The 134,315-nt window shown below is 36.9% G+C and overlaps 1 protein-coding gene across 1 annotated transcript; it reads left to right on the top strand.

Annotated features, from left to right (window-relative positions):
* The first annotated feature begins 42,541 nt into the window (after positions 1-42,541).
* LOC127846873 (vacuolar protein sorting-associated protein 18 homolog) lies at positions 42,542-132,474 on the top strand. Its single transcript, XM_052378304.1, has 29 exons — positions 42,542-42,621; positions 53,921-54,007; positions 54,114-54,190; positions 57,563-57,672; positions 58,399-58,547; positions 65,272-65,356; positions 65,629-65,708; positions 72,321-72,433; positions 73,381-73,472; positions 74,914-75,012; positions 79,630-79,801; positions 80,521-80,578; positions 81,623-81,717; positions 93,677-93,737; positions 95,953-96,017; positions 99,802-99,937; positions 101,471-101,623; positions 102,122-102,215; positions 102,774-102,847; positions 104,222-104,386; positions 113,482-113,622; positions 115,533-115,673; positions 117,676-117,757; positions 123,550-123,677; positions 125,377-125,498; positions 127,331-127,448; positions 130,331-130,474; positions 131,546-131,604; positions 132,053-132,474. The coding sequence occupies exons 2-29, from the start codon at positions 53,930-53,932 to the stop codon at positions 132,105-132,107; spliced, it is 2,946 nt and encodes a 981-aa protein (XP_052234264.1). The 5' UTR covers positions 42,542-42,621; positions 53,921-53,929; the 3' UTR covers positions 132,108-132,474.
* Positions 132,475-134,315: the final 1,841 nt, after the last annotated feature.

The raw sequence follows: 134,315 nt of genomic DNA, 5'->3' as shown, positions 1-134,315 counted from the left end.
CTGAATCCGTGAACAAAGTTGTATTACAAACTGCTGATGACCGGACAGCAGCAAAGGCTAAACGAAGTCCCTGATTGTTACAGATCCGTAAACAATTTAGTCATAGTTGAACTTTGATCATAACATAATGCGACTGTAAAACATTGTTTGTTTACAGTTCGTGAAAAACAGCAAGAACTGGCAGATGAGTAGCATAGACGTTCTTAACCATACTATATTTAAATACAAATGGTTTCTGTTTTCTATGGATCGGAACTCAACAGCTTTTACTTTTATTAGTTTTATTAACTATATAGCAACTTTATGGCAACTCGGTTTGAAACATAAAATGCGACTTCAAATAGCAATTAATTTTAAAGTGTTTAGAACATAAATTATTAATATTTGAATATAGTAATGTGTAAGACGAATAAACCATCAAAGGGACCTTTTCACGTTTTGGTAAATTGACAAAATAAAATAAAATATTTCATATTTGCACATTTTCCTTTTTAGTAATGATATTTGTGAAGAAACTGTAATACTGAACCTTTACCATGCTCTAAACTATCCATTATATGCATCTTTTGACGATTTAAAATCTTGAAAATTATAAAGGATTGCAACGCGAAACGATTGAATAATTTGGAGAGTTCTGTTGTTTTTGTTATATTTGGGGATACTACGATGATTGCTTATATAAAGTATAAAACACATGATTCATTGTATGAAGCACGGATGGCCGAGTGGTCTAAGCGATAGACTTCTACATCGAGGATCAGTGATTCGAGCCCAGTTGATGATTACTTTTTTCTTTCTTTAATTTTATTTGGTTTTTACTGGAGCATTTTAGATCCAATGTTTACATTTATCAATATAAAGCACTTAATGACAAACTTCAATACATGCCAAAATCTGTAAAAAGGCCCTTTAAACTCATAAAATATTCTTCTGATCAGATATCTTGCGTTCCTGCTTAGTTTCTTTATCATATATATTCATGTTTGATTTCTCTGTCCCATAACAATATGAGAACTGGCGATAGAGGATTCATAACTTATGAATATAGACCGGCTGTGTGAAAAAATATCCGAGAGTTAATAGCATTTGGCTTACTTTGATTTAATTACTTTGATGGTAAATCACGAAGAACTTCAATACCAATGGCCAGTACGAGCATTATGGCAACAGCCGACATGGCACCTGACTTTGCAGCGGACATGAGAGCGGGTTCCAAGATGGTGGTAATAATAATCATACGGATAATTAGGATTACCCCTCCGATTACTACTATTACTATTATCAAACAAGAGACGACAGGCTCATGAGGCTATGTATTCGCGAATTAAGCCTTAACAATTATTGTTGATTTACACGGAATATTCATGCAAATGTTAATGCCCAAATAATATGTAAATTGAAATAGTATTTATTTCTTAACTACGCATAGTTTGAAATGTTTAATTAAGAACCAATAATTGATGTTATAACTGACATAAGTATTCTTTCTAGGTTTGCTAAGATATTATCTGCGCTTTCTCTTAGTCGACGGTATATAATCCAACCAACGAATTGTTTGTAAATACAACCTTTTGGACGTTGTAGTATGACATTTGTTCAAACTCCTCAAAATACATTACCGGAAAGTTTTCGTATAAACATATACTTCCCACAACGCAAAATTTGTAAAATACGAATACGCAGTTATTGTTAGTAGAATAATGTATCATGTACCTACAAATACAACATAAATCAAAGTTGTAGATATTTCAATATAGATTTAGCTAACCAAAAGTCTTCGAATTAATCAAAGGTCATCGATGAAGAAAACTTTGATTTTCATCTAACAAGAACTCTATTTCTTGTTAAATACATTTTGGGGATTTGTTATCGCTCGGGCCATCTGTTCGCGTTGTTAAATGATAATTGCATATTAACAATCATTACGTGTTTTTCTATGAGTAAATCAACGAGTATACTGTTAGTCTCTCCATGTATATTTTTAAAATTCATAATAACACACTTCACGATGGGCTGCCTTTGTTAACGATATTTCGTCGTAGTTAAATTCTGGCATCAGGCCATGTACTTTTCCATAGTTTTCATAACATACTCATTACATAGACGTTTTGTGAAATTTAGTTTACTGAATGTACTTCAATAAAATATTAAACAAACTGATTTGCCGTAGACGTTCTGTGTATATTGCATAATTGAATTTATTGTTTTGATTCATTTAACCAACTAATTCTGCTTTGTTAGTAGTGTCAATGTTATTTTACTGAATTTACTAGTTCGATGTTCTTAGAACACAGTTTTTGATTGCTGTGTTAATATTACTTTACCAAATTTACTGCTTTGATGTAATTAATACACTTTCTTTCTTGAGTCGTTGTGTTTTGTTTTACTGTACTCAATTAACTTGGTGGCTGGTTTTATGTATTTACTACACAATTTTTGATCGAGCACTTATGTTCATCCTATTTTACAGAGTTTACTGGTTTGATTTATTTAACGCACATGTATTACTACAGTATATTGCTAATATTATGTGTACTTTAATGAATGGCTTGATTGCTTAACGTTTGTTTATGACTTGCATTTTTTCTTTATATTCGTTTTTTTACCGTTTTCTATCAACGTATTATTATTTTTTTTGTATAGCTGAAATATAGTTTGCTTTTAATTTAAACGGGATGATGATTTTGTACTTGACTTTGTAATGTTTTTGTTATTTGGCAATTGCATTTAAGTCGGTAAGTGTTTGATAGCGGAATAATGATCGACTACGATTGATATCAAATGTTTCGTTCTAACGAACGTTTATATATTGATGTCGTCGTTATGTCCGAAATAAAAATCATTGAAGAAAGCCATACAACTGAATTAGGATCAGAAAGGTTATTTGTATCGTGAAGCTAAAACACGAAAAGCTGTAAGAATGTAAAAAATATCCAATGTATTATGTGGACATACATTTTTCGTTAGACGAACAAAAACGGAGTTGTAAAGTACTTGTACGGAAAAAGAAAGAGCGTTTTTAAATTGAAAAAGAGAACGCAATTTGTTCCCTATTTATTTGTCGTTTGATATATCGATTTGTTAAAGATAAGGCAAACCGATTTACTGATTCTGTTCTCAATTTGTTTAAATATATCGAATACTTGATTGAAAACGACGTCGATATAAACCGGTTGGTGTATCTTAATAATTAGGTAAATAATAATATAATAGTATTATTATTACGTTTACTGCTTTTTAATATGTTTGGGATACTGCGCTGTTATTGTCTATTTACTCGTGTTTTTATATGAGTACTTGTAGGTCAAATGTTACGTTAGGCATTCGATCAACACAAGTTGAAACCCCAAATGGGTGTATTGTCCGTTCTTAGGCGGTGACCCCAGCTTTAGTCATGTTGTTTTTGTTTAATCTCGTATGGTATGGGTTATCTTGATGTGCTTAGGCCATTGGTCACTTGCCGTAAATAAAATACAAGCGTTCAAAAATTGTACTCTTGATTATGTTCCATTATTCCTATATTTTGTCCTTAGTGGTTAAATTTTTGTGCAGATGACATGTTCTTGTCGGAAAAAAAAACAATACGGTGCATGTGGTACGGCACTTAACTGGAAAGTATGGAAGCATATTTGTGCCACCACTTAACAACTTAAAATAACATGAAAATAATGGAGGATTTCGCGAAAAAGAAATTCTTTTCGCGAAACCAGATAAATTTTCACGGAAATTAATATATTATGTTAACACGAATTTATGCATGTTAGTGCTCTAAACTGCCAACACATACAGATACAATTTTCATGAAAATAATGGAAGATTTCGCGAAAACAAATAACTTTTCTCGAAATCAGATAACTTCATGAAATTATGAATATTAATTCGCGAAAGATGCCAGTTATATAAAAATAGATGCTCTTCAATCGGTGAACATTGTCTTTATCCTACAGACCAAGAACTGGAGTGTACGTGCATACTATAGCAAGAAGTAAGTTTCCTTTTATTGTTTTATTTTTAATGTAAATGCATCTTTGTTGACGAAAATACATGTAGCTGTTTTTAAATATGTATTATCAGACACAAAAATGGAAATAACTGGGTGAGAAATGGATGTGCGATTTTTCTGTATTCATTAATGCAACAGTCTATACAGTGTCAATGTCATATTTAGAGTTCAAAGGTCGAAAACTGTACAGTACCAATGTCCCCCTTTGGAAAGTCACTTGTTAGACCTTTGGATTTCTTATTTGAATAATAGATCTCTAATTTTCTTTATGGTCATTCCAGATCATGCCCGCATACGATATTCAGGACGCCGATATTTAGGTTATGTCATCATCACAGCTTATTGTTTTGTATCGTCAGAGAGGTTATTCTATACGCGAAATTCTTGGAGTTATGGCCATACGACATGGAAAAATAAACAAGCGAACGATCCGAGTCTTGAGACGTTACCGCCTGACAAGAGGCAAACGTCAGCACAGTCTCGCAGAAATTATTCAAGGAATATTGCTCGAGTTATCAGCTTCCGGTGAAAATGCTGGTTACCGGCAAATGCGTCAAAGACTCTTGATTATTCATGAACTTGCAGCTACATTTGAGATGGTTCGTTTAATTTTAGGACCCATTGATCTTCAAGGTGTTGCATTAAGCCAGGCGGGAAGGTTAAGGAAGATAATTTATATATGCAATGGTCCCAATTTCGCAACCCATTTAGATGGCTGGGACAAATTGAAGCCATACGGTTTGTCAATCCATGGAGCTGTAGATGGATTTTCCCGTAGAGTGTTGTGGCTGAAATGTTGTGATTTTAACAAAAAGCCGATGTACATATCTAGCTTTTATTAAGACTACATTACGGAAATTAATGGCATTCCAGTTCGGGTTAACGGTGACCGCGGTACAGAAAATTCTATTGTCCGTGATGTGCAAATGGCATTACGATGGACAGACGCAGATCAGTACCATGAGATCTAAGCTTCGTCTATGTTTCATCTAACAGAAATGTCAGAATTTAGAGGTTTTGGCGAAGTCTTAGAGAAATGTGTGGAAATGTCTGGATGAACCATTTTAAAGATATGAGTGATTTCGCATTACTGGACACGTCTGATAGTGTGCACTTAGAATGCATTAGATACTGTTTTCTTCCTGTCATTAGTAAACACATGAATGAAGTTTGCAATATTTGGACTACTCATCGTGTTCGTCGAAATAACCGAATGTCATGTCCTGCAGGAAAACCTGAGGTGTTGTTCTTTCAGTCAGAAGTATATGGTGCAAGAGATTGTAAAATATCACTGGTTGACAATAGGGAATTAAATGATGTGGAACGGGAGTATTCTCAACGCCTTCCAGAACTTGGTGTAACATAAGAGTTCCTGACAATTGCAAGAGCAGCTGTCGGAGATTTGAATCTTCAATACCCACCTAGAAACAGAGAAGAAGGAACAGAGCTTTTTGCTGCAATAGCCATGTATATTGAACGCCTCGTTTAACACGGAAATGAAACAAAAATGAACTAAATGATACTTCCTTACAAGCTGGCTAACTTGTGCATTTGTTGACAAAATGTCAATTAATAGATATAGTTGTGTCTGAAAGCAGAGTAAAAACTAGTTTTAAACGAGCTGTTGGCTTTGTATGCGCTGTCATTGCCATGTATGATTGTGTGTCAATAAAACAATACATATCTTTACAGTTTCGCTTTAAAATATCATTTAAATATGTCGCAAAAATGCTAGCTTTATTTGTTATGAACACCCTGAAAAAAAAACACAAACCAGGTTACGGTGTATATGGTATCAATACCGTCACAGGGGAAGTAGTGTTACACGAAGGGTAGAGTGTCTGGAAATATAATTTCTGGATCACTGCACTGTTTGCGTAACTCTTCCAAATGTCTTATGAACGGTGGATTGCTTCTGTTCTGCCCATGTTTGGCAATCGCCCTTATACTTTCAAAAAGTTATAATTTTTTGGGCATACGGTATGAACAAGGCAACACAAAGTGCGCCTTGAGACGGTTCTGTAAAGACTATAGATAAACGAGAGAAACTGACTCATTACGACTGTCAAATTTGATATCATTGTGTCTTTCAGCCTGTCAGAGGGCTGTCAGGGGTCATTTTCTCGTGTTACCTTGAATGCAGGGGTTGTCATAAGGCACTTCTCGTCTTGCCTTGATCCGCCAATGTGGGGTGAGAATAGCAGTTTTATGCCATACTATAAGAGTGTTTCATATCCAAACTAATTTTCATTATGCAATAGTCTACATGTGACCTTGACCTTTGAGTAACATACCTCAAACACACCAGTTTACATGTATATGGATAAATACATTAAGAGTTATGTACAACTATCTATTTGATAAGGTACAACTACACCGAGTATGTGAAAGTGCAAAGGTAAGTCGGAGGTGGCTGTATTAGTTGAATTTGTTTGATGGTAATCAAGATGATATTTAAACAAGAACCGTTCGACATCCACAAACTCGACTTTTCTCAGGGCAGTGCTAGATTATTATTATAAAATGAAAATCTAAGTGAAAAATATACGTTGAACATGGGGCATAATTCTGCCAAAATATTTTTTGGATTATCTGTCTTGCAAGTTTGTGTCTCCTTTTGAGAGTTAACAACAGCCCATTGTATAAAACTTGGATATCTTATCCGCCGGTTATCTTTGTTCACTGCTTAAATTTTTTCCTAATTGATTAAGACCTTGGTTAACTTTAACAACAAAAAAAGCAATATCCAAAGCATGTGATGGTCTCGTTAATCTTTTTATACAATTGGAATTCAAATTAAATTATCCGAAAACCAGAGATATTGAAAAAGATAACCAATGACAACTTTTATCAAAGTTTACACAACTGGCTGCAAGTGTTCAACGTTAGAGGTGAAAACCTTTGATAGTGGTTGAAAAATGGACACCAGTCACACACTTAAACAAGACTGATATCCTCAACTACAATGGTCTGACAACAATAACTCAACATGCGTCGAAAAGAAGACCTAAAATACATTAACATGATTAAGTCAAGCAAGGGAAAATGCAATTAATAATGACACTGTTTATTTTAGAAATTATTAATTTAAAATAAGACAGACTTTTTGTCATATCACAGCATAGCAATCAATGTGAAATCAATGTTATCAAAAGGTTAAGAAAATAAGAAAAAAAAACAGAAAAAAAAACACAAGAGCTCCGCGGACGAAATTGTGCTACGGACGCAGGCAGGACATGAAACATTGTACCATAAATAGAGATTTAACCTATAAGTCTTAGTGTGACCTTGACCTTGTGGGTAGGGACCTGGCTGTTCAGCATGACACATTGGACAATGATGATGAACCTTTGTGCCGAGTTAAATTAAATTCACTTGAAAGATGACGAAGTTATGCTCCAGACACGAATGAGACATGAAACTGTATCATATATGGAGATTTGACCTAGAAGTGTGACCTTGACATTATAGGTAGGTACCTGTGTGTTTAACGCGACACATCGTCTAATGATGGGGAACATAAGTACCAAGTTAAATGATATGCGCTTAATAAATGACAAAGTTATGCTCCGGACACGAAACATTGTACCATATAATCATATATGGACATTTGACCTATAAGAGTGACCTTGATCTTGGAGGTAGGGACCTGGATGTTAAGAGCGACACATAGTCTAATGATGGGGAACATTAGAACCAAGTTAAATGAAATTTGTTTGATAAATGACGAAGTAAGGATCAGGACACAAAACCTTGTATCATGTTGTCATATGTAGACATTTGACATATAAGTGTGACCTTGACCTTGGAGGTAGGGGCCTAGGTGTTAAGCGTTACTCATCGTCAAACGATGGGTAAATTATGTGCCAAGTTAATTAAAATTCGCTTAATAAACGACGAAGTTATGCTTTTGACAAAAAAATTGTATCATAATGTCATATATAGACATTTGACTTATAAGTGTGACCTTGATCCTGGAGGTAATGACCTGGGTGTTGAGCGTGACACATCGTTTAATTATGGGGGGATTTGTGCCAAGCTAAATGAAATTCGCTTGATAAATGACGAAGTTATGCTCCGGACACGAAACACTATCTTATTGTTATATATAGACATTTGACCTATTAGTGTGACCTTGACCTTGGAAGTAGGAACCTGGGTGTTAAGCGCGACACATAGGCAAATGATGGGAAACAGTTGTACCAAGTTAAATGAAATTTGCTTGATAAATGAAGATGTTATGTTTCGGACACAAAACATTGTATCATAAAGTCATATATAGACATTTGACCTATTAGTGTGACCTTGACCTCGAAGAATGGAACATGGTTGTTATGTGCGACTCATCATCAAATAATGGGGAACATTTGAGCCAAGTTAATTACAATTTGCTTGATAAATGACAAAGTTATGCTTCGGACACCAAAAACTGTATAATATTGTCATAAATAGATATTTGACCTATACAAGTGACCTTGACTTTGGAGGTAGGGACCCTGGTTGGCAAAGCGCGACATATCGTCTTATGATGGGGATCACTTTTGCCAAGTTTTTTGCTTGATAAATGACGAAGTTATGCTCTGGACGCGAAACACTATCATATTGTCATATATGGACATTTGACCTGCAAGTGTGACATTGATCTTGGGGGTAGCAATCTTAATTTATGGCGAAACACATCGTCTAATAGTAGGGAGCCTTTGTAGTAAGATGAGTGAAATTTGATTAGTGATAAACGGTAAAGTTATGATCCGGACAAAAACGGGACGGACACACAGACGGACGAACGATTGCGATTTCCATATCCCCCTCCAACCTATCAGTGGGGGATAACAACTTAAGCTGAAGGATATAAAATGCGAAAAAAACTAGAAAATTTGTGTAATACAGAACTATTTCAAACTCTTCACAGACAGGCCTTTTAAACTGAGTAAGCTTTATTAAATAATAATCTCAAAGATGATATTTTATTAAACGTTACTAAAAGTATACATTTTTTATCAGAAAACTTAAGTTTTAATTTTGTTCTCACGAATAAAATCTTAACAAATTACCGTTTTACATAAAGGGACACAGTTTCTTTTTCATTAGCAGGAATATTTTTACCAGCTATCAAGCAATGTCTGGGGTAAATTAAAAATGCATTTTATAGTTAATTTTACAATATTAATTATTTTCAACCTTATCAAAAATGACTTCCATTGTCTTAAATTTGTTCATTTGACACTATTGCTAAAATATACACTTTCATTGTGTAAGAAATGAAATATGGAAAAATTTAAACAAACTATGTTATATATAAACATATCCAAATACTTACACATGTAATGTCAATCTGACATTAAGAAATTTGAAATCAATATCCAAATTTGAACAAATTAATATCCTTAAGATACCCTGCTTTAATAAGTGCTCTATAAGAAATTTAAAAACATAGCAATTATAAAACACAATCCAACAGAACACAAGTATACATAAACATATATGCTGGCATCTCATGTTTAAAACCCTCAAGTCAAATAAACAAGGCCAAGATGGCGCAAAATAAGTCTATGTAAAACTATTTACCAACAGGACAACAAGGAAATCAAAAGAAGAAATACTTTGTGCTCAAGTGAGTTAAACCTTATTTCCAAAATAAAATTAAAAAAACATCATAACATCATGACTGTCACCCTCCTTTGGTATATCTTGGTATATGCATTTCATTAAATATTGATCAAAACTACATAGTATGAGCTTGGTTACGGTTGTATAAAAAATCCATCTAGGTTTTCATCGGTTAATCAATCGTACCTAACTACTCCCTCGCCATAAATCAGTCCAAGAAACATAGTTTTATTTAGTAAAACAGGTTTTTGACCTTTTGAACTGACACCTGCAAATGGGGCATACCGAACCCCTTTCTTCCAATTCGCAGCTGCAAACGTAGCACAGTATGTGTCCACAGTCTAAAAATGTATTGCAATATCTATCTCTGCAAATCTGGCATGTTGGAATTCTAGGATAGGTAATACTCTGAAAAGAAAAAAAAGAAAAACACTCACAAAAGACCATACTAACTCTTTTAACACTTCATGTTAAATAATTGTTTTTAATAACAATTAATATCATTATTTCATACAATTAAAACATACTTACAGACCACGCGTAGAACACCACGTTAGGTATTCACGTAAAAGGCTCTGAAGTGCATCTTTTTTTAGATCTGGCAACTTTCGCGAATTTTTTAAGGTTTCGTGAAAAGTTTTCAAGAAAAGTCTAACGTTATTTAACTCTTTTCGTGAAAATGTATTATTTCCAAGGTTTCATGAAAAGTTATCTGTTTTCGAGAAAAGTGATTTATTTTCGTGAAAACTTTAATTCATCTTTATGTGATGGCAGTTTAGAGCACTAACAGGGAAACATTCGTGTTAACATAATTTATTTTCTTTTCGTGAAAATTTATCTGTTATCGGGAAAAAATTTGTTTTTCGCGAAATCCGCCATTATTTTCACGTTATTTTATCTGGTAAGTAGTGGCACAAATGTGCTTCCATAGGATAGACTCTTATCTTCGTCCAAGGAGCTGTCGTATAGGTGTCAATAGTTGTTATTCGGAACTCTCCCGTCTGGGTTTTATCGATATTTGAGCACGCGCGGTAGGTACAAACCAAATTTGACTAGCATATTTTAAACGAGAGTGAATCAATAATTTCTCTTTTCGCTGAATAGTAAACACCACTTTTTCTGCTCAAACGTCGTTATAGTTGATAAAAATACCATGATTTAATCATTTTTCTTTGGATGAACAAATCTCGATCGTGTTTAATTTGTAAGAATACTATGTAACACAATATATGGCTGCATGTACATGTAAACAGCTTCGGTCACGTAACTATTTCATTGCATATACTGTGCTTAGGCCTAGGCATTAAGTTTTAATTGAAGTTTGTCAACGAACTACCAAAACATTGACACCATCGTATATATATTATACTATTCAAATATATTTAAAATCATATAGACAGGTACCAAACAACAAAAACCTTACTATCCTCAGTCCATTCGTAGTACTAGAACTAATTATCGTTCCATATCAGTTGGATATTTATATGTCTATTGATATAGCTCAATGGTGATGCTTTTCTTTAATCTAATCTGAAAAGTAAAAAACAAATATTCGCTAAAGACTAAGACCTTAAGATTAGAAGGCACATCACTAACGAGCTTTACCATACATTACTTTTATTTTCTATATCTATAAAGCATGCCGAAAAAAACAGAACATGAATAATGTTTTCAGAAGAAATATTGCATATGTCAAGCCGTTTGTATAGGTTCCTTCATTACCATACAGCTGACGAAGTCTGTTTATCGTGACTTTTAAGGATGTTAGCAACTGGACCCATCCGTATAGGCGGCTGTACATCTGAACGGTGTATTTAGACTTAAATCCTGTAATAAATGTCTGACATACATGTACATCGGTGTTAGATTTGTTATGTGTAATTATTAATGACAATAGTAATAGTAATAACAACAAAAGACTTGAATTTTGACATTTCCTAAAAGAAACACTGCTGTCGTTTAAATACTTATTATTCACTATTGAATGAGAAGCAAATCGGATATCGACGTTACTGGCCATTACTGTATTCATGACAATGTTTGTACCTCCCGCGCGCGCTCAGAAATCGGAAGAACCCACAGTGCTCGAGTTCCGAATTAAATATATTCAGCTTTATCGCCGATACGTTCTTTGGAGTGTAGTGTCTCCCAGGGTAGTTGTCTTGGTCCATGGCTCTACCTGATGTGTGCTGGAACACTGTTTGATGTCGTTCCTCCATCCACCACAGTCTACGGTTTTGCGGACGACCACACTGCAAACAAGCAATTCAAACTTACATCTTTTTAGGTTGAAAGATCTGCTATTCATGAACTTGAACGTTGCGCATGCGTTATTAACAACTGGATGAACGAGAATAAACTGAACATGAACGCATCAAAACGGAATTCATCATGTTCGGTAGTAGACTCCAATTAAATAAATGTCAATCTAAAGAAATATATATTGCTGATGACACTGTTATAGCAAAAAAATGCATACGGTATTTGGGTGCATATTTAGATGAACCACTGAATTTTAAAGAACATCTCAAAATTAAGTGCCGTACAGCTATTTTCAACTACCTTAAAATCAAAAAATAAGGAAATACTTAACAAATGAAGCAACAGAAATACTCGTTGTGTAATTGGTAATATCCCATCTGGATTATTGTAATCTTATCTTGAATGAAACAGCTCAATGCGAAATAAACAAAATACAACGTATTCAAAACATGTGTGCCAAATTTGTACTCGGCCGACAGAAACAGTTCAAAAGATGCTTTGTATGAGCTACACTTGCTACCAGTAGAGGCCAGGATAACATTCAAATTACTGACCTTTATGTATAATTGTTCTGTTGGTCATGCGCCAAAATACCTTACAGAACTTTTAACAGAAAAAGTACCAGCACGTAACCTACGATCTACCGTCTTGTATGACGGATGTTATGATGTTAAACGCATAAAGAGAACAACTTTAATGGACAGGAGTTTCGGAGTTGTTGGTCCGAAAGTGTGGAATGACCAACCATCAAGCATCCGGACGTCTGTCCCAATAGACATTTTCAAACGGAATTTAAAAACATTTCTTTTCAGAAACTTTTGCAACCTTTTTTAATTTGAATACCTGTGTTTTTAAATTTCATCGAGACTCAGTTGTATGGGCGTATTTGTTCAACAACCAGGACTCGGGGTGTAACATAGTTCGTCGAGACACAATACACGATAAACGTGAACAGAGTCCAATTCTGTTTTCTTTGCGTTTTATCTTTGCTTATTTAGTTTTTACACAACGTAAAATATTCTGAACAATATTCAAGATAAAGCGAAGGCCGCAACGGACCTCGCTTGCGACAGCAAGCAATTATGCGCCTTCTATGTTCGACTGCGCAAGTAAGACTACTCATTTACTAACAAAAAACAGAAGTTGATTTAACGTATGCAATTCTGATTGGCCGTTTGTAAAGTCACTTGTTTGCAACGTTAAGTTGATTTAACATGTGCAATTTTGATTGGCCATTATAAATATGTCGCTTGACCGACTCTCTTATGTTCCGAATCAATGAAGCGGTCGACAGGTGCTAGACAGAATTTATCTTATTTCACCATGTCAACGAATATTTTTGATGGCTTTTCAAGATAAGTTTATTCGGACTGTGTTTCATAACTTATCATGTTTGACATCTTTAAGTATATAACTATAGGCAGTCACGTTTTGATTTTCACCGTGATAACCGTGGTACATTTTCATGTAAAATTAATTACGTTCTCTTATGATTTGTTAAATATTTAAATTAAGTTTCTATAATTTTATTTAAACCAATATTTTGAATAAAATTATATTACTTAACTTTGCAATTATATTCTTTATAATTAAAAATATAAATTAATAATTTTCCAAATTCAAATATTATATTATTAATAATTTTCAATTAAAGATTTATTTAAAAAATAATTTCCAATTTATATATTTAATTTCATTTATAGCTGTAATATTCATCAATAACGTAACACATACTTATTTAATTTCTTAATTTCATTTACAGTTGTAATATTCATCAATAACGTCCTGCTAGGACCAGGAAATTAAAGAATTGTGCGGGCTTGTCTGCTCGACGATAATATTTATTCTACAAGTGACCGGTGACCAAAAATCATAAGGGCTTCTTTGCTCAATGATTGAATGACATCATCCAGCTGTCTTTTAGTCACAGTGTGACAGGTGACCGGTAGCTGCGGAATCCGACAGCCAGAGTGCAGTAATATCCTTTCATATATCCTTTCAGTTAATGAAAAACAGTGTCTTTATGTTCCCAAAAATATGCTTATAATATCATTAGAATTATTGTCTTAACCCTAGTTTTATCAATTTATTACATAATATTTTACTTTTACTGTGTTTTAATATTGTAGCCGGCATTGTTTTATTGCTTAAGTTTCTAACAACATTTTTATTTACATCACACAATTTTAGATTTTTAATCCTTTAATCAATCATAATAGTATCAATCACTCTCATTTGTTTATCAAATTTATGTACAAATATATATATATATATATATATATATATATATATATATATATATATATATATATATATATATATATATATATATATATGTTTTGTATAATATAATTATATAAATAGGCGTTTCATCAAATTAGCAAGTTTCAAAAACAGTTGCAACGTTACAAACACGCTTAAATAATGTACTAACTATTTCGCAAAAAGGGACCCAGAATTAACCAAAAAAACGATAGCAATGGTCTTTAGACACAGATGTAAAATTGCAACGTAAAATTACCCTTTAAGATTAGTGGTTTCGGCAAATCGAACAAGTACCCTTGAAATATCGCTAGTCATTATTTTCTATCGCACACGTATAAGCAGGGCAGCTGTTAAATCAGAATTAAAACGGAAGTCTCAAGAAATTTAATTGTGTGTCAAAACCACACAATCCTGGCTACACATGTTGTACTCAGAAAATATTGCTATTAAAACAGCATTTCATACATCACTGCTTTTGAATGGGCGGGGATTCAAGTCGTGGGCGTCGAGGATGCATAATAAGTTTAATTAGTATGCTTTTAACGACGATTCAGAAAATCAACATACATTGATTCGAGTGCTTGTTCTTATCATACGTATATTTGACAAATTCGTTTCAACATGCACTTATCATTAAACAATTGGTTTATGTGACAATCCGCCGCGCTATGCCTCGACCTTGATTTTCTCTGCATGGTTTAAGAATTGCATATGGCCGATATAAATTTTTTAGAGAGGAGAGGAAGTGCTCACTGAGCAACAGTCGCGATATTAAATGTTAATTTCATGTAATATGTATATGCAAATGCAAACTCAGTTTATGTAAAATCCAATTATCTTTAAATACCATAAAAAAATGGGAACTCGCAGATTTTTTGAATATATATATGGCGGAAATAGAATGGAATCCGAGTAATTACTGATGCCATGTGCTTTTGTGTTTAATGTTTTTCTTAGGAAACAATCACACGTGTAATTGTGAAAATATCAACAACAAATGTCTGCTATTGATTGCCTAGAAAAGTTTAAGCTATGTTTTGCAATAGTGGGTTTTGATCTTGACATTAAAGTGATTAGATTTTAATGTTTAGCATGAATTGTGTTAAAGCTTCAATTTTTGTTAACGTAATACTTGAAATCCCAAAAATTTAGGAGTAATAACGACTCAACAAAGAAAAACAAATACCGAAAATCAAACGTGCGACATTCTGTACAAAGATAACAAACTTTTACGTGAATAGAAATTGATTACTGATTACCTTTAATGGAATGCAATCCTATAATGACTATCAAACAGTGTCCAAAGTGAATTTCAGATGTTTCAAACATTTTCGGAAACATCTCAAATCTAAGAATGTTATTTAATTTGAACACAATATATGACTTATACATGTATATGAAGCATTTTTGTCTGAATGGTTAATGTGGGACGTATTTTGTAATATGTGGGTGATAATATTGACGTGAACAATAGACAGAGAAAACCCCGGTTGTCCGGCATGGTGTCCATGGTGACCTGGTTCGCTTAGGTGACTGGCGCGTTACCAACCACTGCGCTTGCCAAACATTCTTTCTGAGAAGGATATATAAGTGGTTTGAATTTACAATCCAAACACAACAACAACAACAACAATAATAGTGAAATTTACCAGCTACATGGCCCGGCAAAAGATGTATACCAGACGACGTGAACTAAAGTCACACAGTGGTCATGACGGTATCTTTGTAAACGAGAACTTACGTTCGCAGCTGATGTTCGTCGCTCGTGGACTGGCTAAATCTAAAATAAAATGAAAGTGCCTGGTCCGCGGATGGCAATATACTGATAAGGGTAACTGAGCATGGTGAAACAACCATCAAACAAATCGGCTGTGAATCCGAACTCGAACAATACAAAACATGTAAATAAAGACCTATACTTTTTTATCAGTTTATTTTCAATTGTTTGTTGACTTGTTTAGAAACACATATATTACGCTTATTTTTCATTGTTGTGTTTACAGGTATAAACTAAGCACTCGATTATTGGATTAAGATAGCAAGTTACATTATATTGTGTCACTGCTTGCCTAACATTTAAACGAGCTCTGATCATATTCGGTCTTTTCAAAACAACATAAGTTGTCTCCCATTCGGGTAGGTATCACGAGTATCCCCATTCTATACATAGATGGTGACGTCAATACGTTATTGTCACCTCTATACTAAGACACATCACACACCTCCAATTGGGGGGGGGGGGGCATGTATTACTACGACACTAAGAAGTCCGCGGATGAATGAAGAATTTGTTTTAGAAGTAAAGATTATTGTTATGATTTAAAATTTAAGTGTTATTTTGTTTAGTCTTATGGTCTTATGTTAGTATCAATTAAAATTTTCGTTAGTTTTCAACAATTTTGCTCTTTATTCATTTTTTTAAACTGTACTTTCACTTTCGGTTGTAACAACATTGATCCTTTATTGACGAAATTTTGCAATGAAATAGCGTTTTCAAAACGGCTTAAAGAGTTTCAGAAGGAGTGTCTGATGCATGTTTTGAATAGACACAATGTCTTTGCTATTTTGCCGACTGGGTGTGGGAAAAGTTTGATATTTCAAGTGGCTCCATTTGCATTGAAAGAGAAGTTCAATTTGACTTGTTCAGTTTGTTTAATTTTGACACCATTACACAGTATCATGATGGATCAAATACATGCATTGTTCAAACAAGGAATAAGTGCGTGTTGGCTTGACTATAAGTGTCAAAGTGGTCAGACCACAGCAAGTGTTCAAGGCAGTTTTGAGCAAATTAACAGAAATATTATGCAAGTGGGAAAATAATGGATACATGAGTAAAAGCACAAAGCTTTGAAGTTCTTTGATGGTTGTTTTTAGGGAAGCCTCTAAAAAATACCAATAAAATATATCTAATTATAATTATTTTTATAAGTGCCTGATAGAAATTTTTCTTTAAATAATTGAGATCATTGAAAAATTTAGTAAAAGCACAGCATTGATGTTCTTTTATGGTCTATTTAAGTGGAATAGTATGTTACAATAAAACAATTATAACTATTGTATTAATTAATTTAGATTAGGTGACATCTTTAAAGGGGGTAGTCATTCATTATATGAAATAAGCACATTCTATAGTTGAAAAATAAATAACTCTTTACTCACTTACCATAGTAAAATAAAGTAGCATAGAATATATTGCAGGTCGTAAAATGTAAAAATGAAGTTGAAAAAGCTATACAAATATTTTACACTGTTAACACTGATAATTTCAAAAAATAAATAATTCCTTTCCTATCTACCTACCCTAGTTTTTGGGGGCAAATTTAAATATTATTAATGTCATTGAGTTAAATTACTAAAATATCATTATGTTTTGATTACATTCGCTAATTATATTATTAATAATGAAATACTTTGCGAGGAAAGTGCAATTCTGTTTAATTAGTCTAAATGAGCTACTAGTAAAAATGAAAATATCAGTGACATCCAATAATTGGATTATATACATATGAATGCTTATGTTTTTGGACAGTTACATAGTTTATTAATTTATCATATTTAACTGTTACAATGAGAACATTTTTGAAATTAATATAATGTGAGTTTACCATTTTTCAATTCATCTATTGACCCTATTTAATTGGATTAAAAACAACAAATAACTACAGTTCCACAATCCAGCGCAAGTTTACTCAAACTGAAATAATTCATCAATTGATCGTATTTAATTGGATTAAAAACAACAACATGTATAAGATACTCAGTAAAATTTTGAGAATATTCCATGTATTCCCGTAGTACACCAACATGCACTTAGAGTACTAATGATTTGCACTCCTTAAACAGTTCAACAAAATAATGAATTCTTAATCCAAAGAAAACAAGAAAGAAGCTGCTAGCTGCTTCATAGATAAAATTAATGAAAGATAACATAAGCAAAATAATCATTTTGATAATAAATCAAAACTATACTTCAACCAAACCATTATAAATTTATTGGGGGGGGGGGGGGGAGACGTAAGCAAAACCTACTTAAATGGGGGAGGGAAACGTCTGTGGAGGAATTGTCGTGGGGGAAATGTCTAGGGAGGAAACATCTTTGGGGAGGGGGGCGTCCGGAATTCCTGCTAAGGGCGACAGTGTTGTTAATGTGCCTTTAGAAGAAATAATTAAAGGAAAGTACTCATTGTTGTATGCCCATCAGGCAGAAGCATTTCTGAGCACATCAATTGGAACAGCAATATTGAGTGCGTTTGAAAGAGATATAACTGTTTCATGCACTGCTGTTGATGAAGCCCACATGATCCCAATTTTATACTTATTTCTTACTCTATAATCTAGCTTTTTTTGTCATAAAATGAGAGGTTTTATTATCCAACAGGTTTCCTGTTTGAACCTCACAAATTTTCTTATACCGAAGTCCCATCATATAATGATCATAACAATCAGAAGCAGCATTATCATATTCATCATCATTAGCAGCAGCATCATTGTGTTTTATTATCAGAATTCAATACAAATACAAATAAAAACACAACCATTACAACTACTACTACTGCTACTATTACTAATTAATTAACTACTACTACAACAAGAACAACAACTACTACTACTACTGATATTTCTTCTACTACTACTACTACTACTACTACTACTACTACTACTACTACTACTACTACTACTAACGAAGTACTTTATTGCCGTGTCAGGCTTGATTTTATCTGTTATTAAATAAGCATCGTCAATGTGACATTAGTGGGTGTATCTTACCTTGTATCTTCTTCTAATATTTCCTTTGTTGAAGTTAACGAGAGGACTAGCAGACAATACACTGTAGCTTTGAAACTAGGCATTGAAGCTGGTAATCTCGGTCCTAAATGCACTCAATAACCCCTTTACTTTTTATCAATTCCCGCATATTGCACTTTCATTTGTTGTTATACACGAATCCCTTACTGTGAAGAAATGAATTCAGTCATGTCTCTAGTAAGTAACTTGTAATAATTACCTTTATAATGTTTTATCATAATTCCGTGTTTTAATGTTAGAACTTCGTTCATCACGTAAATTATCTAAGGTATCCATATTGTGTAACTATGTGATGAAGTCAGCGTTCGATTCTCCGCCATTTTGTATCTATGGCCGTTTTTTGGCCGATTTAGGGCCGGTCTGAGGCCGTTTCTTGCCGGTGGCCGATTTATGGCCGCGGCCAATTTTCGGCCAGTTTTCGGCCACATTTCGACCACATTTCGGCTAAACTTCGAACGTTTTGAGGATTTTCTATTCATTCTTGGTTTTCTCACTGGGTAGTCAGCATCACGCCATCATGCTCCCAGATAATGTAAATTGTTAATCCATTTTCGTAACAAGTTTAAAATAACAAGTAATTAAAACACATTGGGAATAAACATGAATCCATTAGTTAACACTTTTCCCACAAAATCTTTATTATTATCGACTTTGTAACGAAAACTTAGCGGTAAATCTTTTAGGATATTTTAAGATGCACACTGAATATTGTGACCGTTTGTGAATATGTCTACGTCATATCTGTGACGCGTAAGCTATTAATTAATTTTAACTTCGGAGAATTGAACGCACTTTACTACTTTAAAGCTACAGTTGCTCGTTTTAATGCTAATGCGTTATTGAGGATATTTGCATTCCAACCGTATGAAATAAAATTGATCAATCGGATTCGTCGTCGTGGTTTTATTGACACATTGTTGCCTAACTTGATTACGCTACCTATGTCCAGAGCTAGGCCCCAACAATTTCTGGTGGACGAGAGGTGGGATTAGTTTAATTATTTAACTTATCCTGTGATGCGAACTCATAACGCCGTAAACATAACTTCAGGATGAAAAAATCTGTTCACTCATTAACTATAAGTATACATGCACACCATAATAAAATGAGCGACATAAATTATTAAATATTAAAGCAAATGATGACAGCGATTCACCGCGAGTTGAAATTTTAAATTAAATAAATACTTTTACACATGTTAATCTGAATATACGGAACAATAATAGCTGGTTACTGCAATTACTAACATTTTCACATGAAGAATTAACATTAGCTCTACGCTCGCGTTTATCGATAGAAATTATTTTATATATTCGCGTGAATAAATAATACACTCATTAAATGGCAGAACGTAGACCAGTTGACAGTGAGGGAGAGATATATTTCTGTGAGCGTAACGGAAGCGGCATTGATGACGATGATTGTGAACGGTCGAGCGGAGAATCTTGTGGGAGTAGGGATGACGTCGCGGATCCGGAGGGTCGAGTATCCGGTTCGGACAATCGTAATTTAGATCGCCAATTGCTGAGCATGAACGAGGCGCTGAAGGCCATGGCTCGTGACATAAGAGACCTGAAAGTAACGACGCACAAAACGCCGACGGAAGCAAACTGCAAGGCGAACAACGACGTGCGTCGTCATACCGGAAACCACGGAAACCACGGCGAGTGTTGCGAATCTCGACCGGCAGACGCAAATAACGGCGCAATGGTGCGACCGTTTCTCAATGAGGTAGTTCAGGACGCGCAGTCGGTACACAGGCGAGAACCTGCTATCGAAAACGTACGGGAGCGTTACGGTTTTCGGCAATACGTGTTTCCAGCCAGTCGGAAAGGACAAGGAGATAACGGTCCCGATGCACATCAAGCATACCGGTTTGATATATTTGGCAATCTCGCGTATGAAAGCCAACAAAACCAACGTGGTCGGGTATTGTCCCCCGGCGACCATGGTAACGCGCATGGACAATATAGGCGACCAACACATGTCCAGGATCGAGACTATCGTAGACTGCCAGCCGCGCGCATGGCCCAAAATACCAGTAAAGAGGAATGGCAAACGTGGATTGCGCAGTTTGAGACAATCGCCAATCGGTATGGTTGGGGAGTAGACGAAAGGTTAGACCAATTCTTGCCGAGGCTGGAACGGGCGGCAGCGCAATTTGTTTTCTCCCAATTGCCACCACATGTTCTTGACAATTATTACGAACTGCTACGCGAGATCGATAGTAGGTTCAAGATAATCGAAACTCAACAGTCGTTTGCGGCCAAATTTAGCCGCCGTTCGCAGCGACGTGGCGAAACCCTGGAAGAGTTTGCCCAGGAATTAAAGAGACTTTACGATAGAGCGCACAGTGGGCGCGATGGAAGAACGCGAAATGAAGATCTTGTTCGACTGTTTTTGGACGGTCTGTACGACGAGGAGATCCGATTTGAAGTCGAGTTTAATAAGGAGCCACGGACTATAGATGAGGCGTTGTATCATGCGATGACACTCATTCAAATCCGAAATATGCAGAGGGATGCGCGGAAAAGCCGTGGGGGTGTGCGGAGAGCCGTCGATGATGATTCAGACGCTGAAGAGGGGGGAGATAACCTTAGACGATGCCCAGATGAAACTCGCCAGAAGCGGAAAGCAAGCTTCACCAGACCGGAAGTAAAAAACGTGGACGATGTGGACACCGTGAACTCCTTGTTAGCTAGAGTGGAGAAGCTAGAGGCGGAAGCGGCCCGATCTCGTAGCTTTAAAGGAAAGAGGGACATCGAGTGTTTCTACTGCCACGAGAAGGGGCACTTTGCTCGTGAATGTCCGGAAAAGCAGGGCAAACCGGAAGTAAATCCGTCGACCGGAAATGAGTCAAAAGAAGACCATTTAAACGGGAGTGGACCAGCCCTTGCGGCCAGAGGGAGGTCACAGTAGAGGAGGGTAGCGAGGTAGGCCAACGAGAAACCAGACAAGACGCCAGAAGGGTACCGGGAAGCAAGGGCGCCGAGGAGAGGCAGTGTAGCCTCGGTGACGGTCTGTTTGTAAAGGGATCGATTAACGAGGTGCCGGTCATATTCACAACATATACGGGGGCATTGAGAACCATCATCTCAACGAAAGTGTACCAAAGGATACCGGAAGGTAGTAAGCCGGTTCTGAGCGGAAGTACAAGCTTGAGGGGGGCCAGTGGGGTACCTATTAAGGAAATAGGCAGGGGCCTGTTCGAGCTTAGGCTTGGCGAGGTGTTGGTTTGACGCGAGGCGATCGTTGCGGAGATTGATGACGAGGTTCTTCATGGGTATGATGTCCTTACGAAGGGCGCTGCGGGGCCGGCTGATATATTACTAAGCCGAGGGGTAATCCTTCTGGACGGTCACGAGATACCGTGCATTAGTCAGGCGCAATGTGAGAAGCTGAGGAAAGTAACGGTCGCTGACGATACGGTGGTTCCGGGGAACTCTGAGGCGATTGTCGACGTTTTCGTGGAGAGAACAGAGTGGGACGATCATCTCAGTCAAGACTTTCTCCTGGAACCAACGGGAGCGTTCAAAAGCGGTATTCGCTGATCATGGCGGCAACTATGGTGGACATTAATAGGTCTCCGACGTGCAAAATCAGAGTTATGAACCAATTCAGCCATGACGTCGATTTGAAACAAGATGCCGAGATCGCGGTAGCTGAACGGGTCGAAAGGTCGTTAGTGTATTGGCGGAAGCGGAAAGCCAAGTCGACGGCGCGGGCGAGCTCTCCGCGATTAGAAGGATCAAGCTAAGGAATGTGACCGAGGGTGTAGAGGATACACGTGCGATCCCTTTGGCCACAGAGGAGGAGGTACCGGACCACGTAGTTGAGCTTTTCCGGAAGTCATCCGAATGTAAAACGCCGGAAGAGAAGCAACTATTAGCTGGTCTCTTAAAGAAGTATGGCGACACCTTCTCGACGAACGAGTGGAACCTAGGGGTTACGCACATAGCGCAACACGCCATAAATACCGGAAGTGCAGAGCCAATTAAGCAGCGGTCTAGGAGGGTACCACTTGCCTATGCTGAGGAAGAAAAAAAGGCAATTGAAGAACTTTTGCGTAAGGGGGTGATACGCAAAAGTACGTCACCGTGGGCCTCGCCAATAGTGCTTGTGAAAAAAATCGGGGGCGATCCGACCTTGTGTTGACTACAGGCGGCTTAACGCCTTGGTAAAGCCAGATGGTTTCCCTTTGCCTAGAGTGCAAGACTGCTTAGACGCGGTTGCGGGGTCAGTGTTGTTTAGCAGTTTTGATATGACGAGCGGGTACTTCCAAATCCCATTAAAGGAGGACGATATACGCAAAAGCGCCTTTGTTTGTAAGTTTGGTCATTGTGAAATGACCCGTATGCCGTTCGGGCTAAATAACTCAGGAAGTACCTTTCAGCGGACGATGGAGCTAATACTCCAAGGCCTCCAGTGGGAAATATGTTTAATCTATGTCGATGATGTGGTAGTATTCGGACGTAACCTAATGCAGCACCTCCATCGAGTAGACGTGGTCCTAAAACGAATCAGGAATGCTGGCCTAAAGCTCCGGCCCGACAAATGTCAAATGCTGCAAACAAGTGTGGTCTTTCTGGGTCATGTCGTGTCTGAGGAGTGAGTGCTACCAGACCCTTCAAACGTGGCTAACATTGCCGAGTGGCCTAGGCATGTGAACGCCAAACAGGTCAAGCAGTTCGTGGCCACCGGCTCCTACTATCGGAGATTCATAAAGGGATTCGCGAAACTAGTCAGACCGATGGTTGACCTAACTCGGAAGGACGCGCACTTCAATGGAGCGAGGATTGCGAGACGGCGTTCTCGAAGGTTAAAGAGATCCTAATGGGCCCGGAGATCATGGGGTATCCATTAAACGAGGGTGGCGTGTTCACACTAGACACAGATGCATCAGGCCAGGGCATAGGGGCAGTTTTGTCACAGCAACAAGCCGGCAGAGAACGTGTAATTTCGTACGGCAGTCACAGTTTGAGCAAGGCGGAGCGGAACTATTGCATTACGGAACAGGAGTTGTTGGCTGTGGTGTACTTTGCGCAATATTATCGGATATACCTCCTTGGTCGTCACTTCGTCGTGCGTTCCAACCATCAAGCGCTCGTCTGGTTGTTCGGTATGAAAGAGCGCAGCGGGAAGATTGCGAGGTGGCTAGAAATCCTAGCGCCGTACGATTTTGAGATTGAGTACCGGTCGGGAAGTAAACAAACCAATTGTGATGCCCTTTCAAGATGTGCGACACCGAAAGACTGCGAGTGTTCAGACGTCGACATGACGGAATCGCTGACGTGCGGGCAATGTCGAAAATGCCGTCGAAGGGCTGAGCTGATGGTGCCGAAAACTACGGATAGCAGTATTGGCATGATAGGTCCCAGTCCAGAGTTAAAGGAAGGGGATTGCCAAGTTGATAGCCGCAAATGCGCAATCAACGAGGATAGCTCACTTTCGGTGATAAGTACCACAAACAAAGATGACGAGCGCATAAAAGTGATCTCTGCGGATGATAGTCTGGATGCGTCATCCTCAAATGATCCTGACTCGGAAACTCGGAAGCCGCATGCATGGACGGAATCCCTATCAGCAGCCGCTCTTCAAGAAGGACAAGAGAACGATGCGGATATAGGCCCCATCCTCAAGGCTTTACGGTCCGGAACAAAGCCGAGTTACACAGAAGTGGAGATGTCGAGTCGGGAGACGTGAAATTATTGGGTATTGTGGTCCAGTTTGAAAATCGTAGAAGGCGCTCTCCATCGGAGGTTTCGAAAACACGATGGTACCGGAGAGTTCGATCAATTTATCGTCCCGCGCAAGATAAGAACGTCGGTGATAAAGCAAGCCCACGACTCCATAGCGTCAGGACATATGGGCGTAAAGAGAACGAAACACCGGATTTTACAGGGTTTTTATTGGTTTGAAATTAAAAGCGATATCGTACTGTATGTTCGGGGATGTGATGTGTGTGAGGCAGACAAAAAGCCACAGAAAACGCCGAGAGCGCCGATGGGGCATCTTAAGGCTGGCGCTCCCTGGGACGTGCTCGCTATCGATTTTATGGGACCGCTTCCGAAAACGAGGCGTGGTAACCGGTACATCTTAGTCATGACGGACCATTTCTCGAAGTACGTCGAGGTCGCGGCTGTACCATCTCAAACAGCCGATGATTGTGCGACGGTGATTGTCAATGACGTCATCAGTAGGTGGGGCGCACCATTGGCAATTCACAGTGACCAATGAGCAGCCTTCGAGAGTCGGCTCTTTAAATATCTGTGTAACCTGATTGGATTGAAGAAGACGCGTAGTAGCCCAAGCAATCCGCGTGGAAACGGTCAAGTCGAGCGTTTCAACCGGTCCCTGATGAGGATGGTAAGAGCTTACCTGGTTGATGAAGAAGACTGGGATCTACACCTATGTTGTCTTGCAGGGGCGTATAGAGCCACGCCGTGTAAATCGACGAGCCTATCTCCAAACATGATGGTAATGGGTAGAGAAATTCGACAACCCGCCGATGTCATGTTTCGCCACGTCAAGGACACGCACGAATCCGACTAAAACACATCCGATTATGTGAATGGCATTCGGGAACGGATGCACAAAGCGCACGAAGTAGCACGAGAGCACCCTGAGGCTAATGCGAGGCGAAGCAATGACGTTTACGATGCGCCGTTGTCATTCCACCACTATGAAGTGGGCGATGCGGTGGGGTTGCTACATGAAACCAGAAGGGTCGGCGTTAGTGCCAAGCTTGAGAAAGCATATGATGGCCCATTCGTCGTTAAGGCTAAAGTGTCGGCAGTTAACTTCGTTATTCAAATGGATAGTAGGGGTTCAGACAAACTCATACACCACAATAAACTGAAGCCTTACAGGGGATAGAATCTGCCAAAGTGGATCCTGGCAGTTAAGAATAAGATGTAATTGTCACATTACTTTCGGGTTTCATGGGAGTTTGGGACAAAAAAATTAAATAAATAAAACTTTAACTTATCGTGTTGTGTTATGACTTAACTGTATGATATAGCGGGAGAATGAGTGGACGTGGAGAGCAATTCCGATTTGCGAACAAAAAAAACACTGGCTAGGTTACGCCCCGCTAAGTATTACGCGCGAGTTGTGACGGTAAATAGACATGCTTAACTTCGAGCGCTGTCAACGCTGTTCCGCGAAGTGCGAACGACTTATGATCGGTAAAGCCGTGTCGAGAAGACATGGCATCTCATGATCGGTAAAGCCGTGTCGAGAAGACATGGCATCTCAGACTAAACATTATTGTTATATTTTCAGGGTAGTAAGTATTTGAACGGGGCCAAGCCTTACAGATGCCCTAATTGTCCGAAGGTGGGGAGGAAAGGAAGGCTAATTGGACATGTAATGAAAGAGCACCTCCCACTAGACAGGGTGCCTTATCACCGCATTTTGTGCGGTTTTCGGTGCCAAGATAGGACGACCCTTGATCAGCATGTGACAAGGTATGCGAGACAGGCGGCGGAGGAGAGGAAGTTAGGCCCAGTTAACTACGCGGCGATCCTCCGGAAGTCGGAGAACCCAATTTTCGTAACGGAGGTGTGCCTTATACCTTGTGGCAACGACTCCGATACGGAGGACCCTTTTGAAGACCAGGGGGCGACGGTGCAAGAAGCTAAAGGGCTCCTGAGTTGGCCATTCGTGGGAAACCAACACACTGGGCAGTTCAGCGGTGAGCCCACCTTCCCAACGTTTCCGGCTCATCGAGATCACCAGCCGCCGCGTCCAGTGTTGGCAAGTCCGCCTAACGTTCCAGCACAGTATGTATTCCAGCCGCTGCAAATGATTTCGACACCCACAGGTCACGGCTCGTCGGCGAGTACGCCCCTTCTCGATGAAACACCGTTCGGTGGGCTGATCGCCGAATTCGAGAGGTTCCTTGAAGAGCCGTTTCGAGGGACGAAGCGGGCGACGCCGTCCGACGAATGTACGGGGATACCTTCGCAGAAAGTTTCGATAATGGCGGACTCATCAACCCAGACCGAACTCACAGAAGAGTTTAGACAACGAATTCAGGAAGCTGCGACAGGCGGTCGATGAAAATACCAAGGTCCTCATGGGCACACAGCGCCTGATGAAGACGCTGCTCGAGGAACTTTCGGCTATAAAGAGAGTCGTACCTATTGACAAAGACGAATAACAAACTGATCGGTAAATCGAGACGGTCGTATAGTTGGCCGCTCCGATGAACGCTGCTATCCAGCAATGGAGTGGACATTTAACGGATAGGCGTGACGACCAGCGATTTCCGTTCCAGTTTTGAATTTTGACTGTTCCAGTTGACGTTAAAAAACCGTTTAACATTTGTGATCAAATGTGTGATATAATACCTGGCAAACGGAGTTGCCATCAATCGACGAGGGGATAATGAAGTACTTTATTGCCGTGTCAGGCTTGATTTTATCTGTTATTAAATAAGCATCGTCAATGTGACATTAATGGGTGTATCTTACCTTGTATCTTCTTCTAATATTTCCTTTGTTGAAGTTAACCGAGAGGACTAGCAGACAATACACTGTAGCTTTGAAACTAGGCATTGAAGCTGGTAATCTCGGTCCTAAATGCACTCAATAACCCCTTTACTTTTTATCAATTCCCGCATATTGCACTTGCATTTGTTGTTATACACGAATCCCTTACTGTGAAGAAATGAATTCAGTCATGTCTCTAGTAAGTAACTTGTAATAATTACCTTTTTTATCATAATTCCGTGTTTTAATGTTAGAAATTCGTTCATCACGTAAATTATCTGAGGAATCCATGTTGTGTAACTATGTGATGAAGTCAGCGTTCGATTCTCCGCCATTTTGTATCTATGGCCATTTTTTGGCCGATTTAGGGCCGGTCTGAGGCCGTTTCTTGGCCGGTGGCCGATTTATGGCCGCGGCCAGTTTTCGGCCACATTTCGACCAGTTTTCGGCCACATTTCGGCCAAACTTCGAGCGTTTTGAGGATTTTCTATTCATTCTTGGTTTTCTCACTGGGTAGTCAGCATCACGCCATCATGCTCCCAGATAATGTAAAATTTTAATCCATTTTCGTAACAAGTAAAAAATATCAAGTAGCATGTTCATCCGTTGTATCGACCCTCTTATTACTCATAACGGGTTTAGCGGGTTTAAAGTTAATAATTAATACATTGATTTTGTATTTGTTTTGTTGATTATCATGTAAGCTGTCAATTCGAGGTGAAAGACCGAACAAAAATATAAACGGTATCGGTTTACATTAACCGGACTTACCTCCCTCTGCTGCTCCATGTCATTCGAGCGCTGTCTCATTGTATCGCCACTCGTGATTGGTTGCTATTTATTATTGGAAAGGGCAAGAGTTCATGCTACAATTCAGTTCGCAAAGTGAAGTACAACTTCTGAACGTAACAGGGGCAACGAAAAAGTTAAAAGAAGTAACTCGGTTTAGGATATCAAGTAGTTTTTTTAAGTATATATAATCAATTTGTAACAGAAAGCGTATTCAAACATAAAATACGCAATTCAATACACAATTGTAACCAATAACAAATGAACAATTAAACCAACAATTAACTATTTAAGTCAATGTTTTCCAACGGTAAAGGTTAATTTCACAAATCGTCTTGACATTTTGGACAAAAGAATTGACTATTCCGCCTCACGACCCGAACTGAAGTGCAGAATGCAAGATGCACCCAACCATCGCACTTGTCGCACTGGGCCCAATTTACAATCTTCAGACAAGGTTGATTGCGTAGTGTAGGCGGTGTGATCTGGTTGCACATACAGCACGGAATGTCATCGTCCAATTCTTCATCTGAGTCAGACAGATCATGAAATTCATTTCGAATGGGATTTATCCCACTTGTTGATGGCATCTGAATTTCACGAGTTTGTATGGCATTCAAGGTGTCTTGGCTTTCATTATTTTTTTTCAATTTGTTGTCCCGATGTTTTTGATATTGTTTAAGTTCCGAATGAAACACGTCATTTGTTATTTCTTTTCCACCAGATGACGGCTTCTTCACCGTCCCATCCTTTTGTTCATCTTTCTTCATGCGACATGAACATTTACACATCGGACATGCTTTGTTGATAGAACAAAGGTCCTGCGATGTTTTGATGTGTTGTTCCATGAACAGCTTCACTGCTTCTTCTCCGCCTTTTAAAGCCTTCACTTTTCCGATTGGGTCCTTTTCGCGAAAGCTTTCACAAGGGAATAGTTTTTGTTTTGGCACAACATCATTTGCATAGGGGAAAATGCCCGACTTTCGGAAAGCCGACTGTATGTTTGCGGGTGTCATTGACTTTAGGTAGGCTTTACTAGCTAGTGCGCAAAGTTCATACCTAGTAATTTGCTGCCCCATGTTTTTTGTCAAAAACGATGCGCATTCCGCATTGTAGTACGTTTTGAAGGGTCCAAAAACGCCTACATCCAACGGCTGGAGAAGATGGGAGGTATGAGCAGGTAGCACAAACAGAACTACGTTATGGCTCTTGGCCCATTCAATGGTGTCTATCGAAACATGTGAAGCATGTCCGTCGTAAATCAACAATGCATGTTGATTGGGATTGGCGTTTATGTTGCCGACGTGTGGAAGAAAGTGGTTTTGGAGAAATTCCTTAAATATCGTTCCATTTATCCAGCCGGATTCGGACATTGTGCAGTATGCTCCCGCTGATGCGCCGCTCATTAATGCAGGATCGAATCGCTTCCCCTTGAATATGAAGAACGGCGGGAGTGCATTTCCAATGGCATTTGCGCATCCAATTATGGTCGTTGTGGTGGAACGTGGTGAAGTTATGGTCTGTGCTTTGACACCAACGGGAGCAATAATGTTTGGAGGTCTGTGTTCTGGGGTTATGCCGGTTTCGTCCATATTGAAGATTAAGTGTGGTTTGTCTAGAAGATTGTACGTTGTCAATGTGTTGAGTAGATTTTTAAAGTAGATGTCAACAGCTTGCGGCGTTGCTGACTTGGCCCGTGTACTCTCCAGCCTCTTAGCAGAAAGCGAAGCGATTTGGTGTTCCCATCTGTGAAGAAATCCGTAAAGCCAATTGTTGCTCATTGGTTTGTTGTTCTTTTTTCTTCCAAACGAGAAGACCAGGTCGCCTGCCAGTGTTTTTAGCCTCTCATTGGTGAGTCCGTACCCAAGCTGCGCTAGTGTTTCCACGTAATCAACAAGTACCCGCTCCTCATCGAGACTCAAAATAGGGGCCCCGCCAACTACTGCTTTATCGTGATTCACATGGCCAGACACCCTATCTCTAAGCGTTGTACGGGGAACACCAAACATTCTGGCTGCCGTTTTAACTTTAACGCCTTTCTCGTGGACTGCTTTATACGCGAGGTTCAATGACTCGATATCATATTGACGCCTCTTTATTTTATTTATTAAAAACCTATTGGGCTTTTCCTGAAAGGAAAATTTTATCTTTAAAATGTGTATTTTGTATTCACTCACTTACTCGCCTAGTCACTCACTCACTCACTCGCCCAGTCACTCACTCACTCGCCCAGTAACTCACTCACTCGCCCAGTCACTCACTCAATCGCCCAGTCACTCACTCACTCGCCCAGTCACTCACTCACTCGCCCAGTCACTCACTCAATCGCCTAGTCACTCACTCACTCGCCCACTCACTCACTCGCCCAGTCACTCACTCACTCGCCCAGTCACTCACTCAATCGCCCAGTCACTCACTCACTCGCCCAGTCACTCACTCAATCGCCTAGTCACTCACTCACTCGCCCACTCACTCACTCGCCCAGTCACTCACTCACTCGCCCAGTCACTCACTCAATCGTCAAGTCACTCACTCACTGGCCCAGTCACTCACTCACTCGTCCAGTCACTCACTCACTCGCCCAGACACTCACTCAATCGCCCAGTCGCTCCCTAACTCACACAAGTTTAGTCACTAACCCTACTCATGCACACACTTTTCTCAAAAACAATTTAGATATTTTTGGATTTATAGTCACGTCATAATAAATGAGAGTAAAATTACAAAGGCAATTTGCGCGTTAATTTTTGGACGTGAATGTGGTGTATTTGAAGCGGTAGATTACAGCTACTGAACTATCGTATACATAAAGCATCTGCATGCGGTGAACAGGCAATGTCAAGGTTAGCCTAGGATGCAAAAAGATTCGCAGAAGTAGACGGTAAATATTGGGAATTAAAACATTTTAGAGTGATAATTGCGAAATATTTTTTGAAACTCCAGTGTTTTTAATACGATTAAATGTGTTATACCTGTTTTTTACGCATGATTTCAATGTTGAAAGGCAAAATACGTCTGCTTGCAATAAACGAACCGTATTCGGACAACTTCGGATAAGCGCGAGCCTTGATTCTTATCGATTTTCATTACGTGACGATACGATGAGGAGGGGCGATACGATGAGAGAAAGTGATAATTAAAACACATTGGGAATAAACATGAATCCATTAGTTAACACTTTTTCCACGAAATCTTTATTATTATCGACTTTGTAACGAAAACTTAGCGGTAAATCTCTTAGGATATTTTAAGATGCACACTGAATATTGTGACCGTTTCTGAATATGTCTACGTCATCGCTGTGACGCATAAGCTATGAATTAATTTTAACTTCGGAGAATTGAATGCACTTTACTACTTTAAAGCTACAGTTGCTCGTTTTAATGCTAATGCGTTATTGTGGATAGATCTATTTGCATTCCAACCGTATGAAATAAAATTGATCAATCGGATTCGTCGTCGTGGTTTTATTGACACATTGTTGCCTAACTTTATTACGCTACCTATGTCCAGAGCTAGGCCCCAACACTACTACTACTACTACTTCTACTACTACTACTACTACTACTACTACTACTACTACAACTACTACTACTACTGCTACTGCTACTGCTACTGCTACTGCTACTGCTACTACTTCTACTACGACTACTGCTACTACTACTACTACTACTAGTAGTACTGCTACTACTACTACTACTACTACTACTACTACTACTACTACTGCTACTGTTGCTGCTGCTGCTGCTGCTACTGCTACTGCTACTGCTACTACTACTACTACTACTACTACTTCTACCTACTACTACTACTACTGCTGCTGCTGCTGCTGCTGCTGCTGCTGCTTCTACTACTACTACTACTACTACTACTACTTCTACTACTACTACTACTACTACTACTACTACTACTACTACTACTACTTGGCACACAAGTACTTGGTGTCCATGGAGACGATAATGAGAACACTCCCAGTGTATGGATCGAACTCACGCCCATTTGCCAGGCAGACATCTTCTACACCACAGCGACCATAAATTAATATTTGACGCCATTTGCAACATAATTCCCCTTATTACAAAAAATCATGGAATTTGCAAAATGACTGAAAATGCTTTAAAATAAATGCAAATTTGAAATTTTTGAAACAAAACAACCTAAGCAATACATAATTAGGAAACACTACATAATTGAAACACTGATACCATGAACATTTAGGGTGTTTTTACAGTTTGAAAATGAAGGTCATTCACTCTTCTCTTCAAAGTATCACATTTCAATTATACAAATTAGTCACAATAGGAAATACAAACATTTTAGACTTAATAATCCTTAGTCAGAATAAGATAAGAGACAAATGGATTTTAATAATTTATTTCAATTTCAGGTAAGAATAATAAATCATTTATTAAGTACAGTACTACTTGGGCTAATAAATAACACTAAGACACTCAGTGACACTTAGACAATCTGGCAAAAAATATAATCTATGGCCAATATGTAAGTCTAAATTCATAAATACTATCACACAAAATACATTTCATTAAAAATACACATTCATATTAAACCATAATTTATTATTTATCTATATATATATATTATATATATATATATATATATATATATATATATATATATATATATATATATATATATATATATATATATATATATATATAATTATGGTACATAAAGTGTCAGATAGTGGTACATAAAGTGCCGGTACATAAACGGACTGGTACGTAAGGTGTTACATTCAACATTTTAAAAATTAGTAAACAACTTATGGACTTGATTGTTGTGCATATACGCAAGCAAAGCATAATTTTTATTAAATAGTCAAACACACTGTTCATGTATCTTTGTATTTATACATGCATCAACTATTCTGATTATGAGTACATTTTTAAAATTATATATAAACAAGAGCACCGCATAATGGGTGCCAACGCTTGGCTGCGGGTGCAGTTTGAATAAATGAAAGTTTTTTTGTTTTTTTTTAGAGGTAACAGTGACCTTGACCTTTGACCTAGTGACCCCAAAATGGGTGTGGCGTGTAGAACTCATCAAGGTGCATCTACATATGAAGTTTCAAAGTTGTAGGTGGAAGCTGCAGCACTTTGATTTTAGAGTCAATGTAAAGGTTTTAGCACGACGCGGACGTCGGACGACGAGCTGGATATGACAATACCTCGGGTTTTCTCCTAAAACAGCCGAGCTAAAACTGAGCAGATAAATTGAATGGAAACATACAATATTATGGCAAGAAAAATAAAACTGTAAAAATCTCACCTGTTTTACTTTGATGTTGCGATTAGCACATTCAGCATTTTCAGTATGTACTAAATAAATATATGAAAGTGCCAAATGTCCCAAGATACCATGACGTCCTCCTTGAAATGTTAAATCCTTCGTACTCCAATTTATTTTATCCCCGAATAGTCCTCTCACAGATTAGGCATACATGTAAGATTCCTTGCAATGTTCACAGCGTTTATTTTGAATCGTTTATGTTCTCAAATTTCAACAGGTATTAAATTATAAATATTTATTAATAATTTCGATTTATTTATTATTCCGAAGATAACAGTCTTGCAACGTGTTCAGTAAGTTACGTGTTAAGTGAGTCTTACAACAACAGACTGGCGTGAAAAGTGGTTCCTTTTAAAGCACAACCTGCATCTTAGAATATATTACAGCTGACCCGGTTTGATGGGGCTTGTTTTTGATAATAATTAATTACCATTTTTCACTTCCGTGTTTATTTATGTTTTCCAGCGCCATGCTGGAAAAAGTCCGTTTCCCACATTCTTTGAGTAAATCAAACGCACCTTAGATGGATAACTAAACGCGTTGTTGCGTTTGCTCGAATACGGAAAAGTACTCCAAATGTGGTCCAGTATTGTCATCAAAACGTACAAAATACTGTATCTACTAGTATAATACTTCAAATATATATTGTAACTTAGACTCTGAGACTCTAACTTTTCGTTTTTTAAGTTAGACTCTCTCTATTGTGTAATCATTATTGATCCAATATGTTTACGATGTATGTGGAATGTCTAATAATTATTTATATATACTGCACCGCATAAGTCTATGCTTTAATAGACTTGTGCAATGATGCATCTTTACCCCCCGTTCTCACAGAGCTGCGACTTTACGACGATCATCCCGATTAAGCCACGATCTGAAAAAGGTTTGGATCGGGGCGGATCGAGGCCGATCGGAGTCTAAATCGAGCAATTTGGCAAATTATGGTCTTCATTTCTACTTTTTTTCTTTTTTCTTCTTGTTTCTTATTTGCCACGATCCCGTTACGCTTGTTTTGAGCATGTTCAAAATAAGCGTGGCGAGAGCGTTGAGCTCTCCGATCATGAAGACTCTACAGCGATCATACTGCGCTTATGAAGACTCCTCTACGTTTCTCCTGCGATTTGTCACGATCAGCCACGTTTTCAGCCACGCTTTGATCGTAGTAGAAGCGGCGTCTATGTGTGAACAGGGGGTTACCTATGTAACGTGGTATTGTATGTACGCGCCTGTGCTTGTGCATACGTATTGTTGTGTATTATTTGGAGTGGATGTTAGTCTAGTTGATATTTTACTGTCTATATGATGTAGTAAACCTGTTGTTTTGTATAACTATATTGCTACACTATGCTTTATAGCCGACATATCTCTATTTATGTTAACGTTAACGGTTGTGTATGCTATCATTGTTATACAGTCACATTCTAGAATCGGGAGAACGTACTTCTGATTGTACTTCTAGCGTATTTTGTAGTTTAAACTGTATTTTCTCATAGTTCAAATGTTTTAACATGTTCGCATCAATGCACCTAACAAAACATTTCCTATCACGACAATGTTGCATAACATATCATCATCTTCTCTTGGCCATTTTGTCTTTTACTGTCTTATCTCTCTTATATCTTATATTCCTACCTTATGCAGTTCTGTAGCTTCGAGCGTTATCGAATCTTTACATCAGCCATGACTCAATATGTACACATGGTCAAATGTAACAAACGTGTCATGTCAGCGTTTATGTCCCATCTCGTATTTCTTGGAGCATATCATTATGTTGTACACTAAAAATGGGCAAGAAAACGCTGTCATCAGTGTATATAGATCATCAACTATTTTTCCACTACTGCTACACTTATTACTCACAAAGCTTTTCAAGTGCTTCCTCTTTTTTGTAGCATTCTTTTGGTCCCCTCTAATCCTTTTACGATCAGGTGAAATTCATCCTTATCCAGGGCACACTTTGTCTGACCTATCTCTAAACACAGATTCTAACAGTTCATCATCCTTTCACAACGCCTCAGAAACAAACCACTTATGATGTGTGCATTACAATATTCAAAGCCTGCTTAAAAAAAGATATTCTTTACACAATTCTACGTGATTTCGATATAATTGGCTTTACTGAAACATGGTTAAATAATTATATCCCATCTACTGATCTCCTATTCAACGGTTCCACCAGCCAATCCGCAAAGATCGCCCCGACTCACATGGTGGTGTTGCAATATACGTCAATGAAAATATCTCTTTTAAACGCAGACATGTGCTCGAATTACATAATGTTGAATGTATATGGGTTGAAGTATTCCTCTCAACCCATAAGTCAATTCTGTTTGGCGTTTTTTTATAGACTACCTAGTGCGGACAGATTATACGCAAATGCCATCGAAGAGTCTATAGGTTTAAACGATTGTATTAATACATGTGATTTAAATATGAATGCTCTATCAGAACCAACAACCCGTACAATAATCGAATTATGTCTCCAATATGATCTTACTCAACTTATCTATGAACCATCACATTATACTGCGCAATCATCTTCCGTAATTGACTTAATCTTTGTAAGTAATAAAAATACTGTATTACTCTCTGGAGTAGGAGAACCCTTCTTAGATCAAATGGTTCGGTACCACTGCCCAGTTTTTGTTACATTGAAATTTACCAAACCAAAAGGCAAAACGTTTTTTCGACATATCTGGCGCTATGACATTGGGGATTTTACAAAATTACGACAATAAATGACAAATGCTAATTGAGATATACTAAAATCCGAAAATATTGATATCTACGCTGAAAATATTACCAAAACAATATTACAAAGCGCAGGCAATTTTTGTAACGAAAATGTTTGTATACGCTCTCGTGATCTTCCATGGTTAAACAATATCATAAAGAAAAACAATCGGCAACGAAAACGTCTTTATTGAAAAGCCAAAAAAATCGAATACTGAAAATTACTGGTCAAATTTCCGTCGCGCCACAAATGATGTTCTTTTACTTTTATGTTAATCAAAAAATGAATGTTTTGGCAATATTGCGGAAAAAAATAAATCCTCTGAACATTGCGCCAAAGACTGGTGGAAGACGCTCCGAACAGTTATCCCATCTAGCACAAACAATTCAATTCCTCCTCTTTACGATGATCAAACAAGTACCTCTGTAGCGGATGACACATGTAAAGCTGATATGTTAAACAAGTATTTTGCAAGCCAGTGCTTCATTGATGAACGAAATCACAATCTCCCATCTATACACAATGTACAAGATAATATTTTTTATTCTATTCACATCACACAGGAGGAAGTCATTGACACAATAAAATGCCTTAAGATTGGAAAAGCGTCCGGTCCTGATGGAATAGATAATCGCATTCTCAAAGAGGCAATGTATCAATTAAGTCATCCATTGTGTGATTTGTTTAATTCTTGTCTACGTTCCTGCAAAATGCCTGCTTGTTGGAAAATTGCAAATTTGTGCCCGGTTTTCAAAAAGGGTGATCCAGCCTTAACGTCACATTATCGACCTTTTTCACTCCTTAAAGGGACTGGCAACCACGACGACGAAGAACAGAAAAGTTGTAAAATACCGTATTTGTGTACACTTATTAGTTTATATTGATTAAAATAATTTAAATAATTATTGTTAACTGGTAGTTACCTGGTAGACATACCCAGTAAAATGTATTACCGAATATACTGAAAATATGAAAACTTAACAACTTTTTTCAAGTAATGTAATATACCAGTCGTGATATTTAAATCAATATAAACTAATAATTGTAAAAACATACGGTATTTTACAAATTTTCTTTTCTTCGTCGTCGTGGTTGACAGTCCCTTTAATACTACTAAGAAGGTCTTTGAGTGAATATAACACAAACACATTTTTAATTTCTTAAATCTTAATTCATTCTTTGCGCCCACTCAAATTGGTTTTTGATTCGACTGTTAACCAACTAACATATATCTATAATACATTTTGCAGAGCGCTTGACAATGGCCTAGAGGTCAGAGTTGTATTTTTTTTTTTATATAAGTAAAGCTTTTGATAGAGTCTGACCCATAGGTGTATTATTCAAGCTTCAACAAGCAGGCATCCGAGGAATTTATTTTTTTTTTGGTCAAACTATCTCTCCGATCGTAAAAGAATGTAATTTTACCAGGAGCGCACTCCAATCTTACTGAAATTAGTGCCGGCGTCCCTCAAGGTTCTATTCTAGGCCTTCTCATGTTTCTAGTGTATATAGATGATATTATAACTGATATACAAGCACAAATCCACTTGTTCGCGGATGATACCAGTCTTTTTATGGTCGTAAACTCACCAAACGGAACTGCAGCCGTTTTACAATCTGATATTGATAAAATCTCTATGTGGGCAGGTAAATGGTTAGTAAGCTTCAACCCTTTTAAATCCGAATCGCTGTTAATATCTAGAAAAATAAACAAACCATCTAATCCGTCATTAACAATGCATAATATTAATATACCGATCGTTGACGTCCATAAACATTTAGGTGTACTTTTTTCAAATAACTGTACTTGGCATGCACATATATCGTATGTACAAGAAAAGGCATGGAAACGAGTCCATATAGTTCGACGTTTAAAAACAATTCTCGATAGAAAGACTCTCGAGAAAATATACTTTTATTTTATAAGACCATTTCTTGAATATTCTGATACTGTTTTGATAATTGTACACAATATGAAAAAGATGAACTTGAAAAAATCCATACTGAAGCCGCGCGAATAACATCTGGATGCACACGTGTAGTCTCAATTGAGACCTTTTAAATGAGCTAGGGTGGGACACCATCAGCCCACGCAGATGCAAACACAAATTAATATTAATGTATAAAATGAATTCCACCAACGTCCCAAACTTTATGCAATCTCTCTTGCCTCCAACAGTGGGTTCACGTAACAATTACTCTCTAAGAAATTCATCACATTTACAAACAATTCAAGCTCGAACATCATTATATTCAAGTTCTTTTTTACCATCTACTGTATCCGAATGGAATCGTCTACCCTACGACATCAAAAATGCTGAAACGCTCCATTCCTTCACAAGACTAATAAACAGTGATCGTCCGATCTCAAATCCTTTATATTCATATGGCGAAAGGCGCTCCCAAATGTTACATTCGCGCTTCAGAATAGAGTTTAGCGCTCTAAATGATCATCTTTTCAGACGCAACATAATTACATCGCCTCTATGTCAATGTGGACTTCACGAAACTACGTCACGCTACTTCCTTGAATGCAATCTGTATATACACATTCGTGGTGAACTCATTAACACAATATCAATTTATTCTGTCCCATGCATCGAAACTAATCTATATGGAGACGTATTACATACCACTTAACCAATACTAAAATAGCTGATGCAGTTCACAAATTTATTACAAATAGTAAGCGATTTGATACGTAACTATGCTACAAAACGAATCACATACATGTACTTCTTTTTCTTTCTCGCTCGAACTCAACAAGTCTTCACGAAAATCTACTTTCTTTTCTTTCCTAACCTTTCTCTTTATTTCTTTCATTTCTCAAACATGTCAACTTATCAATTTTATTAAGCGAATATAATTCTATAAATGGAGCTATTTTGTTTCAACATATTGTTCACTTTGCTTACATAGCCATTTATGTCCGTTAACACGTTACTCTTCATATAGCAAGGGAGAAGAACCATGTGTCTTTCGTTCTAATCCTTTTCGAACATGATAGTATGAGAATTGTTGTATGATATTTTATGTGTAAATAATGTCAACTTGTTTGAAATAAATATGTTTAAACTAACAAAAACGGCTGTAACAAGACGCATATGACTTACTCTTCTTTATGAGACATAAACACATTTAATTCATTTGTTTGTTTATATGTTCTTAGTATAACCTTTCAAAAGAGCTTTTTATTCGTCTTGTAAGTTTTGGAAGCGTTAATTTTGAATATTTTTAACATAATTTTTTACGATCATTATACATATTCATGTTCAGTAAGTGACCTTTCAAAGCTGTGCATGTAAATGACGCAAAACCAAGAAGTTTCCAATAGTCTTTCAATGTAACCATTTAAGTTACTTTTATAAGTTAATAATATTTCAACATTGTATTTGGTGTACTTCTTTTTTCGTCTGCTTAGTGTAAGTGTTATATGCAGACGTGCAAAACAGATTGAATTGGAATTCAGATTTATAATGCAGATTGTGTACTACGTCATTAACAGTACGAGTTGTTTATTTTGCGGATGGTTTAGATTCTATTACGGATGTTATGAAGCCCTATTCGTCTGCGTCAAGAATTGTGGCAGGAGAATTGTGGTAAGCGTTAAATGCAGACCTGCGTAACATATTGAGTGCCGAATACAGATATATAATGCATATTGTGTAAATTCTATTCACCTGCGTCAAACGAATTAGATTCTATTTATAGTTCTCATGGAACCCTTTCAATCTGCGTCAACATATTGAGTGAGCTTATGCGCATCGAATGACTCATAGACGTCTGTTTATCTGCAATCTTCGCTTGATGAAATTAAATCCTAAAGCTGCCAAATTTGAGTATCGTCGTAAGTTTTACAAACGAGATTAAAATGCAAAACAAACCCGTTCGTAAACAGCCACTACCGTTATAATGTTGCATTCGCATGGTACATCTTCTTCACAGGTGGAAACACATATATGCCGTCTGTTCATAATGCACGTAAATGAAGAACCTTAAAGTATATTCCCCGTGAAATAATAAACATTTTTAATTGTGAAGTTGCTAGTATGTAAAAATAAGTACCGTCGATTCTTTTCTTTTTCTTTTTTGAACGCATAATTTAATGAATTCATAGATCTATGCCATCAAAAGAAAATCGTGTTAAAGGGGCCGTTGGGCTAACAAACTGTTAATTAAAAGAAGAAAAACATAGTAAAACACTTTTGGTTCGATTTTGTCATGTCGAGCATGACTATGCTTGTCCCATGATATTCATACTTTTTGCGGAATACTTACAAATTTAACACAAACTTGAAAACGATTTAATGTAATAAAATGCATTGATCTATACCCAACAATAATTGTGGATGCAATGGTGAAAATTTTATTACTACCAACATACATGTATCTATATGTGTTCAGTTCTGTTCTAAGTGAAAGTAGCAACTGTAATGCGATGGTCCACTTTGACAATTCGCACGGATCTGCCAACAGCTACCGTGTTCATAAATGCGTGTCATGTTTTGGTTGAAAAAAAGCACTAAAATACTAAGAAAAACCTACCTTAACAAAACGCAGAAATTTTATCCGAAAATTTACAATTGCCAACGTCCATCACCTGCAAAATCTGCCCTACAGTATTCATTGTTTACATAAGCTGAAGTTAATTTAAACCAAAACAAATTAAAAGAAAAACGGTAAAATTAAATTCTCCGCACTCAACAATCTTTCTGTAGGTTCTACTTGAGAATAAAACTATTGTTAATTGCTAAAAAAATTGGTTGACAAATTACGCGAAACAGTAGTAACAACTTGACGTCGTTTTTTCTCTGAAACGACGTCAGCGCCTGATTAGTCAAAAGCGCGTTCCCAGCCACATACATATATATATATATATATATATATATATATATATATATATATATATATATATATATATATATATATATATATATATATTGCATAATTATGTTACTATATTTAGTCGTGAAAATCTCGGTATTGAGCAAGTGTGCAAATAACCGGTTATTGGCACACTGTTCCAAAATCGGTTATTTGCAAACTTCCGGTTATCTCGCACGTGTTGTCCAGTAACGGCGGATCGTCGGCACGCGTTGACCATACGTAACTGGCGACCGGAGCTTCAAAACAAAATGGTGTCTAAACGGGTTTTGGAATCGCTATCGAATCGTTAACTAGATTTAGCCAGCATCATTGAAAATACTGAAGATAATTTAGCAGAACCTGATACATATGAATTTGTCAGTGCACAAAAAACGAAAACACAAAGAAAAAAGCAATATCGGACGTTCACAGGTTTAAAAATTGGCTTGAAAGAATTTATTAAATGTCTAACTTTATCTTATATCATAATATCAAAATATAAGCTAACGTGGAGTTCATCAAATTATAAATTCACATTGTTTTGAGCAGATAATTCACATTGTTACAAATACTTAAAAACACAAGTTGGCCTCCTCAAATAACTGAAAAGCCGGAGTGATTTCTTTAATTCCTCTTGAAGTTTCCAATCATACATTAAAAACACACAACCCGAAATACGTTTTGGATTCGTTCGATGCTTTTTTAAATAAATATTTTACTTTATCACAACGTCCGAATAGTTGTCGTTAAAATCCAGAGAGTCAAGCTTAAACTGGTGTGTTTCGTCACAGAAATTACGTCATACAAGTTAGATACGTCATAAATTGCGTAATCCATATATAAAATAAAAGTACGGAAAGCTGGTTCGGTAATGTATTTTAGTGAAGGAACAAATAGGTTGATATGTATATGATGAACATAATTATGCAATAAACAGGTCATTATATGGAGAAAGTGTGCCTTTAGGGGTTATTGGCACACTTGGTGTTTATTTGCACTCGGACTAAAGCCCCCGTGCAAATAACTCACCAAGTGTGCAAATAACCCCTAAAGGCACACTTTTTCCATATAATAATGTATACTGAAGTTGATTTTTCGTTATATTTTGATTATTTATCAATCAAAATAATGTTTTCACTAAGAGATATCATAGCCACACGCGATCCACCTGTGGATTGATAATTTAAAAACATAATGGAACCTGTAAAAATTGTACGGATGCACACGAATATAGTGTATTATTTAAATATGTAAAAATAGCAGACGATTAATGGTTATTTAATAAACATGATACCTTATAGTTACGTCGGCATCTATATCTATTCTCAGTTCCGGAGAATACACTTGCCAACAAACTGAAAATACTCAATTGTTGATGACGAATACACACTGGAATATACACTCGATTAATTTAGTCTGCCTTTTACGATCTGTTGTGCACGTCTGTACCTAACATTAACCTTTTTGAGGAAGTAAGTTATTATTTTAAACAATTATTATCAATGTTTTGCAAGGATGTTTACCACTGACAGCTCTTATGTTAGAATCATTTTAGATATTTGTAAAAGTGCTTTATAGTTTGTATTGTTTATTCGTCTACTGAAGTTCGACATTGCCATTGATTCCTGCCGACCCAGACATCTTACCATGCATTTTATCTATTGAATTGTCAATTTTGTGGGAGGGTTTTTGATTGAATAGACATGAATAGTAAGACTATAATCATTATATACCTGATGTTTGGTTTATCTTTGTAATCATTTATAGTTTTTTTTTATAGATTTCTGCTTGCAAATATGTTGCAACAGCTCTGTATTGTAAATTAATTTGTATAGTTCTGGCTACCATAACTTTAAATGTCGCTTTTTATGATTTTTGACTGGCGCGACTTTATACAGGTATGTCAATACTATATAAACTGTACGCTGAAGTTTCTTTAGCTAGTAATTGTAGTATATCGCCATGTATACTCAAACCTGGTTGTCTCGCAGTAATTCATTAGCCCCATTTTATAAACAAACCAGCGTGACCTTATTGTCAAATCTGATAGAAAACAACTCTCAAAACCATTATGAATGGATTTTTTGAAAGTAAAGAAAGCCAAGTTAGTAAGTCTCAAAAGTAAGCAAGGGGAGCTCAGAGACTGTTTCTATGGTTTATGCAGCGTTGGGCTGAACTTTAAGCTGTTAAGCCTCAGAAACTTGGTTTGTAGCAAGCAACAACCGAGTCAAAGGATTGACTGCTTGTGAGGGAGCTAGGCAGCACTTCATCGCAATGGTCTGCTTGATGCTCCAGAGCGGATATGGAATGTTCACTGAAGTGTGGTATCGCACACGACATTGTTCTGACAATTTGAACCTTTGATTTAATGTTTGTCAAATAGACTGCTTATAAACGTCTGCTTTTATATTTCTTGGATGCAGTGTGTGCTTCCAAAGGAGCCACTTTTCCAGTTTTCATTAACTTTCACAACAGTAGTGGGTAGTTGCTATGTGGCAGCCATAAAAAGTCGCTTTATGCTTCAATTCAGTGTTGTTATATTTTCTGGTCCTTTGGGATCATGTAGTATATACAATTTTTGTTATAATAGCAGTAATTTTTTTTGCCCAAAATTACAGCCGATATTTGGCTGCTTCCCAATTGCAAAAAATGACGTTTTTTCCCAAAAATTTGATAAAAAATTTCCCAAAAAAAGACAAAATGTTCCCATTAAAGCCAATAAGATTACAATGTAATCTAGCAATAATTTCGAACGAGTGCCGAACGAGTGCCGATCGAGCTTGTCGAGTCGTAACCGAACGACAACTGACTTACGTATTGTTCGCGAATTTAGCTGAATACTATTTTATGTTGCTATGCACATCTCTCTCTCTCTATATTGCCGAGGATACCGACGATAATCGATGTATCCCGATTGTAAACGCCTGTTTTTACACACGTCCAAGATGGCGGCAAGCAGACGAGAAATTTGCGATGAGCGGCGAAAATGATAAATAACATTTAAATTAACAACGGATATCATGTAATTATTACGGAATAATTTAATGCGTGTGTCAATTAACGCAAAATACAACGTTGTGAGATAAAAACAACAAATATTTATTAGAAATCTTCACAGTGAATGTGCATCATGGAAATCAGTGTTGCGAAATTGGAGTTAGTCTACCGGTACTCACAAAGTTAATGAAAAGAGACAAACATGATATAATTTATATGTTAGTGAATCTGTGTATAATCAGATTCATATGCATATTCTGCTTTATTATGTTTGTCACGCTTTACAGTTTACTGAAATAGCATAAGTGGAGGATGTCAAGTGCAAAATGTTGAAAGGTAAAGAAATGAAATAAATTATTTTAACTCCATTTAATACATCATTGACATAGCAAGACCACTAAAGCGTTTTTTTAAAATATTTGTTAATGTTTTCACCATATGATATTTAATTTAAAAAAATATTGAATTAAATTCTTTCTGTTAAAGAGGTTATGATTAAATGGTATATTTAAGAATCTATAGAGATTATTGCAAGTTCAATATGCATGTGGAAGGATATTAACTTAACATTGTCTTCATTGTAAGAACACATTAAATTAGCACTTTATAATATAAAAATGCTGGCGCACATACTTTAATAATTTTAATTCTGTTCTTATAATCATATTTATAATGTTTCCCAATTTAATGGTTTATAGCGCTATTTTTCCCAATTTCATGGTATTGCGCAAATTTTCCCAACCCGAATGGCACAGGCTGTAAGCTTGTACAGCTTAAGCCAGTGCTAGGGGGCGTGAGTGGTGTAGCGTTTTCCATTTCCACTCATGAACAGACATAATCAAAGAGGGTCTGCTATTATATTTCTTGGATAAAGTGTGTGATTCCAAAGGAGCCATTTTCCAGTTTAAATTAAAAAATTCTCGGGTAAGATTGATTGTTCAGATAATTAGAATTCGTCAGGTTATTATGATTTCTTATCAATTTCAAGGCCAATATATGTGCAGTCCGCACAGGCTAATCAGGGACAACTTTCTGCCTAAACTGGATTTTTGCTAAGAAGAGTCTTTCTTAAAATGAAACATATAATAAAAGCGTTAAGTGCTGTCCCTGATTTGCCTGTGCATTAAAGTGTTGTCCCTGATTGGCCTGTGCATTAAGGTGTTGTCCCTGATTGGCCTGTGCATTAAAGTGTTGTCCCTGATTGGCCTGTGCATTAAGTGTTGTCCCTGATTGGCCTGTGCATTAAAGTGTTGTCCCTGATTGGCCTGTGCATTAAAGTGTTGTCCCTGATTGGCCTGTGCATTAAGGTGTTGTCCCTGATTGGCCTGTGCATTAAAGTGTTGTCCCTGATTGGCCTGTGCATTAAAGTGTTGTCCCTGATTGGCCTGTGCATTAAAGTGTTGTCCCTGATTGGCCTGTGCATTAAAGTGTTGTCCCTGATTGGCCTGTGCATTAAAGTGTTGTCCCTGATTGGCCTGTGCATTAAAGTGTTGTCCCTGATTGGCCTGTGCATCAAGTGTTGTCCCTGATTGGCCTGTGCATTCAGTGTTGTCCCTGATTGGCCTGTGCATTAAAGTGTTGTCCCTGATTGGCCTGTGCATTAAGTGTTGTCCCTGATTGGCCTGTGCATTAAAGTGTTGTCCCTGATCGGCCTGTGCATTAAGTGTTGTCCCTGATTGGCCTGTGCATTAAGTGTTGTCCCTGATTGGCCTGTGCATTAAGTGTTGTCCCTGATTGGCCTGTGCATTAAACCCCATTTTCTCAGAGCGTGACTCATATATTAAGTTATTATGGTGATTTATTTAATACATGTTATTTAAAAAAAAGGTTATTAATTATTAATAATCACATTTCACAAAACCAATTGTAAAAATCAACTGAATATTAATTGTTTTTTATAGTAAATACGAAAAAGTTATTGTTTTTTAGCTCACCTGTCACGAAGTGACATGGTAAGCTTATGTGACCGTATGATGTCCGGCGTCTGTATGTGTGTGTGTGCGTGCGTCCGTCAACAATTTGTTTGTGTAGACAGTAGAGGTCACAGATTTCATCCAATCTTCATGAAATTTGGTCAGAATGTTTATCTTGATGAAATCTGAGTTGGGATTGTATTTGGGTCATCTGGGGTAAAAAACTAGGTCACTAGGTCAAAAACTAGGTCACATAATAGGTCAAATAATAGAAAAACCTTGTGTAGACAATAGAGGTCGCAGTTTTCATCCAATCTTTATGAAATTTGGTCATTATGTTTATCTTGATGAAATCTGGGTTGGGATTGTATATGGGTCATCTGGGATCAAAAACTAGGTCACTAGGTCAAATAATAGAAAAACCTTGTGTAGACAATAGAGGTCACAGTTTTCATCCAATCTTTATAAAATTTGATCAGAATGTTTATCTTGATGAAATCTGGATTGGGATTGTATTTGGTTAGTCAGGTGAGCGATTCAGGGCCATCATGGCCCTCTTGTTTTACATGGACTTGTAGAAAATAAATAAACGAGTATACATAAGCTAAAATAACATATTGGATTACTTATGTTATTTTACGAGTCATATTCATTCATATATAATCATTATTGGAAATCCGCGAAACAGCGCATTTGAGGCCCAGTCAGATGAGCCAGTAAGAAAAAAAAGATGTGAGTTCCATGAAAATTAAAGATTAACTTATGAAGTGTACGATCATGAATGTGTAATAATGTATCAACAATACATCTTAACATAAATGATACAATTCATTCTCAAGAATTTTTTATATGAAACTATTAGTTCCAACAGAACCTCGTCTGATGTGCAGTATACACAGTACATGCTCTTTAAAGAACAAACAGAAACCACAACTCTTTATGTTACAATGTTAACCTTTTATTTCATCACTTGCCTTACAAATACAAATTGTATTCACATAAAATGTATTTCATTTTCAGATAGTGTTCCACTTCATTGTTCCCTAGCTGTAGAGTTGTTGGAGAAAACCCTGTATTGTTATGTTACAAAGATAAATAAATAAAGGAGTAGAATTTATTTTCACTTTGTTATAATATAAAGGAAACATGTAATCAACGTACGCATTGCATAAATGAATATTGTAAAAAGTGTGTCCTTAATGAAAAAAATCCACTAAAGAACGGCAGAAATTGTCAATATCCACACTTTTACAAAGATGTTGACCACACTTGACCGAAATGTAGCAGCTCATAGACAAGAAATCATTAACTTATTATGTATCATTAGCAGAAACATAATGACCATCTTTTATCAACAAAGAGTCAAATATTGAATATTAACACATGTCGCCGAACATAGACAGACCACAATGACTCACCTATAGCACTTCGTGCACATGTGAGCATAAAACAGCAACTACATAAATAAGTTAATGATGTGTTGTCCATATAAGCTGCATTTTGGTCCTGTTGTGGACTGTGCACAACGTCGTCCACTTCCTGTGCCTTAGTAAGTTGTTCAGGCAGTGGCACCTGCTAATCTATGCATAAGTTGTGCAGGCGCATTCATGCAGCCACTGCTTGACAGCACTCATCGAGTCTCATGAATAAACAACCGCCAGTTTTATGTAGACACCTGTCGATAGAGAATAACAATCAATATTAACTAGTGATTTAATTACAATGTCCAATTTATTATCAATACTAATAAATTATTATGCATTTTATATAATTGATGAACATCTTCAGATATTAACTAGAAATGGCGCGGCAGAGGTTGACGCATATCCCCACGCTGCATGTTTGACCCAGGGGGCGCCCCAGGGTTGGTAATGGGGCCATTCATAGTTCAGATTGACCATATTGTCATAAGAGATGTTCAGTATCATTTTGAAGTAAATCAGTGTAGAAATGAAGAATTTATAGTAAAAGGCAATTTTGGGTGGGCGTGGTCTATGTGGGCGAGGGCGCCCCAGGGTTGGTAATGGGGCCATGCATAGTTGAGATTGACCGTATTGTCATAAGAGATGTTCAGTATCAATTTGAAGTAAATTGGTGTAGAAATGAAGAAGTTATAGTAAAAGGCAATTTTGGGTGGGCGTGGTCTATGTGGGCGGGGGCGCCCCAGGGTTGGTTATGGGGCCATACATAGTTGAGATTGACCGTATTGTCATAAGAGATATTCAGTATCAATTTGAAGTAAATCGGTGTAGAAATGAAGAAGTTATAGTAAAAGGCAATTTTGGGTGGGCGTGGTCAATGTGGGCGCGGGCCCCAGGGTTGGTAATGGGGCCATGCATAGTTGAGATTGACCGTATGTTCAGTATCAATTTGAAGTAAATCGGTGTAGAAATGAAGAAGTTTATGTAAAATAACATAAAAAAATCAGTGAAAATCTCTTACCTGGCCCCACCCAAACCCCCATAACTTTTGACCCAGGGGTCAGATCAAAATTCCAAATAGTGCAGCAGGGCTTTTTTTCCTGACTTTGTGAAGCGGCCCTGGCCCCCTTATTTTGTGAAAAAATGAGTCGCGAACTTTTCAAAATGGGTCGCACATATGCTCATAGCTACCATGTGTGTAAATTTCAAGGTTCTAGTGCTTATAGTGTAGGAGGAGATAGTGGCCAGGACGGACAGACAGACGGTGGAGATAACCACAATATCCCCACGCTTTTCAAAAAGCGTGGGTATAATTAAATTTAAGACTAAAATGGGTAAAGAAATAAATTCATAAAACAAAATTTGCAATAATCTACGGCACATTTTTATCAACACATGCACGTGCATATGAAAGCAACTTTAAAATCTGTATCAAATGTTTTTTTAAAAACATGTGTCTCCTTCACTGATGCCCCCATGTCACGTTGAGATACACAAACAAGTCCATCAGTCATTAAAAGACAAATTTCTTCAGTACAAACAACTTGTGTATATGCTCAAAACTTGAAAACAAATAACAAAACAAATTTAATTACACATTTTTGTACAGCTACAATTCATTAACACATTAAGGTCATTCAGCAGTTGCTGTTATGCAAAATCCATCCACAGATGAACAGACAGATACATAGGACGAACAGGTGCAATGCTTAAGGCTTCCCACGGTGTACGTTTACTAAATTGTTATGATGTAGATGTGACGATTACAATTATGCTCTAAAGAGTATTAAAGGCATAAAGCTTCACACTTTTTATCAAATATTTTGTGTGGAGATTTATTTTGTGCTTATTAAATGGTGTCTTATGTTGATTAACTGAATGTGTTTAACTGTTTTGAACTAAATAAACATACATGTAGTAAGTTTACATACCTAAATCTACTCTTCGGCCGTCCAAAAGCCCTCTCAACCACAATACACTTGACTGGGCATTGTTGTACCTATTGTTGATAGCTGGAGTCCCCCAGTAGGTGTCCCTTGTGGTTTTCTTCTAGAAAAGTCTAATAACAAATTTATAATAAGCTAAGTTTAAGTTGGAACAATCATTGGTTAAACGGTTTATGAAGGGAGCTATAGGATGCTCGCAAGCTTAACGCAATCTTAAATTCATTTAAAATATAAATTTAACGTTGATATGCATATTTTATATGTTGATACAGTGTGTACACATACCCAGAAACATAATTGAATCTTTTATGTTGTTGAAAGAAATTAAAAGTAAAATTATGTATGCACATTAAACACATTATATTTTAGTAATGTGCAATGCATTGATGAAAAAAAAAAAATATTTGCATCATCATAACAGTAGTATTCTACTTTTTCCTAGCCAATACGAGCCATAGTCCCTCTAATAGCATATCCATAAAAGCACATTATTTATTGTCATACCTTCAAACCACGGATAAAGACAGAGGCGTCATGTGTGTTGACCCAAGCCATTTTACATAATCTCAATGAACCTGCAAATAAACTATACTTTAATATGTGAAATGTGTTTCACTAACTTTGTTAAATGATTTGGGCATCTATTTAATTCACATGTTTTATGATTTAACACTATTAGTTAAGCCACTTCTGACTGACAAGTGACATTGTTCAGTGTGAAACAGGGTCATTAAAAACACTTTGCCATTGGGCAAGAGCGTAACTCGATCAGAATATAACTTTGCTACCTTGCATCTCACCGTGCAGTGTGAGATTTATGTTGCTCAGCTGCTGAATATTACTGTACAATTCATTAATCTAATTTTGACAGAACATTGATAATGTTGGGATTGCAAAGTTTATGACTTATAATCGTTGGGGCAGATATTGCAGACATTATACTGTGCATTATTTATTATTCATTAGATAGAAAAAACTTCAAAACTTTTCGCACAAAAGGTATATCAGACAGTATATTTCGTCGACAACTAACTTGTATAGCAATGTCCGAAATGTGAAATATCCGAATTCTAGTTCACCCGTTAATATTCAATATTTAATGACAAATGAACTGTTTTACTTCAAAAGAAACCATAAAACATTTGTTTTGATAAAAATTGAACAAAGATGACTAAATAATTACCTATTTAACGAATTAATTATCCAAACACCACAAATTTCATTTCCCTTGGACGTTTAATGCAAAGAATTACATAACGAATATATTTAACGTTATCAAACATAAATACGTCCAATAGTATCAATATTTCTCCATCACGGAGATCGCTAAATCCTTTCTTTCTCGAAGCATATTCATCTCTCTAGGTTTACCAACGTCAAAAGCTCGTGCGGCCGCCATGTTTACGGACGCTAAGAGAGGTCTTACCCAGTCGTAGCTTTAAGCACGAATCTTACGACATCTTAGCTGCGATTTCTTTGATAAAACAGTTTGCAGAACTTACGATAAGCGTACGACAAAATTCTACGAATCTTACGTAAGATCACGCTAAGATATGTTGATAAAACGGCCTCCATAATCTTTCACTTTCTTAAATAAGAGTTATTACCCTTTGTTGTTTTTGGATGATGGAATTTTCAGGGCCATATCTCAGATATGATACAACATTTCAACATGAAACTTCATTAGTGTGAAGAAATCAATGGGAAGTAGTGCCATTCACAAGAACAATAATCCTGCACTTTCTTTACTAAGAGTATAAGGAGAGTTGCAATGCATAAACTAGAAATGGCGTGGCAGAGGCCGACGCATATTCCCACGACGCATGTTTGACCCAGGGGCGCCCCATGGTTGGTAATGGGTCCATGCATAGTTGAGATTGATCGTATTGTTATAAGAGAAGTTCAGTATCAATTAGAAGTGAATCGGTGTAGAAATGAAGAAATTATAGTAAAAGACAATTTTGGGTGGGTGTGGCCTATTACATGTATGGGCGGGGTGCCACAGGGTTGATGAAGGGGCCATACATAGTTGAGATTGACCTTATTGTCATAAGAGATATTCAGTATCAATTTGAAGTAAATCAGTGTAGAAATGAAGAAATTAAAGTAAAAGGTAATTTTGGGTGGGTGTGGCCTATGTGGGCGGGGCGCCCCAGGGTTGGTAATGGCGCCATGCATAGTTGAGATTGACTGTATTATCATTAAAGAGGTTCAGAATCAATTTGAAGTGAATCGGTGTAGAAATAAAGATATTATAGTAAAAGGCAATTTTGGGTGGGCGTGGCCTATGTGGGCGGGGCGCCCCAGGGTTGGTAATGGGGCCATGCATAGATGAGATTAACTGTATTGTCATAAGAGAGGTTCAGTATCAATTTGAAGTGAATCGGTGTAGAAATTAAGAAATTATAGTGAAAGGCAATTTTGGGTGGGCGTGGCCTATGTGGGTGTGGCCTATTATGGGCGGGGCGCCCCACGGTTGGTAATGGGGCCATACATATTTGAGATTGACCGTATTGTCATAAGAGAAGTTCAGTATCAATTTGAAGTGAATCGGTGTAGAAATGAAGAAATTATAGTAAAAGACAATTTTGGGTGGGTGTGGCCTATTATGGGCGGGGCGCCTCAAGGTTGGTAATGGGGCCTTACATAGTTGAGATTGACTGTATTGTCATAAGAGATGTTCAGTATCAATTTGAAGTAAATCGGTGTAGAAATGAAGAAATTAAAGTAAATGGCAATTTTGGGTGGGCGTGGCCTATGGGGGCGGGGCGCCCCAGGGTTGGTAATGGCGCCATGCATAGTTGAGATTGACCGTATTGTCATAAAAGAGGTTCAGTATCAATTTGAAGTGAATCGGTGTAGAAATGAAGAAATTATAGTAAAAGGCAATTTTGGGTGGGCGTGGCCTATGTGAGCGGGGCGCCCCAGGATTGGTAATGGGGCCATGCATAGTTGAGATTAACTGTATTGTCATAAGAGAGGTTCAGTATCAATTTGAAGTGAATGGGTGTAGAAATAAAGAAATTATAGTAAAAGGCAATTTTGGGTGGGCGTGGCCTATGTGGGCGAAGCGCCCCAGGGTTGGTAATGGGGCCATGCATAGCTGAGATTGACCATATTGTCATAAGAGAGGTTCAGTATCAATTTGAAGTGAATCGGTGTAGAAATGAAGAAATTATAGTAAAAGGCAAAGTTATATAATGTAAAGGAATCGAACAAAATCTAGATGCTGCTTTTGCATAAAAAATCAAAGTTATCAATGTGTGATGATAACAAGCATACATAATTAGCTTGAATGCTTTAATTGGAATAAGATCACTATAGATTACTGTTGCAAAGTTAAGAATACAGTCATTATTTTTGGATATCACATGTTAAGAAATGAATAGTTCTTATTATCCTTCATCCCTTAATATTTTTTGACACCAGTAACTCTTGGATATTGATGACTGCCCAAGACTAAACTTGTAGTTGTTGTTGTTGTATAGCATCTTATTTAGCATCTTCCATTTTACTAATGTCTACCAGTAAATTGTATGCATTCAGTTCTTCTTTTCATCACCGCTTTCAAGCAACTTGACCCATCAGATTTTAAGTTAGGAAGTATTTTGAAGGTTTTGGCTTTTAAGCATTTCACAGAGCTCCAGATAAGGTTTTGTGAAATTCTTAACGTTACTACCAGATTTTCAAAAAGAATTCTTAACTCTGAAATTTTATTCTTAACGTTACTACTAAGTTTTGGAAAATAATTCTTAACTTTTCTAAATGACCTAAAAATAAATAATAATGGTTATTTTCATGCAAAAAATCAAAATAAACATATACTAGCAACTTAATTTAAACGAGTTCAACAGTGTCTATTCAGTATTATACAATTTTATTTTTCAAATACCTTCATATGCCCAAACTGTGCTTAGATTGCATGCCATCGATGAATTTTTACATATTTCACAATTAAAACGGGTCTCCCCTTCATTCTTTTCAACGATTTGCCATGGGAATTGTTCCTTCCACTCGTTCAATGTTTTTTTGTTTAAGTTTGGACCTGTCGTGTCGCGTTTTTTCAGCTTTTCCGACTGAATTGAACATACAACATCGTATAAGATCTTTTCTATAATGTCTTTCTTAACATTCAACTTCGGCTCACTTTGCGTACAATATGTTAAAAGCGTGTTTTTGCACGTTTTTTAGGACGCTCTCTGGGCACCGCCATTGTTTTTTGACAGATAGACTGTACACGCTGCTTAAAATAAAAATCAATACGAACCAATGTAAAAATAATATTCGTAACTTGATTTTGTAATTCTTAATGGTGCGACAAGATTTTAAAATAAATACATAACGGACTTGAAAATAATTCGTAATTACGAAAATACGACCCTTATCTGGAGCTCTGTTTCAGAAATGATATCTGCTGTTTCGAACAAAGATTGCGGTAAGTATCTGCTTAAAAATTGTATTCAATTTTGTAAAACTTATATGCATTTATTTCAGGGCTAAAACATGGCATCAATTCTAGACCAGTATGAAAATGCCCAGGCCTCTTATATATCCCCATCCACAAAAAGAGTTCAAGAACCTGTAAGTATAGGAACATTTCTCCTTATGATTATTGCAAGACTGGTATGTTACAATATGTGTGTTTGCTGCAGTTGCAACTCTATAAAATACACTCTTTTCTTTTCAGCTTGGTCCAGGCTTCATTGATGTTCGTTTGCCAGACTCAGAGTTGCCGATCTTCTGTAAGAAGAAGATAAACTTCAAGTAAGCATGTTCACATATAGTTCCATGTGATACTATTATTGGCTTTTAATAGTGCCAGAATGACTAAAATGCATTTAGCATTATTTAGATGATAATTTGATTATTTGCTCTATATGCATAAAGACGTCATAAAATTGTATGCTGATCATCATAAATGAGTATGATGTCACAAAAGTGACAAAATCTTTTTTTAGAAAACACATGTTTGTCTATATTCTTCACATATTAACATTAGTCTGCAAAGAAAGAGAAGAAGGCCAATGTAATTCATGGAAAAAATTATGTGATTGTATGTAGGTTTTTTTTGCCAATGCTCTGAAGGGATAAATATTTAATCATATATATTTTTTACTGAGATGTGATTTTCTTTAACAAATGAATTTTTATGTTTCACTAAAAAGCACCTAAAAATCTTTAAACAAAATGAAAATATTTTTAGTTTTATTTTTGCCCTCAACAATAATTTTTCTGCAAACATATTAGTTTGATTATTTAGTTTAATTTAGCCTACGTATTTTACAACATAGACTGTTATAACGCTTTGCATAATAAGATTGGTTAATGGTAAACTATTGTGGGGTTCTTCTCTCTAGTCGTATCAGCCAAAGACACAAATGGAAATGTATTTTTTTTAGGGATGTCAACGAATATCCGAATATTCGGTCCCGGACCGAATATTCGGATACTATTTTCCGAATCGAATATTCGGAAGAAAAAAATCAAAAAAAAATCGAGTAATTTCAAACACCTTGTATTCGTGAAATTTGCTTCAAACATTGTAAAAAAGTTGTTCCTCGTGTCATAATGTTTAGTCCGGATAATTCGTCGCTATGTTGATGACAGTATACCGGTCATAAATCCCGCTAATTGCCTAACAAAGACAGTCACTTTGTGTCACAATTATGATAGGTTCAAATCGCATCGGCAATCAAAACACCGACCTGCACTTGATCCAATGACTCGAATTACATTTAAAATTATCAAAGATTAAATGAGTAAAGGAAAAGCCGACTTGGTGTAAAAAACAAATAAGACCGTATGGCAATTAAAACACCGACCTGTCTTGATCTAATAACTTGAATTACATTTAACATGATCAAAGATTAAATGAGTAAAGGAAGTGCCGACTTGGTGTGAAAAACAAAAAAGATCGTATGGTTATAATCACGTTGTCCAATCAAAAAAGCTTTCAGAAAATAATTTACTCAACCTCCAATGAGTATTTGCGTATCGTATGGTCCAAACTTTAATTAATTACTCAATATTCAATCAGGTATTATATTTAAAGAAATGTTTTTGGTATTTCGACCTCATTTAATTGAAAATATTATCATTGCTACACGCATAAAGTAAATCTCTGTCCAATCAAAATGCCACCTACACCTTCCGCTGCTTGGAAGTATTTCACGAGATCATCCAATAAGAAGTCGGCAACGTGTAACTTGTGTGGAGTTAATCTCTTGACTGGTGGAAACGTCGCGAGAGCAAATTTCGGAAAGTCGCATATGTTGCTAGGAATGTTCTATCTGTACCTGCAACTTCTGTGCCATCTGAGCGCATATTCTCAACCACTGGATTGCTCATCAATAAACTAAGAAATAGACTCGCCAGTGATCTAGTCGACGCAATCGTGTTTTTAAATAAGAACAATGTTCATGTGCCCAGTGTCGCCGATCCGAGTGACTTTTAAATGTGGCAACGGTGTTTTGTTTGCATGTGTTCGCTATGTAAATAATACGTTTAAGTTCAGTTTAAATTATTTATAGATCTAACTGTTTTGTCATGTAATTATTTTGTCATCATGTAAATATTATGTTTCTCGTTCTATTGTTGATATACAATATTAAAGCACGTGTTCGCTTTGTAAATACTACGTTTAAGTTCAGCTTAAAATATTTATAGATCTAACTGTTTTGTTATGTAATTGTTTTGTCGTCGTGTAAATATTATGTTTCTCGTTCTATTGTTGATGTACAATATTAAAAGTTTAAAAACAGTTTTCGTCATTCAATTTTAACAATTAGCGACGGCAATGCTGTGTCAATATTTAGTCACTTCCGGGGAACTTCCGGTAAAAACGAAAGTAGAATTCATGGAGTAATGGTACGGTAAACAAAGTTCATTTTTTTCTAACAGATGTTGACCGAATATCCGAATATTCGTTTGAAAGGATGACCGAATATCCGAATACCAATATCGGTATTCGTTGCCATCCCTAATTTTTTTCCTTCGGTGGCAATGAGTATTCGCAGCACAGATGATTTTAGTAATAACTTTTTCTCAGCCGCATCTTCATCAGGATGTGAAATGTCGCCGGGATGTGTCCATTCCGTTAAAATAGCCAGCTTGTCTGCTTGTTGTCCGCCATCCGATGTCTGCCATCCGCCGTCCGCGTCGTGCTAAATCCTTAACATTGGCTCTAAAATCAATGTGCTTCCACCAACAACTTTGAAACTTCATATTTAGCTGCACCTTGATGAGTTCTACACGCCACACCCATTTTTGGGTCACTAGGTCAAAGTGTCACTGTGACCTCTAAAAAAAAAAAAAATCTCCTGACAAGCTTTCATCTATTCAAAACTGCACCCACAGCCGAGCGTTGGCACCTGCTATGCGGTGCTCTTGTTTAAAAATAGAATAAAAATTATTTTTATTTTTGAGGAATAAAAAAAGTAAAAAAAAAATTCAATTTTTTGTGGCCTCATATACAAGTATGACAAATATATAAAAATTTATCCATGTGTATAGCTAAAAACTTAAACTAAACAGTTTATGTGTATTACTTATAAGTACTTTAATCTTATGCTAACGCAGAACTCTACCTTTTTCGGATGTTTCTCGCATACCAGTAAGCACTTTAATCTTATACATGGGCAGAACTCTATCCCTTTATGATGTTGATTGCATAAGCACTATAATCTCATACATGGGCAACTCTTATCTTTTTCGGATGTTGCTTGCATAAGCACTTTAATCTTATACTAGGGACAAACATTATCTTTTTCGGATGTGCCTAGGATTAGCACTTTAATCTTATACATGTACATGGGCTGATCTCTATCACTTTCTGATGTTGCTTGCATAATCACTTTTATCTTATACATAGGCAGAACTCTATCTTTCTCGGATGTTTCTCGCATAAGCTCTTTAATCTTATACATGGGCTGAACTCTATCTTTTTCTGATTTTGCTTGCATATGCACTTAAATCTTATACATGGGTAGAACTCTATTTTTCTTGGATGTTTCTTGCATAAGCACTTTAATTTTATACATGGGCAGAACTCTATCTTTCTCTGATGTTTCTCTCATTAGCACTTTAATCTTATACATTGGCAGAACTCTATCTTTTTCTCATGTTGCTTGCATGCAGGCCAGAGGATTCCATCACCCACCTTGTAGTGTGCAACAACTTCCTAGTGCTGGCCATGAAACATGGCGTGCTGATGAGGCTGGACCTGGAGCACGCAGAGGACACTGACAGTATGTACACGTTAGATATTATACCAATTTATATTAGCCCCCAGGAAGGGGTATATTGGAGTTACTGTTTAGGTCAGTCGCTTTGTCAGTTGGCTGGTTTGTTAGCATGAAATATTATAGTTTTTTTTTAAGGAGGAGTTTAACAACACTAATTTTGTTCCTTGTCTGAAAGGTGTTTAAATATTTGGGTTGGGAGTTGGAACGAAAGTCCTGTGCTTTGTTCCCTGGGGTCAGAATTTGCACCTGCCTACGGGTTAATTGTTGCCGTTTTAAATGTAAATAATGAAATCTTTAATTGTCTCAAACCAAATGAAGTCTGTGTCATACAGAGTAAAAAACCTAGAACAAAACCACAGTTATAACACTCTTTTTTTTTGTTTCATTTGTATGAATCTCTGTAAGAACATTTGTTCTAAAGATGTCTCAGCCAATGTCAATGGTAAAAATGTGCCTAAAAATTTAATATATATGGTTCATAAGTACTTTCATCATTTTGAACTACACCTTCTCAGATAAGTTTAGTTTCTTTGGGTTTATTCTGCAATGCTCCAAAGTAGTCAGTCACTTCAAATGAGATCATTTAACTAAAGAAAGTTGTATTTTTACTGTGTGTATTCATTAAACTCCATATTACAGTCGAAAATGATAATAATATCTATACAATTGTAAATTTTGGTTAATAAAATTATAAGCACACTAATACAATAAAATATTCTACTGTTAAAGAAGTTGAACTGTTCAAGCCTGGTGAGGAGCGCATTCACAAACTGTTCTTGGACCCTACTGGACGCCATGTTATCATCAGCCTGGAATCCATGGAAAACTCGTACCTGTCACGAAATTCAAAGAAGCCAAAACCTATTACAAAACTTAAGGTATAAGTCTCATTTTGGTGTTCAAGTTTAGTGGGTTTTACATGTTCATAGTATTTATTATGCTTACTTGTAGACTATGAAATATTTTGGGTTAGAAAAGTGCCATGGCCTTTTTTTCTTTCGCCCATACGGTATGTGTTATTTTCACACCCTTTGTGCGTGCTCTTTCTTAATTAACTGACAAGATTTAAAAATATATATATATATGAGAAGCTTTATTAAAAATCAGATGGGTGTGCAGAGGTGTGCATACGGGATGTTCTGCTTCAATTGTCTTTCTGAGGGTTGTATTGAAAGGTGATGGTAGGTTTTATTACCAAGTTAGGATGTGCATATATTACCTGAATGTTCTGTGTTCATGATTTTTTCAGAGTTTTGAGACCTTGAGCATATTGAAAAATAATGTATTGTGCATAAACATGTATCTAACTATATAAACATGTGTCTTACTATATAAACATGTGTCTAACTATATAAACATGTGTCTTACTATATAAACATGTGTCTTACTATATAAACATGTGTCTTACTATATAAACATGTGTCTTACTATATAAACATGTGTCTAACTATATAAACATGTGTCTTACTATATAAACATGTGTCTTACTATATAAACATGTGTCTTACTATATAAACATGTATCTAACTATATAAACATGTGTCTTACTATATAAACATGTGTCTTACTATATAAACATGTGTCTTACTATATAAACATGTGTCTTACTATATAAACATGTGTCTTACTATATAAACATGTGTCTTACTATATAAACATGTGTCTTACTATATAAACATGTGTCTTACTATATAAACATGTGTCTTACTATATAAACATGTGTCTTACTATATAAACATGTGTCTTACTATATAAACATGTTCTTACTTTATGAACATGTGTCTTACTATATAAACATGTGTCTTACTATATAAACATGTGTCTTACTATTTCTTTACAACTTCAGGGTCGATTTTTAAGATATTTTATGAGGACCTTTATTACTTATTACTTAATGCAAGAATGTTTACTACCACAAAAATCTGCTTTTTTTGTAACCGTATGATAGTAACTTTCTAGCTTTTTACCTTTGATATATGTTAATTTTTTACTGAATCTCATGATATTGTGTGGCATATTTGAATGTCTTCTAATGATTAGACTTAATGATATTAATAGTAAGCATATCTTATTCCTTTACCTTTTATTGCTTTACACAGCACAGTGGGAGCAACCATTCATCTAAATGATGTCAATGTTATTATGAATGATTGGGGGGTGTATTGTTTTTGGCCTGTCTTTCAGTGTGTCTTAGTGTCTGTCCCAAAACTTTAACCTTGGTCATAACTTTTGCAATATTGAAGATAGCAACTTGATATTTGGCATGCATGTGTATCTCATGGAGCTGCACATTTTGAGTGGTTAAAGGTCAAGGTCAACCTTCAAGGTCAAAGGTCCAAAAAAAATTCAAAGCGGTGCAGTAGGGGGCATTGTGTTTCTGACAAACACATCTCTTGTTTTTTTATTTTTTCATAGCGGATATTTTATGTGTATGACCCTTTGAACAAAAAACACAAACTATGTTCTTATAATACCGACCATGGCATTTGTTCATGCTGATTTCGTGTTTAGTGATACCCAATATGAAAAATAATCTTAAATTAGAAAGATCTCAAAGCACACCTTGCACATTTCTGTGTAGAAACTTAAAAAATAAACATTACAAATTCACTGCAACAAACGCAAAATAAGTTGTTGAATATTATTTTAATTACATGCCATATTATTGTAACAATAGCACTAAACATGTCACATTCAGGAATAGAAACGTTTCATACAATATTATACACAACATCACTTGCCTATTGCCTATCAGCTACATTCACAGAACAACAATGGTATCTTATCAGACCTCATAAAATTGGTTGTGTTTCAATAAAAAATTACACAGTCGACACTTGGGCTAAAATCAAATGATAATGAAAAAAACATTCTGTTATTAAAGCAACACAATGTGATGACATATAATTCAAAATAATGTGCAGTACCTTTTTCTGATATCTCATAAATAAATTTCTATGTCCTAAATATTATTTTCTTTCTACAAATTGGAGGGAAGCATTTTTCATTACAACATATGAATTATAAAGGTGCTCCTACTGTTTCTAGGGCCATTACTGATCAGTTGTGCTATTATGTTCAGCTTTCAAACTGTAGCCATCTATGTGCTGTTATGTTCAGCTTTCAAACTGTAGCCATCTATGTGCTGTTATGTTCAGCTTTCAAACTGTAGCCATATCTATGTGCTGTTATGTTCAGCTTTCAAACTGTAGCCATCTATTGACCTCTTAGTTATATTTTAGTGTCTCTGATCAGCATGCGTTTACACACTAGTTATATCTTCTATTACTCGGCATGGCTATATATACTTGCAGCAGTTGAGTGCTTTTTCACGTTTCCTTGATAACTGCACTAATTCTTTGCCTTTCAGTAAAATGGGCATTCCTGAGTTGTACGCAACAAAGTTAGGTTTATTTTGATGAAGTTTCTAACAGTATCTCTAAAGCTTAGACACTTAATTATGTTTATAATCAAAGCTGTTCAGTTTCCTCTGTGCTGTTGACAATGCACTTGCATCCAGCTGCAGGCTGTCATATCATTGGTAGATGGGGCAGGTGATGTCATTGATGATGTCATGAGTGTTGCTATAGTGTCATTCAAACTTTCATCGTCTACTTCTTGTGAAAATCTTGATAATTGCTCAATCTGAAAGGAAAATAGAAAAATGAAACTTTTTGATTTCATGCTGAAAAACAACAACAGCATAATGCAATGTTCAAAGTACAAACTTAAATGACAGATAATTGAAGTAAATTAATACATTTCTTGAATAGGAAGTATTATCCAATAACTTATGTGTACAGTAAGTTCCTTAAGAGACATTTTGTCAAAATTATTTTAATGAAGAATCCAACAATACCTGGTTGTTTGAGTAGTGATGGAACATTCTTCTCACTCCTTGACTGACAGATTGGCGAATGAGGAGGCGTTGCCTGTGAGACTGGTTCCCTCTTATCTCTGCGTATAGCATACCGTGCCCCAGCTCTTGCAGAGCCATGTCTTCAAATAGAAAACCAATGTGACTAATAAGAACTAATCGAAAACAAAGCGCTTGCAGGTCCATGTTTAATAGAAGAGATAATGTGTGGCTGATTGGACCTTAAAAACAAGCTTGTGCAGGACCCTTTCTAGAAAAGACATTAAATTAACTCAACTGCAACCGATCCGAAAAGTTGGCTTAGGATCTTTTCAAGTTCAAAGTTGTTTATTTGAAACTTTAAATGTATCCTTATCACATAAAAAGAAAAACCCGAAGAAAAGCAAACAGCAAATACATTCTACGGTCCTTCTTTGACTATACAACAGATTGATTATAAGGTGGGGCCCCCACTTTTGCGTAGATTTTGCCGTATTTTGCATCCACCTTATTATAAGACAGGGTTAAAAATATCCACATAGAAACTTTTTTCTTTCAACAAAGCCATGTTTACCAGGTTATGTAATCCAACTATACCAGTATACTATGTCACAGATTATGTAATCCAACTATACCAGTATACCATGTCACAGATTATGTAATCCAACTACTCCACTATACTACATCACAGATTACGTAATCCAACTACTCCAGTATACTATGTAAATTCACAATTAATAACACAACTTTATTTTGAGAAAAACATTAACTAAAATTTTATATTTCACTATTACATTTTTAGAACTGTTTAAAACAACTAAGATAATAAACAACACAAATATTATTCAAACATAATCAGAAATCATCGGAAGTGGAATCTTGATATTAAAGATTTAGATGGATCCGATTTCTTTGGGTAATTTGGCTATCGGTTGCAGCGCTAACATTTACAAACTAAGAATTAGTGGAAAATACAAAAACATGCATTAAAAAAATGTCACAGAGTTTTAAAACAAAATGAAACACAGGTTTCTTACCTAGCTCAAGCATGTTTCTGTTTGCATTTTCTATAGCTTGTAATCTGTTAGCCTGGTGTCTTGCTAAAAGCATTCTACTGTCTTTGTTTTCCATTTTATTGGAATATCAAAGGTTTATATTATATGCTTGATTTTTTATGATGCACACAAGGTAATGATTTTAGCTTAAAGTCAGTGAGTTAAATACTTAAAGAGGGGCTGAAGTTGTTCACACCCTGGCTGACTGATGACATGGGCCATGGATCAGGTGTTTCTTAGGGCAGCACTGTTTGTGCAAACTTTCACAGCTGTCTGATTGCACAAGTTACAGTGTACAGACATTGCACCTGTGTCACACTATCAAGAAATATTGGGGGCTTTGTGGACAGTTGATTGCAGATTGAAGTTAACAATCCATCAGTGTCATGATTTTTATTATAGTGAAAAACCTATTGATTTTAGTTAAAATCAGACAATCATATCATTTTATTATTTGTGTATAAACTATTTAAATGAGTAAATAACTAAAGAAGTATGTATATAAATAAATACATAAATACATCTTAACTGTCAAACAAATGTTTTACTAACTGTATAGTAAGAGATATTTGATATTTATTGTATTTTTGTAGAGTTGTGTGAGTTAAAAGTTAATGTACTCATGAAGTGACCACATAAAATTATTAAGTCTTGTATGAGATTGATGCAGTCAGACATTCTTTGTATCTCAAACATAGCAGGTCATTTTTGCTTTAAGCTAATATATTATATGCGCTCTGTTAAATGGGGTTTTAATGCATGTGCCTAAAGTGTTGTCACAGATCAGGGACGACACTTTCCCCTTTTTCATATAGTTTCACCCTTTGCGGGCGGGTGGGAGGGCGTCGTCCACAGCAGTTTCCGCTCTCTTATTCAAGTAGTTTTCATCTGATCTTCACCAAACTTGGTCAGAAGTTGTAACTAGACAATATCTAGGTCAAGTTCGAATATGGGTCATGCCGGGTCAAAAACTAGGTCATGGGGTCACTTAGTGCATTTCAAGGGATTAAGCCTGGCATCAGCTCTCTAATTGAAGTAGTTTTCATCCGATCTTCACCAAATTTGGTCAGAAGTTGTGTCTATATGATATCTAGGTCAGGTTTAAATATGGGTCATGCCGGGTCAAAAACTAGGTCACGAGGTCACTTAGTGCATTTCAAGCGTTTAGCATGGTGTCTGCTCTCTAATTGAAGTAGTTTTCATCTGATCTTCACCAAATTTTGTCAGAAGTTGTATCTAGACAATATCTAGGTCAAGGTTGAATATGGGTCATGCCGGGTAAAAAAACTAGGCCACGGGGTCACTTAGTGCATTTTAAGGATTTAGCATGGTGTCCCCTCTCTAATTGATGTAGTTTTCATTCGATCTTCACCAAATTTGGTCAGAAGTTGTGTCTAAATGATATCTAGGTCAAGTTTACATATGGGTCATGCTGGGTCAAAAACTAGGTCACAATGTCACACTGCTTCCTAATTGAAGTAGTTTTCATCCGATCTTCACCGAATTTTAACAGAAGTATCAAGACAATATTTAGGTCAGGTTCAAATATAGGTCATGCTGGGTCAAAAACTAGGTCACGGGGTCACTTAGTGCATTTCAAGGATTTTGCATGGTGTCTGCTTTCTAATGGAAGTAGTTTTCATCCGATCTTCACCAAATTTGGTCAGAAGTTGTGTCTAAATGATATCTAGGTCAAATTAAAATATGGGTCATGCCCGGCCAAAAACTAGATCACGGGGTCAATTAGTGCATTTCAAGCATTTAGCATGGTGTCCAAAACCTTCAAACGGGCGTATCTTGTGACAGTTTGGCACTCTTGTTGATAATTGTCGTTTGAAGAAAGTCTCTTCTTAGCAAAACTCCAGTTAGGAGAAAGTGTTGTCCCTGTGTGGACTGCACAGGCTAATCTGGGACGACACTTAACGTACCTGCATTCAACCCCCTTTTCAAGAGTGCAGCTCATATATATTGACACGGGCCAGAAAGCTCAGTCTGCAGAATGGGCATTGATCTGTTGCCCAGCCACATAACATGTGGGGGTATTGGGCATACAATCCTTTCTAGGGCCGTTCTCCATCAACCTCTTATTCAAGTGGAGCAGTTGTAAGTTTCTGGCATAAGACAAGTATGTGGTCTAAGTACTGGTAAATCAGCTTACCCAGAAAAAGTGTGAGTTTGTTAACTTACCACCGTAATATGAATTAAATACTGTTGAAAACGACAAAAAGCCCAACTGAACAAACAGACAAACATAATATAAGAAGACATATTAGTCTTAAATCTATAAAACAGGCCTTGTCCTTGGAGAAATACAAATCAACAGAAAAAAACTGTGTTATAATGCTACATGCGGCTTGCGCTCCCTTATAACTTAGCTAGTTAGGCTATTTTCAGCATATTATGTCATGATAAATAATGAAATAAGGAAAACCTTGTTCAATGATCAATTATCAGAACCATTGACAGCATTTCAATGAAAATGTAACAATTGCACAATAAATAAAGCATGTTAGTTTAAAATAAAAGGAATATCTTGCTTATTGATTGTTGTTACAGTCGCATGTCTTGCGCTAGTTCATGTCCCACTTGAGTAGTATGTTAGTACTCAAGCCACGCTGATATATTTCTGGAAAATGTGTAATATTTGGTATTAATTAGCCTTTTCGCTTACTGTGATTGGTCTGTCTACAGGGCCACCACATCGACAGTGTTGGCTGGAACTGGCAGAACGAACAAGAGAACACCACTGGCTCCATCTTGCTTGGGACCAGCAAAGGTACATATTACACCTATCAGTGTATGCAATATGTTAGTTTTAACATGTTGAATGAAGCTCAACGACTTAGACTTATAGAGTCCATTACCTGGAAAGAACCTGTGTTTGGTATCTTTTGAAAGATCTTAAGAATTTTATAGTATAAACAATTTTGTATGTCTAGTTTAATGCATTCTGTAAAGCTTGTTTCATAAGCACTAATGCTTTATTTATTGGTACATTTCTTTTGGTGTACACTTTTACTATTTTGTTCAATATTCTTGATCTTACAGGATTGATATTCGAGACTGAGATTTCCACCAATGAAGAAAGTCGGTTCTGGCAGGGGAATCTAGACCAGTATCTCAAGCAGGTCTGTAATACTGATTCATTACTTAACTCGCAGTCTGTTCAGGTTTTATGCTGTTTCTACTCATCAGTATCTAATTGGGTTGGCGCTTTAAAGGGGCCTTTTCTCGTTTGGGTAAATTGACATAATTGAAAAAAAGTTGTTTCAGATTAGCAAATTTTCGTTATAGTTATGATATTTGAGAGGAAACAGTAATACTGAACATTTACCATGCACTAAAATAGCTATTATATGCATCTTTTGACGATTTAAAAACCTGAAAATTATAAAGAGTTGCAACGCGAAACAAATTAATAATTTGGAAAGTTCTGTTGTTGTCGTCATATTTTGTGAAACTACGAGGATTGGTTATATGTAGTATAAAATACACTTGTCATTGCATACGGAAGGATGGCGGAGTGGTCTAAGTGGAAGACTTTTTACTCCAGGACTCCACGGCTCACTGGTTCGAGCCCTGCTGAGGGTTACCCTTTTTTCTTTTTTTTTTATTCTTGATATTTTACGGAGCTTTTTATGCCCCCGAAGGAGAGCATATAGTGATCGGACTGTCCGTCCATTCGTCCGTCTGTCTGTCTGTTTGTCACACTTTGCGTTTAGGTTTCGAAAAATTCTCATAACTTCTATGTCAATTCAGATAGCAATTTCATATTTGGCATGCATGTGTATATGGACAAGGCCTTTCCATGCGCACACAAATTTTGACCCCTGTGACCTTGACCTTGAACTTAGGGACTGCGTTTAGGTTTCAAAATCTGCATTTAGGTTTCAAAAAAGCTCATAACTTCTATCAAGCGTTTATAGGGGGCATAAGTCATCCTTTGGTGACAGCTCTTGTTATATCCAATGTTAACATTTATCAATTTAAAGCATTTAATGACGAATTTCAAAACATGCCAAAATCTGTGAAAAGGCCCCTTTAACCTTTAAAACTTGGATCTAGAAAGAAAGGCTGTCATTAAATATAAGTGTCTGAGGGATTGTAAATGTGTCAAAATACGTATCTAACTGGGAAAGGGTTAAAGGCTAGTTATATGTAGAACATCTCAATCTTCATAGACTTACCAATATTTTTTAGGAACAAAACTAATTAAATATTTGTATGTTTATTTGATTACTAGGACTGTACCAGACCAATAAAATATCAAGGTCAGTCAGTACTTGTATGAATAAATTTTGCAAATGAGAATTTTCTGTCGGTATTTGTACTGGTTTGTATCCGGGCATTAAAATTAAGCTGTGTTTTGGGATGTCATGGCTTGTGGAAATGGATACCAAATTATATGGCAAATGCTTAAGAAGTATGCATATATATATTTTATTTGACACCCTTAAATGCATTATGAATGATGGAGAGAAAAAAAATGACATCTTTATTCTATTTTTTTGTTTATGACATCTTTATTCTATGTTTTTGTACACTATTTTTTTAAATTAAAACTTAAAGCAGCATAAAAAAGACACCTTTGAGTACAGTTGTTATCTCAAAAAAACATTTCTGTTTTGAGCAGAAATGTTAATTTATAGTTTATTGACGACATTAAGAGTTGATGATTCGTATGACTGGTCCAGCAAATATTTTGCAAAAATTTAATTGATACATAATATCAGCTGTCAGATCAAATATAGTTATAAGTAACTTAACATAAACTTCTGTCCATAAGCATACACAACTACTAATTTTATTTTCCGAAAGTGTCCCCCAAAAACTAAACAATTACAGATATTATTTGGAATCACTGATGTGGGAATTCATGCCCAGATATACCATTGTAATTATTATTTTTTGAACAGAGTTAAAAAAATTAGTGTACCAAAACAAAGAGAAAAAACACCTAGGAAAACATTATTATTCATGAATATAAATCATTTTTTAAATGTTTTTTTTTAAATGCTTAATAAAAAAATGACACATTTTCCTTGAAATGAAATCACCTTGAATTAAAAATTATTTATTTTCAATTCCACTTATAAAGAAAAAGTTCTAAGTCTAATTTTCAAGCTATACTGTAAAATGTATCATTTCATTCAGTTTTTTAACCCTCCAGTTGAGGTAAACCTATGTTGTGTGCTTTTTTATCATTTTTATTTTGCCGTATTGAACATCTGTCTGTCTTCTTTTTATTACGCTATGGCTTCTATGACAAATTTGAGTTTTAAGCAGCAAATTATCTTCACAGCTAGGGCGCAATTCAATTTTTGGAATGATAAAGTGTGATTGTTGTTTATTGTACGTAGTGAGAACTTCCTCCGTGATTACGCTGTTTTTAGATGGCAAATGCATGCTATGCTTTGGTTTAGCCTTAATTGACCTTTCGACAGCCGATTGATTGACAGGCTTATTAACCAATCAGATTACAGCATAGATAAGGCCCGTTACTATCCGCCATTTTGTCCGTCAAACTCGCCGTTGTCCGACACATAAGCTTATACGTAATTCTGTGTTTTAAACAAAGAAAATGGTTGAAAGGTGCTGTTATGGCACTTGTTATTCAGACACAAGGTATCCAGAACGGTTAAAAGATGGAAGTACGTTTTTTCCGTTCCCTCAACCGGGTACTAATCTTGAAAAATTCAAACGTTGGATTCGTCTTTGTGGTCGTCCACACGAACAGCTTAATCTCAACATATTAAGCGATCACCCGAAAGCAAAACACAGTCGTTATAATAAGATACTACGCGAAAATAGAAAATGTAAGTTTTGCAACGGACACGTTATAAAAAAGAGTATAACTTTGTACTTGTTTATCCTCTATATAGACAAATTAGAAAGGAACATTTAAAACCATTTTTCAAAGGTGGCCAACGTTAAATAAATTTGACATTCTAATGCAGTCGGCAAATAAATAAGACATTATAAACTTTGCTAGATTTTTTTAATGCTAATGAAATCGTAATAATAAAGACAATCAGTTATTATTTTTAATAATATCACATAGAATAAAACATTTTTTATTTCTTTCGGTTTAAGTCTTCCAAATTTAATGTAAGTTAAGAAACTATTTTCAAATGCGCAAGTAATTATCAATAGGGGCCAATAAGTGTCATTTTACACCATATGTGGGCTTTCTACTAATCCGTTATCAAAACAGATGCCGCAAACTGTGAATGACCCTTTGAAAACCCGGTCTGATTAGCGAGTTTTTTTGTACATGAAAATTCTTTCAACTTTTTATATTTTAAACATTGCAGAAGATAGTTTTCGAGGAAATAATAATATATAATAATATATTGTGTATGTTACTTTTTTGACGACTTTGACTTTGTTATACGATTATAACAATGCGCATGGGTCATTTTGACCAAACGCATTGTAGATATGTGTTATATCGGATTTCAATAAAAACGTTCTTCGTCTTCTATTATAATAAATTTACTTACCTGTGCCACATTTGCGATGTTGCCATCGGTTGCAAAAATTAACGGCTTTTAATTAAAAAACTGAAACATCTATTACTCAAGGAAAAATATTGTGACTAACGAACAATTCATACTGTATGCGATAATTGGCGATAATTTTGCCGACTTTGATGATAAATTTAACGGCTTTTAAGTAATCTAATAAAAAAGTTTTGACTATTTAATAGATATGATAATTATATTCAGCACCACTATTCAATGATAATAAAAACTATTGTATGGCCTTTCTGGTATACCATGAGGCCTTTTTGGTTCACTTATGCGACCGATTTGCGTAGCCATTTTTATGACGGACTTCGGCGGAGTGACCCCCCTTGAAATCGGTGGGCGTGGCTTCACTCTCGCTGTCGAAAGGTCAATTGTCCCCTACTGGTTTCACCGGAGGGGACTTATGGTTTGCGCTCTGTCTGTCTGTCAGTCTGTCAGTCTGTCAGTCTGTCAGTCTGTCAGTCTGTCTGTCTGTCTGTCTGTCTGTCTGTCTGTCTGTCTGTCTGTCTGTCCTGTCTGTCTGTCTGTCTGTCCTGTCTGTCCTGTCCTGTCGTCGTCTGTCTGTCTGTCGTCTGTCTGTCTTGTCGTCTGTCGCTTCTGTCTGTCTGTCTGTCTGTTCTGTCTGTCTGTCTGTCTGTCTGTCTGTCTGTCTTGTCTGTCTGTCTGTCTGTCTGTCTGTCTGTCTGTCTGTCTGTCTGTCTGTCTGTCTGTCTGTCTGTCTGTCTGTCTGTCTGTCTGTCTGTCTGTCTGTCTGTCTGTCTGTCTGTCTGTCTGTCTGTCTGTCTGTCTGTCTGTCTGTCTGTCTGTCTGTCCTGTCTGTCTGTCTGTCTGTCTGTCTGTCTGTCTGTCTGTCTGTCTGTCTGTCTGTCTGTCTGTCTGTCTGTCTGTCTGTCTGTCTGTCTGTCTGTCTGTCTGTCTGTCTGTCTGTCTGTCTGTCTGTCTGTCTGTCTGTCTGTCTGTCTGTCTGTCTGTCTGTCTGTCTGTCTGTCTGTCTGTCTGTCTGTCTGTCTGTCTGTCTGTCTGTCTGTCTGTCTGTCTGTCTGTCTGTCTGTCTGTCTGTCTGTCTGTCTGTCTGTCTGTCTGTCTGTCTGTCTGTCTGTCTGTCTGTCTGTCTGTCTGTCTGTCTGTCTGTCTGTCTGTCTGTCTGTCTGTCTGTCTGTCTGTCTGTCTGTCTGTCTGTCTGTCTGTCTGTCTGTCTGTCTGTCTGTCTGTCTGTCTGTCTGTCTGTCTGTCTGTCTGTCTGTCTGTCTGTCTGTCTGTCTGTCTGTCTGTCTGTCAGTCACACTTTTCTGGATCCTAGATGGCAATATGGACATTATGAACGTTATCTCATTTTGTTCCTACGTAAAAAATTCTGGTTGCTATGGCAACAAATAGACTAGAAATACTGCTGAAAATGGTGGTTTTCTGGATCCTGCGATAACTTTAAAAGTTTTTAATATTTTTTCATGAAACTTGAAACATGGATAGATGGCAATATGGACATTATGCACGTCATTTCATTTGTTCCTACGTCCAAAATTCTGGTTGCTATGGCAACAAAAAAAAATTATTCTGACAATGGTGGAATTTCTGACAATGGTCAAGCCGGTAGGGGACTATATTGCTTGGCAATAGTCTTGTTTCATTTAAAAATTAGGTTTTCACTAAATCTTTAATCCTTGTTATTATATTTAGATGTGGCTGCTAGGTGGGTGGGTGGCAACAAACAAGTGGTTTTGATCAATGACCAAACTTGATGAAACTTTGAATATTGCTTGGGATTCTATTTGCGGCATTTTAGGGCAAGATCAAGGTCACTTTTTCTTAAAATATAAAACAGTATCCCTTAATATATTGATTTTGGATAGAGATATTCAAATGAAATTGTGTGTGTTGGTAGATTACATCAAGACCTACCTAAGGATATCATTTAGAGCCCATCACTTTAAGGTCAAGGTTACTGTTAAAAAAAAAGAAAATCTGCAAACAGGTGTCTTCTGATCAATTACTTTTGTTTCCATTGACAAATTTTGACTAAACTTAGAATAAAGCAACTTTCATAGTTAAAATTTATTTAAAAAAGTGAGTATTTAGTGCAAGCTATTAGATGACACACAATAACTGGCAATTGGAAATTGATGGAATGTTTTTTATTGTGTTTTGTGTGTGTGTATATATTCTATTGGACAATCAATTGACCAATGGATATTCTAAGTAACCATAAACCTTGCTTTACTGTGTTCTTACTTTCTATGGAGTAATAATAGTTACTCCGTTAGTAACTGACGGTGTATGGGATATACATCCTCAGTAATTTCATACCATACAAGAGCTCTCGTATGGTATGAAATTACTGAGGGTGCATATCCCATACACCATCAGTTACTAAGGGTGTAATGATTTTATCTCAACCGACTACTCAATTACTCGGGTAGTATGGAAATTACTCGGGTTGTATGGAAAATACTCCATGGGCACTTGACCGCTCTAAGCCAATCGGATTAGGTCATTCTTGTAGGAGGTAAGATATTAATACATTCTGGCCAAAAACTACCTTTGTTAAGCAAATATTAGTTTATGATAAATAAATATTCCAATTAGTGGGCAACTGGGGAAATAGCAACTTCCTTTTTTCCAGGAATTAAGACAAAATTATATCCTCCACCTAAAAACAAATAAAATGATAAATAAATAAATAATTCCCATCAGTCAGCTTGCAGCCCTTCTTGATAGAGGATGAGGGAACAGTCAGCTTGCAGCCCTTCTTGATAGAGGATGAGGGAACAGTCAGCTTGCAGCCCTTCTTGATAGAGGATGAGGGAAATAAAATATATGAGCCTCGCTCTGTGAAAAGGGGGTTTAATGCATTAGCGAAAAGTTTTGTCTAAGATTAGCTTTTGCAGTTTGCACAGGCTAATCCGGGGCGACACTTTCCACCTAAACTTTATTTTTGTTAAAGAAGAGACTGACTGCATGGGCTTATCTTGGAAGACACTTAATGCACATGCATTAAACCCCCTGTAGACACTTAATGCACATGCATTAAACCCCCTGTAGACACTTAATGCACATGCATTAAACCCCCTGTAGACACTTAATGCACATGCATTAAACCCCCTGTAGACACTTAATGCACATGCATTAAACCCCCTGTAGACACTTAATGCACATGCATTAAACCCCCTGTAGACAGCGCATGACGCATACATATTTTTACTCTGTGTTCAGCTTTTTAACCTGCGAGGGCCCAGTGCAGAGTCCATCACCGGGATAGAGTTTGACCGCATGCCATCTGACTCTATGACAGAGTACCATTACTACATACTGGTGTCCACGCCAGGGTGAGTATGCTTACCTCAATGCTTTGTTTTCTTGTACGGTATTATATAGTGTTGAAAACCATTGTTATAAAACAATTTAATTTTGACTGTAGTTAGAATTACAATTGTTTTTTGGAGTGGCATCATCTTAACCCTTTCCCCTATAAGAAGCAAAATGAAAACGGCTTTTGCATTCAGCATAAAACCAGAACAGCCTGCGAGTAACTTGCAGTCTGTTCAGGTTTTATGCTGTTTGCTGCTTATCAGTAACATAGGGTTGGAGATAAAGCTTTTAAAACCCCAATTTAATAAGAAGTGTATTTAATTAAATGTAAATGCTAACAGACTACAAAGGCATCAAAATACGTATCTTAGTGGTAAAGGATTAGAATAGATTGAGGTAAATCAATCTAATGAAAACATATTTATTGACAGACTTCTTATTATTCCTGTTTAAAAGAAAAGGGTAGTAACCTGGGAACCTGCGGTGGACGAAGGCCTCTGGCTTCAGGTTGCGTCCAGGAGAACAATATGCGCTTTGACCTTTACCACTAGGCATTTGAAGTCCCGTAGAAAGTTAAATTTAATTAAACTTTAACGTTAAAATTATCAAGCTAATTAATTTAACCCAAACCTTTTGATGGGCATATTTTGTTACCAGTTGGCTTTCTTGTTTTGAATGTCATCAGGATTAAGTTCACTAGCAAACATATTAATAAAGTATCTATTTATGCTCCCCAATGCCAAACCATTAAACTTTCATTCAGTTTGACGTAAGATGCATTTCATAGAGTAGGTATATTTATGTCCTGTTCTTTCAGTTCTTTGTTTCTGTGCAAGATATTGGCAACTTTATTTTTTTACATGGATATGCATCATTTATGGTTATAAGAACTCTGCTAAATTGTGATGTTTGGAATAATGATGAATAATGAATGTAAGTTTGGAGACATGACTTGTCATTTCAGTAAACTGTATCAGTTTGTTGGGTCTGTGTCCAAGACGGCAGAGTTACCTATGTTTCAGCAGCTCTTTCAGCAATATGAGGAGGGGAACAAAGGTAAGTGTAACAGAATGAACAGTCACTTTGTATGTGGTGAGATGTTAAAGTGCTCATTCAATGATTAATCTGCTTAGACAGAAAAACAGAATTCTTTATTGAATCCTGGCAGTCTGGCATTAAACTGCAAACTAAGGATAAACTACTCTCTCATTTTGTAAGAAAGTATTAACAAATTTATGTCTGAAAAGTTTATTTTAGCTCACATGAGCACAACATGCTACACGAGCACAACATGCTCATGTTGAGCTTTAGTGATGGCCTTTCGTCCGTTGTGCGTTGTCCGTTGTCATCATTTACCTTGTTAATACTCTAAAGGCCACATTTAATTCCAATTTTAACAAAACTTGATCAGACCATATGTTCCAATGATATCTTGGACGAGTTCAAAAATGGTTCTGGTTGGTTGAAAAACATGGCTGCCAGGGGGCGTGGAAATGTTCCTTATATTGCTATAGTAAAACCTTTTAACACTCTTGAAATCATATTTATTGTCCAATCTTCATGAAACTTTGTCAAAATATTTGTTCTTTTGTTATCTTGTATGAGTTAGAAAATGGTTCCTGTCTGTTGGAAAACAAAGCCTCCAGCGGGCAGAGGATATTCATTATATGGCTATTGTAAAACCTTGTTAACACTCTAGAAGTCAGTTTTATTGTCCAATCTAAATAAAACTTCAAAACATTTGTTCTAAACTTATCTTGGCTGTGTTAAAAAATGGTTATCATCAGTTAAAAAACATGGCCGCCAGGGATTGGGGCATTTGTCCTTGTATGGCTTATTTAGTGCTATCTAAATGAACCTTTGTCAGAACACTTGTTTTAATGACACCTTGGTCAAGTTAGAAAATTCTTCTGGTTTGTTGAAAAACATGGCTGCTGGGGTAGGAGACAGTTTTTCTTATATGGCTATGTGAAAACTTGTTGACGCTATATAAGCCACATTTATTATCTTCATAAAACTTGGTCAGAACATTTGTCGCTATGAAATTTTGGCTGAGATTGAAACTGGTTCATGTTTACTCAAAAACTAGGTCACTTAGTCAATTACAAAACATGTTAATACTCTAGAAGTTACTTTTTGGTCCAATCTTCATGAATCGAATCAGACTTTTTGAGAATAGTCTAGTTTCTTGGGTCTCAGCTAAGTGTCTTAGGACCAATGACCCTCTTGTTTTAAATTTATATAACGTCAGAGAAAAACTTTCTTGTTACTTGACAGATTTTTTTATATTTTACAATTTTGGTTTAAAATATAAAAGACCCATATCTGGGTATGTTGAAAAAAAAATCACTTTATTAGCAGAACAATTTAATTCTCGAGAAATAACAATATTCAAAGGGTTTTTTAGACAAAAGCATTGATTTTTGCGAGGCCTTTATTTGATATAGTTTATTAAAGTATGATTGTGTAGAAATAGTCAGTGCTTTTTGTATTCCAGTTCAGTTTCAAGAGTTTCCTGGGGACTTTGGCTATAGTGAACTTCGCCTGTACATGGCTAAGAATCGTGGACCTGCAAAGAAGTTTGCCTGGATGGCCGGTTTGTAGAAATAGGGAATTTTCAAATAGTCTTGAATCTATGGAGTTATTTGGTTAAAGGGATTTTACTGAAAATTCAGCAATTTTGTCTAATACTTTTCTAGCATGACACTCGGATATTTGCATATGCAAAGAATAGTAATGATATTTTCAGTTTGCGTCACTTCCTTAAAATGTGAAAAATAATTGAAACGCAAAAATAGTCCCAATAATGCATGGATTATTGTAAAAATGTAGTTCTCAAAACAGATGGAAAAACATTTGTCCTATAAATTATTGTAGAATTGAAATCATTGTCATTGTTATTCAGCCCAATACAACTATTGATCATTCTCTTGTGTGATGTGATGTGTTGTGGATACAATATCCAAAATCTTTGGTCAAAGCTAAAGGTAGAGGTCACAAGTTAAGGTCTCAATAAGGTTTGCCCTTATCCTTTTCCCACTCAGAAGCAAAGTGAAAATTGCTATGTGCAAACAGCATAAAACCAGAACAGCCTGTGAGTAACTTGCAGTCTGTTCAGGTTTTATGCTGTTTGCTTCTCATCAGTATCTAATGGTTGAAAATGATGCCTTTAAAACTTGAATCTAGTAAGAAAGGTATTAAATTAAACTTAACTTTCTAAGGGACTACAAATAGGTAACAATACATACATGTATCTGAGTGGTAAAGAGTTATTCTCACAGGTCCAGGTGTGGTGTACGGGGACATTGACATCATGGGCAGGCAGCGTCCTGATACTGTTCTGTGTATACTCACAGGTCCAGGTGTGGTGTACGGGGACATTGACATCATGGGCAGGCAGCGGCCTGATACTGTTCTGTGTATTCTCACAGGTCCAGGTGTGGTGTACGGGGACATTGACATCATGGGCAGGCAGCGTCCTGATACTGTTCTGTGTATTCTCACAGGTCCAGGTGTGGTGTACGTGGACATTGACATCATGGGCAGGCAGCGTCCTGATACTGATCTGTGTATACTCACAGGTCCAGGTGTGGTGTACGGGGACATTGACATCATGGGCAGGCAGCGTCCTGATACTGTTCTGTGTATTCTCACAGGTCCAGGTGTGGTGTACGGGGACATTGACATGATGGGCAGGCAGCGGCCTGTTACTGTTCTGTTTATACTCACAGGTCCAGGTGTGGTGTACGGGGACATTGACATCATGGGCAGGCAGCGGCCTGATACTGTTCTGTGTATACTCACAGGTCCAGGTGTGGTGTACGGGGACATTGACATCATGGGCAGGCAGCGTCCTGATACTGTTCTGTGTATTCTCACAGGTCCAGGTGTGGTGTACGGGGACATTGACATGATGGGCAGGAAGCGTCCTGATACTGTTCTGTGTATACTCACAGGTCCAGGTGTGGTGTACGGGGACATTGACATCATGGGCAGGCAGCGTCCTGATACTGTTCTGTGTATACTCACAGGTCCAGGTGTGGTGTACGGGGACATTGACATCATGGGCAGGCAGCGGCCTGATACTGTTCTGTGTATTCTCACAGGTCCAGGTGTGGTGTACGGGGACATTGACATGATGGGCAGGAAGCGTCCCGATACTGTTCTGTGTATACCGTATTTTACCATGCATAGCGCGCAGTTTTTTACCTTCAAATTTCAAAATAAAAATTCAGTGCGCGTAATACATTGACACAACGCTTTCCTGGTTGCTCAATTGCAAAAAATCCATTTTGTAATCGTAAATCTTCACAATTGCCGCCATTTTTGTATTGCAGAAAACTGCACCCTATAATGTTATAGACTGAAGGGGCCGTTGTCGAAACAACAAATAGCGGGAAACGGTAGGAATGAACGGGGTAGTAACAGTTTTGACAAAAATTAAAAGATGAAAAAAATGTCTTTGTTGGTGTTTAAACACTTCTTCATTGATTGTTCATTAAAAAAAATCGAGGTTTATCGATCCCCGCGTCGTCGCGGTCTTGTTTGTTAAAGTTTTTGTTGTCATGAAAACTCGTTGATTTACAACGCAAAACGTCTTATTTGAACTGACGCTAATTATTTCAATCATATTTCTCAACTTCGCTTTTGCTTTATTTTGATAATTTAATCCAAAGTTTAATGTTAGCAATTCCGAAAATTTGCACTCTATTTGAATTGACAGTTTGACGTCATCAAAGGAAAGCCGCTTCCTGTCTGAAGCAATAAAGCGACAAGTTTCTCGCCGACAAAATTGGCTTCCTTTGTCTAGCAATCAACATGCCGAACCAATCATGTGTTTGTTCCTCAATGGCAATCGTCCAATTAAATAACAGCAGGTGCAAAGCTCCGCCTTCAAACCTTTTGCAGAGAACGGAGGTGGAGTTTAACGGTTAATTGAGCAAGTGTTTTACGTAATTTGAGTTCCGATTTGCCGAAATTACTCGGCCCTAAGCATTGAAACGACGAATACATTTATCAATGATTTTCCGATCTCTGCATTAATATGCTACTGTGCGAGTATACTACGTAGGTAACAAACCAACATTAGAGATATAGACTCGTTTTATTTTCTTTCAATAGAGACAAACAAATGATATTTGTCTAATGGCTTAACGCTGATAACGCTGATAACGCCAACTGTATGGAATTGAGCGTTCGGTTGTATTGTTTGTCTCACTATAAATACTAATCAACTAGACGCAGTGAAGGCGCGAAATACCGGGTCAAATTGGATTTAATAGGGAAATATTTTAAGTCGATGAAAATAAGATGGGATCCACGGACGATTTGCGTAAAATTGGACATTGCCATGTTGCGGGTCTGCAGAAGACTATGTCATACGAGGTTGCGAGTGGCAGGTAATAAATATGTTACACTGTTCAAATGTGAGGAAAAGGTAATAGTGGTCGAATACAACGCGCAGGGGTCTTGAAAAAACAAGCGCAGTGCGCGGCAATAAGGACATGTACGGGGTTGTCGAGAGAATAATCTTAAAAATTGTCGAAAATATAGTGCTATGCAACCCATGCTCCTGATCGTATAAACGCTCCCTACTTAAAAACAAAATATTAAGCGCCCGAAAAACTAAGATTAAATGATTGCGCAATATAAGAATGGCGGCCATTTTCGGCCCAACTTTCAGGTTTTTGGTCTTGAATTCTTTTTTTCTCTCCATTTTGGCTTAAAAAAATCGCATGCGCGTTATACATGGGAGCGCGCTATACATGGTAAAATACGGTACTCACAGGTCCAGGTGTGGTGTACGGGGACATTGACATCATGGGCAGGCAGCGTCCTGATACTGTTCTGTGTATTCTCACAGGTCCAGGTGTGGTGTACGGGGACATTGACATCATGGGCAGGCAGCGGCCTGATACTGTTCTGTGTATTCTCACAGGTCCAGGTGTGGTGTACGGGGACATTGACATGATGGGCAGGAAGCGTCCTGATACTGTTCTGTGCATACTCACAGGTCCAGGTGTGGTGTACGTGGACATTGACATCATGGGCAGGCAGCGTCCTGATACTGTTCTGTGTATTCTCACAGGTCCAGGTGTGGTGTACGAGGACATTGACATCATGGGCAGGCAGCGTCCTGATACTGTTCTGTGTATACTCACAGGTCCAGGTGTGGTGTACGGGGACATTGACATCATGGGCAGGCAGCGTCCTGATACTGTTCTGTGTATACTCACAGGTCCAGGTGTGGTGTACGGGGACATTGACATCATGGGCAGGCAGCGTCCTGATACTGTTCTGTGTATTCTCACAGGTCCAGGTGTGGTGTACAGGGACATTGACATCATGGGCAGGCAGCGGCCTGTTACTGTTCTGTGTATACTCACAGGTCCAGGTGTGGTGTACGGGGACATTGACATCATGGGCAGGCAGCGTCCTGATACTGTTCTGTGTATTCTCACAGGTCCAGGTGTGGTGTACGGGGACATTGACATCATGGGCAGGCAGCGGCCTGTTACTGTTCTGTGTATACTCACAGGTCCAGGTGTGGTGTACGGGGACATTGACATCATGGGCAGGCAGCGTCCTGATACTGTTCTGTGTATACTCACAGGTCCAGGTGTGGTTTACGGGGACATTGACATCATGGGCAGGCAGCGTCCTGATACTGTTCTGTGTATACTCACAGGTCCAGGTGTGGTGTACGGGGACATTGACATCATGAGCAGGCAGCGTCCTGATACTGTTCTGTGTATTCTCACAGGTCCAGGTGTGGTGTACGGGGACATTGACATCATGGGCAGGCAGCGGCCTGATACTGTTCTGTGTATACTCACAGGTCCAGGTGTGGTGTACGGGGACATTGACATGATGGGCAGGCAGTGGCCTGATACTGTTCTGTGTATTCTCACAGGTCCAGGTGTGGTGTACAGGGACATTGACATCATGGGCAGGCAGCGTCCTGATACTGTTCTGTGTATTCTCACAGGTCCAGGTGTGGTGTACGGAGACATTGACATCATGGGCAGGCAGCGGCCTGATACTGTTCTGTGTATACTCACAGGTCCAGGTGTGGTGTACAGGGACATTGACATCATGGGCAGGCAGCGGCCTGATACTGTTCTGTGTATTCTCACAGGTCCAGGTGTGGTGTACGGGGACATTGACATCATGGGCAGGCAGCGTCCTGATACTGTTCTGTGTATTCTCACAGGTCCAGGTGTGGTGTACGGGGACATTGACATCATGGGCAGGCAGCGGCCTGATACTGTTCTGTGTAATCAGATGCACATGAGGTATCCACAGGAACCAGACCAGAAGGCAGAGACCAAACCCTTTGGAATGGCCCTTACTGAGTTCCACGTGCTCCTGCTATTTGGGAACAAGTGAGTTGTGTTGGTTATTCTTGTTGACAGCCATAATTAAAGAACTGAGCAAATATATTCAACAATGTAGTGCATGGTTTTGTTGAGTTTCAAAAGCATTAGTTTTTATGTTTTTTGCTTAAGAATTTTTTATTAGTAACCTCAAACAATACTAGGTTTATAGAAACTTATTTACTGAAAAATAAAAATACAAGTTAAAGCGGGTATATATGATTTTGTCAAATATTTATGAATTTATATAAACTGTAAAAAACTTATTATATATATATATAGTTCAATATAAATTAAAATAAAAGATAAGAAGAACATGTGTCGAAAAATGCGAAATAAGCCAGATTTTTAATTCTGAAATTGAAAACGGCTGTACAGCCGAATTCGCCAGCATGTATACCATACATGTACAATTTGAATCGAAACTTACTTTAACAGTTTATTTGAATTCCTGCAACGATATCTATTCCTACGACACACGAACATTAACTCCGATCCTAATACAAAGACGAATGCTTCGGTTATTGTAGGAAAATATGAACGTCACTATCGGCTCGGGGCGCTAATTTGTCTTTGCTGCATTTTATAAAATTCGGCTTTAATGTATAATTTTTCTTGCTTATTTTGTGTTATTTTAACATATTTTATCAATATATTACAATTAAACGCATATAAAAAATCGTACATACCCGCTTTAATCATTTGCTTTATTTTTTTATTTTTTTCAGATTGAAAGCATTTTGTTTACTGAATGAGCAAATGATTTATGACGAGCAGTATCCAGATGTAAGTAGGACTATGGAATCACATAATGAAATGAGTCATGTTCTGAGAAAACTGGACATAATGCATGTGCGTAAAGTGTTGTCCCAGATTAGCCTGTGCAGTCTGCACAGGCTAATTAGGGATTACACTTTCCGTTTGTATGACATTTTTCTGTTAAGTTAAGTCTCTTCTTTGCAAAAATCCTATTTAAGCGGAAAGTGTCGTCCCTGATTAGCCTGTGCAGACTGCACATGCTAATCTGGGATGACACTTTACGCACATGCATTATGCCCAGTCTCAGAACACGACTCAAATATGTTGGATTATCGTATACCTATTTATATCATCCAATCTTCTTTGGTCAATCATTATGAAAGTATCCTTCATTCAGAATCTACTAATTCTATTGTTGAAACTAGGACTTATGCAAGTCTGTGAGAAAGCAGTAAACTAAGTACCAAATTTAGATAGGTTTTAAAGAACTGTCTATTTATTATATGGGGGCTTATTTTATATCACACAGTGTCTTAAATTTAGTAAATGGTTGTGCACTTTTGCGAACTTCATGTTGTAATCTATATGTAATGTGAAGTAACTCTAAGAATGTCATCGTTTTTTATACAAAGATTATCTTAAAGGTTTGTGTACAATACAATGATAGATTTGTACTTATGCACAGATTTGTACTGGTCCAAATACATCATTGTATTGTACAAACCGCTGTGAAATAACCTTCTATTAATATTTTAGCTAATATATTTCTTTTTTTTCATAACTTATTGTGTTGTATGTCATGAAATACTTCTCTATTTGTTCTGGAATAAGATTTTCATGCTTTGAAGTCTACATTGTACATCTTGATGGGAACCAATATAAATAAAAACAAAAAGTTATTTTAAGTATGCTACTGAAAGCTGAAATTTTCTCGAGCCATTAAGTGTGACTTCAAATAGCAACTGTTACTCAAGTGGCAACTCTTTACTCACACACTCACACACATATTAGGCCTGGTTTTCCCAGGACATGTTTCATTGTAATGCCTCGTGTTGGTTCTCTATTGTTTAGGATCTCCTGGGCATCTGGCGAGACCCTTCCAAGGGGACAATCTGGGTGTACACGTTAAAGAATGTCTTCAAGTACAAGGTCACCCTAGAGGCCAGGTAGGTGGAACATAACACTCCCCTTGTATTATCGAGGCTTGCAGGACTACTCTGTTTTCAAACATGACTATTTCAATACCCTTGGGAAATTCTGTTTTCAAACCTGACAATTTCAATACACTTTGGGAAATTCTGTTTTAAAACCTGACACTTTCAAAACACTGGGGAAATTCTGTTTTCAAACCTGACTATTTCAATACACTTGGGAAATTCTGTTTTCAAACCTGACTATTTCAATACACTTGGAAAATTCTGTTTTCAAACCTGACTATTGCAATACACTTGGGAAATTCTGTTTTAAAACCTGACACTTTCAATACAATGGGGAAATTCTTTTTTCAAACATGACTATTTCAATACACTTGGGAAATTCTGTTTTCAAACCTGACTATTTCAATACACTTGGGAAATTCTGTTTTCAAACCTGACTATTTCAATACACTTGGGAAATTGTGTTTTCAAACCTGCACTTTCAATACACTTGGGAAACAAACTTGTTCAAGATACTCTGCAGATCCATATGGATATATCACTATGACAATCCATAACTTGTCATGTTATAGAAAGGGATTTGTTTGAATATTATTTTTAGCTCATCTATTTTTTGAAAAAAAATTATGAGCTATTGTCATCACCTTGGCGTCGGCGTTGGCGTTGGCGTCGGCGTCCGGTTAAGTTTTGCGTTTAGGTCCACTTTTCTCAGAAAGTATCAATGCTATTGCATTCAAACTTGGTACACTTACTTACTATCATGAGGGGACTGGGCAGGCAAAGTTAGATAACTCTGGCGTGCATTTTGACAGAATTATGTGCCCTTTTTATACTTAGAAAATAGAAAATTTTGGTTAAGTTTTGCGTTTAGGTCCACTTTTCTCAGAAAGTATCAATGCTATTGCATTCAAACTTGGTACACTTACTTACTATCATGAGGGGACTGGGCAGGCAAAGTAAGATAACTCTGGCGTGCATTTTGACAGAATTATGTGCCCTTTTTATACTTAGAAAATTGAAAATTTTGGTTAAGTTTTGTGTTTAGGTCCATTTTATTCCTTAAGTATCGAAGCCATTGCTTTCATACTTGCAACACTTGATAACCATCATAAGGGGACTGTGCAGGCAAAGTAATGTAACTCTGACTGGCATTTTGACAGAATTATGTGCCCTTTTTATACTTAGAAAATTGAAAATTTTGTTAAGTTTTGTGTTTAGGTCCACTTTATTCCTACAGTGTCAAAGCTATTGCTTTCATACTTGCAACACTTATTAACTATCATAAGGGGACTGTGCAGGCAAAGTCATGTAACTCTGACTGGCATTTGGACGGAATTATGGGCCCTTTATACTTAGAAAATTGAAAATTTGGTTAAGTTTTGTGTTTTGGTCCACTTTACCCCTAAAGTATCATAGATATTGCTTTCATACTTGGAACACTGGCAAACTATCATAAGGGTACAGTAAAAGGACAAGTTGCATAACTCTGGTTGTCATTTCTACGGAATTATGGCCCTTTTTTGACTTAGTAACTTTGAATATATGGTTAAATTTTGTGTTTCGATCCACTTTACTTCTTAAGTATCAAGGCTATTGCTTTCAAACTTCAAATACTTTCATGCTGTCATGAGGTTACTGTACTTGGCAAGTTGAATTTTACCTTGACCTTTGAATGACCTTGACTCAAGGTCAAATTATAAAATTTTGCTAAAATTGCCATTACTTCTTTATTTATGATTAGATTTGATTGATACTTTGACAAAACTACTCTAACCTGACATACCACAATAGACTCCACCCAAACCATCCCCCGTGCCCTCCCCCCCTCCCTCCCCCCCTACCCCACCCCACCCCCCCCCCCAATTTTTTTTTTAAACGGTTAAAAAAACACAAATATTTATTTTTATTATTTTATGTTTGAAATACCATTCAACCATTGCACCCAAGAATCCCACCCACCCCCACCCACCCCCCTCCCCCCACCCGAATCCCCCCCCGGAATCCCCCCCCCCCTAATTTTTTTTTTTTTTTAAGATCATCTCACAAATTACCACCACACCCTCACACTATTACCCCCCCCCCCCCCCCACACCCAACCCCCAATTTTTTATTTTTTTTTAAACGGTTAAAAAACACAAATATTTATTTTTATTATTTTATGTTTGAAATACCATCCAACCATCACACCCAAGAATCCTCCCCCCACCTCCCCCCCCCCCCCCCCCCCTGAATTTTTAGCTCACCTGAGCGATAGCTTGAGGTGAGCTATTGTGATCACTCAGCGTCCGGCGTCCGTCCGTCCGTCTGTAAACAATTTGTAAACATCTTCTACTAAACCATTGAGCCAATTTCAACTAAATTTCATGTGGAGCATCCCTAGGTCATGGGACAAAAGAATTGTTAAAAAAAATTTGATCGCATAACCAAGATGGCCGCCATGACCATATATGGTAAAAACCTTAAAAAATCTTCTTGTCAGAAACCGCTCATCAGATTTTCAAAAAATTTCACAGGGATGACCTTTGAAGGCTCCCCTGAAAAAGTTGTTCAAAGAAATTTGATTCGTCAAAAAACATGGCCGCAGGAGCTCGTTGAACTTTGCATGTTTATTCGTTTTTGCCTATTTTGTGAAAACTTTCGAAAATCTTCCACATTTTTTGTCCGATCCTTTCTAAATTTGCACAGTGTCTTTATATCAATTAGGACACGAACCCTACAAAAAATGAGCATTATTGGTCCATGAAGTACAGAATTACCTCCCCTTGAATTGAGAAAATGGTGTTTATGCAATGAAGTCCAAATTTTTCATCCAATTCTTTCCAAACTTGTAAGGATTTAGCATGGTTCAAACAAGGGAAACAACTACGGTTTATGCATGTTCTTTTTATTACAGATTTGCCTCCCTTTAATTCATTCAAAATCTCATTTTACAGCAGAGATTCCAAATCTGACCTGTAAATGAGCCCCATATTTACTGCCAGTGCTAGGTTACCTTTTCCCATTTGATCATTCTTAAGTATTGGTCTTGTAATGCTGCTACTGCTTCTGCTACTGCTACTGCTACTGCTACTACTACTACTACTACTACTACTACTACTACTACTACTACTACTACTACTACTACTACTACTACTACTACTACTACTACTACTATACTACTACTACTACTACTACTACTACTACTACTACTACTACTACACTACTACTACTACTACTACTACTACTACTACTTCTACTACTACTACTAGTACTACTACTACTAGTACTACACCACCACCACCACCACCACCACCACCACGTCTACTATTACTACTTCTACTACTACTGCCACTACTACTACTACCACCACTACTACTACTACTACTACTACTACTACTACCACTACTACTACTACTACTACTACTACTACTACTACTACTTCTACCACTACTACTACTACTACTTCTACTACTACTACTACTTCTACTACTACTACTACTACTACTACTACTACTACTACTACTACTACTACTACTACTACTACAACTACTACTACTACTACTACTACTACTACTACTACTACTACTACTACCACTACTACTACTACTACTACTACTACTACTACTACACCACCACCACCACCACCACCATTCACAGTGACAAAAAACATATTCACACAATGGCTGCTACTACAACTTATAGCCCATATAGGGGGGCATGCATGTTTTACAAACAGCCCTTGTTTCTATGGGAATTTAACCACAACTGTTCATGTTTATCTCCGACACATATTTTTAGGTCACCTGTCATGAAGTGACACGGTGAGCTTATGTGATCGTGTGATGTCCGGCGTCCGTTGTGCGTGCCTGCGTTTGTCCGTGCGTCCGTCCGTCAACAATTTGTTTGTGTAGACAGTAGAGGTCACAGTTTGCATCCAATCTTGATGAAATTTGGTCAAAATGTTTATCTTGATGAAATCCGGTTTGGGATTGTATTTGGGTCATCTGGGGTCAAAAACAAGGTCACTAGGTCAAATAATAGAACAACCTTCTGTAGACAATAGAGGTCACAGTTTTCATCCAATCTTTATGAAATTTGGTCAGAATGTTTATCTTGATGAAATCTGGGTTGGGATTTTATTTGGGTCATCTGGGGTCAAAAACTAGGTCACTAGGTCAAATAATAGAAAAACCTTGTGTAGACATTAGAGATCACAGTTTTCATCCAACCTTTATGAAATTTGGTCAGAATTCTTGATGAAATCTGGGTGGGATTGTATTTGGGTCATCTGGGGTAAAAATCTAGGTCAAATAAATAGAAAAACCTTGTGTTGACTATAGAGGTCACAGTTTTCATCCAATATTTATGAACTGTGGTCAGAATGTTTATCTTGATGAAATCTGGATTGGGATTGTATTTGGGTCATCTAGAGTCAGGAACTAGGTCACTAGGTCAAATCATAGAAAACATTGTGTAGACAATAGAGGTCATAGTTTTCATCTGATCTTAATGAGTCAGGTGAGCGATTCAGGGCCATCATGGCCCTCTTGTTTAATTTTTTTTGCGTTTTTTTTTCCGCATTTTTGGAAGATAATGTAATAAATGTCCACACCCCCACACTATACACCCCTCTTCACTCCACCCCTCCCTCCTTTGTGATTGAAAATGAGAGTCCCTTCACCTTTAAAAAGAAAATAGATGAGCGGTCTGCACCCGCAAGGCGGTGCTCTTGTTCTTTATGGTATTTCTCTATGAGCAACCTATCAAATATGGTAGAGCTTTGTTATTGGTGACTGTATACTGTGATACCATGTATTTTCGTCAGCACGAAATTGTGTCATTTTAAAAAATGACTATTATGTCAGCAATTAGATTTGCCTATTCTGATTTAGTTTTTTTGTTTTACATTTTTTTCAGACAGTATTTGTTTTGTTATCAGGTGAAAGTAATGGACCCTTATTATTGTATGCCATTTGCAAACTCATTTTTAAACGCAAACAACCAAACACAAATCAATTTGTTCTTTATATATTTGTAATAAATGCACAGAATCTATTGTAGTAAGGTGTTAATCACATTCACACATCGTCTTCTTAACATTTCTTTAATTGTCTTTGATCAGGATCCGCTGCGTGATGGCTTTATAATCTGCGATTCCACTGAAAAACACAATACCCACATTGGGTAATAAAGTTGTAAACAATTAGCGCTAATCATTACTATACTAACTAGACAAAGTCAAGGCATTTGAAACAACTTTACTGCATTAGCATTTTAATGTCATAAATACTGACCTGTTATCGTATGCTTATACTTTCCAAGGGGAAATAACTCATCCGGAATTTTAACTGGGAATCCGCCACCTCAATACCGTAATACAGGCCAGGTTAAACATAGTGCAATGCAACCTAGCCAAAAATCGGTAACCAACCCTCAATATTCTTTCCGGATCAACCAGGTGTATACGTGTCTTTTACGGCTCTGAATTAAAATATTGTTTTTCACTTGGTTGATTGGGGTTTTGAATAGATAAATTGTGTTATTTATCTTTTTATTTCTCATTCGGATTAATTTGTGTGGATTTAATGGATTTTGTTTCATTTGTAAAAGGTAAGCCATGCTTGTTTTTATCGAACAATGGTTTATTTCTACCATGCTGGGTGTTTTCAGGCGCGAACGACCACGTGCAAAACGTGCTCTTCTAATACATTGCTAGAACGTGCAAAGCATGTTCTTCTAATGTGTTACGAGATCGTGCAAAGCGTGTTCTTCTATTGACAGATTGTTTATCATTTGCCATTGTGTGCAATAATGATTTTAACGTTTCGTATGACAATCTAATTGATCGTCATTTTATTTTTCATCTGTTTTGAATTAAACTTTTGTTTAATTTATGATCTACGGCAGTATTATTTTAATTTTCATTATGGTCAAATAATGATTTTATGTGCCGTATGATAATCTGGTCTGTGACCAGTTTATGGTTGAATATGCTTTGCTCTTGTTTTTCATATATTCGACTACATGATGGTCGCAGAAACAAGAGTGGATAAATACCCGGTGACTTCGCAGATCATGGATGATAGTTGCAGTATCAGTCACCGGGTATCGGGCACGATCGCGACCGTACTATGCTAAGTCTCTTAGACAGTCGGTCAACATCAGACCATATGGCGACACCCGTCAGCCGGTCTTTGCCCGATGGCATTGGTCAAGGACATCGACCAATGCCGGACCATTTGGCATCCGCCATACGGTCATTATCCGGTGACAACACTGGTCATGATATGACCGGTACGTCACCGGGGACGTTGATCACGGACCATTGATCGACGTCTGACCGGTCGGTCCGGTCACCGGTCATGTCACCGGTCCGGTCCGGTCATTGATCACCGGTCCGGTCACCGGTCATGTCACCGGTCCGGTCCGGTCACCGGTCATGTCACCGGTCCGGTCTGGTCCGGTCACCGGTCCGGTCATTGATCACCGGTCCGGTCCGGTCACCGGTCATGTCACCGGTCATGCCACCGGTCCGGTCATCGGTCCGGTCCGGTCACCGGTCATGTCACCGGTCCGGTCATTGATCACCGGTCCGGTCCGGTCACCGGTCATGTCACCGGTCCGGTCACCGGTCCGGTCCGGTCACCGGTCCGGTCCGGTCACCGGTCATGTCACCGGTCATGTCACCGGTCCGGTCATGTCACCGGTCCGGTCATGTCAACGGTCCGGTCCGGTCACCGGTCAACAGTCATCAGTTAGGCCTGCCACCGATAACACCAGTCACCGGTCAAGAAGAAGAACTCGGTCTTCTTCATTGAATTATTCTCCTATTCTTCGTTGAATACATCGTATTCATCAAGGATTAGACATCGGACACGCTCTTCTCACGGAGACGTTATTCTAGAAGATCTCGGTCTCATCGCAGCCGATCCACATCTCGGCCGATCCAGATCTCGACATCGCAGGAAACGAGGACGTCGTCAACCTTCACGTAGACATCAGCGGACTGCATTGAGCACCACTGGATAGTTATCGAACATACCTCTCCTTCATTGAGCAGTTCTCGGCGTTGATACGCTCGTAAGCGATCATGTCAATGCTCACGGAGACAATATTGTAGAAGACAATATTTCCAGCGTAGCCGAACAATATTTCGGCATCGAAATTATATGGATGTCGCCACTTCTCACGTAGGCGTTAATGAACCTACTGGTCATATCGACGTTCTCCATTTTATTCCTTTAGGAATATCATGTCTCCATTCCACGTGTGATGGTTCTTCTTATGGCATCCACACATGTTGCAGTCACCGAGCCGTAGTTGTATACGAACACTAGTTCGTTTAACATTCAGGCTTCGGGATAAGCTGTTCTTTTCTCCACTACGATTACAAGGACACTTATGCCTATTAATACTGATAATCTACCGTTGTTTTCCGGTTAACATTATCAGATGACCTCGTGGATGGTCATTCTTCTGCACCAGATATTTCCATTCTGACGCAGTTATATTATACCGGTCCCGATCACCGGACATCGGTCACCATTCATCGGTCATATCACCGATCACTGATCACCGGTCAGAATAAGTGATGTCTCATCGCCATCGGATTGGATTTTTTGGCATGATCTTCTTTTCCGAGCAGTGCTTGACATTGATAACAGACCATATGGATTCCACCATTTTTCGGTCTTTAACTGGTAACGTCACCGGTCATATTATGACTGGTCCGTTCACCGGGCTACAGTTACCGGTCATTGACCGGTCCGGTTCGGTCACCACTTACCAATTACCGGTATTCCACTGTGTTTTCATCGGTCAATTTTTAGTATCACGGGTATCGTCTACATTACATAGTTGTATACCCCTGGCTATGATTGTATTGAATACTATAATTTATGGATTCAACAATCTACATGACTTTTTGTGTTTTTCAATACTGATGTTCTACTGGCGACGGTTACCAAATCATTCTATATCTGTTATTTGTACTTCTATCTCAACCGGCTACATGCAGACTACTGGTCTTGCAGATAGATCGGCTGAAGTGGGCTCGGAGACTAGCATTGAGGTCGAACATTACTATTTGACCTCTATTAATTTATGTTCGAGACCCGAAGGATGAATTGTTTTAACCGCCTTTACCTGTCGGCTACAGACTTTGCAGTCAGTGTCACGGAACAGTTGGGACACATTATTGACGCTAGCAGGATTAGCAAGACGACATTTGTATCGACTTCTGCTTTTCTATTGCTCCTACGGCAGTGCATATTTTCAAGCTACTGGAATCAACAAGAGTTCTGATACATAGGATTGCCTATCAGATTGACCGCATAGCGGCTACAGTCTTGTAGATGGCTTAGGACCTATTGAACTCAGATCTTAGATCCTAGGATCTGGAGGGACCTCATCTTAAAGTTATTCTTCTATTACACTTCTGGCCATAACAGGCCGTCTTCCTATAACTGGTCGTATTCCTTTCGGAATTCGTCCCGGTTAGAAGTCTTGAAGTAAATGGATTAATCAAGTCAGAATTTAAGACTTCCATGCATTCTACCGGCAAGCGTGGACCCGCTTAAGGTTACCCCTAGGGTTTTCACCTTTTTCTGCCATCACACCTCCGATTCCGGAGGTACCACTATCAATCATATTTCCGTACTTCGAAAATCGATGACTTCGCGACCTGTATTATCCAGGATTTTAAAGGCGCCTGTTATTGGTTCAAGAAGAGGCTATATTCTGTAGATAGGTCATAAACTTATAAGTGTTAAACACTGTCCTATTCTACCAATTTTCAAGTGTGTTTGGAGTGGGAAAGTTCGGCTTGCCGTGGTTTCTTTGCCCACCCATCCTTGACAAATGGTTCCGGTCACCGGTCGGTATTTACCGGTCCGGTCACCGGTCCTTCTGCTGAGACGTCTTTTCTTACGTCCGTTTCAGCTTTATTTTTAAGATAATTGTATTAATCTCGGGATTATTTAATGACACAGATTTCCATCTTTTTGTCATTATTTACCACTATTCAGTGGTGTCTAGACTAGAAGATTATCTTGGCAAGAATATAGTTTATTCTACCACAACCTTCCTTACATCTTATACAGATGTGAGCAGATAAGGTTATGGACGATCACATAGAACAACGTATCTTGATTTTCTCAATTATGTGGTATCCTAACGAATATCACCTGCACATCTACATCTTGAAAAGCGAAAATTCTTTTTAGCTGTTTTTCATTTACAACACATTTTCACGATTCCTTTGTGATGGTTTCAACTTTCACACATCGGTCGTGGTTAACTTACAGACACGGAGGTGATCATATTATCACTCCTTGTAACTGGAAATCAGGAACTTATTCGTTCTTTGCAAGAACAACAAATTTTCTCTATCGTCTTTCTCATACCAGTTCGTCTCAACGCCCTGTTGGACGTTTTGTCCTGCAGTTCTTTCTTTCGAATTATTTTTCCGTTGGGTTCAATAATGTAATTGCACATGCGCGGCAATGAAGTTGCAGACGAGTTGCATGGTGTACATAGTATATCAAAGAATGTTGTTTATCATCAAACGCTAGTTATTAGCGTTATGCGATCGTATATCGCAGTGTATACCGGTATTCTGAACAACGTCAACAATGCAGTTCACAGAAATCGATCCAGCAGGGTGTGCGATTGTTATACATTCGTCCATTGACATAAACTGGAATATCTTGCCTTCTTGGTGAGTTTTTGCAATAACTGAGTTTTTGCCATAATTTCATGAAATATACTTAATGAACCATGGGATTATGGTTCTACGACCTTTTAAGTCTCCTGTACAATTATTTTCAGGAAACTTCTTCACAGGTCAAATATCATATCTCACTGAGACATATTTTTACTGATCCAAACATGTGCCACTTCATGTCTGGCCATTAATAACTTAGTTATCTCTACAGAAGAACGTTTTTCTGTTAGAGTTTCAATCCTTGTTACTTGTGCAAGGATAATTCCATCAGAACTGTATAAAGGTTCTATGGAAATTCATTTTTTACTGGGTAATTGAGAGCATAGTTATTACCTTAATCACTCTGCTAGATACATAGAGGTTTTTCTCATCTTTTTCTTGATGATAAGAAATTTGTTCTTTTCTTCATCAAAGGATAGAGATTATGCTTTCGTATACCTTGTTTTGTGTAAGTCATCGCAACTCTGTGCTGTCTTACCTATTTTGGAACTGATCCAAACTATGGAACTTCAACACTATGTTTTTCGTTCCTTTACCTTCTTAAGCGGTTTTGACTTGTGTAACATGTTGGGATGCTTAATGAGCTCCCTATGAACCTTTTTCATCAGGCTTATTAACAGTTCCAATATAATTTTAAGACGGTTTTCCTTCTTATTATGGCTTTTACCATACGGAGAAGTGAAATTCATGTTTTTTCTGTTGAATACGACCAATTCCAGTTGGATCTATTGTCGTTTTCACTTTGTTGTGTCAGCCAGGATTCCTTGCTTAATATCAAGTCCTCTATATGGCTTCTACCTTCAAGTTTCCAAGTTTTCTTAAACTGGTAGTCATGAAGATGAGGATAAACTTCTTTGGGCAATCAGGGCTTTGAAGTTCTATCTCAGCAGTGTTAGTCAGAAGTCCATTCGAGGTTCTCAAAGACACTCTTCATTTCCCCAAAAAAGGGGGGGGGAGATGTGTCTGCGGCTTCTTTTCTCGGGGTTAGACCTCGACTAAGGAAAGTTAATCTTATCCTATCTAAGGATTCATTCCTTTTTAGGATCTGACCGCATGAATTAAGAGCTCTGTCTGTTTTGTGGGCATATATTAATCACACCCCACTTTTTGACGTGCTCTAAGCTGTTTACTGGAGGAATCCGACCACCTTGTCATCTTTTTATCTTCGTTTTCTGAAGTGCCAACAATACAATTTGTATACGTTTGGGCTTGTTGTGGTTTCACTAACGGTAGTGTCTTCTTTATGACATAGACATATTACTCTGTTCGAGAAGTCATAATTAATACCGTTTTAACGAAGATTACTTGATATCATTAGCTGATAACCCTGTTTATGGGTTCTACTGTGTTGGGAAAATATATACGAACCTTCCCACCGCAGCTGCAAAATCAGCATACGATAACAGGTCAGTATTTATGACATTAAAACAAATTTTTTAAATAAAATTCATTTTAATTATTAAATACTTACCTTTTATCGGTAAGTCCCACCTCCCACCCCGCTATTCGATTAATATTTTTGTATATATATTGAAAGAATATTGAGGGTTGGTTACCGATTTTTGGCTAGGTTGCATTGCACTATGTTTAACCTGGCCTGTATTACGGTATTGAGGTGGCGGATTCCCAGTTAAAATTCCGGATGAGTTATTTCCCCTTGGAAAGTATAAGCATACGATAACAGGTAAGTATTTAATAATTAAAATGAATTTTATTTAAAAAATTTGTTTCACTGCAATGTCACATGTCACATGTCAGTAAAGTACATTATTTAATGTACACCCCTTTGTGTCAAAACCGGATTTATCTTGATAACAAAACAGACGGAGTATGCATGCGTGGATTACGTTGGATTTCAATGACTGTAATTCAGTCTTAAACATTTGTTTTTGTTAAAAAAAAAGTCATGTTTAAACGTTTGCCATATATGGAACTGCAATATTTGTCTATCCCTCGCCATATATGGAACTGCAATATTTGTTACACCATTGCCATTAATGGAACAGGAAGATCTGTCCCTTATCATATATGGAACTGCAATATTTGTCAAGCCCTTGCCATATATGGAACTGCAATATTTGTCAAGCCCTTGCCATATATGGAACTGCAATGTTTGACAAACTCTTGTCATATATGGAACTGCAATATTTGTCAAACCCTTGCCATATATGAAACTGCAATATTTGATAAACTATTGTCATACATGGTACTATTGTGCTTGTAATGGCATTATCAACTAAGGCTCTACTTTTTGCACTTTTTCAGGGATGTGTGGCAGATGTACCTTGACAAGAAGGAGTTTGAACTGGCTAAGCAGTACTGCGGGGTAGAACAAAACATCATCATAATCATCATTATCATCATCATCATCATGAACAACATCATCATCATCAATATTATCATCATCACCATCATCATAAGATTCTTATTGTCACAATTACTATTTACTTATTGCATACAGAAATATAGCACACACAAACTTTTCATGTCGATAGCCTGTTACACACTGCCATAACTGCTCTTTTTGATATGATATTAAGGGATTATCATTATTGTTTTTATCGTTTTATTATGCCCCCTTTCGAAGAAGAGGGGGTATATTGCTTTGCACATGTCGGTCGGTCTGTCGGTGTGTCCACCAGGTGGTTTCCGGATGATAACTCAAGAACGCTTAGGCCTAGGATCATGAAACTTCATAGGTACATTGATCATGACTTGCAGATGACCCCTATTGATTTTGAGGTCACTAGGTCAAAGGCCAAGGTCATGGTGACCCGAAATAGTAAAATGGTTTCCGGATGATAACTCAAGAACGCTTAGGCCTAGGATCATGAAACTTGATAGGTAGATTGATCATGACTCGCAGAGGACCCCTATTGCTTTTCAGGTCACTAGGTCAAAGGTCAAGGTCACGGTGACCCGAAATAGTAAAATGGTTTCCGGATGATAACTCAAGAACGCTTAGGCCTAGGATCATGAAACTTGATAGGTAGATTGATCATGACTCACAGATGACCCCTATTGATTTTCAGGTCACTTGGTCAAAGGTCAAGGTCACAGTGACCCGAAATAGTAAAATGGTTTCCAGATGATAACTCAAGAACACATATGCCTAGGATCATGAAACTTCGTAGGTAGATTGATAATGACTGGCAGATGACCCCTATTAATTTTCAGGTCACTAGGTCAAAGGTCAAGGTCACGGTGACCCGAAATAGTAAAATGATTTCCGGATGATAACTCAAGAACGCTTATGCCTAGGATCATGAAACTTCATAGGTACATTGATCATGACTGGCAGATGACCCCTATTGATTTTCAAGTCACTAGGTCATTGGTCAAGGTCACGGTGACCCGAAATAGTAAAATGGTTTCCGGATGATAACTCAAGAACGCTTATGCCTAGGATCATGAAACTTGATAGGTAGATTGATCATGACTCGCAGTTGACACCTATTGATTTTCAGGTCACTATATCAAAGGTCAAGGTCACGGTGACCTGAAATAGTAAAATGGTTTCCTGATGATAACTCAAGAACGCAAATGGCTACGATCATGAAACTTCATAGGTACATTGATCATGACTCGCAGTTGACCCCCATTGATTTTGAGGTCACTAGGTCAAAGGTCAAGGTCATGGTGACCCGAAATAGTAAAATGGTTTCCGGATAATAACTCAAAAACGCTTGGGTCTAGGATCATGAAACTTCATAGGTACATTGATCATGACTCGCAGATGACCCCTATCGATTTTGAGGTCACTAGGTCAAAGGTCAAGTTCACGGTGACCCGAAATAGTAAAATGGTTTCTGGATGATAACTCAAGAACGCTTATGGCTAGGATCATGAAACTTCATAGGTACATTGATCATGACTGGCAGATGACCCCTATTGATTTTCAGGTCACTAGGTCAAATGTCAAGGTCACAGTGACAAAAAACATATTCACACAATGGCTGTCACTACAAAGGAGTGCCCATATGGGGGCATGCATGTTTTACAAACAGCCCTTGTTTAATATTAATTAAGTGTATTCAATATTTGTAGAATGTACTGTCAATAACAAGAAACCTTTATATCTGCTAGCCCAGGACATAATAAATTAATTTACTGTCAGACTTGTAGCTTGCAGAATAAAGAAGTAGTTCACACAAAAAAGATACCACTTCTAAATTCTGTGTACTTAAGCCAACATTCTTTAAAGTACCATGAAACAAATGTTATTAATCAAACACTTAATGTCATGAAACTATAGAGTGAAATGTTCAATGAACACTAATGTCAAATATCTTATTTCACACAATAAACTTGATTTCACGAATCTGAAAAAATTCTGCCTTCTTAATTACATGAATTTGATGTAGTTCCAAAACTGTTATATAGTGTTCACTGTTTAACGTATTGCAGAATTTGTTGACCTATTATGTAAGAATTAAAATAATTATCTGTTTGTCTTTGTTTATATCTATTAACATTTTTTGCCAATCTTATTGTTTAATTCATAGAAAATTTATATCTTAATAAGGCTCTACCTTCTGCAGGAGAACCCGGTACAACTTGACAAGGTTCTCACCAAACAAGCAGAGTTCCTTTTCAATGATCGCAGGTATGCTGAAGGGTAAAATAAAAACCTTTTAATGCTCCCCCAAAATTTATTTTGGGGGGAGCATATAGTCGCTGCTTTGTCTGTCCGTCATTGTTTCCGTCCGTGTACAATTTTTGTCCGGGCTATTTCTCAGAAACTAATGACCGGAATTCAATGAAACTTTATGGGAAGCTTCACTACCAAGAGGAGATGTGCATATTATCAGCCGGTTTTGGTCGGATGATTTTTCACAGAGTTATGGCCCTTTGAAATTTTCCATTAACTGTACATATAGTGCAATTCTTGTCCGGGCTATTTCTCAGCAACTAATGACCGGAATTCAATGAAACTTTATGGGAAGCTTCACTACCAAGAGGAGATGTGCACATTATCAGCCGGTATTGGTCGGATGATTTTTCACAGAGTTATGGCCCTTTGAAATTTTCTATTAACTGTACATATAGTGCAATTCTTGTCCGGGGTTTTTCTTAGCAACTAATGACTGGAATTCAATGAAACTTTATAGGAAGCTTCACTACCAAGAGGAGATGTGCATATTATCAGCCGGTTCTTGTCAGATGAATTTTCACAGAGTTATGGCCCTTTGAAATTTTCCATTGTACATATAGTGCAATTCTTGTCCGGCTATTTCTCAGCAACTAATGACTGGAATTCAATGAAACTTTATGGTAAGCTTCACTACCAAGAGGAGATGTGCATATTATCAGCCGGTTCTCGTCGGATGAATTTTCACAGAGTTATAGCCCTTTGAAATTTTCCATTTTACATATAGTGCAATTCTTGTCCGAGCTATTTCTCAGTAACTTATTACGGGAATTCAATGAAACTTTATGGGAAGCTTCACTACCAACAGGAGATGTGCATATTATCAGCCGGTTATGGTTGGATGATTTTTCACAGAGTTAGGGCCCTATGAAATTTTCCATAAACTGTACATATAGTGCAATTCTTGTTCGGGCTATTTCTCCCCAACTACTGACTGGAATTCAATGAAGCTTTATGGGAAACTTTACTACCTTGAGGAGATACGCATGTTATTTGTGGGTTCTGGTTAGATGATTTATTTAGAGAGTTATAGCCCTTTGAAATTTTTAAGTTGCTAAACCATCCATTGTATTAATTTGTCCAAAGTTATGCCCCTCAAGACGTTTCCTTTTATCTGAATATATAGTGCAATATTGTGAAAAATAATCTTTGGGGAGCATCACCCGTCTCCGATGGTTTCTTGTTAGATCATGTGAGCACAACATGCTCATGATAAGCTTTTGTGATCGCCTTTTGTCCCTCATTAACATTAACCTTGTTAACTCTCTAGAGGCAAATGTATCATCCATTCTTCATGAAACTTGGTCAGAACATTTGTACCAATATTATCTTGGCTTAGTTTGACATTGGTTGCAGTCAGGGATCGTATTTTTTTCAGTTTTGTCGGTCCAAGAGCGATTGAGGTCATGAAAGACGGATTGAAAAGCCCAAACAGTTGGTCCGATTCTGTTTGCTAAAATTCCCATGTCATAAAATTGATTGCGAGTTACATACACAGTGCACATGCTAACACACCCTAATTACATTCTTATCTCGATTAGGTGTGATAAACCAATCGCTGCAGTCTCTAACTCGGTCAGGACCCGTTAATTGCACGTCAGACCAAGAATAAAAAACTTGTGAACAGCGGATAAAGGCGCATCCTAAATTATTGAGGGTGGTCAAAAATTTTACAAACTGTAAAAATCGCAAAACAATTTAAGAGACTTAATATCTGTGATGTACATATCGATCGATTATCGGTGTCATTGATTTGCAGACAATGACAGGACCGTGTACTTCATATTCAATATAAATGATATTCATATATGATTGTACTATATCCTCTTGCCTAGTCCTAAATATTTATTTTTATTTATGTAGTAAGCACACGATTACTATTGCGTTGTTTTGTTACATTTTATAAATGTATTGTTATCACTGTGAACTATAATAAATTTCATAATATCTTAGATAAAAGTAAAAAACGATTATTTGGTTTTGTTATTGTCATTAGCCAACCTCCGCACAGACATTTGTTTGGTTCCTGCATGTTTGTAAGCTATTAGTCAACAATGATTTAAAACATCGGTAGCATTTTACACAGATTAATAATAGTTGACAACGATGAAAAAAATGTCTGATAAAAACAGCACACAAAACTACAATGAAATAGCAAATGAAAATCAATTGAGAAAACTGGTATGTTCCGTTTAAAAAAATGCCTAAGGGAATTTATATAATGCCTAAGGTATATATTATAACATAATTTTTCATAATTTCAGGTGTAAATTATCCGATACTTTTTACCCCATTTAAATCCAGACCGATTGATGTTGCAGGAAAATATGATCCCTGGTTCCAGTTTGTTGAAAAACAAGACTTCCAGGGGTCGGGGCAGTTTCCTTATATTGCTGTAGTAAAACCTTGTCAACACTCTAGAAGTCTTATTTTTAATCAAATCTTCATGAAACTTGGTCAGAATATTTGCTCTAAATAAATTTTGGCTGAGTTTGAAATGGTTCCAGTCCCATAAAAATTGTGGCTTCCATGGGCAGGGAAGTTTTCCTTGTATGTCTATAGTAGCTATAGTGAAACCTTGAAGAAGTGACATTTTTAGTCCAATCTAAATGAAGCTTCATGGGAACATTTATTCTAAGGGGATATCTTGGCCAAGATGATCATAATTGGTTGCAGTCTGTTGAAATTCATAGCCACTAGGGGTGGGGCAGTTTTCATGATATGGATATAGTAGCTGTAGTAAAACCTTGATAACACGCTAGAGGCCACATGTCTTGTCCAATCTTCATGAAACTTTGTCAGAACAATTGTCTGATGATATCTAAGCAGAGTTTGATATTGGGTCCGCTCTGTTTGAAAACATGGCAGCCAAGGGGAGGGGCAGTTTTCCATATATGGCTTAAGTAAATCCTTGTGAACACTCTAGAAGTCTTATTTTTTATTCCAATCTTTATAAAACTTGGTCAGAACATTTGTTTCAATTAACTCTCAGCTTAGTTTGAAAATGGTTTGGGTCTGTTAAAAACCATTTCCACCTTGGGGACAGGCAGTTTTCCTTATATTGCTATAGTAAAACCTTGTTAACACTCAAGTTTAATGTAAATACTACTGAGGAGAGCCACCGGGTTCACCATGGCCCTCTTGTTTCATTCTTGCAGTACTAATTTGTTAATAGGGAAGAAAATCTTCTTAATTGTTTAATATGAGAATAAGAGAAAACATTTCTTCACCCCAATAACTAGGCCATACAGCAAAACTTGGTCACAGTATTGAGATACTGTAACAAACATAATTTAAAGCATTTATTTTGATTCAAACATAATAGCATGATATTTAAAAAAAAGACATACTCAAGTTAAAAAATTTAAAAAATCTGCAATGTCTTCCAATGTAGCATATTAAAATTGTCTTAATAGGTTTGTGCCCCAATAAATAGTTCATGACAACAGTAGATCAGTAAATGGTAATTGTTTGGTGACTTTATTATACAGATTCTGTATTTCATATCTGGTCAAGCCTCTGGTTTCAACCAGGATGTACATAAGTATATAGTGTGGTTGTGCCAAACATTTCCTAAATAAAGACATAATTTTTAGTAAAATAAAAATGTCCTCTACTCATATATAAATAAAAAAGTGAAACCCACACTATTCAATGCAGAATTAAATGTGAGTGTCCTCTCCCTCTGTTGTTAGGTATCTCTTCAACTGTTGCTAGGTATTTTGCCAACTGTTGCTAGGTACCAGAAGAGTGCAGAGATGTATGCCCAGACACAGAACTCATTCGAGGAGGTAGCACTGAAGTTTATACGACTTGATGACAAAGATGCACTGAGGACCCTGCTACATAAGAAACTTGAGGCACTGAGGCCTCAGGTAACTGCACTTTTATTTGTTGATTAATAGAGAATAACTGGTTACTGCCTGATTTTTTTGTTATATATCAGGCAAGGCTTAGAATAATATAACGGCGAGGCTTGCCGAGCCATTATTTTATTTGTGCCAAGCCTGATATATTACAAAAAGATCAGGCAGTAACCAGTTTTTCATACCTCTTTGTCCCCGATTTTAAAGATATAATGATAAAATCGCTAAAAAGCTGCAGTTTTAGCGGGAAAGAATATGACTTATGTTGTTTGACGTGTTTTTAATAACGTCATGAGCACGCGCGCTTAATATTTGTAAACAATGTTTTTTGCTGTTTGTGTTGCATTTTGTGTTTAAAATATACTACATCTTGGTATCAAATTTTGTTGAATCTGATTTGATTTTACTAAAAATGATTACTTTATAGTTGATTCAGAGTAATATGACCATCCTCCAAACATGACTGATATAAGAACTTCCTGTTGACCATGATATAAAGAATATATCAGGCAATGTTATATCAGGCAGATATCAATGCAGTGGTATGATAAAAATTGCTTTTAAGCTTTTACGACTCCACAACTTTTGCACCTTCAGGTTACTGCTATATTAGAGGCTAGATTCAATGTTAAACCACTTATCTTCTTTTTTATTAGTTGATAACAATAACGCTCTAGTTCATATGACTTTATGACACATATACCTTGAGGTAACTGTTATATAAGTGGCCAGAGTCATTAAGAAATCAGTTAAATTCTTTATGATTAGTTGATAAAAATTAAGCAGAAGTTCATACAACTCTTTATTAAAGTTTCATTCAAGTTCATTTGAATGGACTACAATAACACCCTGACAAAAAAGTTTTTGTTTTCTTTTAAACTGATTGATAAAAAAATTGGACCGTTTTGAAATAAATGGAGGTATCAAACCCAAGGTATAAAATACTCTTGTTGAACATATGGCGAATTTATGTTTTAAAAAATGTCAAGTGATATATGATATTTGTAACTGTACACTCTTTAAGACATGACTATCAATTATCAGAGGTTTTATTGAAAATGGTTAAGACTGTTCCCCGTGCATACAACTCTGGATGATGTCAAATTATTAGACCCTGTTCTCTGTGCATACAACTCTGGATGATATCAAATTATTAGACCTCTATAGAGGAAGTTGAAGAGGGCATTATTTGATTTGTTGGCTTGACCGTGAGTTTGCATTTAAAAAAAAAACTTCTTATTTTTTCAAAAAATGAAATGGAAACTTATAATATGTAATACCATTCAGTTTAGATGTGAACTACCCTTTTGCAAGACCAAGGTGCCACAAATCCATAGTTATTTGCCCTTGAACATGGCTGGCAAAGCTGAGCATGCTAATAACTCCAGTCTGTGACACATTTCTAATAAACAATAACGTAAAAACATGAAAACTTCAGTCTGTGACACATTTCTAATAAACAATAACGTAAAAACATGAGAACTACTCTCCAGGGGACACTAACTATCACACTTGTGAACGTTGACTGTCCTGTGGTTGTAGGACAAGACTCAGATGACGATGCTGGTGACGTGGCTGATAGAGATATACCTGAACCAGCTGGGAGAGCTGAAGGAGCAGCAGGTGAAGCCCAGCCAGCGCTACAGGGACGTCCAGCAGGAGTTCCAGGTCTTCCTCAAACAGACTCGGGTCAAGGTATGCAACTAATGCTATCTGATCCCAATATTGAAATTTATTTTAAATTATTTGAATATATTTTTCACACCTTTTGGCACTGTCTTGACAGGAGTCAATCATTCTAATTTAGGGACTAAAGGGACGTGTTGTAAACACGTTTTTACTAGAAATCAATTTGCATAAATATCAAAATTTATCTCCTATTACCTGTATAAATATATCAACATTTTTAATAACAATCTACTCTTAAAAGTATAGAAAAATACTAACTACTTTGCAGTTCTTTCATACTTACACTGTATTTTTATAAACAAGGTATAGTGGTAATTTAACATTTACATATTTATGTAATAAATAAACATATAGTTACTCTTGTTGTTAAATCCCTACAACTTCTGGATATGGCCACCCAGAGCATTTCTCTCAACCCAGTAGGACATTTAATAAAAAAGTAAAACTGTAAACAGATTTGTTTGAACTAAGTATGATTTGATTAAGTGTGTCTATATGTTACAGGATTGTGTAATGCACAACAAACATGTTGTGTATGACCTCATCTCCAGCCATGGTGACATTGTGGACTTCATCTTCTTTGCCCTGCTCATGGAAGGTACACTGTCCTATTATACACAGGTCTTCTCATAATTTCATCAATATTGTTTGTTATGTTTATAGATAAAACACACATTGTACTTATTCTATCCTGACAACATGAAGTCTTTGACATACAATGTTAAAAACCTAGATGAAAAGTAGGTAATAACACAAAATCTACACAAACTATTTCAGGCAAGGGACCAAGCACCTTTAATTGGTCTAAAAAAATGATGGTACCCTTACATGCAGGTTTAGCTTGCAATCCATTTGAGACTTGACAGAACAAGGTCAAGGTCAATGATGCTTAAAATAGACTTGAGTTTGGATGGAGATATTATGCTGCAATTTTGAGTGAAGGTTGCTTACATGCAGCCTTAGCTTTGTTAAGCACTGTCATTTTAATTAATATCTTTAAAGTGCAATGTTTCTTATTTTCGCTGCTAAGATCAAACCGTTGAATAATATAGAAGTTCTGTACCATCACTGTCTTTAACTAAAAAAAGGTAGTATTTTACTTACTCAGGTAGATGATCCATTCTATGTTCTTAAAATCTGTGTGGTGCTATTTCAGATTTTGAGAAAGTGATCAGCCATTACATTCAGTATGATGACTACAAAAGTGCTCTTGATATCCTCACCAAACAGGTAAATAATTGCTAATATTGTAATTGACATGACTTTTTAAAATATGTTTAATTCAAACACGTTTTTTGTATCACCATTTCCACTTTGCAGGAGCATTCATATCCTATGAACATATGTTTAGGATCTTCATAGATCGTTAATTATATAACCTGTTGTTAGGGATGATTATACCCCCACAAACGAAGTTTAGGGGGGTATATAGGAGTGAACCTGTAGGTCGGTCTGTCTGTTGGTCGGTCTGTCGGTGGGTCCGCATTAAGTGTCCACTCTTTAATTCAAGTTGTTTTCATCTGATCTTCACCAAACTTGGTCAGATGTTGTATCTAGATGATGTCTAGTTCAAGTTTGAATATGGGTCATGCCGGGTGAAAAACTAGGTCATGGGGTCACTTAGTGCGTTTTAAACATTGAGCATGGTGTCCACTCTCTAATTCAATTAGTTTTCATCCGATCTTCAACACACTTGGTCAGAAGTTGTATCTAGATAATGTGCAGGTCAAGTTAGAACATGGGCCATGTGGGGTCAAAATCTAGGTAACGGGGTCACTTAATGCGTTTTAAACATTGAGCATGGTTTCAGCTTTCTAATTCATGTAGTTTTCATCTGACCATCACCAAACTTGGTCAGAATTTGTATCTAGATGATTACTAGGTCAAGTTTGAATATGGGTTATGCTGGGTCAAAAAATAGGTCACATGGTCACTTAGTGCGTTCTAAACATTCAGCATGTTGTCCCCTCTCTAATTCAAGTAGTTTTCATCCAATATCTTCACCAAACTTGGTCAGAAGTTTTATCTAGATGATCTCTACACCAAATTTGAACATGGGCCACGTGGGATCAAGAACGAGGTCATGGGGTCACTAAGTCTGTTTTTTAACATTCAACATGGTGTCTACTCTCTATTTCAAGTAGTTTTCATCCAATCTTTACACGTGGTTAGAAGTTTTATCTAGATGATCTTAAGGCCAAGTTCGAATATGGGCCAGCCAGATCACCAAAGTAGGTCACTGGGTCACTTTTTAGTATGTTTTACACATTCAGCATGGTGTCCGCTCCCTAATTCAAGTAGTTTTCATCCGATCTTCAACACACTTGGTCAGAAGTTGTATCTAGATGATGTGTAGGTGAAGTTCGAATATGGGCCATGCGGGGTCAACAACTAGGTCATGGGGTCACAAAGTGTGTTTTAAACATTGAGCATGGTGTCCGCTGTTTTTTGTGAAGACAACATGCAAAATATTCTGTGTCAATGCGGCATGTGGTAATTGTCACGTCTGTGACAAGGCACTAGTTTTTTCAATTCTGAATGCAATAATTATGTCCAAAATTTCCAAAGTAACCATGTGCCTATAAAGTGTTTACTTTTTCCCAGCCTGAGACGAGCCTGTACTACAAGTTCTCTCCCCTGCTGATCCAGTACATTCCCAAGGAGACTGTTACTGCGTGGATCAGTGCAGAGGGTCCCAACAAGCACCTGGACCCCAAACAACTCATACCGGCCCTCGTGCAGTATGATCACAGAAAATACTTGCAACAGGTAAACAACTTTGCATATAAAATTGGAGAGTGACCAGTGAAAATATGTAAAGATTTTATGATCACCAGTGGACTACAAATCACCAATTTTTTTTATGAGGTTTTCTATTTACATGTTATAGGGGTTAAATCAAACAATGTTGCGGGAACAATAATGCTATGGCGTCAAAATAAGATTTTTATGTCCGCCAGTCTATACTGGGGGGCATATTGTTTTTGCCCTGTCTGTTGGTTTGTTTGTTGGTTTGTTGGTTTGCATCAATCTAGACTGGGGGACATATTGTTTTTGCCCTGTCTGTTGGTTTGTTAGTTTGTTTTTTGGTTTTCAAACATGAAACTTATATATAGATATAGATATAGTGTACATTTTTCTATTTGTTCTGCAACTTGCAATCAGACGAGCAAGTAAAATAAAGTAAGCTACCAAAGTCTATATCTGTAATGACTGTGATGAATGTTATAGATCTTGTATTTCAGTCATGTCTATTTTACTGTACATTTCAAAATAAATAATTTCCTATTGTGTTTATTGTTGTACTTTCTATTTACAGTAATATTTTATCACCTTTGGTTTCATTTAATTGTATTTATTATTTTTGCAAAACTTTTTATTCTGATACCCATTTACATTTTCAGTTGGTCAACTGTTCTTTTAACATTTTCTTCAGAAACTTCCCTATATCTTTGCATCAGCCTTTCAACAAAGTTGGCGCTTTAAATACAATATGTTAATGGAAATTGCATTGCTTAATAACCTAAGCAGTTTATTACAAATATGCACTCACTTAAATATAATATTTTGATATCTCATTTTTAGCCTTTTTAATGCAAAATGATTAATATGGATACTTACCCTGATTCTTTATTTTTTATAATGAAGAATTTTACAAACTCGGAATGTCAAGATGTTTTTATATTTGATGCTCTGTACCACTAAGGGTCTAATGAAAGACATATTATCAGTGTAATTACATGATAGATTACATTTGCTAATGTAAGATCTTGCCAAATTAATTATTTTTTGGTTAGGTCAGTACTTGTTGTTGAACGAATTGAATGGTGCCATAGGACAAATCAATTTTGTAATTATTGTATTAACCAGGGGTTATTCATGAGCTTGGCACACAAAAACACTTTTCCTTGCTTATTACTGAAACAGAAAATATTTCTAGAATGTGTCATTATTTTTTGTCTGATTAGTTATGACGTTAGTTAGAACGTTAGTTAATGGAAAAAAAGAAAATGTACTTGGAGAACAAGATTTAAATTATGTGATAGAATTCTCATGTAATAAATCAGTATCTTAAACCTTGTGTCAAATATAGAGCAGGCCAAGGCTTACAAGCAATTTCTTTGTTTTTATTAACTATTTTCAACAATAAGCACAATATTGGATTTGTTTCAGTAAAGTTAATGTGTGACATAAACCTCCTGGGAAATTAAGCGTAGATCTTAAACATGTTTAAGTGTATGTAGGCTGAGAAATCACTAAATTGTTAAAATATATATATCACCAAAGAGAAAGATGAAGAAAAATTGATACAATTCCTCTTAATTTATTATAGTTAATTTGAGCCAAACAATAGACCGACACAAATGAAAACAAATGTATAATATTTAATTGAAAATTGATGTCATCCTTTCTAATGAAATATTCACACAAGTCTGGTTCAGGTCGATCATCCTAGTATATTTTGGCTGACCTTTTTGAGTTGGTATCACACAGTGGACAACCTAGTGCTGTCTGTACACCTCTCTTCTGTCTAATTATGTCCCTGCAAGCGATAAAAAGCAGCATTTTTATAAGAAAAGTAATCACAAACCAGATAGTTTAATGAATTTATTTAGGTATTGATTTATTACAAACATAACTGTTTTGTTAAGTGCATATAGTATAAGAAGGTGTATTTAGTTTTATTTAATGCTTTTGGATGGTTTATAGAGAAATATCAGTAAAATAAAACTGATATTTCACTGTTTTTTAACTGTGAAATGATGTCAGTTTTTCGACGAAATGACGTCAGTTTTTCGACGAAATGACGTCATAAATCCAGCAAAATTATCCAGTTTAACTCTTTTACAATGTAAATAAACTAGTGAAAATATTATTTTATATGATCACTCGTGAAATAAAATCAATATTCAATCGATTTCGACAAATATCCTCTATATATTACTGAATTTAGCCTCATTCTCATTGTATGTCTAGGAATGAAATTAACTTACCCATTCTTCACCATAGCAACCACATCACTTAATTTTTGAATCGCTAGTATGGTATCAGCATGGACTTCTATTGGTGCACAACCTACATGTATTGTCATAAAGTTAAAACTAAAAAAATATGGAACATAACATTCAAAGGGATATTAAATAGAGTGTGTTGAATACCATAGTAAGGTAATCTCTAGTTTAGACATTTTTAGCTCATCTATTTTTTGAAGAAAAAAAAAAGAGCTATTGTCATCACCTTGGCGTCGGCGTCCGTGTCGGCGTCGTCGTCAGGTTAAGTTTTGCATTTAGGTACACTTTTCTCATAAAGTATCAATGCTATTGCATTCAAACTTGGTACACTTACTGACTATCATGAGGGGACTGGGCAGGCAAAGTTATGTAACTCTGACTGGCATTTTGACAGAATTATGTGCCCTTTTTATACTTAGAAAATTGAAAATTTGGTTAAGTTTTGTGTTTAGGTCCACTTTTTTCCTAAAGTATCAAAGCCATTGCTTTCATACTTGCAACACTTACTAACTAATGTAAGGGGACTGTGCAGGCAAAGTTATGAAATCTGACTGGCATTTTGACAGAATTATGTGCCCTTTTTATACATAGAAAATTGAAAATTTTTATGATGTCTTATTGATCTATACAGATGTTTTTATTCGAGCTATTGATCTATACAGATGTTTTTATTCGAGCTCAGAAGATAGGGATAGCAAAAAATAGCCTGGAATTTACATATAATTTCCGATGTTTAGCTTACCTGAGCACAATGTGCTCATGGTGAGCTGTTGTGATCGCCTTTCATTCGTCGTGCATTGTGCGACGTGCGTCGTCAACATTTTGCTTGTTAATAACACTTTAGAGGGCACACTTTTTGTCCGATCTTCATGAAATTTGGTCAGAAGATTCGATGTTCTTAATGATATTTTGGACATGTTTGAAAATGGTTATGGTTGCTTAAAAAACATGGCTGCCAGGGGGCTGAGCATTTTTCCTAATATGGCTATAGTAAACCTTGTTAACACTCTTAGAGGCCACATTTATTGTCAGATCTTCATGAAACTTGATAAGTAGATTTGTCCCAATGATATCTTGGATGAGTTTGAAAATGATTCTGGTTGGTTGAAAAACATGGCAGCAAAAGGGCGGGGAATTTCTCGCTTTATGGCTATAGTAAAATCTTGTTAACACTCTAGAGACCTCATTTATTATCCGGTCATCATGAAACTTTATCAGAAGATTTGTCCCAATGATATCTTGGATGAGTTTGAAAAATGTTCTGGTTTGTTAAAAAACATGACCAGCAGGGTGAGGTAAAATTTTCCTTATATGGCTATGTATGGCTATATTAAAACCTTGTTAACACTCTTAGAGGCCACATTTATTGTCGGATCATCATGAAACTTGGCCAGAAGATTTGTCCCAATGATATCTTGGATGAGTTCGAAAACGGTTATTGTTGGTTTGAAAACATGGCTGCCAGTGGGCTGGGCATTTTTATTTATATGGCTATTGTAAAAACTTGCACTCTTGAAGCAACATTTATCCATACATGCCATACGTCCCAATTGTCCGGGACAGTCCCGGAAATGAAGTACTTGTCCTGCTGTCCCGGAAATCTGTCAAATGTCCCGGAATTTACAAAATCCATATATACATGTACCTTATCTTAGGCTTAACTGCACCTCGAATCTGTGTATATCTGCAGCATCTCCATGACAATGCCTACCCGAATAGGCAGACTATGCTACGTGTCAAAATCGATCAATTAACAGGGGTCCTGTTATCATATCGATTGTCTCACGTTCGCGGTCAAACCGAAAAGGCGGCATTGTTTAATGTGGTTGTTAATTGACTTTAATCTACTACATCATTATTTTCCGCTGCGTAAGGGCAAAGGATAGTTGTTCACACATCTGAAGTCCAACATCGCTGAGTAAAAAATTAAAAGCAGTTTATGTTCGCACGTTTAACCGACAAAGAAGTTGAGTAATTTTATTGTGATTGGTTGTATGTATTGTGAATTGATTTGAGTTGACGATCTAACGGTACTGTATTGTTGTATTTTTTATTATATAAATGTTATAAATGAATAAAGGCGTATCAACTACTACGCGTTACACACCGGTCTTAATAACAATAACGCAGTGACGTCACCATCTATGTTTAGAACGCTTACACTGAAAACACGTGGCTTGTATGTAGTAACGGAAGTAGTAATGTTTAATTTGACGTTAATAGATCAAGTGTATTTCGGATCGGCTTTCGAACTTTTGCAATTAACGATGCGAAACAAAAAAAAACGTACCAAAAATGCATATGTCTATAAATATTGCTACATTTTATACATGTCCCTGAAAATCGGCAAAAGTCCCGGACAATTTAACTCAATGTCCCGGAATTGGTCTGAAAAATTATGGCATGTATGATTTATCATCTAGTCTTCATGGAACTTGATCAAAAGATTTGTCCCAATTATATCTTGGACGAGTTTGAAAATGTTCCGGACTGGTTGAAAAACTTGGCCCCAGACCGGCTGGGCATTTTTCCTTATTTGGCTATAGTAAAACCTTGTTAACACTCTAGAGGCCACATTTATTGTCCAATCATCATGAAACTTGGTCAGAAGATTTGTCCCAATGATATCTTGGACAAGTTAAAAAATGGTTCCAGTTGGTTGAAAAACATGGCCACCGAGAGGGGGAATGGGGCATTTTTCCTAATATGGCTATATATGGCTATTGTAAAACCTTGTTAATAATTTTAAAGCCACATTTATTTTCCGATCTTCATGAAACTTGGTCATAAGATTTGTCCCAATGATATCTTGGACAAGATTGAAAATGGTAATAGTTGGCTGAAAAACATGGCCGCCATTTGGCTGGGCATTTTTCCTTATATGGCTATAGTTAAACCATGTTAACACCCTAGAGTCCAAATTTATGGTACAATCTTCATGAAACTTGGTCAGAACATGCGTCCCAATGACATCTTGATTTAGTTCCAAAATGATTCTGGTCTGTTGATAAACATGGCCCCCAGGGAGCGGGACATTTTGCCTTATATGGTTATAGTAAAACCATGTTAAAACTCCAGAGGCCACGTACATTTATTGTCCCATCTTCATAAAACTTGGTTAGAAGATTTGTCTTAATGATATCTTGGACAAGTTTGAAAATGGTCTTTTTTGGTTGAAACCAGGGGGCGGGGCGTTTTTACTATATAGCTATAGTAAAAACTTGTTAACACTCTTAAAGTCACTTTTTTTCCAATCTTCATGAAACTTGGTCAGAACAATTGTTCAAATTATATCTGGAACAAGTTCGAGATTGGTTTCGCTTTTTTGAAAATTATGGCCTAAATGGGGCGGGCATTTTGCCTTATATGGCTATATATAACTTTAGTAAAACCTTTATAACACTATAGAGGTCACATTTATTGTCTAATGAAACTTGGTCAGAAGATTAGTCGCAATGATATCTTGGACGAGTTTGAAAATAGTTCTGGTTGGTTAAAAAACATGGCCAACAGGGGATGCAGCATTATACCTTATATGGCTATAGTAAAAACATGTTAACACTCTAAAAATCACATGTATTGTCCAATCTTCATAACACTCTTTGTCAGATTATTTGTTTTAATGCTGTGTTGGATCAGTTCAAAAAAAGTTCCTGTCTGTTTAAAAACATACCCACCAGGGGTCGGGGCATTTATCCTAATATGTCTGTAAAAAAAATGGTTTGCACTCTTAAAGTTACATTTATAGTTCACTCTGCATGAATATTTTTCAGAACATTTGTTCCAATGATATCTTGGATGTGCACTGAGCAGGTCAGTTCCTTTGTATCTCAGATGAGCGTCTTTGGGCCTTTTAGGCTCTCCTGTTTCAGTACCTGCAACTAGCTATCATGGCGAATATGCAAAGTTTGCAAACCGATGTGTAAATTCTTCATTTGTTGCTAGGTTAAGTTGTTTTGCAATAATTATAAGGTCAATAAACCAGATAAATACAGTTGGCAGTCTCACCAGGTCTTGCATTTAATCCCTTATTCTCATTGTACCGGAGCTCTTCATGGTATTTTTTTTTAAACTACTTGAAAACCCTTCAAGAAGTGCTGTACAGAAAATGCTTTTCAATTTTTAAAGGTTAAATTTGCTGTTTATTTATGACTGATAATAATCATATTTACTCCAGACTGATTTTATTAGCTCAGCGTGTTCGGAGAAAACCCCAGGTTTTGTCATAGCCAGCTCGTCGTGTCGTCCGCTGTCGACCGTCCGCGTCGTGCTAAAACCTTAACATTTTATTAAGGTTTTGAACATTGGCTCTTAAATCAAATTGCTTCCACCTACAACTTTGAAACTATATATGTAGATGCACCTTGATGAGTTCTACACGCCACACCCATTTTTGGGTCACTAGGTCAAAGGTCAAGGTCATTGTGACCTTTAAAAAAAAAATTCTGAAAAGCTTTCATTTATTGAAAACTGCACCTGTACCCTAGCGTGGCACCCGTTATGCGGTGATCTTGTTATTATTTAAATCACATAGGCCTAATGTTAATCCATATGTGTATGTGTGTGTGATCAGGGTTCATTAGTAGGTTTAACAAATGTGCTAAAAGTTGTAAGTGATTTGTTTAAAAAAAGACAAATTATTTAAAGGAAAACATTAACAAAAGCTTCAAAATTCATTTAAAACTTTTTATACATGTAGAAGAAGCATATAATGTAGATATTAACAAACCTTAGAAACCAATCAGATGGGCTGTTAATATGAGGAAGATTGTACATGAAACAGACTACTGCAGGGGTCTAAATCAAGCCAGTAGTTTGTAATTGCCAATTTAAATTCCTTTTAAGCTCAACTATTATATATGAAATATATATAGTGGAGCTATCCTACTCACCCGACGTCGGCGTTGGCATTAGCGTGCAAATGTTAAAGGGATCTTTTCACGGTTTGGTAAATTGACAAAATTGAAAAAAGTTGTTTCAGATTCGCAAATTTTCGTTTTAGTTATGATATTTGTGAGGAAACAGTAATACTGAACATTTACCATGGTCTAATAGAGCCATTATATGCATCTTTTGACGATTTTAAAACCTAAAAATTATAAAGCGTTGCAACGCGAAACGATTGAATAATTTGGAGAGTTCTGTTTTTGTCGTTAAATTTTGTAAAACTACGAAGATTGCTTATATAAGGTATAAAATACGTTCAGCATGTGTATTCGGCGGAATAGCTCAGTAGGCTAAAGCGTTTTTACTTCAGGACTCTGGCAGGACTCCAGGGGTCACTGGTTCGAAACCTGGTCCGGGCAATGTTCTTTTCCTTTTTTAAATTTTATTCTTGATTTTTTACTGGAGCTTTTACGATCCAATGTTTAAATTTATCGATATAAAGCATTTAACGAATAAGTTAAAAAAATGCCAAAATCTGTGAAAAGGCCCCTTTAAAGTTTGCGTACTACCCCAAATATTTCCCATGACATATTGCTTTCATATTTTGCATACTTGTTTACCATCATGACCCCAACCTATAAACAAGAGCAGACAACTGTATCAAGCATTTTACAGAATTATTGCCCCTTTTATACTTAGAATATGCATAATATTGTTAAATCTATGTTAAAGTTTACGTACTACCCCAAATATTTCCTGTGTCCCTTGATATATTGCTTTCATATTTTGCATACTTGTTAACCATCATGACCCCAACCTATAAAAAAGAGCAGACAACTGTATCAAGCATTTTGACAGAATTATTGCCCCTTTTATACTAAGAATATGCATATTATTGATAAATGTATGTTAAAGTTTGCATACTACCCCAAAAATATTTCCTGTGTCCCTTGACATATTGCTTTCATATTTTGCATACTTGTTTACCAACATGATCCCAACCTATAAACAAGAACAGACAACTGTATCAAGCATTTTGACATAATTATGGCCCCTTTTATACTTATATAATTGAACATTTTGCTTAAATTGCCATAACTTCTTTATTTATGATCAGATTTTATTAATACTTTGACAAAACCACACTTACTAGAATACCACAATGGATTCCACCCAAACAATACCCCACGCCCAAACCCAGAATCCCTGCCCCCCCCCCCCTCCCCCCCCCCCAATTTTTTTTTTCCCCCTTTTTTTATTTTTGAAAAATCCCTGAGATCAAATGAACGAAAATATTGAGACTATTTGAGTCGCGTTCTGAGAAAACTGGGCATAATGCATGTGCGTAAAGTGTCATCCCAGATTAGCCTGTACAGTCCGCACAGGCTAATCATGGATGACACTTTCCGCTTAAACTAGATTTAAGGTAAAAAGGGACTTCATTTGAACGAAAAATACCATTAAAGAGGAAAGTGTCAGCCCTGATGAGCCTGTGCGGACTGCACAGGCTAATCTGGGATGACACTTTACGCACATGCATTAAGCCCAGTTTTCTCAGAACATGACTCATTTTATCTAATTTGCCCAGTAATTCAACACTTTTAACCGTTTAAATAATTGACCATGGTTCAAATTTTGACACAAAATCTGTATGTGCATAAAATGAAAGCCAAAGTCCATAGACAATGATAAATTTACAAAGAATTATAAACAAAAGCACCGCATAACAGGTGCCAACGCTCGGCTGCGGGTGCATTTTTGAATAAATGAAAGCTTGTCAGAATGTTGTGCCTGTTGAAGTCCCTTTTTACCGAAAATCTAGTTTAAGCGGAAAGTGTCATCCCTGATTAGCCTGTGCGGACTGCACAGGCTAATCTGGGATGACACTTTACGCACATGCATTATGCCCAGTTTTCTCAGAACGCGACTCAAATAGTCTCAATATTTTCGTTCATTTGATCTCAGGGCAGTGAGGTGATTCGTTACCTCGAGTTTTGTATCCGGACGCAAAAGAACCGTGACCAGGCGATCCATAACTACTTGCTGTCCCTGTATGCCAAGCTGCAGCCAGACAAACTCATGGGATACCTTCTTGACCAGGATCAGGTTTGATTTCCTTGTTCTATGGTATTTTAGGTGTTCAATGGGTGTTTTGGGTATTGTTCTGCAGGGAAATTAATGGATAGCATTTAACCATCAAATTAATAACAACATTGTGTTGCCTGTTGTTTACTTTAAATATCACTCTGTTGAAAGAGAATTAATTTCACCATGCTCTTGTTTCCTGTAGCAAATTGAATAGATGTTTTGACTTTTAAAATAGCTGTTAGAATAAGCTTCGTTTTAGTTCAGTTAAATTTTAGGTTTTATAGAGAAAGCAGCATAGACATGGAAATATTTTATAGCAACAATAGGAATAATAGAAAAGATTTGTTTTAATGCTTTATATGAAAAGTAAAAAATATTGTGAAATCTTTAAATAACTATAGTGTAATAAAAGTATAATATAGTTGAAAAGTGCAATAGTGTGTGTTTATTATTTTTCCTGAGGCGGGTTTAAATAGAACCCTATAGAACAGGTATTTAGGATTTGTGTTTTCTCTTTTTTTATATCCCCCACTATAGTAGTTGTCCCCCACTATAGTAGTGGGGGACATATTGTTTTTGCCCTGTCTGTTGGTTGGTCTGTTGGTTGGTTGGTTGGTTGGTCTGTTGGTTGGTTTGCGCCAACTTTAACATTTGCAATCACTTTTGCAATATTGAAGATAGCAACTTGATATTTGGCATGCATATGTATCTCATGGAGCTGCACATTTTGAGTGGTGAAAGGTCAAGGTCATCCTCAAGGCCAAAGGTCAAATATATGGGTCAAAATCGCTCATTTAATGTACACTTTTGCAGTATTTCAATATTCAAGATAGCAACTTGATATTTGGCATGCATGTGTATCTCATGGAGCTGCACATTTTGAGTGGTGAAAGGTCAAGGTCATCCTTCAAGGTCAGAGGTCAAATATATGTGGACAAAATCGCTCATTTTATGAATACTTTTGCAAAATTGAAGATAGCAACTTGATATTTGGCATGCATGTGTATCTCATGGAGCTGCACATTTTGAGTGGTGAAAGGTCAAGGTCATCCTTCAAGGTCAAATATATGGGCCAAATTGCTCATGTAATGTCACTTCTGCAATATTGAAGCTAGCAATTTTATATTTGAAATGCATGTGTTTCTCATGGAGCTGCACATTTTGAGTGGTGAAGGGTCAAGGTCATCCTTCAAGGTCAAACGTCATATAGGGGGACATTGTGTTTCACAAACACATCTTGTTTTGGGATATTGTTTGAAGTTTGGTTTTACATGTAGGTAACTCTCTTAAGCCATTATGCCACTTTTTATGCCCCCGGATCGAAAGATCAGGGGTATATTGTTTTTGGCCTGTCTGTCATTGTATGTGTGTGTGTGTCCCAAAACTTTAACCAAAACTTTAACCTTCATCATAACTTTTGTAATTTTGAACAGAGCAACTTGATATTTGGCATGCATGTGTATCTCATGGAGCTGCATATTTTGAGTGGTGAAAAGTCAAGGTCAAGGTCATCCTTCAAGGTCAAAGGTCAAATATGTGTCCCAAAACTTTAACCAAAACTTTAACCTTCTTCATAACTTTTGCAATATTGAGCGTAGCAACTTAATATTTGGCATGCATGTGTATCTCATGGAGCTGCACATTTTGAGTGGTGAAAGGTCAAGGTCATCCTTCAAAATCAAAGGTCAAATATATGGCTTCAAAGCGGCGAAATAGGGGGCATTGTGTTTCTGACAAACACATCTCTTGTTATTAAATGTCATATTTTAATTAATTTATTTTTTTATAAAAAAAAAATTCTTGATTTTTTTTCTGAAATATTTAGTGTATTTTAGCATTGCTAAGTCAATTATAATATAGGTACTGAGTACTGTAAAGGCAAAAATGTCCATATTTCACTGGTATGCACTCTGTTGCTGTTTGCTCAGGAGGCACAGAGTGAAGATGAACTGTGTTACGACCTGAAGTACGCCCTGCGACTGTGCTCTGAGCACGGACACAAGAGGGAGTGTGTGCACATTTACTCCCGAATGAACTTGTACGAAGAGGCAGTTGACCTGGCCTTAACGGTGAGTGTCACTGGATGTTACAGTCGGGCATATTTTAAACCAGTGTAGGGCTTAATTGTACTGCACAAACAAATCTTTAAGTCACGTTAGTTGAGTGAAATCATGCGTGGTCATTTCATTTATAGAATAATCTTTTTACTCTGGTTATAAAGTAATATAATATAATTAATATCATATAAATAATATTACCGTATTTTTCGGGGTATAAGTCGCGACTTTTTTACAGGCAAAAGTAACATGCGTCGTATGCTCCGGAGCGTCTTATGTATGTACAAAATCATTTTTTCCAAAGTCAGAATGTCAAATTTTTAAGTCAGAATTGCATAAATCCGCGAGTTTGATAACCATTTCCGGTATTTTGTTTCGCTGTTTTTGTAACCTTATATTATTTTACACCGAGTCGGTTACACACTACTAGCGATACTATTGGGGTACTATACAGTACTGTAACATAAATTAAACAACGCAACAAAAAAGTAGTCGTCTGCTAAATTTATTGTACGACGTTACGATTTTTACAACAATTTGTAACAAAGTACAACAAACAAACACAATATCAATGAGAAGCAGAGTATACAATAAGTATACAATAATATACGGCACAATAACAGTTCACATCATTTATTGGTCGTCCACATCCGAGAATCCGTCAAACTCTTCATCCTCTGTGTCAGAGTTGAAGAGTTTGGCCAATGATGACGGAATTGTGTGAATTGCTCAAATTGCGCAATGCAATATACACACTCTAAAAAGGGCCCGAACTGTTGTTTGTCAATTAGGTGCCAATTTAGGGCTTCAATTAACTGGCGAATAATAATTTAGTTTTTGTGATCACAGTTTGAACAGACATTAAACTGTGTGAATTACTCATAATACTAAGACTTAATAAATAAGCAATATTTTATTGTAAAAATGAATAAGATTCATCAAACCAAACAATTTGATATTGGTTAGCCTGTTACACCACACGTCTGCACAAGATTATCACGATACAAATATTTAGCCCTTCACATAACAGACCTCATTTTAAAGCGAGATTATACGATTTTGTCAAATATTTATTAATTTATATAAAATGTGTAAAAAAACTTATTAAACATATATTGCAATTTAAATTAAAATAAAAGTTAAGAAGAGCATGTGAATCTAAATTTAGTTTAACGGATCATTTTACTTTTCTTTGTTCCGTTAGAAAAGCGCGCGAAAGTTAGCGTGGGTCTATACACTGTTGAAGAAACAGCAGTGTAGCAAAGAGAATGCTGTATCTTTGACGTTACGCTCATTTAGGTAGTTTATTATTGAAACAGGTAATGTTCTCTGTACTGATTTACAGGGAAATCTGGTCAAGACTGGATTTAATTTTGGCTATTGTGAAATATGATCAGCAGTGTTTAGACTGCGATAAATGGCAAAACAGTTACAAAATGTGCGAATGCAACGGCTTGCGGATATGGTCAATTATTACCGGTAATAGATTGTTTTGAATGACGTTTTTGTTTAAACTAATGCTTTCAAATAAATTTAACGGAGAAAATATATAAAGACAATGAACATGTGAGAGGACAAATGAAAGCATCGTTTTAAGATGAATCTTCTATCTGAAATAAAACACGAAAGAGGATTAAACATTTAATGGATTAACATGAATGAATGCATATTTGGGAATATTTCATGATGATTTATGTGCGTTGTGTACGCCGGAGCGTCTTATGTATGGAAAAAAATAAAAAAATGTTAAAAAATAGGAGGTGCGTCTTACATTCCGGTGCGACATATACCCCGAAAAATACTGTAGTAATATAAGGAGACACAACCGAGATGTGGGGTCCATTAATTCAGGTGCTTTTCACCTAACTATATTTAATAAGTATAATTAGTTGGTCAAATTCATGTTAAGTTTCAGCAAGGTTTCTGAAAGTTAAGGAATACAAATTAAAATACGCAAAACTCTATGTGGCACAAGATTGGTCTGTCACTTGGTCTGTGTTTCGTTTTTGCACAGGTTGATGTAGAACTTGCCAAGACAGAGGCCAACAAACCAGAGGAGGATGTGGAACTTAAGAAGAAACTTTGGCTCAGAATCGGTGAGTGGAAATGTACAGCTCATAATCTATGTCTGTTACTTGCTAGTGCGGCTTGCTTTTACCCATGAGCTTTCCTTTTGAAGGTGTTCCTCTGAAATATTTTTAGCTCACCTGTGCACAATGTGCTCATGGTGAGCTTTTGTGATCGCCTGTTGTGCGTTGTGTGTCATGCGGTTTAAACATTTGCCATGTTAACACTCTAGAGACCACTTTTATTGTCCAATCTTCATGAAATTTAGTCAGAAGATTGGTCTCAATGATTTCTTGTTTGAGTTTGAAAATGGTTACGTTTGCTTGAAAAACATGGCTGCCAAGGGGCGGGGCATTTTTCCTTATATGGCTATATATGGAAAAACATAACCGCCAAGGGGGCGTGGCATTTTTCCTTATTCAGCTATAGTAAAACCTTGTAAACAGTCTAGAGGCCACATTTAATGTCCCATCATCATGAAACTAGTCAGAAGATTTGTCCCAATGATATCTTGGACTGGTTCGAAAATGGTTCCAGTTGGTTGAAAAACATGGCTACCAGAGGGCTGGGCATTTTTCCTTATATGGCTTCATGAATCTTCATGAAACTTGGTCAGAATATTTGTTTAAATGATATCTTGGATATGTAAGAAAATGGTCCTGGTCTGCAGACAAACGTGGCAGCCAGGGTGTTCACTAGTCATGAAAGTTGGTTAGAACATTTGTTCTAATGACATCTAATTCTGCACAGAACAGGTATTTTTTTAAATCTCAGGTGAGCGACTTTGGGCCTTTTAGGCCCTCTTGTGCATTCTTACATTCAACACACAGACACACTCCTAGATCTTTTACCATTTCACATGCTACTTGGGACTGTTATGTTTACTGAGATTAATCTCCTTTAGTGTATGGGCCAAACTACTAAGATAGCATTATTATTAATATATATATTATTTCTTAGCCAAACTGATGCCACAAACAGAGTTCTTTTAAAATAAGCTTTGAACTAAACAGAGTTTACTTAACTGTGTTAAATTGGTGAATTCATTACAGAATATTTAAGAAGGGCATAATGTTAGGTCTTTTCCTAGTAACAAGGTTGCTCAACCTGTTTGCATGATTTGAATGTTTATTTTTGCTTTCTATGGTAAGTTCATCACATGCTTGATTCCTGTTGTCAGTATTTAACTTTGTAATGTTCGCTTCCTGTTATCAGCATGTTACAATGCAAATGTTTTCTTATTTTCTTCCTTTAGTGTTTGCTTCCTGTTGTCAGCATGTCAATGTGTAATGTTTGCTTCCAGATATGGCCATGTGAGGTGTTGATGTTGTTGTTGTTTTTTTAGACATGTTTCATTATAGTTTTTGCTTCCTGTGGTCAGCATCTCACAAGTAATGTTTGCTTCTTATTGTCAGGGAATTGCCATGTAATGTTTGCTTCCTTTAGTCAGGGCATTGCCATGTAATGTTTATTTCCTATTGTCAGGGAATCACCATGTAATGTTTACTTCCTATTATCAGGGCATCGCCATGTAATGTTTACTTCCTATTGTCAGGGCATCACCATGTAATGTTTGCCTCCTATTGTCAAGGCATCGCCATGTAATGTTTGCTTCCTATTGTCAGGGAATCGCCATGTAATGTTTGCTGCCTTTAGTCAGGGCATCGCCATGTAATGTCTGCTTCCTATTGTCAGGGAATCGCAATGTAATGTCTGCTTCCTATTGTCAGGGCATGGCCATGTAATGTTTGCTTCCTATTGTCAGGGCATCACCATGTAATGTTTGCCTCCTATTGTCAAGGCATGGCCATGTAATGTTTGCTTCCTTTAGTCAGGGCATCGCCATGTAATGTCTGCTTCCTATTGTCAGGGAATCGCTATGTAATGTCTGCTTCCTATTGTCAGGGCATGGCCATGTAATGTTTGCTTCCTATTGTCAGGGCATCACCATGTAATGTTTACCTCCTATTGTCAAGGCATCGCCATGTAATGTTTGCTTCCTTTAGTCAGGGCATCGCCATGTAATGTTTGCTTCCTATTGTTAAGGCATGGCCATGTAATGTTTACTTCCTATTGTCAGGGCATCACCATGTTATGTTTGCTTCCTATTGTCAGGGAATCGCCATGTAATGTTTACTTCCTGTTGTCAGGGAATCGCCATGTAATGTCTGCTTTTTATTGTCAGGGCATCGCTTTGTAATGTTTGCTTCCTATTGTAAGGGAATCGCCATGTAATGTTTGCTTCCTATTGTCAGAGCATTGCCATGTAATGTTTGCTTCCTATTGTCAGGGCATTGCCATGTAATGTTTGCTTCCTATTGTCAGGGCATCACCATGTAATGTTTGCCTCCTATTGTCAAGGCATCGCCATGTAATGTTTGCTTCCTTTAGTCGGGGCATTGCCATGTAATGTTTGCTTCCTATTGTTAAGGCATGGCCATGTAATGTTTACTTCCTATTGTCAGGGCATCACCATGTAATGTTTGCTTCCTATTGTCAGGGAATCGCTATGTAATGTTTACTTCCTTTTGTCAGGGAATCACCATGTAATGTCTGCTTTTTATTGTCAGGGCATCGCTTTGTAATGTTTGCTTCCTATTGTCAGGGAATCGCCATGTAATGTTTGCTTCCAATTGTCAGGGCATTGCCATGTAATGTTTGCTTCCTATTGTCAGGGCATCGCCATGTAATGTTTGCTTCCTAATGTCAGGGCATCGCCATGTATGTTTGCTTCCTAACGTCAGGGCATCGCCATGTAATGTTTGCTTCCTATTGTCAGGGCATCGCTATGTTATGTTTGCTTCCTACTGTCAGGGCATCACCATGTAATGTTTGTTTTCTTTAGTCAGGGCATCACCATGTAATGTTTGCTTCCTATTGTTAGGGCATCGCTATGTAATGTTTGCTTCCTATTGTCAGGGCATCGCCATGTAATGTTTGCTTACTTTAGTCAGGGCATCGCCATGTAATGTTTGCTTCCTATTGTCAGGGCAACACCATGTAATGTTTGCTTCCTTTAGTCAGGGAATCGCCATGTAATGTTTGCTTCCTATTGTCAGGGCATCCCCATGTAATTTTTGCTTCCTATTGTCAGGGAATCGCCATGTAATGTTTGCTTCCTATTGTCAGGGAATTGCCATGTAATGTTTGCTTCATATTTTCAGTGCATCGCCATGTTCTTTTTGCTTTCTATTGTCAGGGCATCGCCATGTAATGTTTGTTTCCTATTGTCAGGGCATCGCCATGTAATGTTTGATTCCATTTGTCAGCATGTGAGGTGTTAATGTTATGTTTGCTACCTGTCATAAGCACATTATGCTGTAATGTTTGCTTCCTGTTGTCAGTGTGTCATGTTGTATTGTTTACTTTCTGCTGTCAGCACATCACTATATCTTGTTGTTATGTTTGCTTCCTGTTGTCAGTGTGTCTCATGTAATGTTTGCTTTTTGCTAACAGCTCATCACAATATCTTTTTGTAATGTTTGCTTCCAGTTGTCAGTGTGTCATGTTGTAATGTTTGCTTTCTGTTGTCAGCACATCACAATATCTTGTATTTTTTTCTTCCTGTTGTCAGTGTGTCATGTTGTAATGTTTGTTTCCTGCTCTCAGTGTGTCGTTTTGTAATGTTTGCTTCCTGCTGTCAGTTTGTCATGTTGTAATGTTTGCTTCCTGCTGTCAGCATATCACAATATCTTGTTGTTATGTTTGCTTCCTTCTGTCAGTGTATCATGTTGTAATGTTTGCTTCCTGCTGTCAGCATATCACAATATCTTGTTGTTATGTTTGCTTCTTGCTGTCAGTGTGTCACATTGTAAAATTTGCTTCCTTCTGTCAGTGTGTCACATTGTTATGTTTTCTTCCTTTTGTCAGTGTATCACATTGTAATGTTTGCTTCCTTCTGTCAGTGTTTCATGTTGTAATGTTTGCTTCCTGCTTCCAGTGTGTCGTGTTGTAATGTTTGCTTCCTGCTGTCAACACATCACATTATCTTGTTGTAATGTTGGCCTCCTGTTGTCAGTGTGTCATGTTGTAATGTTTGATTCCTGCCGTCATCACATCACAATATCTTATTGTAATGTTTGCTTGCTTCCTGCTGTCAGTTTGTAACATTGTAATGCTTGATTCCTGCTGTCAGCTAATCACAATATCTTGTTGTATATGTTTGCTTCCTGCTCTCAGTGTGTCACGTTGGAATGTTTGCTTCCTGCTGTCAGCACATCACAATATCTTGTTATAATGTTTGTGTGTGTTATCAACATGTTACTATGTAATCTTTGATCCTCTTGTTTGTATGTTTAAATGTCATGTTTTTTTGTGTTATCATTATGTTAAGATGTAATGTTTGCTTACTACTGTCAGCATCTCATGTTGTAATGTTTTCTTCTTGTTGGCAGCACATCATGTTGTAATGTTTTTAACCAGGTTTTCCGAAGGAAAAAACTGGTTATTAGATTGGCGAATGCGGGCGGGCTGGCTGGCTGGCTGGCGGGCTGACTGGCGGGCGGGCGGAACAAGCTTGTCCGGGCCATAACTATGTCGTTCATTGTCAGATTTTAAAATCATTTTGCACATTTGTTCACCATCATTGGACAGTGTGTCGCGCGAAATAATTACGTCGATATCTCCAAGGTCAAGGTCACACTTTGAGTTCAAAGGTCAAAATTGGCCATAAATGAGCTTGTCCTGGCCATATTTATGTCATTCATTGTGAGATTTTAAAATCATTTGGCACATTTGTTCACCATCATGGGACGGTGTGTCGCACGAAAGAATCACGTCAATATCTCCAATGTCAAGGTCGCCACGACTAAAAATAGATTTTTTTTAAAACAAACTTACAAAGGGGGTTAATTTTGTTTGTTCATTTCAAAAGTTCAGTTTGAGTTTTCTCCCTTTATCAGATTTTTTTTTCACAATGAAAACCTGGTTTTGTGACAATTTTGTCCTTTGTCTTCTTGTTGTCAGCACATCATGTTGTAATGTTTTCTTCCTGTTGTCAGCACATCATGTTGGAATGTTTTCTTCTTGTTGTCAGCACATCATGTTGTAATGTTTTCCTCCTGTTGTCAGCACATCATGTTGTAATGTTTTCTTCCTGTTGTCAGCACATCATGTTTTAATGCTTGCTTCCTGTTGTCAGCACATCTTGTTATAATGCTTTCTTCCTGTTTTCAGTGCATCTTGTTGTAACACTTTCTTCCTGTTGTCAGTGTGTCATGTTGTAATGCTTTCTTCCTGTTGTCAGTGCGTCATGTTGTAATGTTTTCATCCTGTTGTCAGTGCGTCATGTTGATACATTTTCTTCCTGTTGTCAGTATGCCATATTGTATTATTAGCTCTACGTTGTCAGCATGTTAAAATGGTAAGTTTGCTTCCTCTTGCTAGCGCGTCATGTTGTAATGTTTACTGCCAATTGTCAGCATCTTAGAATGTAATGTTTGCTTACTGTTGAATGTGCCACATGTTTTCAGGGCGTCATGTTGTAATATTTGCTCCACATTGTCAGTATGTCATGTTGTAATGTTTTCTTCCTGTTGTCAGCATGTTAAAATTGTAAGTTTGCTTCCTCTTGTTAGCGCGTCATGTTGTAACGTTTTCTTCCTGTTGTCAGCATGTTAAAATTGTAAGTTTGCTTCCTCTTGTTAGTGCGTCATGTTGTAATGGTTACTCCCCATTGTCAGCATATTAGATTATTATGTTTGCTTACTGTTGAATGCGCCTTATGATGTAATGTTTACTCCATATTGTCAGCGAGTAATGTTGTAATGTTTACTGCATGTTTTCAGGATGTTGCATTTTTATGTTTTTTTCCTGTGTGCAGCACGTCATGTTGTTGAAGAGGAGAAGGATGTGAAGCGAGCTATGGAGTTCCTGCATGAGTGTGACCTCCTCAAGATAGAGGATATCCTGCCTTTCTTCCCAGACTTTGTTACCATAGACCACTTCAAGGTACTGTTAAGACATTTTTGCTTATAAGACCTTTTTATTTTAAGGCAATTTGCATAGGCTTCAGTGCATTGAAGTTTATAGACCAACAACTATTGAGTGAAAGTGTTTCTCCAGAATCTAAAAACCTGATTTTCATGTGGAAAAAAATTAAGCAAGCCAAACCACAACAAAACATTACTTCTAGTATCGAGGCTTATGAATGGCACGAATTCTTTCATAGTTTATTATACAGCAATCAAGCGCCGAGCATTATAATAAACCGTAACACAGATAACATTAATGATGATGTGATTTCATTAAATAAGCTGTTTACACTTGCAGCGAAGTCGAAGTCATATTGCAAATTCTTAGGTTAATAAATAATAAAAGCAGTGGCATGGATGGAATACCAGCTGAGTTTTATAAAAATTGTTTAAATAGGAATACATCTTTTTTAGTATTTCTTTTTCATCAAAATCCTATTCTGGTTATTTTCCTAAAACTTCAGAGTAAAGGGTCAGAGTAAAATATGTCCAATACACAAATCTTGATCTATACATGTTCTTGGAAATAACAGTGGAATCTCTTTTACTAATATGATGTAAACAATATTGTCCGGTATATTAAATTAACGATTATATCAATGGGCATAATAAAACAATAAATTTAATGAATCTCTTGCAGGGTTTCGGGCCGGCTATTGAACTATTATGTGTTTTACCTTCAAGCTATGGCTCAAAATTATTTGTAAACAAGATATGTGTTTGTCAGAAACACTATGTCCTCTTTTGCGCTGATTTGAAGCTATATATTTGACCTTTGACCTTGAAGGATGACCTTGACCTTTCACCACTGAAAATGTGCAGCTCCATGAGATACACATGCATGCCAAATATCAAGTTGCTATCTTCAATATTGCAAAAGTTATTTGTTTTCACAAAGATATTGATTAATTGGTTTATTACTTTGATTGTTGACACGTTATTTATTACCGTCGATGGTGCGGCATGTTGTTCTAACTAGTCGCCAGCGCAAGTTGGCAGTATTCATGCGAAAAAAGTAAAATCGTACAAATAATTCCATGAAAAAAAACCATAATCAAATATTTTTTTCCAGGTTAACCTTTTCCTGAAAATGTAACCAGGTAACTGGTCGTTTCGGTAGATTAACCGGTTAACCTCTTGCATCCCTAGTATTAAGGGCCAAAAGCCTTTATTAACTTCATAAACTAAGTTGAGTGGTGGATAAAAAAGCATACATACAGTATATAATATTTCGCACGGAATTCGAACGACTTAGAGCATTGGGAACAAATGTTTCCATCAAAGTTTATAATGACATTGACATAAAAAGTGTTTTAACCGCGGTTGTCCAATTGAAATAATATTAAAATAATACTTTTTCTTGGATATATAATGCTGAATATTATATTATTTAAACCGGATCATTGTCAATACAGATCACTTCTAATCCTTTGAAAGTATGGTTCTCATATTTAGTAAACATTCTCAACATTAATTTGTTAATTCCTGTTTTGATAATCATACTGCCGTGCTCAATGTAATCAACTTGATAAAAATGTGCCTAATGCCACTAGCAATTCAGAAATCATATTAGCCTGGAGCTAAAGTTTAGTTGGCAATGAGAGCAGGCAGGTGCTATTTTTACTTTTGCTGATAACAGTATCAAGTACACAACATAATGAGCTGTTATTTACCAGGATGCAATAGTGACATCACTGCAGAAGTACAACCAGCACATTGACACCCTCAAGGTGGAGATGGAGGAGGCAACGGACAGTGCCGAGGAGATACGCAAGGAGATACAGGCTTTCAGGAACAAGTACACAACACATTGACATGTCTGTCCCTTATTGCAGGAACAAGTACACAACACATTGACATGTCTGTCCCTTACTGCAGTATGCTAACCCTATCCCATTCTGAAGTAAAGTGAAAATCACTTTATGCAACCAGCATAAAACCAGAACAACCGGCGAGTAACTCACAGGCTGTTCAGGTTTAATGCTGTTTGCTGCTCATCAGTAAAATGAGGGTTGGTAATGAAGCCTTTAAATAAAACTTCATCTAGTAAGAAAGATCTTTGAATTAATTCAATTTTCTAAAGGTCTACAGACGCATTAAAGTGCGTTTCTGAGTGGTAAAGGGTTAATATTTTAAATATGTTAATAAGTTTACCCTTTTTTCCCATAAGAAGCAAAGTGAAAACGACTTTTGCAACCAGCATAAAACCAGAAGAGCCTGTGAGTAACTCACAGTCTGTTCAGGTTTTATGCTGTTAGCTGCTCATCAGTAACTAAGGGGTGGAAATGAAGCCTTTAAAACTTGAATTAAGTAAGAAAGGACATTTAATTAAATTAAACTTTGAATGCGTCACAAAATGTATCTATGTGGGAAAGGGTTAAATAAGTAAAATATATAGAAGATATTTGTTCATGTCAGTGTAAGATCATTTGTTATTTCACGAGTGATCATGAACATGACATGAACACATTTTCTGTTTCTTTTATGCCCCTTTTTCAAGAAAATAATTAACAGCTGTTTCCCTTTCGCTGAAAAGTTACCATTTCTCCCCTGGCGTGCCTCAATATATTTTAAAACACAAAATGACGTCATTAGTGTGACGAAATGACGTCATTATATCAGCGAAATTCTCCAGTTAAACTCTTTTACAATGTAAATAAACGGTGAAAAAGCATTAAATAAAAAGAAAATTTGTTGATTTTAATTCACTCGTGATCATCGAAATATGTATACAATTATTTATGATAATCCAAAAAATAGAAAAAAGTAGTTCTGAAAATTTGTTATTTCCACCGTTGAAAATAACAATTTGTTTATTTTCACTGCTGTTATTTCACGGCAGAAATGTCAGATTTTATCATTAGGTATAAAAGAAAAGCTGCACATCATGTCCATCTTTTTTTCCAAGTTTCCTAACAAAGTTATGTACATGTGCATTTCTTTGGGTTTCTCTATAATACAGATAAATATCATGATGTGGTAAGTCAACCATATTTTTATGCTGTATAAAAATGATAGTGACAATATGCCTTAACAAAAGTTTACTTCTGCAGTGGCCCTTCTATTGTGTTTGAAGATCATTTTCAGGCACCAGTGAGTTTAACAACTCCATGAAAGCGTATCTTCGCTTAAATATAACAGGAGTATTGTTTTTAGGAGGTTTTAATTTAAAATTTAATATACCATACTTAGATTTAGTGTGGTGGTTCTCATAAAAATGTTCAAATTTTTTATTTCTTTTAAGGATTTTTTTGTTCTTAAGCATTTTACCACAACAATTATGATTTTGATATACATGCTGTTAAAAATTTGATAAGCTGCATGATTTGTCAAATGCCATTCTATGAAGGTTATGTTGTGGTTACCTGGTATACATGTATTTTGCAAAAGATATCTCTTGTTACAAAAATAAAACAGCTAACCATATATATTATTTCAGGATATCAAGTTTTGAACTGAATATCATTTTAAAAGTGATATTTTGCTGTTGTTAAGCTCAAAATTCAGCTAGCGGGACTTAAAATGGCGTTGAAATGCCATGATTTTGATATCATGTAAAGATAAAGTTCTTTAAATTCTTCAAAACAAAGCCATTACGATTAAAAAAAATCTATCTTGGACCTGCTGCAGGTACGCCCATGTGAAGGCCCTGGACAAGTGCTCCAAGTGTGGCTTCCCTCTGATGACCAGGGCTTTCTACCTGTTCCCATGCCAACACAAGTTCCACTCAGACTGCCTCATAGAGGAGGTAAGCATTATTTATTCCTGCTGTCCATCAACATTGTAATGACAAAATTGCAAAATTTACTAAACGTAATTAGCAGGTCTGCAAAAATGTTAATTTGAAAGTCTTTAATGAAAATTGTTCACATTGTCCCAGTCCATTGCTTTATTAGGTCAGGGGGCCAAATAGTGATTTTTAGCTCGACTATTATATATGAAATATATATAGTGGAGCTATCCTACTCAGCCCCGGCGTCTGCGTTAGCGGCTGCGTTAGCGTGCAAATGTTAAAGTTTTCATACTATCCCAAATAATTTCTTTGTCCCTTGACATATTGCTTTCATATTTTGCATACATTTTTAATAACATGACCCCAATCTATAAACAAGAGCAGACAACTCTATCAAGCATTTTGTCATAATTATGGCCCCTTTTCCACTTAGAATATGCAGCAAATGTTAAAGTTTTTGTACTACCCCATTTATTTTCATTGTCCCTTGACATATTGCTTTCATATTTTGCATACTTGTTAACCAACATCACCCCAACCTATAAACAAGAGCAGACAACTCTATCAAGCATTTTGTCATAATTATTGCCCCTTTTATACTAAGAATAGGCATATTATTGATAAATCTGTGTTAAAGTTTGTGTACTCTCCCAAATATTTCCTATATCCTTTGACATATTGCTTATATATGTTGCATACTTGTTTACCAACATGAACCCAACTTATAAACAAGAGCATAGCACTGTATCAAGCATTTTGACATACTTATGGCCCCTTTTACACTTAGATAATTGAAAAGTTTGCTTAAATTGCCATAACTTCTTTATTTATGATCACATTTTATTATTACTTTGACAACATAACACTTACCTGAATACCACAATGGATTCCACTCAAACAATACCCAATGCCCCATACCCAGAATCCCTTCCCCCCCCCCCCCCCATTTTTTATGCCCCCATTTCGAAGAAAAGGGGGTATATAGTTTTCGCACTGTCTGTCGGTCGGTCGGTCGGTCAGTCGGTCGGTCGGTCACACTTCGTGTCCGCTCTCTAATTCAAATAGTTTTCATCCGATCTTAACCACACTTGGTCAGAAGTTGTTTCCAGCCAATATCTAGGTCAAGTTCGAATATGGGTCATGCCTGGTCAAAAACTAGGTCACGGGGTCACTTAGTGCATTTCAAGGATTTAGCATGGTGTCAGCTCTCTAATTGAAGTAGTTTTCATCTGATGTTTACTAAACTTGGTCAGAAGTTGTATCAAGACAATATCTAGGTCAAGTTCGAATATGGGTCATGCCGGGTCAAAAACTAGGTCACTGGGTCACTAAGTGCATTTCAAGGATTTAGCATGGTGTCCGCTCTCTAATTGAAGTAGTTTTCATCTGATCTTTACTAAACTTGGTTAGAAGTTGTATTAAGACAATATCTAGGTCAAGTTCAAATATGGGTCATTCCGGGTCAAAAACTAGGTCACGGGGTCACTTAGTGCATTTCAAGGATTAAGCATGTTGTCCGCGCTCTAGTTTATGTGGCTTACTGATTTATTTTGATATTCTAAGACATTTTTATGCCCCAGAAGGAGGGCATATAGTGATCGGACTGTCCGTTCGTCTGTCTGTCCGTCTGTCTGTCACACTTTGCGTTTAGGTTTCGAAAAATGCTCATAACTTCTATGTCGCTTCAGATAGCAATTTCATATTTGGCATGCATGTGTATATGGACAAGGCCTTTCCATACGCACACAAATTTTGACCCCTGTGACCTTGACCTTGAACTTAGGGTCCGCGTTTGGGTTCAAAATCTGCGTTTAGGATTTGAAAAAAGCTTATAACTTCTACCAAGCGTTTACACAGTTATATTTTTATGTAGTGACAAAGTTACAGTTGGGGGCATCCGTGTCCTGTGGACACATTTCTTGTTTTTTTGAACATAATCTAATAAATTACCACACCCCACATAATACCCCTGTCATCCCCCCCTACCCCCCCCCCCCCAATTTTTTTTTAAACATCATCTAATAAATTACCACACCCCACATTATACCCCATATCTACCCCCCCCCCTTTTTTTTATTTTTGAAAGATCGTCTAATACATTATTGAATATGAACAATTTCCCCATGATGGCTTACGTTATACTGTCAAGCAATCGAATAGTCGAGTGCGCTGTCCGCTGACAGCTCTTGTTAACATGAACACTTAAACAAATCTTTTCTGAATCGTTAAATATACGGTATGAAGCATTCAATGTTTTTTGGTCCTCTACTAAGTATTTGTCAAAATATGCGCCTGTGAAGACCTTTTAAAATCATTTGTCATAAATCGAAAAGCTCAATGCTTTCATATTTAAATGGTATGTAGAGGTCATATTCAAAGATTGTTTAATAATTTCTTTGGGTGAAAACTGTCCATGCTCTGTATGTCACCAGTTTTACATTGATACATACATGTAGGATAAACAGTAAAAATTTAATATTCTGAAATCACAAAACCCAAGGCTTTCAAATTTGGTATGAAGCAATGTTTACTCAAATCATGCCCATTGGTGGAAACTTACCTTGCCCCAGGGGTCACATTTATAAAACAAAAGTATAGAAAAATGAAAGGAAAAGATGTGATTTATACAGACTAAATATATTATAGCAAAATGAAAATAAAAACTATTGACACAGATGTTCAGCAAATACTTCTGTTTACTGCAAACAATATTAGTTTGCAATTAACTTTAACAGTATCAGTTTTAAATCTAATATTGATTTGACAACTAACTGCATAAATATATATAGTGACTGTGGAAGTCAATTTTGTTTTTAAGGATATAAAAAAAGCATAGCTAATATGGGAACACTTCAATGGCTGTTAAGGACTCAACACGTGTTTGCCCCATGTTCCAGATCCTGCCCAACCTGACGGGGAAGATGGGTGCACGTGTGAAGGAGCTCCAGAAAAAGCTGGCAGAGAGGGAGGAGTCACGCCAGCCTGCAGCAGTCCTGGGCAAGCAGGATATGGCCGCACTCTCTACCAAGATGTCTGCCAAGGTACAGGGTCCGGTAGTGGGAACTAATGTATGGCACATTTGAAGTTATGACTGAATTTATAAGAACAAGATGGTTGCAATAAAGTCAATTAGTCATAAAAAGCTATAGAAACCCATGCCAGGATGATATAGGATTGTCACTTGTATGCATGAAATATTTCCGCATGGAAGTTTCTTCGAGGGCATAGAAAGTTCATCTTTAAGAAATTGTTTCCCCATAATGTAAGATTGCTATTAAGAAGCGTATCTAAATAACTATTAGGTGGAGTTGAACAAACTTTCAGCATGAATATTCACAAGGGCAATACCTTTGAAATTATGAAATCAGCAATTATGGTTCTTATGAAGTGACTGGTGTTTTAAAAATGGACCTTATTACCGATTGTTTTTTATTTTAACCCTTTCAGTGCTGGAACCGAATTTTGAAGGCCTTTGCAAACAGTTTGGATCCAGATGAGACGCCACAGAACGTGGCGTCTCATCAGGATCCAAACTGTTTGCTATTCTGATAGTATTTTTTGAAAAAAATCGAAGAAAATGCTAATTTTAGAAATTCAGCAGACGACATTTTAGCAGACGACAAATTTCCCAGCATGCAAATGGTTAAGATTTATCATCAATTTACAATTAGCATGTTCACTACCGGTAACTCAAATTAATATTAAGAAAATATTACTGAAATAAACAATGTATAGATTTTTGGTGTACCACAATATGCTTCTTTTAAGAAAAGAATCACTATCAAATGTATTTAAATCATGTTAAATGTGATGGGTTAATAATGGTCTTCAGATCTGGCTTATTGAGAGGATTCTCAGTTGCATTCAGACCTCAGTTTGGATTTAAACCAAATCATTTTTTTAAACTTGTCCTGCAAGTCTTTTGGTGTTTACCCTTTAAGTGTGAATTAGAATCATTGATTTATGTTAAGGTGTTCATGTTACAAATAAAGCAATTTACTTTTCCCGTACTAATTGCTGTTTCATGACTCCAACTTATATAACACCATCTTGTAATACCAAATAAAAGAACTGAGTCAATAATTGGGATAAAAAAACACACTCTTTTTCAGGCTGAACTTGATGATTTAGTAGCATCAGAGTGCATCTATTGTGGAATATACATGATCAGGTGAGATGGGTGTGCTTATTTACTTACTTAAATTCACAATAAGTGTTTAAACTGGCAAAGTAGCCAGGTTTAATTGGAACCTGTAAAATACAACTTTTTGAAGCCTAGTGCTTAACCCTGTCCTAATCAGAAGCTAAGTGAAAATGGCTATATTCAAACAGCATTTAAACAGAACAGCAAGCGAGTACCTCATCAGTGTCTTAGCAATGGAAATGAAGCCTTAACAACTTGAATCTAGTAAGAAAAGTCTTTAATTTAAATTGGTTTTTAAAGAGACTAGAAATGCATCAAAATGCATATGTGAGTGGAAAAGGTTTGAAAGATATACTTCTATGAGTAATATTGTACTCTTAATACTGCAATAAAGAACTTCTTATATTAAGTTTTTTAATGAAAAACCAAATAGCAATATATATATATTTTTACAATAGTATTTTTTTGTTTTCAGGAGCATTGACAAGCCTTTCATTGAAGACAATGAGGATGATAAGGGTTGGGTGTAACCTATTAGGGTTAAGTGTAATCTGTGAGGGTTGGGTATTGCCTCACACAGGACTTTTAGGAAACGGTATGTTGCCACGGTGGACTGTTGATAAAACTTTATATTGTAAATGCCAAAGCACATAACCCAGCATTAGCATGCTTTGTTGAACCAGGCATGTTGTTGAGGGCATAAGCTGTTACTTGTTATGATAAGTTCAAATGAAAGTGAGTGAGTTTTAAATGGGTACTTTATTTATAAGATGTTTAAATGAATGTGCTATATTTAATGTGTCATTCCATGTGCAATATTTGAGTCCAATGACATGTTTATGATAGATGAATTGTTTTGTTTGTCTTAGTTTTTTTTATTAAAATGCTTCTTATGTATTTTTTGTTGTATCTTTTTATCATGGCTGTCTGTCAACAAGTATCTTCCAGGGACAGAGTTTCTAGCAAAACACTTTGCAACCTTACTGTATTAAGCTCAGAATACATGTGTTTTTCATTTCTTCTTCACAAAGCATGCATGAGACTGTAAATGTGTGTAGGATTCATTTAAATTGAACAGAAGAGTCGCCCACACTGTTAATGGAATAGTAAAACAACAGTTTGAAAAAACTTTTAACAAACACTGTTAACTGCACATTATCATAACAATGTTACAAGACAACTCCGACTAACACTTTAAAATGTAAAGTATGAAAACAATAACACATGCAAGGTTGAGAGTGCCAGTTAATGAAAATCTTTTTTTTTCAATGCCTGTGTTTAAAGGGGTGCAACTGGCCCCACATTCCCTAAGTTACAGGGTTAAAGCAAAATTATAAAATAAAATAAAAATATCTAAATGCATTCAAAACTCCTAATGGGATTAAAGTATTTAAACAACTTTCTAATGCAATCAAAACACATGTAACTACTGTGATTAAAGCATGTAAAAAAACATTTAAAAGGAATTGAAAATATCTTGCATTCAAAATATCTTGTACACAGCAAACATTTGTGATTTGTATGCCCCCGGAACCAATGATCGGGGGTATATTATTTTTGGCCTGTCTGTCTGTCTGTCATTCTGTGGAAAACTTTAACCTTGGTTAAACTTTTGCAATAACTTTTGCAATATTGAAGTTAGCAACTTGTGTATCTCATGGAGCTGCTCATTTTGAGTGGTGAAAGGACAAGGTCATCATCCTTCAAGGTCAAAGATATAGCTTCAAAGTGGCGCAACAGGGGGCATTGTGCTTCTGACAAACACATCTCTTGTTCTAAATAAAATTCGGACCATGTATGTAATGTAGGATTCCCATGTTTATATTTGAGCTGGCTCTGTGGAAAGTGGGTTTAATGCATGTGCGTACAGTGTTATCAAATATTAGCCTGTGCAGTCCGCACAGGCTAATCAAGGACAACATTTTCAGCTTTTTTGATAGTTTAGTTTTTATTTCAAGAAAGTCTCTTCTTAGCAAAAATCATGTTTGGGCGGAAAGTGTCGTCAGTGATTAGCCTATTTGGACTTGCAGGCTAATCTGGGACAACACTTTACGCACATGTATTTAAACCCCTTTTTCATAGAGCACGGCCAATTTATATCATAAATAACCTTGATAGATTTTTATGATCCCCAGTCTATACTGGGGGACATATTGTTTTTGCCCTGTCTTTTATCAATGCCATGTTTATGAAATGGCATTTGTGCATGGCTGGATGTCCTTTTTTTATGCCCCTGGATCGAATGATCGGGGGTATATTTTTTTTGGCCTGTCTGTCATTCTGTCACAAAACTTTAACCTTGGTTAAACGTTAACTTATAACTTTTGCAATATTGAAGATAGCAACTTGATATTTGGCATGCATGTGTATCTCATGGAGCTGCACATTTTGAGTGGTGAAAGGTCAAGGTCATCCTTCAATGTCAAATAAATGGCTTCAAAGTGGCATCAAAACTTTAAACTTGCTAATAACTTTTGCAATATTGAAGATAGCAACTTGATATTTGGCATGCATGTGTATCTCATGGAGCTGCACATTTTTAGTGGTGAAAGGTCAAGGTCATCCTTCAAGGTCAAATATATGGCTTAAACGCGGGGCAATAGGGGGCATTGTGTATCTGACAAACACATTTCTTGTTTGATGTTACCAATGGCATTTTTGGCTTTTTAAGCATAGCGTATTATTTTGTTTAAAGCTCTATTGTGCACTGCAAGATGTTGTTAGAAATCCCTCATCCA

This window comes from Dreissena polymorpha, chromosome 1 (assembly GCF_020536995.1).
Source record: "Dreissena polymorpha isolate Duluth1 chromosome 1, UMN_Dpol_1.0, whole genome shotgun sequence".
Classification (NCBI taxonomy): Eukaryota; Metazoa; Mollusca; class Bivalvia; order Myida; family Dreissenidae; genus Dreissena; species Dreissena polymorpha.
This window is presented reverse-complemented; position numbering and strand designations above follow the sequence as displayed.

Excerpts from the sequence above, each read along its gene's own strand:
- LOC127846873 (XM_052378304.1), top strand. The coding sequence starts at position 53,930 with ATGGCATCAATTCTAGACCAGTATGAAAATGCCCAGGCCTCTTATATA. Across the intron at positions 72,434-73,380 it reads ATACTGGTGTCCACGCCAGG|TAAACTGTATCAGTTTGTTG; the intron begins GTGAGTATGCTT and ends TTGTCATTTCAG. Across the intron at positions 130,475-131,545 it reads CTACCAAGATGTCTGCCAAG|GCTGAACTTGATGATTTAGT; the intron begins GTACAGGGTCCG and ends ACTCTTTTTCAG.